Source organism: Stegodyphus dumicola, chromosome 9, assembly GCF_044657685.1.
Source record: "Stegodyphus dumicola isolate Sdum_Otavi_A_Nest chromosome 9, ASM4465768v1".
NCBI lineage: Eukaryota > Metazoa > Arthropoda > Arachnida > Araneae > Eresidae > Stegodyphus > Stegodyphus dumicola.
Window position 1 is genome coordinate 102,372,418 of NC_140776.1, and position 126,467 is coordinate 102,498,884.

General features: G+C 31.6%; 3 protein-coding genes across 5 annotated transcripts; 1 reads left to right on the forward strand and 2 right to left on the reverse strand.

Moving 5' to 3' along the window:
* Positions 1 to 23,893: 23,893 nt before the first annotated feature.
* On the reverse strand, positions 23,894 to 69,031 carry LOC118181485 (winged helix repair factor 1-like). 2 transcript variants are annotated; one of them, XM_085823824.1, is made up of 7 exons: positions 68,767 to 69,031; positions 68,497 to 68,654; positions 66,298 to 66,443; positions 59,104 to 59,233; positions 53,098 to 53,194; positions 41,624 to 41,869; positions 23,894 to 28,271 (listed from the first exon to the last, which is right to left on the reverse strand). In XM_085823824.1, exons 2-7 carry the CDS (start codon positions 68,582 to 68,584, stop codon positions 28,211 to 28,213), a joined length of 768 nt encoding a protein of 255 aa, XP_085679950.1. In that variant the 5' UTR covers positions 68,585 to 68,654; positions 68,767 to 69,031; the 3' UTR covers positions 23,894 to 28,210. The 2 variants fall into 2 exon arrangements, with proteins under 2 accessions (XP_085679950.1, XP_085679949.1); XM_085823823.1 differs by having other exon boundaries at positions 68,497 to 68,591; positions 68,767 to 69,030.
* Positions 69,032 to 69,261: 230 nt separating this feature from the next.
* On the forward strand, positions 69,262 to 116,263 carry LOC118181486 (ankyrin repeat domain-containing protein 54-like). 2 transcript variants are annotated; one of them, XM_035350640.2, is made up of 9 exons: positions 69,262 to 69,470; positions 87,293 to 87,488; positions 88,613 to 88,660; positions 93,507 to 93,605; positions 94,108 to 94,179; positions 100,524 to 100,571; positions 105,316 to 105,440; positions 111,963 to 112,070; positions 112,359 to 116,263. In XM_035350640.2, exons 1-9 carry the CDS (start codon positions 69,375 to 69,377, stop codon positions 112,419 to 112,421), a joined length of 855 nt encoding a protein of 284 aa, XP_035206531.1. In that variant the 5' UTR covers positions 69,262 to 69,374; the 3' UTR covers positions 112,422 to 116,263. The 2 variants fall into 2 exon arrangements, with proteins under 2 accessions (XP_035206531.1, XP_035206530.1); XM_035350639.2 differs by having other exon boundaries at positions 69,263 to 69,476.
* Positions 116,264 to 119,879: 3,616 nt separating this feature from the next.
* Positions 119,880 to 121,278, reverse strand: LOC146995433 (zinc finger BED domain-containing protein 5-like). Its single transcript, XM_085823113.1, has 3 exons — positions 121,087 to 121,278; positions 120,332 to 121,031; positions 119,880 to 120,268 (listed from the first exon to the last, which is right to left on the reverse strand). The coding sequence occupies exons 1-3, from the start codon at positions 121,276 to 121,278 to the stop codon at positions 119,880 to 119,882; spliced, it is 1,281 nt and encodes a 426-aa protein (XP_085679239.1).
* Between the last annotated feature and the right edge of the window lie 5,189 nt (positions 121,279 to 126,467).

Sequence of the window (126,467 nt, forward strand, 5' to 3'; positions counted from 1 at the left end):
ACTTATTTACTTCAACTGTTTTATTTACTGCGAACTAGGTAGATTATGAGGAACAAATAAAAGCAACAAAAATACACACATGTTATCAATTAAACTTTTATTTTCTTAGCTAAACTTTCTGTATAATCCGATGGCTTCGACGGTATGATAGTTAACATATGCCGGCTATATATACTGCTTGACCCAATTTTAAATTCTGGACAAGGGGGGGGACGTTTGACTGTATTCTCTTTGCGAAATTCATTAATTTTTTTTGGTAGAGAAAGGGCTACAAGACTATTGAATTCCCATTTCTGTAGTATTCTCGACCTAAAACAGCATGAAGCTTTAGGTTCCCAGACAAAAGCCCACTGGACGAAAGCGCACGCAACAAAAGCCCACAAAAAAAAGCCCACTATGATAATTGCCCACGCGACAAATACCCACAGCGATGAAAGCGCACATTGATAAAAGCCCACACTGATAAAAGCCCACATTGCTAAAAGCCCACATAGATATAAGCCCACCCTGATGAAAGCCCACACTGATAAAAGCGCACATAATCAAAAGGGACTTATGGTTTTTTATTACTAAACCGTGTATTTATAATTTTAATTATAATAAATGAAGTATTCAAATCTGAATTTTAATGTCTCAGATATACGTCTATTTGTATATTTTATCACTACTTCATTTGTTTAATTTATTAGGTTGAAAGCAAACTTTCTACTCTCTGATTAAGTGATTAGCTATAACGTTTCGATGATAAATTTGAAATTACATTTTATTATTTGTTTACTTATTTAACTTTGGTATTGTATGTGAAAATTAGAAATATCATTGTGGAGTTTCTCACATGCTATTTTTAAGGTAATATGGCTGAGATTAAATATAATTATGTTTCCTTATTAAAACTGTTAACTTTTTAATTAAAAACACTTGAATTTTATTTTATGTCTTTTTAATTTTTTCTTTAGTTCCTTTTTAGTTTAGCAATGTTAAAAGAGTTAAGCACAATGAAAACTTGGTAAAGAGATATTTTATTCATTACTTTAGACTGAGCTTATTATCAAAGTTTAAATATATTTCTCATTGAAAGCTTTTTTGAATGTAACAATTATAATTTGGCGATTTTCTTTTAGATTTCATAATAAATTAAAACTGTCAGCTGACACCCTGTCAGAAAATGAATTCCAAATGTAACCTCTTAATATTTCAACTACAGCAATTTGGAATAGTGTTTTTAATTTTCATTTCATTTATTTATTTTTTTGGGGGTGGGGAATTGAACAACTCTTAGAAGTCAGCATATCTACAAATTTAAGTACAATCATCTCAAACTATAGAAAATATGTAGCATTTTATTAGAGATTGTGAAGATTACAAAGAACTGTGCACATAAATAACATTACAAAGAACTATGCATATAAATAACATCTAATAAAATTTTGTAACTAAATAAATATATATTTACAGAGACATCAGATCAAAGTTCGTCGTATTTAGATTCTAAGTATGCATATTATATAAATTCATCATTAGTATTATGTATAGTAATAGAAAATTAGTATTAATGTTTCAAATTGTAATTTTTTAATAATTTGTCTTGCATTTGCTGTATATTTGTTCAAGACATATGGATATAAGTTATATAACATGAAAAATACACAGAAAGCAGCTAATCTTACATAACAGCTGATCGTGAAAGAAAATTACAGTGCTCTTAATTACAGTTTTAAATCTCCGTATTGTAAATAGCCGTTTTCTAATTGGCATTAGATTAAATTAATTCCATTATCCATCAGAAAATAATTATAGTGAATTATATCTATGGACGACCATATTACCTTAAAAATAGCATAATCTCAGCCATATTACATTAAAAATAGTTAATCACTAAACACTGGTACTTCTGTCTGAGGTACGAGTCCCGCAAATGGGCTGGTTGTATGGAGATTTTCATGGGTTTTCCCATGTGTAGCATATATACGAGCCAGTTTCTCTTAAAAAGTCTTCCACGAAGGCATTCCTCTCCCCAGGTAGATAGCCCTCGAGGCTTTGCCGTGCTCACATACACCAAACCAAACCAAATTCACTAATCAACTTGATGTTCAGTAACAACAGAATAAGGATAAAGGTTGAAACATTTTATCCAAGAGAACTATTGACAAGAGTACACCTTGTGCTTAACATATAGACCATTGCTTATGTTACGTAGAAGTGAAGGGGCCACCTAATATTTACCTGAAGTAAGTAGACATTAGCTCTACACACTGACTGGGAAAAAACAACCTTCCGGCGTCTTCGAGTTATGAAGAAATTGTGACTCCAGCCAACACTGCAAGTTCTGCCACTGCCAGGGGTTCAATTAAATCAAGTAAAATGCATTACATTACATGATATATATAGCAATACATAGTTGTACAGGTGTATGTTTTATGGCGTTATTTATTGTAATGGGTACAGGCATCATGTTTCAGGACATTACATACTGCAGTAGATAAAGGTGTGATGAAGATGTTGTTTCAGGACTTTACATATTGCAGTAGATAAAGCCGTGGTGTAGATGATGTTCTTTTAGGGCGTGTTTGCACACATGATCTATTCACATCAGTGTTTACTATCAAAATTAAGTTAGCACTCTAAAATTGTTTACGAAGCTTACTTCATTCTACATATTTATGCTTCATGCTTACATTTAAATATTTTTGTATAGATGTGCTGATACTTTAGATACTCAGTATTGACGAATGAATTGCTAAAGTATCAGTACAACCATACAACAATACTTAAATTGTTGTGTTGATATTTTAACAACTCAATCAACAAAATATTGAGTTGCTAAAGTATCAATCAGCACAACTAATAAGCTTAACATTCCAAGGTTATAAATTAAGTAGAGGAATTATACAAAGTTACACATACATGTGTGTGTTTTTAATTGTATTATTTTGATTGACTCTATGTTCTTTATATGTATAGAATTTTAATTCAGCCGGAGCCCTAAATGAAATGTGTTCCGCTATTTAAATTGTTCAATTATTTGTTATTAATTTATTTTTTATTTTATCTTTATTCATGAATCTGCTTTGTGAAGCTGAAGAAAAAACGGAAAAAATATTAATTTTAACGTAGCATATATATCGGTGTGGGTTTTTTGTCAGTGTGGGCTTTTATCAGAGTGCGATTATACCTATGTGTGCTTTTATCTGTGTGGGCTTATATCAATGTGCGCTTTCATCAGTGTGGGTATTAGTCGCGTGGGCAATTATCGCAGTGGGGTCTTTTTTATGGGCTTTTCTCGCGTGCGCTTTCGTCCAGTGGGCTTTTGTCTGGTCACCGAAGCTTTAATGTCCAGACACCCAATAGGAACATATTTATCAACTTAAGCTTAATGTGAGTAAAAAAAACATCTGCCTTTTGCCGTTACCACCTACTTTTACATCTACAAAGAAGATTTTTCTATCAGATTTCTGCAAATATCTATTCTATCAAATATGCATTTTGTGCTATTACTTCTCTAATACTGTTGCAGTTCTGTGCTGGTTTGGGGGCATTTTAGTCGAGCTCGCAACAAGTGCTTCACCTCATCCCAAAGATGCTCAAAGAACTGAGAACGTGGTTTAAGTCCACTGAGTCCATTTCATATACTTCCATTTCTTCAATTCATTCCCTTGCAATCCAAGATTTACAGAAGGGTGGTTTATCGCTCTAAAATAGCAATGGCCAGTTTTAAACTGATGCTATAGTGCAGGAAAAAAAGGACTGTATTGCTATATACTCTAGGTAGTCAGCTTAGGTTATTTGAATATGCCAAAGAACATGAAAGATATTTGCGCCAGAGAAAGGATGCCTTCTTATTAATTTTCTAAAAAAACTGGCTCATATTCAATTTACCCTGGCGGAAAACCACGAAAAATAACCATCAGTCAGCCTGTTCGCCTGGGTTTGAACACAGAGGAACTCCCAGTATTCAGCAGCTTTAACCACTCGGTCGCTGGCGAGGCTTCGGTATTCCGGTTAACCTAGTAGATCAAAACCAATCGAATAGCAATGCGCCCATTACCAAAGTTCTTTCATCAAGCTTTGAAATAAGTATAATACACTCCGATAAATAAAAGTTTCTAATTTCCCCCATACTAACAAAATAAATCGCATTACGTTGTGAAGCTATGATGGTTATCATCATAGCTTCACAACGTAATACGATTTATCACTCCGTAAGATGTTCTTCCGTTGCTCAGGGATCATTAGCTTATATGCTATAACTCGCTCAAGTATTCAGGTGCAAACATCTCTCAATGAATGCTATAAAATATGGCATCACTTTCCAAAGTCAGCAGCTACAGTGCCTAATGAAACTATAGATTTGATTTAATTGAAAGTTTTTAATTTATATCTCTGATTTTTGCTTTCCCCCCCCATAAAAGTGGAAGCGGAAAAGTGGACAAAAGAACAAATGCCAAACTACCGCTGCCATACACATTTAAATAAATATTTCTCTTTTGGGGAGTTCTTGTGATACAAAGATTATGATTATTAAAACGAAAATACTTGAATGCCATGGAAATAATATTTTTCAATACAAAAAGTACTTTCAAAACTAGAATTTTTGTTCGATTTATCAGTGGAAAGCGCAGAAAAGCGAAACTAAAACTAAAATATACGTAATGTTTGCATGAAATGTTAATAATAAAACAGATTGGTAAACATAACTGAATTTGGTGTGCAAACTATTAAATTAATTTAAACGCACAAGAAAAACTGATTTAGCAATGGCATGCATACAACTGGAAATAAACATTTTAATTTCAGGTTGCCATATAATTTCATTTATATTTTTCAGTTCTGAAATGTAGCTGCAGAAAAAAATTTAAAATGATTTTCTGTTTGCATATCAGCTGTAGAGCAATCGATTGTATTAAAAACAACATTAGTCTCTCTTATCGAAAAATGTGATTTTTGCCGTCTAAAGCCATCACACTTCGAGATAAGTAGCCAAATGTCAAAAATAACAAACGTCCAGATATTCAGGGTGCTGCAAAAGCAATGGCCCGAAAATGCTAATTTCATGCAACTCAGCTTTTCTCATACAGATATTTTTTTTTTTTTTTAAATAACAATATAAAAAGACGGTTTCGTTTGTTGCTGGGATCATTTTAGAATTTAATTTTTGCCGAGATCTGAACGTTTATAGCCTTGTATACGAAACTTTCTTTTTGGACATTCATTTATCACACCGATTATGATATTTTTGAATCTCATTGTAATTTCAGAATTACTATAGTATTATACTCCACAAGGTAACCAACCAACCTCGCTTTAAAAGTGTTTTTGAAAACCATTTTTAAATTTCTAAGTTAACTAGTTCTTTGTTTTATTGGATTGCTTGCTCTCTTAAATAGAATCGCTATAAATAATAATTTGTGATATAAAATTCATTATTTTATGAAATTTAGAACAAACTGAAATATATTGATCGAAATTAACAAAAATATCTATCATCTCGAAAAAGAAAATAATGATAATAAAAATTTTTGAAGTTATCGTGGTTACTGTGAACATAAATCATACAAAACAATTAATGAAAAATCGTAATAGAATTACGGAAGGGGTCATTTTGACACCTAGCGAACTTTTATCTCTGACAGCTCTTCTTTTTTTCGAAAATATCTAAATCTTTTCTCGACTTTTCCTAAATCATTGTGATTTACGAAATTGTAAAGATTTCAAGATAATCGTATTTTTATTTTAGCCCTAACAAATGATTATACCTAGAACTACGGCAGGTGTCATTTTGACCCCTTTGAGAGAAAAGAAATGTGAATAAATTCCATTGTATTATCGGAACACTGTTACTTCTGTAAACTATTTTTATTTGCACCTGCTAAACAAAATACAAACAAAGGAAAAGAATATCGTGGGTCTGCGCAGTTTCACATCTGCCAGTCACATGATTTGAAATATGTGCAATACTTTTCTTTGTGGAAGGAAAACAGAGAAAAGAGATTATTACGAGTTGAACGTTTGTAGAGTTTTCATAGTTTTGTGTTTATTATTCATAACAAGGTTTAGTGAAAAATTTTATTCTATTTACATGAATTTATTATAGCGACGTACTAATGGCGCGTAGAAAAGGAATAACGCATGAAGAAAACTTGAAACTAATGCAAGAACTATCTGATGCCGATTCCAGTTCTGAAATCAAAAATAATTCTACAGATAAAGATCGAGATGAAACATCTTGTTGATTCTGAATTTATTATAGAGAGTAATCAGGCAATATCATGCTCTAGCTCAAGTGAAATTACAAATGGGTTTGTTTCTACGAGTTCAAATTCTGCCATACCTAAGAATGCCAAAGCGGGAATTAGTAGACGCTCAAAAGGCAAATTCAACGTAATTCAAACTAACACTTGTAAAGAAATTGCTAGTGATGGAACTGTATATAAAGTAGAAAATACTTCAAATATTTCTGGTTGGCGACCTTTGCAATATATGTTGTGAGAAAATGCAGGACCGACATCCTATGCTAAACTTCACATTTGTTCTGGTAAAGCTCTTAGTGCGTGGAAGTTAATAATAAATGAAAACATTTTACGCGTCATAAAGGAGTGTACTGATGCTGAAGCCAATCATAAACTTCATAATGATTCTTTCATTATTTTATTAGAAGAACTGGAAGCATTCATAGCGTTGTTGTACGTAAGGGGGTCATTAGCCGCCAAGGGTTTTCCAATTCTTAGTTTGTGGTCCAGGACTTGAGGACCAAAGGTTTTTCATGAAACTACGAAAAAAGAGATATTCCCTCTAGTTTCAAAAATGTTAGAAACGAACTTTTTTCTTATGTTGTGATGAAACAGGACTATATAACACTTACATCATATCGAGGTAAAAGGAACAAAAACGTAATTTTGTCAAGTACACTCCATTCATCAGTTGAATTTGAATCTAATGAAAAGAAGGTTTCTGATGTAATGCAGTTTTACAATTCTACAAAATTCGGGGTAGATGTTTTGGATCAGATGGCAAGAAAACACTCTGAAGTAAAGTACTATGAGAACATCACTTTGTCGGTCTCAAATCAGTCAATGTCCAATTTTTAGACCAGTCTCTGGTCAGGCAATGAGATCGTCCATTAGTGAGTCACCGGTCAGTCAATGTTTAATTTGTAATCAGTCACTGGTCAGTGAATGAGATCATCACTTAGTCAGTCACTGGTCAGACAATCTCCATTTTTTATCAGTCACTGGTGAGTCAATGTCCCATTTTTCAGTCAGTCAGTGTCCAATTTTTTGTCAGTCAATGAGATTGGTGTGATGGCGAACAAATTTTTCACGAATTTAAACTGATATTATGTAAATTTATCTTTGATCTTATATGATGCTTTAAACTGTATGTTTACTTTTAACTTTATTAAAGGAAAAATATTTCAGTAATGTTTTTCTTAGGTTTGAAATTCTGGAACGCCTGCTAGGAACCGATGAAAGATGTTGAGTATACTCGTCATCAACGTAGATAACAGCGACGGAATCAACGACGATATCAATAAGGCGTTCTTGAAAATCTTGAATTGGTTTGAGTTCTATTCTGTCTACTTGATCCACTTTGCCATTCATTTCTGGTTCATTATTTGTGTTAATGAGATTACCAAAATCGATGTCTCCTTGTGCTCCAAGATCGTGGAAGCACCATCACGCCGTTGGCCAGTACATGTATTCTACAATATTTTGGACTTAGCAGGCATAAATGCGTGGATTCTGTATAAGGAATTTACAAAAGAAAATATCAGCAGAAGGGATTTTCTATTGCGTTTGGAAGGAGAACTAAGAGAACAATATATATCTAGTAAAAGTAAATTTGTTCTCTCTTCAAGTGGCTTTGTGGATAGACAAGATTCAATAGAATCAAAAAAAAAAAAAAAAAAAAAAAAAATGAAAGAAAGAAATGTTAAGTAAGGAAATGTAAAGGTAACAAAACTTAATATTTGCGACAACTGTAATAAATATGTATGCGGATATTGCACACAAAAATTCAGAAAGATAAAGTGTGTGGGCTAATTGCTGCGCTGACTAATATATTATCTGTAAATAAAATATTTCTATATATTTATATTTCTATGTACTCTTTATAGCAAAATGTTTGTTTTAAAGTACTTTAATATTTGAATTAAAAAACCACTTTTTTTGGAAAAAATTGCGTAAACATTTATACATTTTATTTTCTGTGTTTCTGAAATGTAAGCTATCGAAAATAAAAAAAAAATTACATTTTCCGATGGAAATATTTAAATGCTTGTTCATTATTTGACTACATACCTCAAAGTCTCTATATTCTTTAAAATAAACTGCAGTTGTCATAATTTGCGTTATTTTAATTTCTTTTTCACAAATATATTATATCTTATAGAGAAATATGCAGATATCTTATCAAGGGGTCAAAATGACACCCGCCGTAATTCTAGGTATGCGAAGACCACCGTAATTCTAGTGTTAAGTGACATATATATAGATATACAACTATTCACTTTGTAAAACGAAAATAAGAAAATACTAAATAAACATTTTTTACCAGATTCATCAGAGAGATTGAAACGTTTAAAATTATTTAATTCAAAAATAACGCGAACTGCATTTTTAATCTGCTTTTTAAGCTTTGACTTCTAGTGTGGGGAACAATAATTTACGGTATGTCGTCTGTTAGAAAAACTGGTATATCTCAACTTCTATGTAATCATCATATCATCAAAAAAAGAAGAAATATTTATGAAGGCTAAGACTATGGCCTTTAAAAATGCTAAATTAAAAAGGAAGTGACATTTTTACCCGAAAACAGTCTTTTGGACGAGGTCGGTTACCCAAAGAAAGATTTCTGAGTTACATGAAATTCAAATTCAAATTCAAAATACAAGCATTTATTAAGTAAATTGTTCTTTATTTAAAATCATTCTCTGGGGTCTGGATATACTTATGGATTACGAGAAAATGGAAACCCTTAGTGCTGAGTCTAACGTCTCGAAGTTTTGCCTGAAAGCCCAAAATTGCACGATTCATACAGCTTTCAAGAAAGAAACTTTGAATTTTATAATAAATCATTAGTGAACAATAAGAAATTAAAGTCCTTGATACAAATGAAATGAAAAGACGAATGATTAAAATTTTATTGGGAAGCCAAAAGTGTTAATTTTACAATTAATTTTAATGTTTCTAAGTCTAAACTTTATAACGCGTTCAAAATTTTTTTGAAATGATAATAATAAGAGAAATCTATTTGTAATGAAAAATGAAATCAAAAATTTAGAAATAAGAAAATCCAATTCAAAAATAAGATAATATTAAGCATTAATAAAAAAGTAATGATAAGTAAAGTAAAATATTAAGAAGAAATAATTATAAAATGTAAAAAAAATAACATATAAAAATTACCAAAAACATAAAAGTAATTGGTAATAAACAAATAATTAAAAATAAAATAGCATTAAGAAAGCAATATAATAAAGAAATAGTAAAAAGTATTAATTGCAAAAATATATACATAAAAAATTATTAATTAACCTATGGTTATTAATTTCTGCGTAAAATGTACAGTTTAGCCACAATCAAGGCGCTTCCTTGGCTTCCCACTTAATCATTTTTTTATTAAATAAATATAAAATCTGCTTATGTCTTCAAATTTTTAGTGAGTCACAGGTCAGTCAATGAGATCATCACTTAGTCAGTCATTTGTCAGTCAATGTTCAATTTTTTTATTCAGTTACTGGTCATTCAATGAGTTCGTCATTTAGTCAGTCACTGATCAGTCAATATTCAATTTATATTCAATCACTGGTCATCCAATGAGATCACAAATTAGTCAGTTACTAGTCAGTCAATAAGATCGTCATTTAGTCAGTAACTGGTCAGACAATGCCCTATTTTTATTCAGTCACTGGTCAGTCAATAAGATCGTCACTTAGTCAGTCAGTAGTCAGTAAATATCCAATTTTCAGTCACTGGTCATCCAATGAGATAGTCACTCAGTCAATGAGAACATCACTTTGTCGGTCTCAAATCAGTCAATGTCCAATTTTTAGACCAGTCTCTAGTCAGGCAATGAGATCGTCCATTAGTGAGTCACCGGTCAGTCAATGTTCAATTTGTAATCAGTCACTGGTCAGTGAATGAGATCATCACTTAGTCAGTCACTGGTCAGACAATCTCTAATTTTTAATCAGTCACTGGTGAGTCAATGTCCCATTTTTCAGTCAGTCAGTGTCCAATTTTTTGTCAGTCAATGAGATTGGTGTGATGGCGAACAAATTTTTCACGAATTTAAACTGATATTATGTAAATTTATCTTTGATCTTGATATGATGCTTTAAACTGTATGTTTACTTTTAACTTTATTAAAGGAAAAATATTTCAGTAATGTTTTTCTTAGGTTTGAAATTCTGGAACGCCTGCTAGGAACCGATGAAAGATGTTGAGTATACTCGTCATCAACGTAGATAACAGCGACGGAATCAACGACGATATCAATAAGGCGTTCTTGAAAATCTTGAATTGGCTTGAGTTCTATTCTGTCTACTTGATCCACTTTGCCATTCATTTCTTGTTCATTATTTGTGTTAATGAGATTACCAAAATCGATGTCTCCTTGTGCTCCAAGATCGTTATGCGATACTATGCATTCAGCATCCAATGACCAATGATTTAATGGAGGCATTCAAACTGAGTTCTTCCTGGTTCTAGATGGTTATAGTGCTCTTCATGCCTGTTTGATTATCTGAGTTATCAGCTTTTGGAAAATGAAAATTGCTCGCTGTTTCATGATGGAGGTAATTAAACTGACTTTCGTTACTGATATTGTGGACATCAGTTGGATTATTATCGAAATCTTTGGCAGAAAGTTCGATGATGTCAGTGTTATTATCAATATGCAAATTAAGAAGATTATTATCAAAAGCTTCGTTAGAAACTTCGAGGAGATCGGTATCACTGTCTTTATCCACATCAAAGGAATGATCATTAAATTCATTAATATCAGCATATGAATCAAGGAAATCTACATTATGTACCTTCTTTTCGGCATTAAAGTTGTGTTCATTACGGTTAATGGTGTTTTCATCGTTACGTTTCCGAGCTTTCTCTTATCTTCGAGAAAACAAAATAAAGGCAGTCGCTAAACAAATAAGTATGCCCAATAGGCTGTCGATAAATGGTGTTGGTATAATAACGTAACACAATAGTGTCAAAAAAAACAACTCCATTCCTAAAAATGGCCCGAATTCGATTTCGGCATTAAAAAGAACAAATTTAAGCAAATAAGCTTCACACGTAAGATTTTTGCACCTTTAGATTTGATATCTCTCATGATTATGATTTATAAGCATTGTTAAAATGTATATATTAACTTTGTTGTAATTCAACAAAAGCCTAAAACAATTATTGGTAACTTCATTGTTACAAGCGTTATTAAATGCATTATCTGAATATGTAGCAATGAAAGTTCTCCTGATATATAACTCTATTCACAATAGAAGGAGGTTTATGTGTGTGTATCTTTCGTTCGTGCTCCATGTAAGCTAATAGACACTGCGCTACGAATTTGGTACATTGGTGTATCTAGACAAGAGCCAGTGCACCTCGAAGCGAGGTTTTAAAAATTCGAATGAGATTTTTATTGATTTTATTTATTTATTTTTTATGATATCACATAAAATCTATAATTCTCTCTCATTATAACAGCAATAATGGTAGGCATCCACTGTTGCTGTTGTATCACTGTTTTCCATTGTTGATGATATCAGCACTGTTGCCACTCTGAAAGATGAGGGCGAAAATTAGCGTTTTAATCGTTCAGAAGCAAAAACTATTCCGATCTGACAATTTTTTTCGGTTCCATAAACCGGAGGTTAGAACTTCGTTATCTGTCTTTACCATTTCACTAGCAGAAGATCATTTACTGCCGCGCGCCTATCTGGAATTTGCTAGGAATCTCACAAAGAATGACCGAACAGATGCGTATAGAGGACCATGCCACATTAAGCATCAAGCAGATCTATCGTGCATTATTTTGAAAGCAGTATTTTATATACACACACACATATATATATATATATGGTGTGTGTGTGTATATATATATAAACTACTGCTTTCAAAATAATGCACGATAGATCTGCTTGATGCTTAATGTGGCGGGAAAATATTCCATTGCGGGAAAAAATGGGACAGTTTTCTATTTCTAGTTCTACAGGGCCGATAACGAAATTCAAATTGCATTTTTCATGTCTCGAAAACGCGACTTAAGATACATACATATTAGATTTATACATAGCATCATTCTAACATAGGCATTTTGACACCAAAAATCGGACTTTTAAGATGATATGCCATTTATTTCATATTTCGATTCTAGGACTTAAATTATGCTAGACCACTAAGTTTTGTAAAATTCACACGAGTAGTTTTTAAAAAATTAGCTCTAAAACTTTTAGCTCCTCAATGGTAATTGAATTTGGTATATATTTATTAATATCTCCTTTTTTTATTCATCCTTTCACATTTCGAAATTTAATTTTATTCAAAATAAAATTCACCCATTTTTTATGATTTATTTTTAAAATTTTCTGGGGATGTTAAATTTTGTATTTCCTGAATACGATTTTTAAAAGCTTACATTTCTTTGCACAGTCTTTTATCCAGAAAAGTGTGATTTTTGAATCAGTCCAAAAAAAAAAAAAAAAAAAAAAAAAAACAAGAAAGTTGTAACTTTAAAACTTTAGTGAATGCTAGTGCCTAATTTGGCTGACAAAAGAGCTCCCATTAGTTCCAACCTAGGTAAGGTGAGCGGTTTTAAAGGCGCTACTCTAGTCTTTGAAGCAACAAAAACCGTAAATATTTGTTCATTGCTAGAAATTATACGCAGATAGGCTACTGTACCTTGCGCCTTTTTGCTAGCGTCAGAAAAACAGTGCAGTTCAATTCTTTCCACATCATTATTACCGATTGCAGAATAATAATATCGTGGAATACCGATTTCGTCTAAATTGGAAACTTTTTTGTACCACGTTTTCCATACATAACATAAATTTTCTGGTAGTTCATCATCCCAATCTAAAGCAAGTGTCCAAATTTGTTGCAATATGACTTTGACTCTAAGTACAAACGGTGATAGTAGACCTAAAGGATCAAAAATTCGTCCTATTGCTTGTAAGACAACACGTTTAGTATTAACTTGTTTTGATAGAAATGTTATCAAATTTTTAACATCAAAATAAATTATGTCACTTTGGTTGTCCCAAGCGACTCCTAACATTTTCAATGGAGGATTTCTAGCTTCCGAAACATGACTAGATTCCTCGGATTCAATACCTTCTTTAATCCATAATTCGCGCAGTTCTTGAGAATTGGTGTGCCATTTATGTAGAATAATACTAGCATCTCTAAAAATACTAACGCATTCTAAACTGGTATTGAAAGCAAATTCAGCATTTTGGTGTCCTCCAATGACGTCATCTACATAAATGTGATCATTTAGAAATTCGTAAGTGGCAGGGTAGGTTTTGTCATATTGTTTCAAATGGTGTTTAATGGCTGCAGCCAGTAAAAACGGACTGCTATTTATGCCAAATAACACACGGTTGAATCGGTAAGTTATGAAACCCTATGGATCATCGAATGGATTTTTAGTAAACAGAAAACGCGTTACATCTCTGTCTTTCTCATCTACTTCTATCTGAAGAAAAGCCTGCTTTATGTCACTTGTAAATGCTACAGGATGAAGCCTGAAGGCTAACAGATGTTCAAAAATGTCAGGATACAAATTTGGAGCAATATGCAAGCAGTCATTTAACGAAATTTCATCAGGTCCATGTGAAGATTTCTCTGAGAGGCAAATAAATGTGATTTGAGATTCACTATCAACAGTGTCTGGAACTGGTTCAGTGATGTTTTGTTGTAAATAATCTTGTAGAACTGTTTGGTATGAATAAAAAAGTTCAGGACTACTCTGAAATCGCTGTATAAGTTTCTCGAATCGTTTCAGTGCAATCGCTTTATTATCATGTAACTCATATTTTCTATCAGACTTCCATGGCAGCCTAACCTTGTAACGAGAATTTTTGTATAAAATTTCCGAATTGAATTTGTCCATTGTAGTATTGTCTAATGGGTCGGATGATTCATTTTCAGATTTTATACCTAAACTTTCAAGGTTTCCAAAATTTCTTTATCTGATTAAATATTACATCTTCCTCAACTACGATATTAAAAGCTGTGGAAGTGTACGTTATACCTTTAGTGTAACCTAGCAGAGACCAACCGAATAACGTTTCAGCAGCTACTAAATGTTTGTTTAAACGTTTAAGTTTCCCAGTCACTATATCATAATAATGATCAGCTCCTATCAAAAGAGTAATTTTTTCTTTACAATCCCAAGTGTCAACGAGCTGTAAACCTTCTAACTGTTTGCCTAAAATGTGTCTGTCCAGCTTAGGAGGCGGTAAATTAGAACTTGAAATTTGTTCAGTCACGAGAGCTTCAATTTCGATTTTCAAATTCGATATTTCCTTGTTCTGTAATATTATCTTAACAACGTCAAATGTTTTTCTAATGGGTGTTTTATTTCCAGAAAGAGTCTCTGTTCGAATAACAGAAGCTCCAATTTATCCGCGATTTCTTTTCTTAGGAAGGAACGCATACTACCTGAATCCAGTTGAGCTCTAATTAAAACCGACTGCATATTCGTTTGAAGCGAAATACTTTTAATATTGCTGCGTGAGAACGCTGAAAGAACATACGAATCTTCTATACTTTTATTTTTTTCATTTAGTTCTTTCTCAGCGCGAAAGCATCTTGAACGGTTATGTCGACCTTTGTACTTGGAGCAGACGAGATCGCTTCTACATTGCTTCACGCGGTGGTTTGATTTCAGACAAAGGTAACATCTTGCATGTTTACGTAATAAATTTCTCTTCTCATCAACTGTCAGTGATTCACAGCCTTCAGTAACATGTTTGGATGTATTACAAAAACGACACTAATTAGTAGTTTTGTTTTCTTTAACCGGCGACAAGAGCTGGTAAGTGGAATGGGTGATACTCCCCTTCCCCCCTTCTCTTTATAAACACAGAAAGTGTTTTCTGATTTATGAGTGGATAGCAAAAGATGGCTTCTCACGCGACTTTCCAATTCTGAACGAACAAACTGCAATAATTTGTCAACATTAAAAAAGATGACGATCCGTTTTATGATTGAATTCTAAGGTTATATCAGATGGCAGAGTTTTCATTATGTCTGGAATAATTATATATAACTGTGTTTATCCGGTGTGACTTCTAATGATTTCAAGCTGCGTATTTGAGTTTCTATAGTGTCACAAAGTTTGCGAAGTTTTAAAGTGTCACTGGATTTGGTTACTGGGGTAAGATTCAGGAGTTTTTGCATGTGGGAGTTCATAATGATATCTTTCCTGCCAAACCTGTTAAACCTATTTTTAAGTATTTCAATAACTTCATCGTAATTTGGTTCCGAGATACAAAAACTTTCTATCGCGTTTGCAGCGTTGCCGCATAAGTACGATTTTAAATACGAGATTAAATTTTTCGATCTTTGTTAAAGATTCATTATCGTGAATTGCTACTTTGAAAGTGTTCCAAAAACTTGCCCACTGGGTATAATCTCCATAGAATTTAGCGATGGTTAATTTTGGCAGACGCGTACATTAGAATTAGTTTCGTTAAGAGAGTTTTCATTATCCGAATTTGTTACTTTATTTAATTCTTTCAATTTTTTATTTGCTCTGAATTCCCATAACTGAATTTTCTCTTCGTATTCGATACAAGACAGAATTTCTGTTTCAAACTCTTCGGCCTCTGATTTCAAGTCACGCTCTATCTCAGCATCTAATTCACTCAGAGTTTTCGATTTCGTGATTAATTGGTCTAAACTTTCTTCTAATGTACTTGTATCAATTTCTTCTTTATTCAACTCCGATTCGATTTTTTTTAGAATCTTGGACATGGTGGTCCTGATAACTTTGCGTTTCGATTTTAATTTAACAACAGACTCTTCTGCCATAGTTACTCTACAAATTAGAATATTTAGTCTTACTTTTTGCTGTCTTCGCACACCTGCAATGTGCTAAATCCAATTTTCGGCCGTTATGCACAAGCTGTTTCAAAATATTCTAATATTCCTATATGTATATTCAATCACTTTTAATACTATATGTATATTCAATCACTTTTAAAATGTAACTTAACAATCACTTTTAAAATGTAACTTAACTTTTAAAATTAACTTATAATATGTACAATATTTACAGATCATTAATCAAAATATGGTGGTTCAGTTGACAAACAAATCTATGTGCTTTCGCAATCGAAATCTTTCAAATAGGAACCGAAGTGTTCCTAATCAAATAGTGTGCGAAGCATTAAGCATTCATCTATCGAGCTGCCGGTGGAGGGTCTATGGAAATTCAGAAGGCACGTCGCGTTTCACACGCGACGCTAGCGCCATCTATCAATTAATCAAAATAATTTCCACACCGCCCATCCAGCACAATATATTTTGTTTGTTTGTTTGTGTGTGATTATGGCAAAGCCTCGAGGGCTATCTGCCTAAGGGGAGGGATGCCTTCGTGGAGGACTTTCTAAGGGAAACTGGCTCGTATACACATTACACATGTGGAAAACCACGAAAACGCCCATGCAGCCAGCCCGTTCGCGGGATTCGAACCTCGAACCGAACTACCAGTGTTCAGCGACTCTACCGCTCGGCCGCTGGTGGGCCACAATATATTTTGACTTATGGCAATGATTATAAGTTACGGAGTGCCTATGGTTCAAAACCATGTACCTCCACATCAGAAAAATATCTAAGTAGTGAGCAGAAATAGGAAAATTGTATAATTGGTTATCATGATGCACACTAGAGGGAGCTATATTACTTCGAGAAAGTTTAGGGTATTTTGATTTACGTTTTTTACACTTATTTTTCACGCAATGCGTGAACGCGACTGTTAGGGCTCGACTCATTGAAGAACAAACAGTCAGGTTAGCTTGAATATTTGGTAGTGTCATACGGTAGCTTCTTTTCTTTTGTGTTATTAGTTTTATTATTAATCACTATTATTTACCCTCAGTGACCACTTTGGGTTTCAATTTTTTTCTGTTTAAAATGTAAGTACTTTTTCTTTGTTTTAAATCAAATTGCTTTCCTTACATATCTATTTAGTTGATAAGTGAGCATTCTCGGCAGCAGATCTCTAAACTGCGGTTATTACACTGAGAGAAAAATAACGGACAGTATTACAAATATATTAGGAATAACAATAATTCTATTTAAATTAAGATTTCAATGTTTAAACCGTAATAATATATTGTAACTTTAACATACTTTTTGAAAATTTGAATATATGTTTATTAGAGTTTAATACATTTGTATTGCTGTATCCGATCGTAGTATGCAGTATTGCTATCATTTCTCTCAATGTAACGGAGATAATAGCCGCAGTTCATGAGTTTTGAATTTTCTAGAAAAATATTTGATTCAATATTCATTCTTTACATTGTCGTATTTCTTTGCATTCTAGTATACCCATGAACATGAGTAGTAAACCGAAGAAATCGAAAATTTATCACTTCTATGAAGAATGGGAACTCGATTACTCTTTTACACTGTTGAATGATAAATGTTGTTGTTTAATATGCCTTACTTCAGTAGCCATTGCTAGAAAGGGTAATCTGGATAGAAATTTTTTAGCTTTACGTAACATGCATCAAACAGATTATCCACCAAATTCTGAACTGAAACAACATAAAGTTAGGGATTTTAAAACCAAATCAAGAAAGCGTTTTTAAAAAGCCAAGGTTGAAGTCACAAGCAGTAACTACTGCATCATTCAAAACAAGCTATCTCTTAGTAAAAAAATTTAAGTCATTTTCCGACGGTGAATTTGTAAAGGAATTTTTTTCAGAAATATTAGGTTAACTTTTTAACGATTTTAAGAACAAGAGTGAAATCGTTGCTGCAATTCAAGATTTACAATTGTCTCGAAGCACAGTGATGCGACGAATTGAAAGGATGAGTGGGAATGTAAAAGAACAGTTATAGAACGATATTATATTAATAGATGTTCTTGTTTTTTTCCTTCAGTGCGATGAATCGACAGATATAAGTGATACGGCACAATTACTTGTTTTCGTTTGTATGGTTTTAAAACATTTTACATCTAAAGAAGAATTGTTGGATATGATTTCTTTGAAGGAAATTACTAGAGGTGTAGACATATTCAAAGCCTTTAAAAGCTTGCTCAATGATTTGAAAGTACCAATTTTTAGATTAGTTTCAATAACAACGGATGGCGCAGGTGCAATAATAGGTACCATAAATGGATTTATAGCCCTGTATCAAAAGGAAGATGAACTCCCTGCCTTTTTTAAACTATCATCGCATAATTCACCAGCAAATGTTAACTAGCAAGAGACTAAACACAAAAGAGATAATGGACATAGGATTTAAAATTGTTAATTCAATTCGAGGAAGTTTCCTCAAACAGCGCCTCTTCGAACTGCAGCTCGATGAAGGCCAATCTGAATTATTACTACATACTGATGTCAGATGATGACAAAGCACATATGCATTTTTGCAGAGATTTCGTGATTTATTGCCTGAAATTATAGATTTTCTTAACGAACAAGATGGAAACTATGAAAATTTAATTATGAAACTTGGCTTAGTGACTTGCCATTTCTTATTGATTTTACTTCAATATTAAACCATTTAAATTTAGAATTACAAGGTAAAAATGAAACAGTATGATATGATCAGCTGCATAGGCGCATATAAAACAAAATTTATTTTGCTAATAGAGGATCGGCAACAAAATAACTTGAATCATTTTCGAAATATGGCGGATAACCTACAAAAACATAAAAATATAAATTATCAGATCGACAAATATGTCGCGGAATTCCAAAAAGTAATTGAAGATTTTGAGATAAGATTCCAGGATTTTGAAAAATTAAAGAAATTGTGGAACTCGTATTTTTTTTCCTTTTAAAAAAGATTAAAGTGTGAAACGCATTAGCCAAAAACTTTCAGACATGTATTTCATATGAATCAAAAGGCATTAGAAAATGAAATTATAATTTTACAAACTTAATCTTACAAGCCCGAAAATTTGAAGATGATTTTTGGAAATATGTCAACACAAAAAAGTATCCCAGTATCACCAAATGCAGCGAATGTATTCTTATTTCGAATCTACATACCAAAGCGAATCGGCATTTTCATACTTGTAACTAACGAAGACTAAACAACGTCTTGTCCTGGCTGATTCCCATACGGAGGACTCAATATTATCTTTGTCAAGATATATACCTAATTATGATTCTTTGGTTAGGGACATGCAAATTCAGTTTTCCCATTGATGTTAAGGCAACAAAGTAAATTCTAAATCTGTCGTTAGCTACCTTTGAATTAATAAATATTGTTAATAATTATCAATGTTCTTTGTTTTCTTTGACATGAGTTTTTGGAATCTTTAAATAATTATTGTTGTTGTTTTTTACGTAGGTAGATAAACCTTTTATCTATATTTCAGTACGAGGTATGCTCGGCGAGCTATTGATAGATTAGCAAAAAGTAAGCCATGTTATTCTTTCATGATAAATTCTCCTGGCTTAAAAAAATGCCAAAGTGAAATATTGAAATCAAATTCTCAGCCATACTGTGCATTTTTATGACAACTTTTTCATATTAACGAACAAATAGTACAACAACTTATGGCAGTAGATAAAAAAATTAAATTGCATTTTAAGTTAGTAAAAATTTATCTTGAAAAAGTGTAGGAAAATCGAAATCGAATTATTTAGGTACCGCATGTACGGAATGCTGCTATTAAAAGTTGGGTCTGGAAATTTTCTTCATAACCTATATCTCGAAAACTTAATGATTTAAAAAATAAAAATAGTTCTGAATATACATTTTACTTATCTACCCATACATCGCTGGAGTGCACCTTATACTGAAACACAGTGTATAAACATTGTATGTATTTTACACCCTTCTCCCACCTTAGACTAAACCTATGACAACAAGTCGATCGCGACACACTTTTAAGATAAAATGTAGCTCTTACATATAAAAAAGTTGGCCACCCCTGCTTTACTGGAATTGAAAATTCCTTCAATCTCTATTTGGCCATGGCATTTCTGTCCGAGAGGGTGACATTTACATTAGTATTATTGTTGGGATTTCGAGTTCTCGAGGCAGCCTGTAACCCGTAGAGAGAGTGCCCGCAAGTGGCAGATAGGGGAACGTCTTCAATGGTTTTGTTTTGGGTGGTAGAAGAGAAATAAAACACCTTCTGCAGACCGGCTCACCACTAAAGTCGCTGAACACTGGTAGTTCGGTTCGAGGTTGGAATCCCGCGAACGGGTTGACTGAATGGGCGTTTTCATGTTTTCCCCATGTGTAACGTGTATACGAGTCAGTTTCCCTTAGAAAATACTCCTCAAAGGAACCTTTCCCTTACGCAGATAGCCCTTGAGGCTTTGCCGCAATCGCATAAACCAAACCTGCGGACCAAGAAGCAGAAGTCCGACTTTTCGGGCAATGGCACCTTTCTATGATTAGTCTAGATTCAGTATCTGCGAATAGCGCTGCGTACGGGCAGCCGCCTTATCAAGCTCTCTTTATGTCCGAAAAGCATGATGTGAAGTGAACTGAGAGAATATTAAATCTTCTACAACTAAATACCAAACGAAAACCAGGATAAAATTCCGAATTTCCTAGAGAATGACGACCTCTTTTTTGCCTTGTTATTATTAGAGTTTTGCGTGTTACTTTATTTATTTAACATCCTGTTCTTTGCGCTTACGCCACACAGAATTCAACAGCAAAATCATAAAATATTTAAAAATAGCATCCCTTTAGAATTTTTGAGAGAGTTTCGCGGGCTGGAGGTAAAAATGCTTTTTTCCGTACAGTTTTAAGAAATATGAAACAGATAACAAAATAAATTCAAAAAATATAATAAATTTCAAAATTCAGGCTTCCAGGTGCCCATGTTCCATGTTCAGGTGGGTAATTTTTTTTTCCCCTGCCACTGCTCGATTTCAAACCATTGCGTCTGTTAATAAAAAACTCGTTAAAGTTTTACAAAATATGAAAGTAACAAAATAAATTTGAAATTCAAAAGTCAGGCTTCCAGATGCCCACGTTCGAGTAGGTAAAAATATTTTTATTTCTTACAGTTTTGCCACTGCTCGATTTGAAACCATTGAGTCTGTTAATCAAAAATTCGTTAACGTTTTACAAAATATGAAAGAGATAACAAAATAAATTTGGAATTCAAAAGTCAGGCTTCCAGGTACCTACGTTCGGGTGGAGAACCAGGTTTTTCAAAATTTAATAGCTCTAGGAATCTTTTTTTTCACAATGCCAGACACATACATGTATTCATGCAGATACTTTATTATTTAATTTCCTTAAATATAATACAGAACGATAATACACTGGTTATCATTAATTAAAGGAAAATGATAATTACTCAAAAATGGAATACATTTATACAGAATATGGAATTCTCATTTATACAGAATGGAATTTTTGCTAGGAGTCATCAAATAAGAGGGAAAAAAAAAAAGAGCTAATGAAAAATATAAAGAAGATGAATATTATAAATAATGTTCATATAAATCAGGTACTGACTAATCATGGGCGTTTCCCGGCTTATTTTAATCGGTTCCATCTACAGAATAATAATAAATGCTTAATATGTGATTATTTTGGGGACGACAGGCACTTCGTCGATGAATGTACGCGAGTGCAAGGGGAAAATATAGAAAGCATTTTAAGGAAGATTTTAAAAGGAACTATTCAAATTTGAAAGATTTTGCAGAGACAATAATGAAGATTATAAATACGAAAAAAAAAAAAAAAAACAGAATTGGAATTTGGCAGAGACTCAGATTTTGGACTTTATATGTTTTTTCTTATATTTATTTTTTCTGGGCAGTCCCATTTTTTGATCATATGACCGGCTTGTGCCGGCTAGGAGGATCAGGCTGCGCCATTATAGTAATAATAATAATTACTCAAAATGTTACAAAGTGGAATTCAACGAAACTGATCTACAATATACAACACACAGTATGGTATAAAATAACATGAAATTACCAAACAATTGTGGTGTTACAGGAATTAGCATATGTATAAAATGAACAAATCGGATGTGTCAATTTAGTACAGGAAAATTACCTTCAATACGGAGTAAGATTTACCCTAGAAGCAGTACAGCACATACAACGATGTGTGATGCTGTCAATTACGTGGTTTATCAGTTACGTACGAAGTGAGATCCATTGCTCTTCCAAAGCAGTTGCAAGCGTAGCAGGGTTCTGAAGAGGCGGATTGGCAGCAGCTGTGCTTCTTCTTAAATCATCCGAAACATGCTCAGCAGGATTCAGATCCGGAGATCGAGCAGAACATTCCATGCGCTGAATTATTTGCTACTGAAGATAATCGTATACTATGCGAGCCCTGTGCGGTCTAGCGTTATCGTGCCTTAGCACAAAACCATCACCTATTGCCCCGGCGTAAAGGCGCACTTAAGCATCAAGAATACCATCTCTATAGGCCTGAGCATTCACGCTTCCACGTGGAAAGACATAGAGCTCTGTGCGTCCACCCAAAGAGATACTACACAGAACACAGGCACTGCCTCCTCCGTATGCATTTCTGCCACGGATTTTTTATGAATGGTAACGGGGTCCAAGTTCTCTCTAAATCAAACGCCTGCTATCGCTTTGCAGGCTACCTCTGGACTCATCCGTGAAGAGACCACTTCTTCTACTGATCAGCCGTTCAGCGGACATGTTGACGTGCCTACTTCAAACGTTCCCTTACATGACATGAGGCAAGCGGCACGCAAATGACTAGTCGTCTCGGGTACAAACCTCCTTCGTGAAGCCTTCTATGTACGGTTGACGTTGATACCAACGTTCCGGTGGCTGCAGCCTGGGAGGATCGGAGTTGTAGTTGTATTCCTTTATGCGCATAACAACAAATACCGGTCATCGGCGCTCGTCGCAGCAGTTGGTCGTCCTTGGCTGAACTTCCTGGATGCTAAATCTATGGTTAGAAATTGTTGCTAAAGTCTATGAACCACAGAAGGACTCAGATTTAGCCATCTGGCAACTTCTGTCTTTGTCTCCAGAGAACCTACTTTGTCTTTTTCTAGTCTCCCAGGGGCTCTCAATCCCAGTTTTTCGGGCAAATAATGCCTGAAGGTCATTGTTGAAAATTGACAATCGATTTCTTGTTTCAGTATCACAGCAAAATTTGCAGGCTTGCTCTAAAACATGTAATAATCGCAAATGATGTACTCGGATTGCAGCGCCATTAATTTGTATACCTCAGTTTTACTTAGCAACTCTTATTTGACAACGTATTGAAATTTTATACAAATTGGCTTATTTTTCAACGAGTTATCGCTATTTTTGTTATTTTTCCTCAATATTTGGTGGCAACAATTCGAAAAGTAATATGCCGTTTATAGGGATTCAATGCAAAATGCCGTTTTTAGACTAATATTCCATTCGGGCTAAAAACAAACAAAAAAGACAAAAAAGGGGGGAGGAGGAATACTGACATTTTTCCGCTTTGTTCTAAAGGCTTTGATTTAAATGACTTACTGTGTTACTATGACTAATTTTTTTGAAGAACTGTTCTAAAATTTTCTTAGGAAACATAACTTAACAATAACTTCCCTGAAACTGAATATTTTAGCACAAATTTAGCAATTCCTAGCACAAAATTCTGAAGTTTTTTTTTTTTTTTTTTTTCCTTTCTTCCCAATTTGTATAAGATGGTCCCCCCCTCGAAAAAAAAAACGAACATAAAATTAGATACAATGCAACATCTTCACAAGGTTCAAGTAAAAATTTATTCAACTAAATGTAATCTCTTGCTTACAAAATGCAATGCTCACAAAATGAAAACCAGTTTCATATTTATATATAAAGTTTTCATTACCCAATTAAATATATTTTAAACATATACACTAAATTAACATCCCACTATTGGATATGTAACATCATTTAACAATATCAAAAATAAGAATGTGCCATAGATTTTTACACCTATATGAAAAATTCATATGCACTGAAAAGTTTATATAAAATGATATTTCTCTATTTATGTACCATTAGTTTATGGAAGTACTTAATTCACATGAATGCAATATTATATTAAATAAGTAAGAAATACAAAGAATATAAAAAGATAACTTGAGTAAATTTTTTTTAAAAATAACATGTCAAGACATAGGCTATATCAAGTAAAAAAAACTTTTGCTCTAAATATAACATAGCTGGTAACTACAAATTTCATGATGCAAAACATAGAAAGAGGGACATTAAATGTAAATTTCAGCTTCAATATTGTAATAAAATTATTATTTCATGTAAATAACTATATTTGATAACTAATAATGTGCAATAATTCTAGTTAATTTGTTCTCGATTCAAGAATAATCATCATCATCATTCCTTATAAGGTACTTCTTCCACCTTCTTAGCAAGCCTTCGTGGTGTAGTACTCAGCATGCTCGGTGCATATTCGAGAGATCCAAGGTTCGAGTCCCGGGCAGGTATTGCTCATTTTTCATCTCTCCTGCTTTGAAATAACCTAATGTCTCTACTGACTGATGAATATGATCTTATGTTTCTCAAGTAGTGATTACATTCCCTATATGTGATAAATGTCTGCTATAACATTCAAAGTATTTTCATACTTTATTTTCTAAACAAAAAGGAACTAAATTTTGACTATCTCCTCAATTATATATGTATATATATATGTGTGTGTGTGTATTTCAAATGGTTAGACACTTGCTTTGCAAGGATTTGTGAGGAACAGCCAAATCCATCAGTCATTTAGCCATCTCATTACCAAGAATGTTACCCAGAGTACACCACAGGAAGTAGAATATTATTAACAAGAGAGAAGGAAAATATGCTAAAGTAAAACTTGAAACTACACAAAACAGCAACCTTGTGTTTGACACAGATTTTAAATAAAACCATAAACTTTGAAGGCAAACTCCTCCTTTGTAATGAGAAAAACATTTTGCAAAGAAGGGAGAAGCCAGGATCGTGTTTATACCAAAAACAAAGAGTGAAACAAAGCAAACATGTGCATAGCACCACCTCCCCAGGAAAACAGAAAAGAAATATGGAAAATTAAAATTAGTTTTAAAAGCATTAAGGACAGGATTAGAATTAATGTCATTAATAAATTTTCACGAATATGAAAAGCTTTAAAGAAATCCAATTCATTAACTGAAGAAGCTTTGTGGATAATTTTCACAGACAGGACAAATATAAACAACTATGCAAAATATGAACCTGTATCCTAGAATTCGGACAAGCAGTCCACCTCTGCTAACCATTGGACCACCCAGGATTATAAATTATATTTCTTATCCATTTTACCTCCTTTTTAAAGAACCTATTTCATAACAGCCAACTTAGAAATCTTAAAAGCCGAGAAATTTTTGCTAGAAAACAGGGAGAAACCTAGAAGTTCACACTGTGCAGTGAAGCTGTTTCAAATGAGCTAAAAATAGTCTTTAATTCACTTTATAATGCATGATTCAAGTTATTGAACTATTTGTAATTTAATGTGGATGCAAAATATACGAGAATTTAATTCACTATTCTAAATTTTAAGTTTTTTGGCTAATTTCTTTTTGTAATTTTCTTACACTTTTATACCAAGAAAATTCCAAATGAAAGAAAACCTTTTATTTGTTGAAGTACTTTTAAATACGATGAAAATAAAATAATTAATATACATCATATTTGTGTGGATAAACTTAGTAATGGACCATTCATTAAAATAAACCAAATTAAATACAAATATTAATTATCACTACTTGAGCTTTTACATAAAAATCTACAAAAGTCTTCAGAAGATTAAGACAAGATCAAATGAACTTCAGAAAATTTATAGTTAAGTTTAATAAGAAATTTATGAATAATAAGAAACATATATTAAGACAGAGATCAACAAAATGTAATAAGAAAACATTACAATTCAGATGAAATAAGTTTTCATAAGAAAAATTTCTCTAAAAATTATTAGATGTGGAGAAATGGAATTGGCCTAATATAAGTTTCATTAATTCAATAAATTTCATTTATTGCTGGGAAACATTTTCCTTGGTAAAAGGTAATAATTAAAAAGTGGGAGATTTGGTGATGTACCAGGAGAAAGAGATGTGATGAAAAACCTGAAGTCTCCCGATAAAAGTAGAGAAGTTGGCAGCTATGCTATTTCAGGTGGTGTTGAAGAAATATTTATAAGTAGCAGGAATCAAAAGCTTTTCTGAGAACTTGTTTTCCCGATTCTTTTTCAAGAGCAACTTAAAACATATATTTTAGGCATGTTGATTTCTAAATCTACTAATCAAGTTCTCCTTTATATAAAAATTTACAAGCCAAAAAAAAAAAAAAAAAAAAAAGACATTTTCATATCAGTCAGCTTGGTTATACAATTGACAGGTGATTTAAGGGAATCACAAGAATGACCTTCCACATCATCTTTAAGAACAGATTGAACAATAAATCACATATTTTAAATATATAAGAGAGAAAATGGAATTGTACAGTCTGCTCAGACAGAAAAGCACCAGGTGGAAGATTGCAAACTATGACAATGCAACACATATCAACAAACCTGCAACATATATCAACAACTGTTTCATAAACAAATAAGTAACATATGATTTTCTGTTGTAAATATATTCCTCAATATCTAAAGATTCATATAAAACAAATATCATTACAATAAATCACTTGGTTCCAAAATTTTATTATTTAATAGGTTGCAGTTTTCATTTGTATGTTTTCTTAATAAATTACTGCCACACTGATAAAAGATACTCCAGAAGACGGCTCCAAATGCAAATTTAATTCAAAAATTTTGCAGTCACTTATTATCACTTTTTTAAATGATACATATCAGCTTATTCTAATAATTTTATTATTAATAATGTAGCTTATTACAAAAGAAAAATCAACTAGATTTTTTTTAATTCTTATAAAAAGATTCTGTGACATCTGGGGGAAAAAAAAACAGCAATGAAATTTACATTGCAGAATATTTATTAGATATTTATTTGGTTTCAGACATCAAAGCTATAACTTTTCGATTTGTAATACATTTTACTAGAATTTCTTTTTTTTACCCACGAATATGATCACAAGAGATCAACCGAAATTTCTCGCATTTAAAAATTTTACCAATTAAAAAATGCTTTAAATTACATTCAGATATACAGTTCAGTTCAAGGAATTAATAGCACATTACACAAAGCTGGATACAAAGCTTTCTCTTTAGAACACATAAAAGTAGAAATTCTTGAACTGATTTATTTTGCCCTGAAGAAATTCCATAGATAACATTTTGTACAGCATAAAATAATGAAGTCTAGAAAAGCATTTTAAAAAATAAGAATCCTATTATTCTTGTTAAAACTCTTACATTTAAGAAAATTTGCTATCTTTTATTTCTGAGGTAATGAGAAAAACAAAAATAATTTTTCAATGGTCCAGCCACTTTTTTTTGTTGTTGAGAGAACAAAGGGTAACAACATGCATTAAAAATTGCAAAACAATTTATAAAATGAACCTTGTAATTCTATTAATGGTTTTTAAAGTCTAAAAATTATTTAAATAATTCAATAAATATTAATGACTGCAAGAGAAAATAAATATTTTTAAAATTAAGTCATAAAATGGTTTCAGAATTCATTCTAAACTTTAACATAAAATTCAATGAAATTATTATGCATAACAAAACAATAAGAACAGATAAGTTCAGGTATCTAAAATAACATAAATTACATAGAAAATGCCTCATAAATATAAAATGCTAGCAATTCATACATTTTATCGTAATAAAATGAGATTTTCTAGCAGTGGTTAGTTTTTAAAAATACATCGTTAGAAATAACACAATACAAAGTTGAATAACAAAAAACAAAAAAAAAAAAAAAAAAAAAAAAAAAAAAAAAAAAAATACATTGCATAATACACAAATACCTGCATAATCAAAAATACATTATACAATTATTTAAACCTATAAATAAACTTAGGTACTTTTCACAAACATTCAAGAGAATCATATAAGTGTGACAAATAAAAGAATAAGCAATCCCATAAACATATTTGTAGTTAACGACTGCTGACTAGTTCCGGCTGCAACCGTAATACTGTACCCGTTGAAGTTTCAACACTGAAAGTATATTAAATTCATCAGTAAGTTAAATTCAGATCTGATAAAATATTACCTAGTTTTAATTCTCATATCTCTGATGGAAATTAGAGACATTAAATTTTACATATTGAATTAGAAACTTTACTGTTAACACGATGCTATTTAACATCAAGCAGTAATGTTGGCACAAATTCTAACCAAATGTTGTCAACCCTAATTATATACACTGCTTCATGAAAATAATAACCGTTTTACATATAATGAATACAATATACACTAATGTTTGTAAAAAATGCAACACCATGAAAGAATTGTTAGAAACAAATGAAATTTTTCCACATATTACTGATGGTGTTATGAATAAATGATCAAATTTACGAGACAAAAAACAAAATGAATGTTAGAAATCAGTACTTTGTGTGTCCACCATGCAAAGTGATGAGAGCCTGTACATGTCATAGCAGTGAAACATATAGATTTTGAATGTAATTCTGGGGAATGGCATTCTATATGGCTTTGACTTGATGCCAAAGTTCAGTCTTAGTATATACCCTGCCAGATGAACAAGCAAATCACCGACCGATGAAATTCCACACATGCTCAATTGGCGACATATCCGGAGAATAGAGTGAGTGAGTGAGTGAGTGAGTGAGTGATTATGGCGCAAAACCAAAGTTGATTATAGTGCGCCAAACGCGAGATAGGGTGAGTACAATTGATGAAATTAAAATACAATAAATAAAAACAAGTAGACAAATGTGTCAAATCCAGAGGATGAAGTCATATAAAAACAAGTTAAAACCACACATTTAAAATTCAAGACACAATTTTCAAAACAAATTACATTAGGTGATAAAAGCCAGTCTCTCTTAAATAATAAAATAAATTACGATTCACCTCCCTTCCGATTAAACGGTCGAGAGGTAAGTCACAGCTATTAAAATACTTCTGACAAAGATTATTAAAATATGGACACTCAATTAAAATATGACGGACAGATAGACAAACATTGCAATTTGAACAAACAGGCTCATTCTCTGCTTTTAAAAGGTAGCCATGTGTCACTCTTGTGTGACCAATTCTGAGGCGAGTCAAAAGAACTTCTTCTTTACGATTTCCAGCAAAATCCCAATGCTCAATTCTAGGCTTTACATGTCTTAACTTGTTTTGAAGCTGAACATCCCAAAATTGCTGCCATTTTTTTCGTATCTTCTTTTTTACAACACAACAGATGTCTCCAAAAGGGATGAGGCGACTGGACAGTTCAACAGCAGATTTGGCTGTGATATCTGCCAGCTCATTCCCTTTAATTCCCACATGACCGGGAACCCAGCAGTACAGGATTTCATATCCACGACTCGTTAGGTTTATATGTATCTTCAGAACATCCACTATGACTGGGTTTTGAGTGTTAGAAAAAGCTTCTAAAGATTTCAGTGCACTATAGGAGTCTGTATAAACTATAAACTTTTTGTGGCAGCGCCTAGAGATGTACAAACGATAATAATATATTGCAGTTAATTCAGATGTTAAGACAGAGGAGGCATGGTGCAAGCGTCTGCCCTCCATGTGGTCTTCAATTACAAATGCCATCCCGACATGATCTTTTGACTTGGAACCATCTGTATAGACTGGAATATAACTGCTATATTTGTGCCTGTGCTCAGCGAAGAGTTGTCTATAAATGATGTCATTGGTGCTTGCCTTGACGTGATGCTTGAAAACATCAAGAAGCTGAATCCGTGCATTTTCCCAAGGTGGGAATTCAAAATTCTGTACTGCTTGGGGACGCATATCAGAGAGGGAAAGTTCCTCAATGATAGGGCGGACTCTTAAAGGAAAGGTAGGAACATCAGATGGACGTGTTTCAAATAAAGTGTTACACACATCATCAAGTAAGCACAGTTTATTGGGATGTTCAGGTTGGGATAGAATATTAAAATATTGCAATAGGGACAATTGCTCACGCCTCAGATAAAGTGATGGTTCGTTAGAGTCAACATACAGGCTCTGGACAGGAGAAGTTCTGAAAGCTCCTGAACAAATCCGCAGAGCTTGATGGTGAACAGGATCGAGTTTTAACAAAACTGATGACCGAGCGGATCCGTAAACAGCTGAGCCATAGTCCAGTCTAGAGCGAACAAGGGCTCTGTAAATGCAAAGCATGGAGCAACGCTCTGCACCCCAGGAGGTGTTCGCCAACACTTTTAAAATATTTAGTGTTTTTAGACACTTCTTTCTCAGGTTTAAAACATGAGGAAGGAAAGTCAATTTCTGGTTGAACGTCACTCCTAAAAATTTTACTTTGGGCGCAACTGGAATAATTGAACCATTGAGATATAACTCAGGTTCAGGATGGAGACCTCGCTTCCTACAAAAGTGCACGCACACAGTTTTTTGTTTGGAAAAAGTAAATCCCTGTTTGACCATTCTTGGATCTTATTCAGAGCTATCTGCAACTGCCTCTCTACGTATCTCATGTCTGCCCCTCGAGAGTTAATCTGCAGATCATCAACATATAGAGATCCCAAGATGGTGGAAGGAAGTTGTTTTAGTACTGAGTTTATTTTTAAACTAAACAGAGTTACACTAAGCACATAGCCTTGAGGCACACCCTCTTCCTGTTGAAAAACATCTGAAAAAACAGAGCCAATTCTTACTTGAAAAGTTCTAGCGTTCAGGAAATTCTGAATGAAAATTGGTAGGTTGCCGCGCAAGCCACTCTCGTGAAGATCGCGAAGTATACCGTATCTCCATGCCTTATCATAAGCTTTCTCTATATCGAAGAAAATTGAGACAAGGTGATTTTTTCTTACAAAAGCTTTTCGAATGGATGTCTCTAAGAGGAGCATGTTATCTACGGTTGTTCTCCCTTTTCGAAAACCGCTTTGATAAGGTGATATAATATTATTTTTTTCCAAGAAGTAGACTAGGCGGCTGTTTACCATCTTTTCAAACAGTTTGCAGAGGCAACTCGTAAGGGCAATTGGCCGATAGTTGGAGGGATTCCTTGGATCTTTCCCTGGCTTAGCAATAGGAATGACAACAGCTCTCCTCCATGCACTGCAAAAGGTACGCTCCTTCCACACCCTATTGTAAAGAGTGAGAAGGGCATTCAGTGACTTATAGGACAGATGCTTTAGCATTTCGTAATTCACGCCATCAAGACCCGGAGAAGACCTATGTGTCTGCAATACAGCTTTCTTTAATTCCAGCATTGTAAATGCTCTATTGTAAGACTCAGATTTGGTAGAGTTGAATGCGATGGGATTTATTTCAGAGTGCTGCTTTATAGAGAGAAATGCAGGTGAATAGTTTCTGCTGGAAGAAACGGCAGCAAAAGTCTCACCAATAGTATTTGCAATTTCTTCTATGGAGCTAATCACTCGGCCATCTTTTTTCCAAAAAGGAAAGTGAGTGGTCTTTATATATTCCGCATGCTTTTCGAACTCTTTCCCAAACCCGCTTACTAGGCGTAGAGGATGTTATTGACGACACATATGAAATCCAAGAATTCCTTTGGCTCTGCCTTCTTACCTTTTGTGCATTTGCTTTGGCTCTTTTAAAGGCTATGAGGTTTCGCAGGGTAGGATATCTACGAAAAATACCCCATGCTTTTTTCTGTTTTTTCAGTGCTTCATGACAGTCGCGATTCCATCACGGTTTCGAATATTTTACTATTTTTCCTGATGTTCTAAGAATCGAAAGCATAGCTGCCTGAATAATAGTATTAGTAACAGCTTCCACAGTGTCATCGATATGCACATCTTCTACCATTTCCTCTGTGAGCTCTGCGGAGGAAGAGAAGAGTTCCCAGTCTGCCCTGTCTAGTATAAACCGAGGGTGTCTCGACATGGGGTTTGCTCCTCTTCGTGCAAGAGATACAAAAATGGGATAATGATCGCTGTTGTACAGGTCCTTTCCGACACTAAAAGTGCAAAATGGCAACAGAGACGGTGAACAGATGGCAAGGTCGAGAGCGTGGAATGTCCTTGAAGGCTCATGGAAGTAAGTATCCTGCCCATTATTTAGGAGACAAAGGCTATGATCTTCGATCATCTGCTCAATTTGTCTTCCTCGGCAATTTGTATCTTTACTACCCCAGAGCGGACTATGGCCGTTAAAATCTCCTATTATGATGAAAGGCTCAGGCAGCTGCTCTAAAAGACCATTTAAATCTTGCTGATCAATATTCTGATTTGGAGGCAAATACAGAGAAACGACTGTAACAACAATATCTAAATTTGTTTGAGTAGTGACAACTTGGAGGGATGTCGTCAAAGAAAGCACATTTGAGGGATAGTCCAGTGAGGTGACGAGACCTACACCTCCACTGGCACGCTCACCTGCAAGGTTATCTTTCCTGACGAAGGAAAACCTCCGAAGTTTTGCCTGTTGTTCTGGTTTTAGATTTGTTTCCTGTACTGCGAAGCTTACAAGATGATAAGTATTAATTATGGCTTTGATGTCGAGTAAATTTCAGTGGAAACCGCGACAGTTCCATGAGACAAGGGTGGCCATTATGGCTGGTTTTTGTTCTTTCTGTGCTCTTGTTTGGTTTTTTTGTGGAAGTAGATGCCTGGGAAATTCTAAACCCTCCTCTACTTCCATAGTGTCTGAATCCGCAGATTCAGAAATCATTTCGTCAAAAGAGCTATTACTGGAACTTCTATTTTTATTTGATACTTTTTTAGTGGCAGTTTTGGGTTTACTTTGAATGACTGTTTCTTTATTTTGTATTAAATGAGTTGACTTTTCTGTTTTCTTGGTGGATGTAGTCGGTTGGGTTTTATTTGGTTTAGTCTGCATGCCTATTGATGTTTGGGTGGCAATGCTACGTGTTGTTTTAACTGCACTGGCATAAGATTTGTTTGATTGGAGCTGTGTGCTTTGAACTAGTTTTCTGGCTTCACCATACGAGATGTTTCTGGTAACTTTAAGAGTCTGTACTTCTTTTCCGGATTTCCATTTTGGGCACAGGCATGAAAATGCTGGGTGCTGACCCTTGCAATTTATACACGAAGGCGCAGCGGTACAATTTTCGGAATCGTGGCCAATCTGTGAGCATCGGGCGCATGTGAGGCTGCCATGACAAGACATCTTAGAATGGCCGAAACGCTGGCATTGGAAACATCGCATAGGGTTAGGAATATAAGGTCTTACAGGACAATTTAAGTATCCGGCCTTAATATTCTTAGGCAGAACAGGCGTGTTGAAGGTAAGGATCACGTGTTTCGTGTCAATCAACTTACCTTCCTTTCGCATCTTGATCCGCCTAGCACCACAGACATTTTGGTCAGCTAACTCGGAGACGAACTCTTCTTCTGAAACACACAGAAGGTCGATCTCCGAGATCACACCTCTACAAGAATTAAGTGTTTTGTGTGCTGACAAGTTATAGATATTTCTCCAAGTTTGGTTTGTACAGAAAGAGAAGCAGACTGGGTGGCCGATTTGGTGTCAATAAGCAGGTTTCCAGAACGGAGACGCTTTATGTTCTTTGGCTCACCTATGCATGATTGAATGTATTTGCTTACGAGAAAAGGGAGACATCTTTTGCAGTTCACCAGAAGGACTAGAGACAACAAGGAAGCGAGGATTTTCAGTAGTTTCGTTGGCATTTGCATTGGTACGGATCTTCTTGCTAATCGTTTTGTCTACAATTTCAATATCTTTGTCATTTGCTTCAGTTCGGATCTTCTTGTTAAGAGATTTGTCAACAATTTCGATATCTTGGTTGGTTTCATTCGATTCGGGTTTTTTAAGAATAAATAAAGAAGCCATGATTGAAAGAGAAAAAATTCGGGTCCGACGGCCCCGCCCACCACGGAGCCCAACAAGGGAACACAGATTCCTGTGTTAGGGCTAGCCGGACCTATACGCAAACTGAAGCCCCACAGTCGGCTTTCCCGAAAGCAGGTACTCTCGAGAGCTTGACCCCAAGCCACTGACACAAGGACTAGTGACCAGCCGATTGACACCCGTGAGGACGACTAAGGTGCCTCCCGTTTAACTGAAGCAGAGGCCAAAGCAGTGTGTTGGGGACAGTACCTCACCCCTCAACTACCAGGACCCTCCTTTCCAGCGACACGGGTCTCCACGCATGGCAAACACGTGGGCGGTTTTCTCGCCACTTGAAAACTAGAAACAAGGGTTGCTCCAGTCTCTCGTGACGAGCCCCAAACTCCGTAGAGAGAAACCACGAGGGAGAAGAGAAGGGAAAAAGTTCCAGCCAAGAGGAGAAGAGACGGAAAAGAGGAAAGATCACTGGGGCTCCAGGATCGTGACACCCGCCTCACCAAGAAGATGATCCCCTGAAGGACTAGGGTACCTCGGGATTGCCACACCCGTACTCACAAAAGTGAGCCCCCTGAGGGGTATCCGGAGAATAAGCAGGCCTGTTATGCGCTAAGGAAGGCTTCTGCAGTTTGAAAAACATGTGCAAGGGCATTATCCTGATTAAATACAGTGCCCATAATGGATTGAAGAATGGGGGACTTCAGACTCTACAACTTCCCTTATTTAGCAATCACTGTTGAAGTTGCCCACAGTTTGCACTGGATGGGATTGATAATTATACTCAATAGCTCTCCACATCCTTCATGGTGTTGCAATTTTCACAAACATAGCGTATGCTAATTGTAAACAATTGTGTACAATTAATGTACACAATCTTTAATGTTGTACATAATGGCAAAGCTGTGCCTGAAGCATAATTTCTGCATTTCTCCCGATTATTTTTAAGCGAAAACACCACAGAACAACACAACTTCATCATTGTGCACATTAGGTATTATATGTATTTTTATTGCATAGCTGTTCATGACATAATATAAACAGACAAGCACACTTGATGCATATGTTGCTGTGAAAGAGCAAATACGTCAGTGAAAGACTGTATATTTGGTTATATTCTTTTGCATTCAGATCACCGGTGGTTGTTGCAATAAATAAGACTGTCGATCACATAATTAAGTAAGTTTATTATTGGTGTTTTCTTTTCTCAATCAGTATGTACAGTTTGTTTCAACAGTTTATTACATGTATTGTTACTTAAGCTTTTTCCTATTTTGAAGTTTTAATGATAAAGTATGATTTAAAAATATGACAAAAATATTTTTGTTCAACATTTACCATCAGTGCATGGTGAATGTTGACATTTATTGGTGTGAGTGAGAAATAAGGATATTTAGCAAATATTTCAGACACGCACCAAGTGACTTGGTGAATGTCGGCATTCTCGAGATTTTGATTTTCCACAGTAACACATTTGATGACTGGCATCCCGTTAACAGAAAAGTATTGGGTCATCTGGAAAGTTCAGCAGTTCTTGGATAATACAAAAATGAAGCAACATAAAAACAAAAGAAAATTTTATTGAATCATATAAGCACCATTTTGTTCTATGACTTTTGGTCATCTCTTTGGCAGGTGGAATTTTTTTTTTTTTTTTTTTAGGTGATTATGCTTATTCACAAAGAAATTATTGAGAGACTGTTTAACAGTTTCCCAAGAAGTGAACTCTAGACCACTCAGTCAATTTTGAAGTTATCCGAAGAGATGAAAATGCAAAAGGGTAAGGTCGAGTGAATATGGAAGTTGATACAGAATACCCAAGTGGGGTCTTAATAATTTATTACTCAATAAATCTTTGTATAGTAATCATCAAAAGTGGAGCTGAGCAGTGTCATAATGAAAGACAACACCTAGGTAACTGGTCAGTTCTGTGTGCTTTGCTTTAATTGCTTCTTTGCTTAACTGACACTCAAGAACAATACTTTTCTAAATTTATTGACCAATTTGTTGGCAACAACTCATATTATACAATTGTTTTATAGTCCCCTCCCATACACAAAGCTTACTTTTTTGGGATACAGCCTTCTCTTGATGTTACTAAAGAAAGTTACCTTATTTTTTTTCTAATCAAATTATTGTATAGTATCCACTTCTCATCTCCAATAATGAGCCATTTTAAAAAAGGTGCTTCTTTAATTTCTTTTAGCAAAGGATTAAATGCTGAAATTCTGACAAGCATATTCTATCAATGCATGCATATTCTGTTATATATGCTTCAAATCATCATGTTCTATACATTTTTTTTTAATATATTTAGCCTGTCCAATAGTTCTTTAACTGTATAACATGGATTTTCAGCGATTGTTCCTTTTAAAATGTCCCTTTTATAAAGGATGGTCATTCAGAGTGGGGCATCATCTCCAAGCCTGATACTTTTATGCTTAAATTTCTTACATCTTCAAAATCTGTCACCAGAAACAATACTTTGCCTATATATACCATAAATTTTAGAAGCAGTCTGACAAGCCTTTTTTCCTCTTTTAAAATAAAAGGGCATAATATGGTGAAAATGAACTTACATATTCTCCATTCACAGTACTGCACCGAAACAATAAATATGCTGGAAGCAACATGAGCATAAAAGATTTTATTAAATGAGCATTTTATTATGAGCATAAAACATTTAAAGCATATTTAAGCACCCCACTCTTACCCTAAAACCACTTTTTATCAACAAAATAATAATAATAATAATAATAATAATAATAATATATGCCTTGATTTTAAAAATTACAGAACTTAATGATAATCCATCATCATTTATATAATTACCCTGCTGCTAGATTAGAATTGACAACTTAACTATAAAAAATTTTTACACGATGCAATTTAAAATAAAATCATTTATAAATTACAACATATATACATGGTGATTCAGAAAATTGGCTACAAATTTTCATGGGAGAGAGATAATACCTAGACGATGGAAAATCACACAGCAGTGCATGGTCAGAAACTCTTTCTTGGCATGGTAGTGATAACCCAAAACACACAAAAAAAAGGGACACGAATAGTGTGACAAAATATGTTTCATGTTTAGTAAAGCCGAAACCAACAAATAAAAACAAAACAGACAACAATGATCATTAAAGAAAGTGTTCGAAATTACGACCCCAAACCATGATGCAGACCCCGCATCTCTGATACATGAAAGATGGCTACGGACCAAGATCATTATTTCGAACACCTTCTTTGATGACAATTTCTGTCTATTTTCACTCTTATTTCTTGGTTTCTGCTGTACTAAGCACAATAAACATGTTTTCACACCCTGTTCAAGTTCTTTCTTGTGATTTGCATTTTTACAATCATGCCAGGAAAGCGTTTCCGACCATGCATTACTATGTGTTTTTCCATCGCCTAGGTGTATTTTATTTCTCCTGTAAGTTTTTTACTGATTTGATGAAACACCCCGTATACATGTAATAATTTAGAATGCCATTGATGGTGCAGGAGAAAATACTTGAAGTTGTAAGGATTATGTTAATTTACCTAACAGTTAATTTTGAGTTACTGTTCTAACTTTTCTTAATTTTAAGCTTACAACTTCCAGCCAGAACACATTTTTAGAATCGCATTTGAATGAAAATGAGGGGAAGTATTTAATAGTGAAGTTCTACTGGCTTTGTGAGAGAGCCATCGATTCTAGCGCACATCCGCCTTTTTAGGCTACTCTCTCTTAAGCTATTATTACGCTCGGCCGTACATTAAGGCCTTGATAGCTTCGCCATTATTTAGCATTAAGGGGCCAACTCTGTTAGAATCTTGATAGTTTTGGCTATATCGTTTTAGTTAAGATTAGTTAATTTCTTAGTTTTGAGTTCAAGCCCGAGTGGAGGCTTTATTGTAAAACTCCAAGGAGGAGTTCTGTGAAATTAATTTGGAATAATAAAGGCTTTAAACCCTTCCAAAATTTTATTTATCTGTCTCAAGAACTCAAGCGATTATTCGCTTACCAGTTCTTAAGATTTTTCAGCTTTAACTGTAGCTTAATAGTACACAGGTTAGATAAAATCTTACAAAGTCGTGATGATATGTTGTAGATGCAGAATGTAGAAGTGACCATATTTAATTATTTCTTTTTACAGTAAACCAAAATTTCAATATGCCAACATAAATAAATTGGTGCAGTATGTGTACCTGCTATCTTAAAAAACATGAGGTTCAGTAGGCATTAGCATGTTTCGCTACCAAGAGAAGTGGGAAACAAGATCAATGTATTCAAAACAAAATCTTAGCTCAGTTAGTTTCAATTTTAATAACATTTTGATTGTCTAACTATTAGCACTTTAAAATTATTATTAACTGGTATGGCTCAAAATATATCTCCAGTGTTATGTAAAAGTCACACGCCATTGATTAATTTGAAAATGACACAGTCCAGATATTGTTATTACAAACAATTATTATTTTTGGAATAGAAGGGGAAAATACCCATATTAAAATGAAGACTTTTATGAGACTATTACAAATTTAAGTTATAATTTTAATCTACATATTGTTATTTTTTTTTGTATACATATATATATATATATATATATATATAATATTTTTGTGTATTATTATGCAAGGGTCTAAAGCATTCCACACTAGTTATATAGTACACTAACAAATAATAGCACAGGGTAGAAGGTCACAGTTACAATGACCTTCAATCTTAACGAATTAGTGTGCAAAGGGACACGTGTTAACTTGTTGTTACATTAGTATTTCTGTTACATTATTACCACGTGTGCATGGTAGTCTGCAGCTGTATCACAAACAGGAAGGTGGAACAATGAGTCAATGTGAAATTTTGCATTAAACTGGGCAAACTGGTCATAGAAACCTAGAAAATGTATCAACAAGCTCATGATTATAAGGCAATTAATCATGCACAATGTTTTGAGTAATGAATGTGCTTCAAAAGCAAATGATGCCCCTTGCAGACAACAAACAACCTGGAAGAACTTCTAAAAGCATCATTCCGGAAAATAGAGAACAAATTTAGAAATGTGTCATGTGGATCAAAGTAGTTAGTTCTGTCACCAGAACTGAATGTGCAGCATGTCAGTATCAAGTTTGTCCCCTGATCTGTGACTCGTGAGTAGAAAGAATATTGCATCACAGTATGCGAAGATCTCTGTAAATGTGTCATGAATATTCCAGGATCATTACTAGTAACAAGATCCAGTACAAACTGCAAAAGGATTATGGACTTGCTTAGACAAAATGATGTAGGTGCATTGTTGCATAAGATGACTATTCAGAAGGAAATGAAATTCAAAGTTATATAAGTAATCTACTTTTTTACTCTTCCCAAAATAGCTAGTCCAGCACCTTTTTCATATACCTTTTTAATTTAAGTATGAAGTACTCATTTTGTTCTCATTCATTCAGAAATACCTATCAGAAAATGAAGTAAGAATTATTATTACACAGACAGGCACAGAATGATAAACATACTATAAACAAATCGAATTTTTATGCTAGAATAAAAATTATTTTTGGCAATCTGAAATTTAGATATTGTACATTTTTATAGAATTAAATATCTTACTTTAATAAAAAAAAAAAAAACACACACACACACAAAATTTTACTTAAAATTTGCTGATTTTAGTTCGAATTTTATTTTACTCTTCATTACCGCTCTTTGGTTTTTTTTTTTTTTTTTTTTCCCCTCTACAAACTCCATTTACAGAAAAAAGCAACAGTGCTGAAATATGTAAATCACAATCTTAACTTCACACACATAAGTACTTCAGATTTAACAGTGTCACACAATTTTTCAAGTCTTGAAGAATAACAAAGATACAGAAGAATTAGCATGAACATTATTTGCTGCATTTTTAAAAATTCCTGCACGTAATAAAACATGTTTTATTAATTTCAGATAACCTTTGCCAAGACCATGAAATTCATTACTTATAAGGTGTTAATTTTCATAGCTGCTTTTTAACAAGCTCATCAGAAAGAATGGTATTATCTGATTATCTGCACGTCCACGGAAATGTCACAAACACATTGCCAATTTTGGAGAGCATTTAGGAACCTGATGGCAACTTTGGAGAGAATAGCTTGCTCGGGTGTCTTTACGTGTATTTCAGTGATGCAGCCAGTGTCCCTATTTATTTATTTTTACTCCACAGAAGAGAAGTATAATTCTCAGAGGTCATTACTTCAATTCATGGGTGTATTTGGGAACAATAGTAGCTTTTCTTCACAGAATTTGACCTGATCCGTTGTTCAACAGCATAATAAACAAATAGCTCTTGTAAATAAGATACAGCTATCTTCAAATCAATTGGCAAACCACATTCTAACTCCTTGCTCATAATTTTTCACATTGCACTTCCATTAAATTTGATTGCTTAAGAAATAGTTTTATAGCGAATTTTTGCACTCTCTATGGTTGAGAAAAGCTCAGCTTTCTTGCTCATTAGCTAGCAAACTCCACATTTCAATTATAATTCATTACAACAAAAATAAATGTACTCAATACAAAAGGAAATACTAACCAGAAAAATTACCACTGAATTTCAAAAGTGCAGATCCACACATGCTATACACATAATTGTACATGTGTATCTAAACAAATGTGTTATACACATAGTTGGGTACCAGAAAAATATGTTTTGGCAATGTGTCTCATCGATACATTTTAATGACTTTTCAATGGAATGCAGGCAATCAGAAAGTAGCATTTTTCTCTATGCCATAAGTATCAAATTTCTGTTCTAATATTCTAGATGGAAGTATTCTAGATAAAACAATCCTGTCTTAACTGCATGATATATTTATTTCAACAAATAGACTTTGGTTATATGTACTAAATTATCAGATTTTCAAGAAACAACTGTTTCCAGATTTAGAGTCATAGATTTTCAACTCATTATTTTCCCTCGTTTATCATACTTCTTCTTGAGGAAAACTCATGAGAATATTTCATCAAAAACGGTGCATTATAACCCCCAATCTACAGTTTTTATTGCTTCTTCCATGAGCATCAGTTTACTGATTAATCAACTGGCAGACTTGCACTGATTAAAATACTATAGGAAATGTTCTTTAATATTAGAAACATTCTATTTTGATCTCAGAATTTCTATAAGCAAATGATCCACTTTACTGAAAATTGCCTTCAGTACTTTTGTGTTTATAGATGATTGTCATTAATACTGAAAAATGAAATCCAGTTTTCTTACCAGATTTACATTTTTCAAAACGATAGATTATACAAAACTATCTTAAAATACCCAGTTTAACTCTTAAAACTACAACTTTTCATTAGAATGTCATTTTAGTGAATATATTAAGACACTAAGTATCTATAAAAAATACTAAGTATGATGGCAGGGATAGTAAGTAAATATGTGTTGCTATCTATTATTTTAAAAGCTTAAACATGGCTAATTTATCTAAGGAAAAAATTATATTATTAATATTTAAATAAAAATTTCAGTCAACACTTTGACAAACTGTAAACTATCATTATTTGAAAATCTAAATTTATACCAAATATAATTACATACCATGTAACAAAATCAGATCCTATGATATCATATATATGATATAAAATTCCTAAAAGAGCTTTCCTAGGAAGTTTTCTTTTTTCTATTTCAGACTGTAATATTTCCTTATATTTTGTTCGACGAACATACTGAAGTGTAGCTCTGCGACCATAGAGGAAAGTTTTAACAAATTCTCCTACACGAGGAATAGACAACCAATAGCAGCCAACATCTCGAGATGCTAAAACACCATGCTGTATTAATTCGCTGAAACAAACCAGGAATGAATATGTTTTAAAGTAATAACTGAAGCAAAATTCACTACAAAAAATGAATCTTATGTTCATGATCATTTATGTAATCGACTTACAGAGTATTTCAAATTTACAGATTCACACTTGAATATTACACCAAATACTTTTACAATATTGGTTTCATAGCAAATGAAACTGACAATATCAGTTTATTGGATTTATAATACTTTAAGTTACTTTCTATAGTTGATTTAAAGTATTAAATGTTTAATTTAATATTTCTTCCTTAAATATTGATTTATATTAATTAATCATAAAAAGACTAATAACAAATTTTTATTCTGAGCTCAAGAACTTACTACAAGAAATAATTTATATTCTTCATTAATTGTCTTCTTTTGAAAGCATGAGAACTTAACACCTTTTAATATGATATCCAGTATCAATGCCTTTTTTTGAGACAATCTTAAATTCAGTTAGAATCCACCTGAGCCTGTACTGTTCAGTTTATGAGAATAATTGTTATTACAGCCACTGCCAACCAGAATCCCAAATTAGGACCCAATTTACATACGTCCAGATGGTGAACATCCCACAAATTTCCTAACTTCCACACAGTATATATGCCAAATTTTGAGATTTTTTTCCTCCCTGTTAAGTTTTATAAAATTATAAGCAGAAGAAAAATTACAGAAACTCTTATGGTTCTTCTTTTCCCCTAACCTCTCTTCCTAAGAAGACAGCTTTTATGTGCTCAGTCCTTGATTAATTAAACTCTGCAGGAAAAAAAACAAAAACTTTTGAGAAAAATTGTGTAAACCGCATGAACTTATATAACATAATGTACTCATATCATGAAAATGGAACATTAAAATAATTATTAATTAAAATTTATCCATTAAAAAATTGGAATCATGAAAATAATTAAAAAAGAAGCTAGACACTTGCTGGTTCAAATGAAAATTTGGTAGTCAATAATAATAATTAATGTACACTGCTCAAAAAAAAAATGGGACAGTCCTATATCTCCCGATCTACTGGGCCGATTGACAAAATTCAAATTGCGTTCTTCATGTCTCGAAAGCGCGACTTAGGATATATATTAGATTTATATATAGCACTATTCTAACATAGGTATTTTGACACAAAATCACACTTTTTCTGAAATAACATACCAATTTTTTTCCATATTTCGATTCTACGGCTCAAATTATGCCAGAATACCAAGTTTTGTAAAAATCGTACGAGTAGTTTTTAAAATATTAGCTCTCAAAATTTTAGCTCCTCAATGTTAATTGAATTTGACAAATATTTATTAATATCTCTTTTTTTACTAAACTTTTTTGATTTTTTCTCTCACATTTCGAAATTTAGGTTCATTCCAAATAAAATTTACCCATTTTTTGTGTTTTATTTTTTAAATTTCTATTTTTAAATAATTTTTATAAATTTTTCGAAAAAAATTTTGAATTATAACCTATAAAATTTTTACCATCATCATAAATTAGGTGTATTTTTAAACATATCTGCAAAAAATTAGACTTTTTTATTCAAAATTTTCTAAGATATACACGAATTTACATATTTTCGCGTTTTGAAATTTGGCATCTTTTTTTTGAGCGATAATAACGCCAAATGTGGTCTATGGATTTTTGTTACACTGAATTGCCACAGCTATTTTTAACCTTAAATTTCAAGTAAAATTTTACGGAGAATTAATTATATGAAATTTTTTCCCACAATAAGGCGTAATAAATATTTATTAATACTATATGAAAATCTATTTTTTAAATTATAGATGATATTATTCAAATTTTTAACAATTTTTTTAAATTTCTCTCTTTCTTCCTTTTTTTAAAAAAAATAAGAGTACGTTTTTCTAAGAGTAAATTTTTACCTTCGGCGTTTTATCGTCTGCTACTTTACTTCGTTTAAATCGAATTGTCTAAAACTGAGAATTTTCGTTTAATGTTTATTTGAATTTAATGAAAATATTTTATGACATTAACTGCATAATTTATTTCTAAACAAACTGTTGCTTTTGAAGTGGCTGAAAGAGCGACAGATACTATCATCCATATTTTTAAAACACAGTGTATTTTTATAGAAATATAAGATTTAGAATAATCATTTTTATAAAAGTCAAATTATGATATAAACATACAACCCTGTAGAGACTGAATTAATGGAAGTTCAATGGTTATGTAGAAATGATCTGCAGCTACTTAATGGCTGGATAAGTCAGCAGATTCTGTGGACAAGCAAGAATAATTATATAAACGACACCCAACATTCTGTATTTTTGTATTTAATGTCAATTTAATCTGTAAAAGTGTATTTTTGTGCGTAGCTTATTTTCATTATATCCTTAAAATTCTAATTTAGAATGTAATTGTCAAGAACTGAATCCTAATCATCAGTAATAGAATAAGTAATTATTACGGTTATTAATAAATCCTTCTTATAAAGTAATTGCAAATATTTCAAAAAACTTTCTGTCTGAATGCAAATATTTTTCTATGCAAAATTTTTAATTTATATTAATCAAGATTGCACACGATATTATTTATTTGCACTTCAATTTTTACCGTCAGCTCTAGTAGAAGTTACAAATCAATTATATTTAATTAAGGATTGGGATGCCTTCGTGGAGGACTTTCTAAGGTAAACTGGCTCGTATACACGTTACACATGGGGAAAACCTCTAAAACGCCCATGCAGCCATGCCCGTTCGCGGGATTCGAACTTCCGACCGAACTACCAGTGCTCAGCGTCTTTACCGCTCGGCCGCTGGTGGGCTATTTAATTAAGGAAGACCATCTAAATTTAGAAACAGCGTACCGTAACAGCAATTCAATTATTGGTGCCGTATCTTTCATGTTACTCCCCATTGGCAAGCTACATGATTTTTAATGAGTATTCGAGTTTTGCTAGTAACTTCATTTGGAAATCGCGCTTAAACTAGGTTAGTTGATTATTTGAACATAGAAAGAATGTGGGAGCTATTTGGTTAAGATGCTTTCCTGGAGAACCTTTGTAAAGAGAACCTAGAAAACTACGAAAACAAACCATGCAAAACCCTGGGTTAGACTTCGCAACAAACAATTAGTATTTAACAATCTTCAAATGCTAGGCAACTGGTGAGGCTCCAATTAAATGTCCAATTTAATATTTTATTTGTAAATATTTAAAATATTGTTGTATACTTAGACACAAAAAGCAGAACTACCAAGCCGTAGTGCAAATGAATATTCATTTTCTTTTGCAATAATTGTATTCATTTAATATTCTTGGAATATGAGCTAAAGAAGGAACGTTCTCGGAAGATTAAAGAAGTGTTTAAATCCAGTGATATAAGGTTTGTCTTAGAAGCTCAGGATCAAAACGATTCTGCAATTGCCCCAGTAGTTGACTTGTATTGGTGTTGGTGTATTTAATTATGGCAAAGCACACTAGGGCTATCTGCCTAAGGGGAGGGATACCTTTCGTGGAGGACTTTCTAAGGGAAACTGGCTCGTATACACGTTACACATGGGGAAAACCACGAAAACGCCCATGCAGCCAGCCCGTTCGCGGGATTCGAACCTCGGACCGCACTACCAGTGTTCAGCGACTTTACCGCTCGGCCGCTGGTGGGCAGTTGACTTGTAAATGGTTGTGAATTAAGCAGATGACTTTTAATCTTACGTTTTCAGTCAGACAACGTATTCCAAATGTTTTGTATTGCATGATAATGCATCTTTTCATTATTCAATAACCAGTCGGAGAACCGCTTGTGTTCCAAAAATAAGTATGTGTACTCAATCGTCCTGCATGTTTTCCAAATTTGTCTTCTTGTGATTTTTTTTCTTTCCCAAAAACTAAAGTTGCCTCTCAAAGGAAAGTTTTTTGATATTGAAGAGACAAAAGGAGTATGACATCTACTTTTAGAGGCATGTCAAAAACAGATCTCTTCAAGCCTTCTCTTCCATTACATGTTGTGCATTAAGACAAAAAGTTGGACAACATAAATTCTATAATCTATTTTTATTACACTCTGATTACTTTATTAACATACAGTGACTATATACTAAACCTTTTACTTCAGCTTATTAATTCAGAATTTTTGACGTAATTGTTGTCGGAACTAGGACTTAGAAGATAAATCAAACTGAATATTTCGATAATCAAATAAATTCAAGGTCGAAGTTTCAATATTTTATTTTCGGAGGGAGGGGAAATTTTTTCAGTTTTGGCTCATTACGCATGGTATACATATAATGCATAGCTTCAAATTAAAATTTAATAATATACAGGGTGGTTATATATAATTAAAGTTTCGCTTTGAAACGTTCATAAAAGGAAAACTACTGGATCAAATATTATCAAATTGGAACTTTAATTATAACCACCATGTAAATTAAACTTTAAAAATTTGACAGTTTGGTTCAAGTCCCAGCTTTGAAAATATATATATAAATATAATCTTTTATATTAATCCTCTTAGAAAGAATGTTTTAAGAAGCTAATTTTTCTATCGCGTTATAGATTGTATAAAAAAACATGATCTTTAATATGATTTAGATTGTTTCAGCCGATATAAGAATCGGGTCACTCGGTGGTACAGAATTAACCCTGCTGGACTGTTTTACTTCTTTGTCATTTAGCAAAAATCGTTTAATTAAAATATTTATCCTTTGGACTTCGCTTTTTTTTATTTATAGTTAAAATGACTAGAAAATGAAAAGCTGTCTTCAGCTGAAACGCAATTCATGTAATTGATATTTTAAAAAAATCGACAAGAAAGCAAAATTTATGGAAGTCTAGCAATCGAAAAATCTTAATTTTCTTGTGTGTGCACTGAAAATAACTGTAGAAGGAAAGAAGAAAATTAGGGAGAAAAGTAAGCAAAAATTTGCAGGGAAATTTGGCTGTCAGACATACCAAGATGTTTCAAAAAGTTGGACACTTTTGAAGATACTTTCAGGATACTTCAATGAATTTAGGTGTTCAAAGAAAAAACACTTGGACGGGTACACCAGCAAATACCATCAAATGAGTTTGTGCTTAATAGAAAAGACAATATGGTTTAGACTATATGGTTGTATAAATTTAAATTACGTTATAGAACATCATATCGTATCATAAATGGAGAATCCCATGATTTTCTCATTCGAATTATTTGAAGATTCAGGAGTTCATCCAGTGATGTAAATGAATGTCACCTAAAGATGTTTTTTTTTTTCCTCCTGATGAAACAGCGGTCGAGCGATAAAGTCACTGAACGCTGGTAGTTCTGTCCGAGGTCCGAATCCCGCGAACGGGCTGGCTGCATGGGCATTTTCGTGGTTTTCCCCATGTGTAACGTGTATGCGAGCCAGTTTCCCTTACAAAGTCCTCCACGAAGGCATCCCTTCCCTTAGGCAGATAGCCCTAGTGTGCTTTGTCATAATTAAATAAACCAAAACCTCTTGATGAAACCAGTCTTTCCTTTCATCTCATACCTTCAAAATGTTTAGCCTCTAAAGACTGATAAAGGCTCTGACCAAATATTGATGAAATGGATTGAATTGAATTATTAAGTTACGTCAAAGCAGGGCTATCTGCCTAAAAGGAAGGATGCCTTTGTGAAGAACTTTCTAAGGGAAATCAGCTGGCATACACGGTACACATGAGAAAATCCACGAAAACGCCTATGCAACCAGCCTGTTTACCGGGATTCGAACCCCGGAGTAAACTATCAGTGTTCAGCGACTTTACCGCTCGGCCGTTTGTGGGCCTTTATGAAATGGAAGACGATAACTTTATTTAAAATGATTGTCAGAAACATCAAGATATTTCGAAAATTTGGATGCTTTTTAATATACTTGCGGAATGCCTAAAGAAAAAGAGCAAGAATAAAGTAGAATGAAGAAAAAGAGCAAGAATAAAGTAGAATGCCTGAAGAAAAAGAGAAGAAAAAATACATTTTACGGTAAAATTTAGTATTTGTATTTTTTTTTTAATTTAAAACTTTTTAATCTTATGATATCTGATTTTTACGATTTCAAAAAAAAAAAAAAAAAAAAAAAATATTTGACTAAAATATGAATAACATTTAAGAAGCCAAATGTAGGATAAAATTGTGTAAAGCAATGGGCACAATGATAAAACTGTTTAAAGCAGTGTATGCAAGTCATCCTAAGTTAAAATGTCGCAATCCTAAGTTAAATGTCTCTCTTATTTATATATATTTTTTCTGAACAGAACATTGAAAGGCGTGTTAACTGTGCTTTACTGTATTTTCTCTTTTAATATACGCAGTTTTAAAACGCATCGTAGTCTGGGTTACAAAGTATTCCTCCGAAAGAAACGCAATTCAAATAAATAAAATCAAATTCTGGAAGATTTATATTAATAAATATAATTAAAATGCTCAATTCGCAGGAATAAATAGAAAATTTTAAAACAATTATCTGAAGAGACAATGCAACACAAACACTTAAAATAAAAGTTAAGAATTAAAAAATTACCTAAAATAATAACTATGACAAAAAATATATATAAAGAAAACTATTTGAAAAAAAAATAAATGCTGCACCTTTATTTACGCAGTTCGAATAGGTACGTAGAAATTTTTAAAACAGTTATTCGAAAAAAAAAAAAAATTACTTAAAATAATAAGTTATAATTAAAAATATAATATAAAGAATATTATTTGGAAAAAAGGAACGATGGTGACTTTTTTTCCTCTCATGGGAAAAGAAACTAGGTTGTCATATATTAAGAATTTCGCCAAGTGAAGTATTCTTGGTGCAAACTGACAAAAAAGTGCCAACATAAATTTGTGAATTTCTCCGTAAATTTCGCTCCAAATTTTACAAAATTTCATATTTAGGCGTAATTTGAGTCGTAGAATCGAAATATGTAAAAAAATTGGTATGTTATTTCAGAAAAAGTACGATTTTGTGTCAAAATACCTATGTTAGAATAGTGATATATATAAATCTAATATATATCCTAAGTCGCGCTTTCGAGACATGAAGAACGCAATTTGAATTTTGTCAATCGGCCCAGTAGATCGGGAGATATAGGACTGTCCCATTTTTTTTTTTTTTTTTGCAGTGTACATTAATGTGTTATTAAAAAATATACAGTTGTTAATCTACTTCAAGAAACACTTTATGTTATCTGCAAAAGTGCTACATTGACTTAAAAAAAAAAAAAAAAAAAAAAAAAAAAAGAGAGAGAGGGAGAAGCCTCCATAAAAGGTTTTTCTCTGGCCACCAGTACTGAAAATCAATCTCCGTCCCAAACAAGATAAATTGCAGCATTTCTTTCTTTCAAAATTACATCACATTTTATCATTTAACAAAACAAATCTGAAACACTTTCCCTCAAAAAATACAAGTGTGTTAATATTACCAAACACATGCCCGAATCAATGCAAAATTACATCTGGTTGACTAAGGCCATAGATATGAATTTCTACATAAATTTTAATGCATTCACTGCCAGGGCTGCCACTGGCTATTAAATAATAATACACTGTCACGTGCCTGCGAGTGATCCGCAGATGTAAAGCTTGGGCAACATAATGTTAGCACTGAATATTAAAACATAAAACAAAATAAAATTCCTGCTTATTAAATCACTGCAAAACGCAAAATTCACGAAAGGTTTTTGGATCTAATTTCAGTGATCAACAGACAGCTATATTTATACTTAATAAATTTAATGCATGATTTTATGCCTCTAGAGCAAAATTTGTCTTAATAAATTTTATCACAGATATTTCTGCTCAAAATTTTTAAATAAAAATTTATTTTGCATCTAAATAAATTAACTTTAAATGAAGTAATATTTTAAATGGAAAGTTCCAATAAATTTATCTCTTATTCTCATTACTAACCTACCTGATCTTTATTTTAATTTACTTTATTTCTTACCAAATTTAATTTGATTTAGCATTGTTTATTTATATATCTCTTATTTTAATTTCAACAAATTATTATTAAACACCTGAAAGGAAATCTCTAAGATATTTACTGTTTTAAGTTCATGGTTTTGATATCCTAGGTTTGATCCTAGGTTTCCTAGGTTCGATATCCTAGGTTTTGATGCGTTGATATCCTTATAAGCAGAAATTATTGTCACTTAATTATTAAGTAAATTAACAAGACCTAACATGGTATTAATTTGTAACTGAACAGTATCATGACATTTTTTCCCTCTACCCTCTGGCATTGCTATTTTGAACAGCTCATTTTAAACACAATTATAATTATATGTCATATATTTTGAATTCCTGAAAGATTATTCTTAAACTAGCAGACCCTTTGTAATTGTTTAGCTCAAAATTCTTTCACACATTAGAGTTTTCATACAAAAATCAGCATTTTTTAAATTTTATAGTTTATATATTTTTTAAAGTATAATTGTTTAAACATTTGAATTTGTAATGACAAACTCTTAGATTAATTTGTAATATGGATTTTTCATATTGTACTTTTTCCCTTAATTTTTTGGATTATATGTATTTTACTTAATTTCTTCTTAGTTCCTAACAATCCAGGTAACATGAATTTTCAAAAGTAAGCTCTGATTTAGAGAAAAACCATTTGTTACACTTGAGAAAAACTGTCTTTGCTCAACTACCCAGCTGCTCCTAGACTGCCCACATGATGTCACCTCAACCTTCAAAACCTCCCTTCCATATGACTATTATTTAGAACCCTCGTTTTTTAGATGAAACCTATTCAAGACAATAATGAATCGGATTGATTCCCAAGACTGACAGAATCAGTTCTATAACAATCTTATGAAAAAGATTTACCTGTTAAACATACATCAGCAATGGTTATAATTACGCAGAAATCTATTAAATAAGATGCTGTCCGAAGAAAAAATAAACAAATATTATCTAAATAATTATTTCCAGAAAATTAAATAGCTTTTGGAGACAATTCATTTTCTACATATTTTTCTCCTTTTGAAAACTGGGTAATTTCAATGCCTAGACACAGATGGCAATTTGAAGAGGAGAGGTGAGTTGAAATAAAATAGAAGTTAACAGAAAAATTAAATTTTAATATGTACAAAAGTTGTAATATGCTATTTTTCCCAGCAGCATAAGTTTTACTAATTTTAATGCAAGTTTAGTTCCACAAGGAATAAATACATGGTCACACACAAAAACCCGAAAAAAAAAAGTTTGATTGAAATGGAAGAAAAAAATCTGAGGAATGGTGACTGATCTAAGAAACTGACAAGCTTCTATGATGAAGACCAATAATAACTGGTGGTTTGTTACAATAAATGGTATAGTCAGAAAATCATCTACATGATTATATAGTAACTACAAAGTTTCAAAAGCACTAAAACTGTTATTTTCATTCCAATTTCTATTTTCATGCTCTTTGGAAATTCAATTAAAAATTGATACTCATATGCTGTTGACTTGGTTAAAAACCAGTTTCATCAAAATTATAAGTTTCATCACACAGAAACCACACATGCTCTTTTATTATCATATTCTAATTTAAACCCATTTTTGACAGACAAGTATTATAAAAAGTAACTATATATATTTTGGTAAACAGTAAAAGAAGGGGAATATTTCTTTGAATTCTATGTGTTTGATTGAAAAATTTGAGAATAACTAGTTTTTAATCAAAACTTTAAAACAATTCACACTGGCCTTTTTTATATAAAGGTAAACTGGAAAAAAAAGGGGGAACAGTTCTATCTATATCTCTCGTTAATAACTATACCTCTCGTTCTACTGAGCCGATTGTCAAAATTCAGCTTGCATTTTTAATGTCTCAAAAGCACGACTTAGCATATGTGTTACATTTTGTGTCTAAATACCCATGTTAGAACAACGCTATACATAAATCTTATATATATCCTAAGTTGCACTTTTGAGACATGAAAAATGCAATTTGAATTTTGTCAATAGGCCCAGTAGAATGGGAGATATAGAACTGTCCCCCCCTTTCCCCCCCACACACAAAAAAGGGGGACAGTTCCTATTTGGCTGATTGGCGGAATTTAAATTACATTTTCATGTCTCGAAAACATGACTTAGGATATGTATTTATACATAGCATTGTATTAATAAAGGTATTTGAATATAAAATTGAACTTTTTCTAAAATGACTCAATTTTTTCCATATTTTGATTCTATGACTCAAATTATGTTAAACTGCCAAGTTCTACAAAAATCGCACATGTAGTTTTTAAAAAGTTAGTTCTCAAAATTTTACCTTCTCAGTGTTAATTGAATTTAATATATTTAATATATATTTATTAATATCTCTTTTTTTATTAAACTCATTTGATTCTTTGTTACACATTTTGAAATTTAGGTTCATTCCAAACAAAATCCGCCTATTTTTTATGATTTATTTTTAAAATTTGTATTTTTAAATATTTTTTATAAATTTTTTGAAAACATTTTTGTATTATAACCTATGAAAATTTTAACATCATCTTAAAGTAAATGTATTTCTAGGAACACCTGCAAAAAAATAAGAGTTTTTTATTCAAAATTTCCAAAGATATATGTGAATTTACATATTGGTACATTTTGAAATTTGGCATATTTGTTATAAGCAATAATAATGCCAAATGTAGTTTATGCACTTTATTAAAATTATTTCAAAGTATGAACCGCTACTTTTTCTCTTCTTGTTTAATGAAAAAAAGAAAGGAAAACAGGTTCTGAAAATTAAGAAATTCATCAAGTGAAATATTCTTGGTACAACTGCAAAAAATGCAGCAAGCCAAATTTATGAATTTCTCCATAAATTCCGTACCAAATTTTACAAAATTTAATATTTAGGCATAATTTGAATTGTACAATCGAAATATGGAAAAAAATCGGCATGTCATTTTACAAAAATACCGATTTCATGTCAAAATACCTTTGTTAGAACAATGCTATATATAAATCTAATACATATTCCAAGTCGCGCTTTCGAGACATGAAAAACGTAATTCGAATTTCATCAATCAGCCACATAGAACACGAAATATAGAAGTCTCATTTTTTATTTTGTGCAGTGTAAATCAAATTAAAATTGGTCTATTTGTTAAATAAAATTATCTTTATTTTAACTGTGAATTTAAGACTAAAATTAAATAATTACTAAAATTGTTTGATTACATATATAAACCAACAGTTTGATTTATGCAATACATGAGAAACTAGATAATAAATTTTTCACTGTTAAATAATAAAATTTTTTTTAATTCCAAGATAAAACTGTTAATGTATACCTAATGTTGCCTTCTTTAATTCCATAGTTACTCATTAAAATATTTTTGGCAAAACAAATGTCGGGGGACACTGTAACAACAGTATTCATAAAATAACCTGTTGAAAGAAAACAGATTATAAACACAAATTTGTGGAATTTATATCTCTTATTATTTTACAAAGTTTAATTTTAAATCAATACATGTCACATTAGAAAATGCAAGCTAAATTATTAACGTCGGATATATCCATACATCCTAGTTGAGACAAAGTATTTTGAAAGGATTACAAAATATTTAGCATGGCCAGATAAATAGTTTACATTTTTAACATAATTTAATCATAAAAACAGAGCATTCAGCCATGACAACAAAATTATATATAAGGGAAATATTATTTAAAATTTCATATATCAGATGTTAAAAAAGTGACTAGAGAGTACTACATAATGTATACTAAGGTTTCCAAGAAATTAAAAGATGTCAAAATATTTTGAAATAATTTTAAAAACACATTAACCAAAATTATGTGTAATAGTTTTTGCATGCTTATTCTTACATTTTAAAGTACTAGATTTATAAGATTTATGTCGCAGAGTAAATTAGTAAGCTCTATTTGTGGATTTTCTTGGTGCTACTCATATTTGTAGCATTAAAAATAATATAAAATTGGACTCCAATAATTAATGTCATAATAATGATGACCAATTTATGGGAATTATATTCCTGGGCCAATTAAAATTGCTTTGGGAGCCTCATGCAGCGCATGCACTGCCGATTTAAGATCACTGTGGCAGTCTGTGTTCCAAGTGCTGACTTTTTGCAATCCAAATGATTCCTAAAAAAAAATTCCATACAGAAGTGAGGTTGAGAATAATAGTTCTTCTCGGTTAAGAAATATATGACAATACTTGACAATGTATCAGGAATTTTAAAAATATGCTGTTTTTAAAAATTCTGCCAATTTTGATATTGAATTTTATATGGCATAAGTGTGTAGAAAGTGATGTTTAATAATCAGCACTTGAAACACAGACTACCATAGCAATCTCAAATTGGTGTCTTGTGGACAACATGAGGCCTCCAAAGCAGTTTTACTTAGCTTATGAGTACATTTCGCAAAAATTAGTTAGCATTATTATGACATTAATTACAGAGTCCAATTTTATACTCCCTCTGTCCCAATTAGTTGCCACATTTAGGTCAAAAATTTTGTCCCAAATTAGTTGTTACATTTCAAGTAGGTGGAGTCATAAATAACTTCCGATGCAGCTTAGTAGATCGACACTGGTAAAATTATACAATGTACATGGCACAAAAAAAAAAAAAAAAAATGGCGGGGAGAGTTCTGTATTTCCTGTTCTACTGGACCGATTGATGAAATTCAAATTGCATTTTAAATGTCTCGAAAGCGTGACTTAGGATATATACTAGATTTATATATAGCATTGGCCTAACACAGGTATTTTGATACAAAATCGGACTTTTTCTGAAATAACATACCAATTTTTTTCCCATATTTCGATTCTATGGCTCAGATTATGTCTAGATATTAAATTTTGTAATTTTTGGTGAGAAATTTAAAAATTTATCTTGGTGAATTTTTTTTTAGTTTGAGCCAGGACTAATTTACTAGGTGAACTTCTTTATTTATACCTAATTTCCTTTCCCTTTTCTTTTCATTGTCCATGAGTGGAAAAAAGGTCATCGTTCATACTTTCAAATAATTTTAACAAAGTGCGTAAACCACATTTTCATTATTATCGCTTATAAAAAATACACTAAATTTCAAAACGTAAATTCACATATATCTTAGGAAATTTTGAATAAAAAACTCTTAATTTTGTACAGGTGTGCGAAAAGGTCTAGTGGTTTAGAAATACATCTACTTTAAGACAACGGCAAAAATTTTATAATTAGAAATTTTTCTCGAAAAATATATAAAAATTATTTTAAAATACAAATTTAAAAAATAAATCATAAAAATTGGGCGAATTTTATTTGGAATGAACCTAAATTTCAAAATAGGAATGGAAAAATCAAATAAGTTTAATAAAAAAAAAAGAGAGATTAATAAATATATACCAAATTCAATTAACATTGGGGTCTAAAATTTTGAGAGAGAATTTTTAAAAACATTATTTGCGCGATTTTAACAAAACTTGGTAGTTTGGCCTAATTTGAGTTGTAGAATTGAACTATAGAAAAATAAATTGGCATGTCATTTCAGAAAAAGTCCTATTTTGCGTCAAAATACCTATAGTAGAACAATGATATGTATAAATCTAATACAGTCAAAAGTCGTTAATCCGGACTCGTCGGGACTTCGGCGATTCCGGATTATCAATTTTTCCGGATTATAGATCATCAGTTTAAATCTCGTAAGATGGCATGCAGAAATTCTAAAATTAAATATATGAAACTGTAATTTATGAAATAAAGAACAATTATGATCTAAAGGGTATCAAAATTTACAAAAAAAAAAAGCTTAATATTTATTTGTTTACTTTATTAAACATTTCTCTCAATGTAAGCTGTTTAAGTTGCTTCATTTTATGTGATAATACTTTCTCTTTAATTCTATAAAAAGACATAATTTCTTGTTCAGTTACAAAGTTCGCTGTTCAAGTCCTGTTAATTGCTGTGCCGAGAATACCAACTAACTTGTCAATCGAAATTTTTTCGTTTTCACTAACCTCTCTGTCACATTCTTCATGTCTTTATCCAATTTTTGCAGCAATTCCACTTTTTGTTTGTTGGACATCAAAACATACTTTCGTTTTGTAGATCCTTTGGAAGTTCCAGCATCGGAAATTCTATTTGACATAATCGAAAGTTCAAGTTTACTTTTATAAAATTGCTCTTACAGTCTGCAAAAAATAATAAGCCTGATCCAATTCCAAGATTAAGGAACAATGCAATCTGCAACATTAACTGAAATAGATAATTACATAATTTTAGCTTACACCATCCGTTATACATTAAACGAGCTGGTGAAAACGTATTCTGCACTTGCGCACACGCATATGCGCAGTAGTCAAGGTCTTACGCGCATGCGTAAAACGCCTGTGCGCATGTGCCAACGCGGCGAATGCGCAGAAAGTTTTTAGCTTTGAGGTCCGGATTATGGGTGTCCGAATTAACGACTTTTGACTGTACATATCTTATGTCACACTTTTGTGACTTGAAAAATGCAATTTGAATTTCATCAATCAGCCCAGTAGAATAGGAAATATAGAACCATTTTCCCCTTTTTTTGTGCAGTATACAATATAAGAAGACACTCTGTCGAACAAAAACGCAAGAATATCTAGAAAACGACAACATAAACTCTGAAGAAAACTGGGAAAAGCCTCTGAAGTACGAAAATATTGTAAATTATGTTATGATAAAAATGCAACAGAAGCTGTTAGAGCAATGGCCAGAAAAAAGACTAAAAGAGTGTTGTCACATTTTGTAATAGCTGTAATGGAGAACCATTTTTATATATACGTTTCAATGAAATCCAATGAATCAAAATCAAATCATGAATCAAAATTAAGTAACTTTTAAATAAATTTTGTGTAATTTCATAAAACAGTGTAAATTTATAGTTATATATCATGTTACACGCTGTCAGCCAGTGGCGGTCGACGCGGCCTAAACGAAAAGGTCTAGTGTCAGCCACAAATGGCTGATGCGACCTAAACGGAAAGTTTAGTGCAGCCACAAATGGCTGATACGGCCTAAACGGAAAATCTAGTGTCAGCCACAAATGTCTGATGCGGCCTAAACAGAAATTCTAGTGTCAGCCACAAATGGCTCACGCGGCCTAAACGGAAAATCTAGTGTCAGCCACAGATGGCTCACGTGGCCTAAATGGAAAATCTAGTGTCAGCCACAAATGTCTGACGCGGCCTAAACGGAAATTCTAGTGTCAGCCACAGATGGCTCACGTGGCCTAAACGGAAAATCTAGTGTCAGTCACAGATGGCTCAAGCGGTCTAAATGGAAAATCTAGTGTCAGCCACAGATGGCTCACGTGGCCTAAACAAAAAATCTAGTGTCAGCCACAGATGGCTGATGTGGCGCTCAACGTGTTAAGCCAAGTGTAACAGAAAAAAATATGCTCAACATAATTCGATTTTGTTTACAGAATTTCAATCTAATTTACATCGCCTTAGATGAAACTGAACCTTTGACGCACTGCAAAAAGTTTGTTACCAAAGGTAATGTTTATGGCAATGGTGGCAAGACCAAGATGAGACTCGGATAGAGACAAAATGTTTGATGGAAAACTAGAATATGGACTTTTGTTTATTCAGAAAATGCAGAAAGAAACTCAAAAAATGTGCAAAAGGAACTGTTGTGACAAAAGTTGTAGAAATTGTTAACAAAGAATAAATTCGAAAAATGATTATAGAAAATGTTTTGCCAGCTACATGTGAAAAATTCCCAAGTAGTGAAAAATAGAGTCCTATATACATACAAGACAATGTCAAGTGTCATTTGGCAGTGGATGGTCCCAGTATTATAGAAGAATGTTTAAAAGATGGATGGAATTTACAACTACAATGTCAATTTCCAAAATATTCCAGATTTAAATGTACTTATCTCGGGTTTTTTAATGCAATACTGTCATTGAGACGCTAGACGAACACAAAAGATATTTACATTTTAATTGATGCTGTTGAAGTCGCTTTTCAAAATATAACAGTAGAAAGGCTTAATAATGTATTTTTAACTTTACAAACATGTATGGAAAATATTATGATGTCAGGCAGAGGCAACTTGTACAAAATAACCCCTTTCATTAAGGAGAAGCTTCGTCATCAAGATCATCTTCCGTGAAACATAGTATGTAATCCCGAAGCTATATTATGTGCAAGAAATTCCTTAACTATCAATTAAAATTGTTTCATTTTTGAATAAAATTATCATAACTTAGTATTTTCATTTTTTACTTTCCACAAATGTAGCACTTGAGGTAAATTTACAAGGTAATAGGGTAACCAAAAAATTTCATGATTACTTCCTTTACTTCTTACAAGGAAGTAATAAAAAAGTGCTAAAAACAAAAAAATAGTACTTTAGAGAAAAAGTAAGCGCCTATATGGACCTTTATAATTTATTTTCAAATATAAGGGCTGCTAGGCACCCAGTGTAAGCAGAACAGAAAACACATGCAATGAGTCAGGGACATATAAAATCATACAGAATTTGATATAAGTTAAAAATAATTTAGAAGTTGGTTTTGAGATCAGAATTGATGAGAAATTTATGGCAAGTGGAAGCTATAGGAATTTCTAAAAAATCAGATGATAGTCACAGCTTAGAAAATGATATAAGATGATGTTACCTTTGGAAAATTTCGAGAATCTAAAATCTGAGGGCAACACATATATGGCTCATTTGCTTTGGAATGAGCCTACACATGAATTACAGGATAATTTTGATGTAGTAGTTGAGTCACTGGGGCACAGGTTTAAGAAGTTTCTTGAGAATCACACAGCTGTGATATATCAACATTTTCAAGAAAGTGGAAAACCAAAAACTGGAATATTTAAAAACTAAGAAAAAGTACTTTTTATTGCATGAAGCTGTAATTAGAGAAGAAAGAGACACCACAGAAATTCACAGTGTCTTCAAAACATCGTCAAATGCTGAAAGGAAATTTGAATGGCTACTTAAGTCATCGAGAAGCTACTTAGAATCAGATGTTTCTTTCCATTTGTAACTTGTTTCGCCATTTGTAAAGTGATACATATATAGACTCATTGCTTTTGGAAAATCTAGTTATGGCTCTCAGACTTTCGTAAATTCTAACATGTAGTTTTTATTCTCATTAAGTTTGGTCATCCCTGATATGACAAAGTTTTATTTAAAAATATATACATATACTTCTTTGAAATTACATTCTACGTAAAAAATACAGAATTAATTGCATATTTGAGATTTCTAAAATTTTTTAAGCAAACAGCATTTTCTAAGTCTTTTTTTTAATCAACAATAAATAACAAAATGTTAGATAATATAAATAATAATTACCCACTACAGTGTTGTTCTGGCAGCATCTTTCAACATGCTGTTTGTAATCTTTCATATATACAATGGCAATTTCATCTTCACTATTACCTAGTTTAAATAACCTGATTTCTCCTTGCTTACACATATCACTCTGAAAAAGAAAAATCAAATGTTACACATGGATAATTTATTTTAAAATTCATACATGACATACTTTCACTAAAAATTCTAAATTCACTGTGATTTTGGCCATATAAAATGTATCTACCTTAAATAAGAATTGAATTCTAACACTATAATTAAACTAGATCACCAAATGAAACATTACTTTAAAAAAAATTATTAATGTGCTCCTTTCTCCTCAGATAAGTTATCATTTAGGAGAGATTAACTACATATTTTCTAAGTAAGTACAGGCTTTTGAAGCAAAGACTCAACAGAGAAAATTACAGTAGCACCCTTTTTTGAAAAATGCATTTTTTAAACACAAAAATGCAATTAGAAATTCAATGCAATATGCAATTTAATAAAACAGATTAAATTGAATAAAAGTATTTTAGCAATATGAAATATGTAATTATTTACAGAAACATAAAGCATATAATTACCTTTTTAATTTTACAATAAAGTTATGCAAAATTTGACTTACTGTTGTAAAACACATCAATACATGAATGAATTTTACCTGCTTTAAAAATTCCATACTTTCTTTCTATTGTTCTAATATATTTATACATTTTCTTCTCTTTATGCTATTAGTGACACTTATTTGTATAATTTAAATCACTTTGCATGTTTAAAAAAAATTTTCTGCATGTATAATACAAACAGAAAGATACGAGATACTTGTTTCCAAGAAAAGAAAAAAAGGCTAATCTTTGGAATATGGTAACAGGTAGTTTGGCGACATTTTGGTAAGGCAATACAGGTTACTAGCTAGGACTTTAGCAGTGTACATGGATAATGTCAAGAGTGTGCACAATGCCATTTTTGTGAAATTCTGGGACTTTTTTTAAGTGAAAATAGGTCGACGTGTACATGGATACCACGCATGTGCAATTCTTAAAAATGCAGCAAGCAGTTTGCGATTCTGTACTTTCTCCCAATTTCGCACCTAATCTTCATCATGATTAAGCACTTTTGTTACATAAAAGTTCTAGTATAAGAGTAATACAGCTAGCAGATTGTTGGAGAAAAATGTTGAGTAAAAAAAACATGCCTTTACTTCGTGAAAACAAAATGGCATCCAAATAAAAACTAGCAGGTTGCTGTAGCAGGGTTGGTTGCCAAATTTTCGCCAAAAAATCACCTAGTTACCATAATCCAAAGATTAATCGAAACAAAAAATCTAAAATCTTCAAAAACTTGATAAGATTTTTGAGAAACTTAATAAGACTAGAATTATTATAACTTAGAATAATAATATAAAGCACATTAAAATATATTTTGAGACCATGCACTCTATATAAACGTCTATATTTCTAATCAATATATATATATATATATAGTTTAATAATAAATAAAATAAGAAATTTCTGTGCTTGAGCTGCAAAGGATTGAATTTAGGAAATTATTAACATTTTAAAATATATATTAGAGAAACACAAAAAAATTTTTATATAGAAATATATAATCACTCCAAATATTTCCGCACATTATGCCACTGAAAATTGACCAGTAAATACATAAAGATGAAAATTTAGAACTAATTTTTCACAAAGACCAAAAACAGAAATTCATAATTAATAAATTTCAACAAACCCTTAAAACGTAAATAAGAATTCTAAAAGTGTTAAAAGAAAAATTAAAATACACTACCACAAGAAAAACTAAAAGTATATAAAGAACAAGAAAGAAGAGGAATCTAACTCTGATATAACTTTGTCAGGTGGAGGATACATAAGCATCAATTACAATTCCTTTCCCACAAGCAAAATCCTAGCTTTTCTGTATTCAGAATTAGCTGGTGAATCATTCTAACATGTTTTTAATCTTAACAGTTCATCCGAAAACTCTGGTCCTCCCCAAAGAAAGGGAAAATAAAACAAAAATACTAAGTAAAGTCATAAATGAAGATCATCCTTGAATTTCAGATGAAATTTTTCTAAAATTTGAAAACTTACCCATAATACATAGAAAAAGTAGAGAAAATGTCAAATAGTTTCTGTGAATAAATAAATTTCTTAAAATCTGTCAACAATGTAGCAAAAATTTTACAAAAAACTTTGCAAGAACTTCCTATCAAATACGAATTCGATGCAATGAAAATAACCATTAAAATCTAAGATGCCTAAGGATTGCCCGTTTGGCCTCTTTGGTGAAACTCAAAGCTGTAGTTTGTGAAAGCCTACTTCCAAAAGGTTCGAGAATGCAATCTCCCAAAAGGTGAAATTAATGCTACAAAGCAAAGAATTTTGAATTTCAAAGGAAAACTTTTTTTAATTAAAATCTTGAAAAAGCAATAATTTGAAATCTAAAAATAAACTGACACTCTGAATTGTCAACTAAACAGAAGACAAAGAATTATACTTTAGTGTGAAAAATAACCTAACACTTCCAAAGTAAAACCCAAATTTAAATTAAAAACAAAATTTCTATTTAAAAATATATATATTTATTGGATATATATATATATATATATCCAATAAATATACTATATGTATATTTATTGGATAATACAGCCAAAAGTCGTTAATCCAGACTCATCGGAACTTCGGCGATTCCGGATTATAGATCATCAGTTTAAACCTCGTAAGATGGCATGCAGAAATTCTAAAATTAAAAATATGAAACCGTAATTTATGAAATAAAGAACAATTATGATCTAAAGGGTATCAAAATTTACAAAAAAAAAAATATTAATATTTATTTGTTTACTTTATTAAACATTTCTTTCAATGTAAGTTGCTTCGTTTTATGTGATTATACTTTCTCTTTAATTCTATAAACAGACATAATTTCTTGTTCAGTTACAAAGTTCGCTGCTCAAGTCCCGTTAATTGCTATGCCGAGAATATCGACTAACTTGTCAATCGAAATTTTTTTGTTTTCACTAACCTCTCTGTCACCTTCTTCATGTCTTTATCCATTTTTTGCAGCAATTCCACTTTTTGTTGGATGAACATCGAAACATACTTTCGTTTTGTACAATCCTTTGGGAGCTCCAGAATCGGAAATTCTATTTGACATAATCGAAAGTTCAAGTTTACTTTTATAGTACTGCTCTTACAGTCTGCAAAAAATAATAAGCTGGATCCAATTCGAAAATTAAGGAACAATGCAATTATCAACATTAACTGAAATCGATAGTTAGATAATTTTAGCTCATACCGTCCGTTATACATAAAACGCGCACGCGAAAACATATTCTGCGCTTGCGCACACTCATATGCGCAGTCGTAAAAGGTCTTACGCACACGCGTAAAAGCCTATGCGTATGTGTCAATGTGGCGCATGCGCAGAAAGTTTTTAGCTTTGAGGTCCGGATTATAGATCATTCCGAATTATGGGTGTCCGAATTAACGACTTTTGACTGTATATATATATTTATATCTCAGTTCTCAGAGCCACAGTTTTTTAGACACTATTTAGCGTGCGTACTAAAATTCATCTTCTAATTTCCTTAATTTTGCAGCACAATGCGCAAAATAAGAAATTTAGAACTAATATTTCACAAAGACCAGAAATTTCAAAGAAAATTTACTTTTAGTCAAAGAAAAAGATTGCAATTTAATTTTAAGTAAAATCTTACTTATGTAAAACAAAAATTGGAATAAATAATATTATTTAGTGTAAAACTTTTAATTTTAAAATCAATTAATTCTTAAAAAACTTAAAAAGATGTCCAAAAAGTAATTAAATAGTTTTTAATAACTGTTAGTAGATGAGAGTAATATATCTATATAATTTAGTTTTTAAATTTTTTTACTTTAAAACCAAGACCTTCCTCAAAACCATCACTTCTCTCTCTATGCTGCTTGGACGTAATTTGACTGTGCTCACTTCCTCTCGCAAAAGTGTCAAAAATGTAAATGCTTTTAAATAGGCATGATTAGAGTGCCAAATCAAATGCCGATCCACAATGAATAAGAAATTTGGCAGTTGAGGCTGTTTTAATTCTATTTTTATTTAAACTTGACATCTGTAGCCACAATATGTAAAATATAAATCTTTCAAATAATAAATTAATAATAGCCCATTAACTCCAGTCTTCATTCTAAAAATAATAAAATTTCTAGACTCATTTCTAGATTAATCTATGGCATGAAGCTTGCATAATGCCGATGACATAGTAATTTGGAAACCTAAACTAAAAACCTTTCTTACTCAAGCCAAAACCTTCCTCTTCATGAGCTTCCATAATGAATAACTATGCAGCTTCTATATGCGCTGCTTGGACATATGAGAGTTGGATATGGTTACAACTTATACAGGAATCAATCACAGTTATTCAACTACAATATTCATCACAGTTATTTACTTACAATACCCATTACAATATTCAATTACAATATCCATAATATAATCAATAGTTACACTTCAAACTACTGACAATGTTAAACACAGTGCCATGCAATGCACATCTACAGAATGAAGTTTGCACAGAGATCTCTCAATACTTCAAATTTAAAACTGAACTAAAAACTGAGAAACTCATGTTCTCTCCAGTCTCATATAATTTTCTCTGAGCACTAGTACTTTCTATTCCTCAAAATTACTGGAAGGCACACGACGGCTGGATACAGTTACAATTAATACAGTAATCAATCACAGTTATCCAGTTACAATATCTATTACAATATTCAATTACAATATCCATAATATAATCAGTAGTTACACTTCAAACAACTGACAATGTTAAATACAGCACAATGCAAAGCACATCTAAAGAGGAAAGTTTGCACAAAGATCTCTCAATAACCTGAATTGAAAATTGAACTAAAAACTGAGAAACTGATGTTCTCTCCAATCTCATATAATTTGCTCCTGAGCACTCAGAAATCATAAGTACTTTCTGTTCCTCAAAATTACAGGAAAGCATATGAGTGCTGGGTATGGTTACAGCTAATATAGGAATGAATCACATTTATTCAATTACAACATTCATTACAGTTATACAGAGACTAGACCAAAATGTTAAATGGTGGCCAAGTTCAACAACTTTCGGCGATTTTTTACCAAATTAGGCAGATGGCCATTTACTCAATGTTAAACAGACTTGCTCAGTATTCTTATTTTTCCGGCAGAGCAACATCTCTTTAGATTTTAATGTTACAGTATACAGAAAAATGCAGCAATTCCATATATAATTTCACTAAAATTATTTATATATGTACAAAATTCTTAATAATATGTATGTAATAATACGTACATATGTAATACATACTTTTTTATAATAGGAGTTACATATGTAATACATACTTTTTTATAATAGAAATAATTATTCTCTTTGATCCTTAAAATTTGCTAAACTGCACATCTAAAGTTAACAGTGGTCGTGATAATACACAAGCACTGGGAAAGTTTTATACTCATCATGAAAATATAAAATTATGAGAAGTTTGACACCCATAGCACAAAAATTGACCAGGATATTTAATTTCAAAATTTGAAAATTTTGATGTCATTTTCAACTTGCCTTGCTTGGTTAATTAAGTTAGAATATTTTGAGGAAATAAATTTAAGTGCAAAAAAAATAATAATAATTATAAAAAAAATAAATAAACATAACTTAATAGGCTGTAACCAGGAAGTCATGTTTTTGTTAAATATGTTAAATGTTTTTTATGGTTTTACTTTTAATGAAAATATACATGAAAATTAATTTTTAAAGGTTATTTTGCATATGTCCTTAAAATTACTTCTAAACAAAAATTATATCTTGCAGTTTATAAAAAGAAACTATCACTTTTAAACTACCACACATACATAAATCAGTTCAGAAATTATAAAGGATTGCCAAAAACTACATAAGATACTCGCATAACACCTACTTTTATTTCTCCACATAATTCTTCACTTTTGTTTAGACTCTTATGGTATCAATGTAAGAATATTCCAATAACTTGCATTCAAGTCTCTGGATTGCTACCATAACAAATATAAACTTTTTGTTCAGTGTAACATACATGAAATGTCTACCAACAGGATAAGCTTTGTCCAATCAAACAAGCGAAATTCTCTCAGGACAAAGTTGCAGTTATACAGGTGTTGTTAGAAAACTTTGTCCCCCATATTCTGATAAGTATTCTAATTCCATTTTTTGATATTGGGAAGCTGCAACATTACACTGCAAACAGATCAGCAGGGCTAAAAAAAGGTCATAGCCCACTTCACCTCTGAGGCATATTCCTCCAATAGGATAGCCATTTTCACACTGTCCTGATACACATCCAGTGATTAGTGGTATCATTCATTGCTTTGCTACATTAAGTATGAGTTTATTACTACTTGTTACCATTTTTCAAAATTACATGTGCATAGTTCTTGTTACCTCTTTTCCTCTTATTTATTTTTCAAAACTGATTTTAAACCTATAAAACACAGCACTTTTTTTATTAAAAACATCCTGCAAATTTTTTATGCCAAATTGATGCATTCAGGCTCTCCCCACCCTGTACCTCTCTGGCTCAGTACGAGATGAAATGGAATGATCAGAAACAGAAATAAAGTACACTCTCTGATTTTGTGACAAAATCCTCCAAAAAACCTAACCAAGAGGAAAAACCTAATTTTTGAATTTTTTTAAATCAGTTTTCACAAGTACCCATAATTTTGCTGCGTTTATCAATTTCAACATTACACTAAGATAATAAGGAATCAGTAACATACCTCTGTTATGTGATTATTCCAACTAGCCATTGTGTTATTTATTTGAAGGAAGCTTTGATTCACTAAACTTGGAGATGTTGGTTCCTAACGCTATAAATCGTTCGGCAGTAATAAAGAAATGTATGATCCAACAACCACATTTGTTTGGACACCTTTTTCTTCACTGCATGACTGCTAATATATGAAAACAAAACACACAAAGTGATTTGGGTTCAATGGAAAAGTAAAAAGGACACGTCATCTGTAGTTTTGGATTAATTTGGCATTGTTTATGTAGTCTGAAGTAGAATCCCATATGACCTCTTTATACATAGTCCATTTTGTTGTATTTTAGTATACATACATGAAGCAATCATTTTATAAAACTAAACAATATACTCTTACCAACTGTTTATCCACTTCTGTTCGACACTTTACAAAGGCATAAATTTGATGCCTCATGACTATAGGAGGAAGCCTATTCTGGAACTTTTCTAAAGGAAAAATTGATGAAAGATACTGTAGAGCACGACTGGTATCAGTTGGAATAGCTAGGGGAAGAAATTATTCATTTCAGTTTTAAGTATTCAGCAAACTGCTTATACTGATGAGATTATTGTATTCATTTCACATAATAAAAAGTTAATCTATTGACTAAGTCGTTCTTTAAAAGATAATGCTTATATGTAAAAAAACAGTGAAATATCTGATACATGTGTATTATCATCCCATTGTCATAATAACCAATAGGTTATCCAGTATTACGGATACAGTGTTTGCATACAATAAAGCCACTAAATGCTTACACATAACAATGTGTGAAATATCCATATATACTATTCCAGTACAATATATCTGTAACTATGGATTTTTAGGCCATATCCATAGCTGAAGCCATGGAAAGCAAATAATAGTAATATGTGTATATTCATCAGTTAAACTGGTTTCTGTATAAACTACAATCGTATTTACCCACTATAAAACTGCAAATTAGATATAAACTGACCCAAAAAGGTCTCAAAAACCACTGATAAATTTTATACTCATTAATGACTCATATTTTATATTTAATAACTAAAAGTAAACTACACGATCTAACTTTAATAAACAATTCTTAAATTATAGTTACAAGTTTCTATCCTATGATACTTACTTATCACTTAATGTTTCAAAACATTCATTATTACTATAAAGAATAACGAAGGCTGTTTATAATACTGATTGGACCAAGTTTAAAATTCTACATTAAACATGGATATTTACGAGTTTTTTCCCCCTTTCTATCCAGGGAATGAATGGCCACTGGAAGCAGAAAAAATTTTCAAAACATTTTTTTTTTTTTTTTTTTTTAATAAGCTCTCACCTTCAACTTTAAGCAAAATTCTTTGTTATATTGCTTTTCTCAGAGATAAAAGATTTGAGATGATTATCATCATTTTCTTGGAAAATTAGCAACTACAAATTTATTTTCAACAGGAATAATAAAACATGTATTATTCTCTTGAAGAAAAGTGTTCCATTTGTCTTTGGAATGCCTATATATTCCTTCAAAATATCTATAAATACATTAGATTCTTTGGGGATTGGGGTATACCCTATCTAAATCCTTCAAAATGCTTTAAGTTTCTTTACAAAATTAAGAAAAATCTAACATTAAACTTACTATTGCATGCTTCTGTTTATTTTTTTACAATTGTGTTATAAAACTGTCAAAAAATTCAAATCTTGGGAACCAATGTTTTTAAAGTACATAACTAAGCATAACTAAGCACTACTTATTAAATTTCAAACTATTCGACTGGACTATAAAATTTATCAGTAAATTGAGCTATTAAATTTATCAGTACTTAAAGCTTTTCTTTTTCTTTATATCGATTTCTAATTAGTTGCTGTGATTTTTTTTTTTTTTTTCTATTAAATGCACAATTGCACAATGTCACAAGTTGTCTTGCATCACAATATACATACCTTTACAAATCAATTTCATTCTAACATAAAATCACAATATGGGTACAATTTTCTTATTTCTACAGTGCAATTTCAGATAAAAAACGTAACATAAGTACATTTAAAATTTCAGTTACATTTTATGAATTTACTACAGTATGAGAACTAAACACAAATATATTTTTCAAAAAATAAGTTTCAGCGATATAAAGGCAGCTTAAAAATATGAATATTTAATTAAAAAATGAAAAGTCACACATTTTAGTGAAATTTTATCCTTACTTATTTGCTTTGCTAGCACATGCATCTGGAATTGAAAATGCACTAAAAACCCGAATACACTATCAGTATTACTCATACACAAATAATCTACTAATGGCCTGTTATAATTTTTTTTAATGCTGTAAAATATTTTATATTTTTAAACGCAAATAATTCTACAAAAAGATATTTCCTAACAATGCTAATAAAAAATAATAATTTTAATATAGCTTATTGCAATTTTTCAAAGGCTAGAAGCTTTTACAGCCCTTAAGAAAAGGCACTAATTCTACATAAACAAAAAGCATTTCATGTGAAAGAAAATTTCTGAGAGAATAAAAATTTTTAAGGCAGCATTAAAAAAAAATGTTTGTTAGTATAAAAATACTTCATTACCTTTAAGTGATCCGTTTTCCTGATAAGAATTCAGTCTTTTTCTTTTTACATCGCATATATCACTGAGCAAAGATCGCTTACGAATCATCGTAAACCTAGCCAACGAAACTATATTTCATTTTCTAATAAAATTTCAAATGCTTTATTTTTTCAAAACCCTAGTAAAATAACAATAAACAAAATTACTTAACATTTGCAAGGCTTAGCTTCACAAATGTAATAATGTACTCATAATTACAAAAATAACATAGGATATTTCTCTATACGTACCCGGAATGATTATCAAATACAAATCAAAAAAAAATTCTACACGTACATAAATACGTAGCAAACGAAAAGCTCTAGTAAAAATGTATCATAAAAATCAAAGCATTGCACAATATGCAGTGTTAAAAACTTTCACCAACAACACAGGAAAGCTTAAACTTGAGAAACTTAGTTTTTCATTTCTTAGGAACTACTCCACAAACGTAGCAGACCGCATATTCACCGAATTAAATGTAAATTTGAAGTATTGCCAAATAGGAAACAACTATGGAGCAAAAATAGGTCTCCAGCATGGAAGGTTACAAGCCAATTAGAATGCGGAAATGTACAAAACGCACATAGCAACAGATAAATCTAAAATTTTCAAATTTAAGATTAATTTTCTTAAAAATGCATTGAATATTAATAATATTTATTTCCATTCGTCTCAAAAATGGGATATGTTTAATAACTTCAATATGTAGCAATATGACGTCATTTGCCATTAAGTAATAACTGTAACCGAAGAGTTAAGTCGTAGTAGTAAAGGGACGCGGATCAGATGAGCGTATTGTTTTGAGAATAATTGAAATTCTAACCGCGTTTGATTCTCTAATTTAAATTATTTTACCATGAGTGAAAGTGATTCAGGGGTAGATACTGGCAGTGAAAGTAATGAAAGTTTTTGCATGTCTGTAGGATCACCATCTCTCTCAGATGATGACAAGGTTGAGGTTAAGTGATTCTCTTTTGCTTTAAATTAATGTGTATATTAAAACTAAACAGTCATGTTTATTAGTAATGGTGGTTACTTTCGTATTAAACTTGTGATCTGAAGTATACTTAAATGTCATCGTTACATCGAATTGTTTGAAAATTGGTGAAAGATTTTTGAAAGCTCTATCGCTGATCCAAAATATAATTTTTCGTGTTGTGCTCTCATATGTGAATTGATATTATACATATCTTACTTTTTCTGTGCTATGAATTATGCATGATACTTTGTCCAGTTACAATTGAAGTTTAAGATATTCCGCTTATCAAAAGAAATGAAAATTTTTACAGAATGTAGAAAGTAATTATTCCGTTATTATATTGTCTTTTCAGTAAAATAATTGTGTAGTCAAATAATACATCAAATTTTAAAAAAATGTATAAGAATATATTTTTGCAAATATAAACCAATAGAATCATTAAGTTTAATAATTAAAGAATGCTAGTTAAAATTAATATTATACATTAAAGCTTTAATTTCTGATAAGACTTATGAAAAAGACTTATAAAAAAACATCAGAGAATTGTATAAACATGGCATTGTGCACTGCCTTGACTTTGTCCATGTACACATGGATCTGTTTCCTTTTAAAAATCAAAGGAGTAGCCAATTCTACACTACAGCCAAACAAAAAATGTATAATCTCAATAAACAGCATTTTAAATCAAACAGTGCAATAATATAAAAAATAAAATACATCTTATCACATCTATGCACTACACAAAGAAATTATCCACTTAACCTTATTTAGAAATTTCTGTGTCTTCAGTTTGTGGCACACAAAATTCCTTAACAGCGTCCAAAAACTTTCTTCAAACCATGTTCCCTTTCTAATAGAATGCTTTATATGGTGAGCATTTGAACCTTTCTTGCGACAAACCCATTCAAAGCCATTTGAACAATCTTTGAGTTTAACCATGCACATTTCCTTCATACAAACAGGACACATAATTCCGTTGAATTACATCCAACAAAGTTTCTTTTCTTCTGCCTTCAACCACATGAAAAAAAGACACCTTCCGCTCTCTCGTTCCATACTATCAAGCACCCAGTTTACCACCGGCAAGCCATTTTACGATACAAAGCAAACAATACACAACATACTTCCTAACTGACATCCAACAAAGAAATAAGCCCTTACAAATATTTTCCCATCAGTCAAATTCTCCGCAATCACACAACCAGTCACGTCATGATGGTGTTTCCATAACATTCAACTACTCAGGTTACCATAAATGAAACAACAGTTTGGCAATAAATGAAGCAACTTGGTGATAATCTATGGAGCACCCTAAAATATAGACTAACCAATAATAGGTAAAGCTACCCATGTATAATTTCTGAATTGGGGCAGAACAGTGACAGACAGGTGTAACCAAGTATAAATGTAACTAACTGCACTTCTTAAGGTATTGTGCTGTCTGATTACTACTGTGACAGGTATTAAAGTTAAGTATATTGTTGTGGAGGAATTTATAATTATATAAAGAAATTTTGGTTGATCTTTACATTACGGTAACTGGTAGTTTGGCGACATTTTGGAGGCGATAAAGGTTACTACCTGGGACTTTGGTAATAATGTGAGCAGTACTGAGTTCCGATTACGCATTATTTTGTGTGGGGGAAATGAGAGATCATGGGATATGTCATGTGATATTAATGGACGAATTACGGTTCTTTAATCGGAAAAGGGGGAAATCGGGAAAAAATCTGGAAATTTTGTATTTGGCTTTATTCTGTGTTGTGTGAAATAGTGTTTGTGAATTTTTGGATCCCATGGCCGTAAGTAAAGTGAATTCGAAATGGGTATTTAGTGGTATTGAAAAGGATAGTAAGAAATGTTTTTTAAGGTTGTGTGAGAGAGAAATAAACATGTTTTATTATGTTATTTATTTTACCTGGTATCTTGCTTTGAAAGATAAGTATGATTTTAAAGATTCTGAAAGAGAATGAAGAAAAGTGTATCCGCCACGTAATGAAGATTCTGAAGGAGATTAGGTAAGTTAGTATTTTTAATTATTTTTATGCATTGTTGGAAATGTAAGGTGGAAAGGAATTTGGTATTATTGGGAAAATTGTTATTAGCAATGATTTAGTTTAAAGTAATTAGGATTGTAAGGTAATTTTTATTAATTGAATGTATGTGCTCATGTATATTTTAAGTGGTGTTTTTGAATTTAATTATATTTTAATGAAATGATAGTTATTTTGTGAATTTTATACTTGTAGGAATTTGGTGTATGTTTAAGTTGAAATAAATGTGCATGGAAATAATTTAAATATTTGATAATAAATATTTGTAATGCTTCATGTATGAATTCGTTGGTGACGTGTATAATGTAATAGATGATTTAGAGGTAAAAGTTTTTGGATATTTTATTTATTTTATATGTGGAAATGTTCATATTTGTAAAGGGTAAATACTTTTTCGCGATCATGTAATTTCATATATGTTCTTTTTACCGGGTTTAAAGATTGAGAAAATTGTCATGTATTTTCGTGAAATTTTTTTAATTTATGAGATAAAAGCAGTGTACATGGATATAGTGAAGAGTGTGCGCAATGCCATTTTTGTGCAATTCTGGGATTTTTTTTAAGTAAAAATAAGTCGACGTGTACATGGTTCAGTGATATTTTAATGAAATGATAGTTATTTTGTGAATTTTATGCTTGTAGGAATTTGGTTTACGTTTAAGTTGAAATAAACGTGCCTGGAAATAATTTAAATATTTGATGCTAAATATTTGTAATGCTTCATGTATGAATTCCTTGGTGACGTGTATAATGTAATAGATGATTTAGAGGTAAAAGTTTTTGGATATTTTATTTATTTTATATGTGGAAATGTTCATATTTGTAAAGGGTAAATACTTTTTCGCGATCAGGTAATTTCATATATGTTCTTTTTACCGGGTTTAAAGATTGAGAAAATTGTCATGTATTTTCGTGAAATTTTTCGAATTTATAAGAAAAAAGCAGTGTACATGGATATAGTGAAGAGTGTGCGCAATGCCATTTTTGTGCAATTCTGGGATGTTTTTTTAAGTAAAAATAAGTCGGCGTGTACATGGTTTATGTGTATGTGTTATTTTGAAAAACGCGTAAGGTGTATGGTATTGTGCACTTTTTCCGAATTTTGCAGTGAATATTTGTCATGATTAAGCAGTTTTGTTTGATAAAATTTCTAGCATAAGTGTAATTCGGCTAGTAGATTGTTGGAAGAAGTGTTCAGTAGATAAGAAGAAAAGAAACATGTCTTTACTTCGTGAAGACAAAATGGCGGCGGGGAAAAAAAAAATAGAGGGTTGCTGTAGGGGAGTTGGTCGCCAAAGTTTCGCCAAAAAATCGCCAAGTTACCGTAATGTAAAGATCAACCGAAATTTCTAACATCACAATATATGTAAATGTGACAGGCCTGAAAAGATCATTGTAGATGATTATATCATTATATTGCTTTAAATAGGTTTATTATTATAGTGCTGTTAGCATTTTAAGGATTTACCACAGTACCTTTCAAACAGTATATCTTTTAGACAAATCTGTTACATGCAGTTTTATTGTATTAAGAATTTATGCAGAAGGAATTGAAAAGAAATAAATGCTCAGCTAATGTACCCATTGATTCAAGGAAGCTGTTTTCAAAGCTTGCAAAATTTTAAGTGGATTACCAACACAAAATCATTTCATTGTGAGCTGTATGTTATTTAAATGCTGATCATGTGATCAATCGGAAATCGCTTCAAAAATTGTGTAATTTTTTTTCATATTTTAAATCTATATAAATTGGAGAATTGAAAAATTCACTTTTTCTTTCTAGAAAATATTTTTTATATAGATTTTTTTTTGAGAAACTAAGTTGGCAGAAAAAACAATTTCAGATGTTATTGGCCAAAAAAAAAAATTTTTTTTTTAAATAAATATCAGTCAAATTATAGTTAATTTCTATATACTGCATAATATAAAAAAGTAAAATGTATAAAATTTAAGAAAATATGCAAAGTCCAACTTTACAGTCTTTGCTCCAGATTCAATAAATCTAATTAATAATCAATATAATTATTAATGTAATCAATAAATATAATTAATAATTCGATAATTCAATTAAATAATCAAGATAATCACTGAACGTTTTCTAGCGGCCATTTCTGTAAGAAAAATGGGGCAAAAAGTGGTGTTTGAGCGGTAATACCACGTGCCTTCAAATGCCACAATTTAGTGGACAGCTAATGATATCTGTTGGCCAAAACGTAAACTAAACATCTAATACTGTATATAATTTATTTCAATGGTTAAACGGGGAAAAAAAGGGATGCACTCCTCGATAAAGGAAGGAAAACACATGCCAGCGGAAATCGCAGATTTTGCTACATTTGAGTTGCCGTGGAAATTGCGGGATGAGCAGCCAGAGGGTTAACAATTTATTCCATACCTGAAAATTTTATTCAGGTACTTGTGTAATAGCTGGTGTTGGAATTTGAAGCACTCTTCTACACTCCTTTCCACACATGTCAAAAAAAGGGGTGGCGGAAAAAGTTGAAAATTTCTGTGTAGCAAAGGTAATTTTCATCATAAAATACCTTAAACTACTACCAAACTGTCTTTCATTGGACTTGACTTAATAAAGTGAACATAAAGCACCTTTTTAATAATTGCCTATTTAATTTTTAATGCCGGTGTTTGTTAATTTTGTATATTTAATTTATATGCATACTGTTGTGTAATATATATTGGAAAATTCTGCTCATCTGGGAAGCAAAAGAAAATGAAACTTTTGACATGCTTCTGTGGCATTTCTTCCTTGTTGAAATTCATACAAAATAGTATACTGTTATAAATGAACTGAAGATGATCATGTCTCATTTAATATTGACATGAGATACATTCAATTAAAGAAATTGTGTATAAATATAGTGATAAAAAGAGACAGTCATATAAGTCTCAGTTAAACACACGCCTATCAAAACTTAAATTAACATTATTAGGCAGAACTTTCTGGCAGACTTTCTATATATATATTGATAAAACTGGGATTTAAAAATAAATAGGTAAATGAACTTTAGTGATATATTATCTTCATTTGAAATTTCTCAACTTTTGTATATATATACAGAATTTTAAAATGGTTTCCAGCTAGTACTAGCAGATCCATCAAAGCAGTTTTATCGGCTGCCTTAATGTCATCTAGGTGTTCACTTTTGACTACTGAAAATTGATTTAGGACTTAAGATTATTGCACCCTTTTTAAGCTCATTTCTGTGAGAAACTTACATACTTTTTAGATATGTTTCACATTTGTTCACTTTAGTCTATCAGGAAGGTATATAATGTTATAAAAGAGAGCAAAAACTCACATCCAGTGACTGTAAGAAATATTGCTTCCACAGTTGGTGTTGGAAAATCGAGCATTTCCGAAATTCTGAGGAGACATAATAAAACTGGATTATTTTTTCTAGAAAGGAAGGTCAAATGTGGAAGAAAAAATTAAATTCCAAAGTCTGATCGATTCCTCTGAAATAACATTATTAATCCAAGAAAACTAGCAGACAAGCCCTGCCTGTGCGTGACAGAGCTCGTGGTCGCAAATGTTAATACTATTGGTCCCGAGGACCGATGCCAGCCATATGAGGCCAAATGAAAATTCCAGTGCCGATCCCAAAGGACAGCGCCGGACTCAACATGTTAAAAGAGATTGATTGTCTATTGGCATTGATATTCCTCTTTCAAATGAGTGGTATAGACTTCTAACTGCTGATTAGAAGGCAAGAAAGCCAATTAAAAAACAACTTTTGACCCACCAAAAACTGTTGTAGTGGGTCAAAAAAGTACAAATCTTTGACCATAAGTAACTGGGAATATGTCATATTCAGCCACGAGACTTATTTATTTGTTTGTGATTACACATCTAACATTATCAAACAAAGCAATGGTAAATCTATAAGACATCGATATATTCAACAAACCATAAAATTGTCTCAAAAACAAATGTTTGGGAGTTTTTTACTGCAGATAGCACTGGAAGTCTAGTTTTTATTGACAGAATGATGAATTCATTGATCTATAGAAAAATTTTTAAATGTAGGATTGTGCCAATCTTGAAAACCTTTGCAGGGACATTTCAACATGACTTGGTTCCATGCCACAATTCAAAATCTATCAGAAGGTTCATGTTAGAAAATAAAATTACTGTGCTAGATTATCTTTGAAATTCAGCAGACTTAAATCTGATCTAAAACTTAAAGTACATTCTCAAGGAATATTTTGACAAAATAGCTCAAGTTTAAAAACGCAATAAATGTATGTGTCATGGCCGATCATTGTGGGTTCTTTTCATACCTTATTCGGCATCAAACATCTAATACATTTGTGTTTTTTAAACATTTTTATTCAGAGTAATACATTACAACAACTCTGTCTTTCAAGTATGAAATCTGTTCTAAAGATTTTTTGTTTCATTTTTAATCAGCGCATTCCACGTGATCCGTTTTGAAGTACAACATAATAATCGCAATCATTTTGAGTGGTCCATTTTACTGTTTTTTTTCTCTGCATTTCACTGCTTTTTGCATCCTCACTCTTCATAGAGGGCACCAGTACCTCACAGTGTGGTTCCATGGTGAAGTAAAAAGGTATATGCTCAAGACTAGTCAATTTCAAAGTGCATTCTGGAGGTCATTTTTGCTAAAGGATTACATATTTCCTATCAGTTTTCTTCTTATTTGTTATTATGAAAGTACGTATGAAAAAATCGTTTTGTCCCATTTAATTTGTGCTCTGTAGTGTATGTGTAATAAATTCCATCAATGACTTTACATTCTTTACTGCATATATAGAATGATGATTCCTTGTTGTTAACCTGTCAAAAGTTAGTAGCATTATTGATTCATAACTGAGAACTTGGGATATTCAACATACTTTTATTTTATAACGAAGCAAGCTTTGATAAGCACAATCACATTCACATACCATCACTATGGGTGCAATAATGCACCACATAATTTTATATAACTTACAACATCTGCAGATAGTGAAAGACACAGAGAGGCAAAATGACATGTGCGAGTAGAGCAAAAGGAAATGGTAAAGTTCATGCATATATATTTAGCATCAGTACTTTCTTGAAATTTTGATGTATGATTGGATAAAAAGCATCTGCACTGCAGGTTACATAAGATGGTATGAAGTGGATTAATATTGAAATGACATTTATATATTATAAATGATTAGTAGTTAGGGCAGGAATTGGAACATAGCCAAATTAAAATGCGAAATAAAAGGGATTGTTGTCGAATTAAAATTATTAGTTTTCATTTATAATTTATATGCATATGTGTTTACACTCTTTGGGTCAGCAAAGCTAGTAAAGACCTTATTTTCTTCTAACCAATTATTCTTAGTTCAACTTTCCTGTCCCTCCCTATTTCAGTTTCCTGCTGAAATGAAAATTATAAATGATGTAGTATGCAAAATCTAAGCATATTTCAGAAGCAGTATTTAAGCTGCATTTCAAGAGTTCATGAGTAGTAGTATCAGAATTAGTTCTGAGTTTATGCTGCATTTTTTTAAATGAGCTCTCTAGTCAGCGTTAGACACCCATCAGTTTATATTGATATTCTATGCTTGGCTTTGCTGTGTGCAGTTAATTTAGCGATTTAGATAAACTAAGAAGCCAGTCGTTAGCCATTCAAATTTATTGTGATTCAATACATTTTTATTTTCTGTTAAATTTAGTTCAGCCACAAGTGGTGGTGAATTGTGAGCATTGAGTGTGTGCATCTTGTTAAATTTAGTTCAAGTAAAAAAGCTATTTAAAACCTTCTGCAGTATCTATTCTTCAAAGACATAGCGAGTATTCACTACTTCGTCTTCTATGTAGTGTACAATTTATGCTTTCAAAAAGATTGAGATTCTATAAGCTCACAGTCAAAGTGTTATAAAATGGTAGTCTATTTCTTTTTAAGAAAAATTTCATCCAAAAATGAATGCAACTTACTAGCATTTGTGGATTATCAGAATTCTATTACATAATTTTTCCGTCTGTTTTTAGTATGTATGATTTAGTATTGGGATTAAGTAATTTAACAACCAGTTTGCAACTTAATTGTTTTAAGTGTTAGAAAATATTTTCTTGTAAATTTTTTAGTTGGATGTTGCAGTATTTTTTCACGTATATGCAGTTGTGAACAGAGCCAGTAAGACTTTAAGAGACCCTAAGCAGATATTGGTGTGTTCACATGCATTTACACCTCAATGATAACCAAAGAGCTGATTGTGGAGAAATCTTCAAAGGAAGGCATTGGCCCACAGTAGGCTGCCTTGAGGGCCTGTGAGGGTGATGACACATTTATGCCCATTTTTTCCTCATTCATTCTTTCTTGGTTTTGGTTTAGCTGCACTAGTTATTCTATGGTCTAAGTGGGAATTTTTGTTTTGCTCCCTGTCTTGAGTTACTATGTACCTGTCTGGGTTGCCCCCCTTTCTTTGATGCTGTTAAGTGTGTGCTTATTTTGTTTAGTGGTTAATCTAGCTGGTGGTGATCTATGAAAATTTTAACGAGGGATCACATTTTATCTTAAAGAAAATATTAGTTTTCAGTTAAATTATTTGCTTTTTACAAAACCAGGAACTGCAAGTAATTGTGCATAAACAAAAAATTTTACAAGGGAAAAAATCTTTAAAATAAAAAAAAAATCACAATATATCGTAGAAGTTAATAAAAATAACCATCAAATTTAATGATGCAGCACAAGTTATTCCAGAAATGCCACATACTATTTTCTTCTTTCACATCAGTTGGTTTTCTAGTAGATTTTTAAGGCTTTATGATGATTTTTCAAAAACACTTTTAATTGAGGTTTAGGATTAAATTATCTTAAAACCCAAATTATTTACTTTTTCTTCTTTAACATAAAATTTAATGTCTGTATGTTTTTTTCTCATGTTGATCATGGCTGGTTACTTTTTCCATGCTGTTACATCTCTGAATAATAAATATTTAAAATGTTTTAAATTCTTTCATTGAGCTTATTCCCATATTTATTTATCTTTATTATTATTATTATTATTAAAAACTAGCAGCTACATGGCCAGCCTTCGTCTGGCTTTGAATGTACTGGAAAAATGACTAAAGGGAACACCAAACGTTAAATATAAAAACTGCACAAAATTTTACTCTGCAGAACAACTTTATCCAAAAAAAAAAAAAAAAGTGTGTTACATAAAATTACATTGAAATAAGCAATATTCCTTAATACAAATATTAATTATCATAATAAATAAATTAACCAATTTCCCATTGCAAAATCTTAAGAATTCAAATGGAAGTTAAAAACTTTGTGTCCTAAAAAAAATCATGCAAAACTTTTTAAATAATTAAAATTATAATTAATTAAAACGTAATATAAAAAATTACAATGAAATAAGCAATAAATCTCATATTTTCAAGAGAAAACAGTCAGCAGTCAATAAACGAAAAACTATTGCCAAAACCATATTTCTAAAAGAATGAAACTATTCAAAATGATGTAATAAAATTCAAAAGATAAAATTTTTTAAAAATCTGATTCAAATTTTGAAAAAAATCGCCTCGAGATGCACTGGCTCTTGTTTGGTTCTCTATATACCAAATTTCGTAGCCCTGGGTCTATTAGCTTATGTGCAGCACAAACGAAAGACACATAGACTCTCTTTTGTTATATGTAGAGATTACTTTGCTGAAGTATTCTATTTTGTAAAGATATCACAAGGCATTTCAGCTATTTTTCTCATGGTAATTTTGGAAATTTATTTTTGCTGTTAGGTCTTATGCCCTTATATTTCTTCAGGTTTAACATAGAACTTTTGTATGTTTTAAGCAAACAAAAAAAAAAATCAACATGCTCACAGATTTAACAAAAGGTAACTCACTGCTGCATATATGCAACTTGGAAGTTGAAAAAAATAATAGTAATAATAGTTGTAAAAATAAACTCAACCAAACAATCTAAGAATCCCACTAATTGATACTTTGCATGTTTTTCTCTTTCACTGTACTCTGATCTGCAAGATTTTAAAAAGTTGGCTTTTTTGTGACAACACAGACTCATTAGCAACTTTGCGAATTGACGAAAAACATTTGTTTGATTATCTTTGCTACACATAGGTACTCTTATGTTCATAAATAATGCTAGAGAAGCATTTTGTAAGGAGTAAAATTTTATTTGGCCGGCAGTGAAATTATTATAGCTAACAGTTACTATTCAGCTGTGGTCTTTAATGGCTGATTCATCTACCATTCACGTTCTCAAATCCGTGTGTATTATTATGCATCTATGAGTTATCTACTATGAAAATATGTCCAAAATAGTGCAGTTCTACTGAATGTTTGAAGTAGGGAGTGTGGATAATCAGTATTGATTTTAATATATAAATTACCTATATAAATATCGCAATTTTAATAAGTAAGTTACCAAATTAAAAATCTTTTGGAAATGTTACTGCCAAACTAGTGGAAATTATTTGAATCCCTTCTCTTGTTTAAGTGCTATTTTTTATATTTTTTTGATTAACTGGCCATTCATTTATGTCATCTAAGATTTGAACTCGCACTGTTTATTAATCAGGAATTTGCTGAACTTTTATTTTTAACTATGAGTTCAAACTAAAAATGTGGACTAGTAGTCAAAGGCTACACAATTTAATTTTGATCTAAGCTGGCTCAGCAACACATCATAACGTAGTTATCGTGTAACAAATTGAAATATTGGCAGCATTAATGCAGGTCGATTCATGGGTCTATAAATCTTGCCTTCAGATCCTTCTAAACTGTCCAAGTAGCAATGTCTAAAATCCTTAAGAAAAATAACCCCTACCAATTCTGTAACAGCAAAAAGCAAAAAAACTATTTTGAAAAAAAGAAGGGGGAAAGCCTAAAATTTATTTTATAAAGAAAACTGGTGTATATTGAGACAATTACAAGGGAAAAACTCTTACTATGAAAAAAATAAAATGAATGTATTTTTAATTAATTACATAGTGTTGCTTAACAAGTAAATCATAGGTTCGAAAATCTGAGCCGACACTTTTTAAAAACACCAACATTTATTTTCACGACATTTCTAATTCTACAAAATCTTAAGTGCAACTAACTATCAAACAGAAAAGCAGACGTAGACGTAGTGATGCATCATCTGGGCACGTGATCCTTGTGACAGACGAATTCTTTAGGGTTGCCACAGAAAGGCAGTATGTCGCCACAATTCTCCCACCTTTTGAGTGGATGGCTATACACTCAAAACATAAAACTTACAAATATAAATGATGGTTATATAACAAAGAAAATTACTTAATACTTAAATCATATTACTTGAGAACAAAATTAATACTGAGGAATAATACAACAATAATAGCACAAAAATTAATCATAATAACTCAAAGACATAAATTACATTATTCGTGATTTTACAACTCTACCACTACTGGTGGTGAAAGGAACTTGCTCATTTTGAGGATTATCTATTATATTATCCAGTTCCAATCTAAACAATCTCTGTATTGGTCTCAAAAACTCTGAATTATTACTTTTTACAAGAGCAACTCTTATGTTGCCATCTCGACCAGGGATCACTCGAATAACACGTGCTAAATTCCAATATGCACGGTTTTTATTTTGATCCTCCAGCAAGACAATTTCTCCTACAGAGAGAGGTTTATTTTTGTAATTTTTGGTAGACTGCTGTCTTAACTGCCCTAGATACTCAGAGCGAAATCTCACTCTTAACAATTCTCTCATTCTCTGGAGATACTTCGCTCTTCTACTCAATTTTTCTTTGTCCACATTGTCAATATCAGGTACACCCGACTGTGGAGTTTCATGCAGAAATTTTTCTGGAGTTAAAGGCAAGGGATCTTCAATATCGTCAGACACGTACGTAAGTGGTCTTGAGTTGACAATTCTTTCACAATCACACAAGACAATGAGTAACTCTTCATAACCAAGAGAAGCACGACCTAAAATTTTTCTTAATATTTGTTTTACAATTTGTATTAAACGCTCCCACCATCCACCCCACCAAGCAGCGAATGGAGGATTAAATTTCCATTGTATTCTCTTTTCAGCAGCCTTAGAGCAGAGGCTGTCCCAGTCAATGGTTTGCAGAACTCTCTCTGCACCCACAAAATTTTTCCCATTATCGGAATATATGGTGGTAGGGCGTCCACGACGTGCGATAAAACGCCTTAAAGCTTGAAAAAATGATTCAGTTGTTAATGAGGTAACCAGTTCCATATGGATAGCACGATAAACCGCACAGGTGAAGAGCACAATATACGATTTTCGTCCATCCTTTAAATGCAAGGGTCCTGCAAGATCACATCCTACGATTTCAAAAATGGCTGAATCACGAACCCTATCATTTGGTAAAATGCCTGGGACTGTCTCACCTCTTTTAGCCTTAAATCTCTGACATGTTACACATTTTCTTATACAGTTCCTTATAGTTTTACGGGATTTTAAGATCCAGTATCTTTCTCTTAAATGCGACATCAATAATGTAGTACCTGCATGCAACAAATCTTTGTGTGCACTTAATATCAATAATTTGACTACTGGATGCTCATAAGGTAATATGATGGGGAACTTAAAGCTGCTAGAGTCGTCACGATAAGCAACATTAGACTTAGCTCTTATTAGACCCTCTCTATCGACAAATGGTCTGAGTCGTCTTAGCTTATCATCTGTTTCACAATTAAACGACTCTTTTTGTATTAATAACATTAAAGCTATTTCTCCCCTTTCTATTTCAGATACAGTCAAATCCTTAGAATGGTTATTATTATTATTCTTACGTACATTATTATAAAATCTGAATATCCATGATAACATTCTTACAATTTTCTTAAATGATGAGAAATACTTATAGTACCATCCAATACAATTATCACTCTTTGCCAACGTAACAATAACTGTCTTACATATTTTTGAATTAACCAAATCCTCATCTGGTTCATCATTAGATTTAGGCCAATTTGCCTCATCTTCCCGTAACCAATCAGGTCCCTCCCACCATTTTCGTTCTATTAATTGATCTGCATAACAACCTCTAGAAAGTAGGTCAGCAGGATTGAGACTACCAGGGACATGTCGCCATACAGTGGGGGAGGTCAACGACCTGATTTCCTGTACACGATTAAAAACGAATGCTCCCCAACGTTGATTTCGCCGTATCCAACTTAAAGCCGTCGAGGAGTCAGTCCAACAATGAATACGAACTTCATGTAGGCCAATATCATTAATAACTGAAGACAATAACCTAGAACCAATATTACAAGCAAGAAGTTCTAATCTAGGAATCGTAATAGGTTTTAAAGGAGCTACTTTCGATCTTGCGTGTATCAAACTAACCTTCACCTTTTTGCCACTCTGTACTCTTAAAAAGACGCATGCACCATACGCACTTTTACTACTGTCACAAAAGAGATGTATACTCACAGCCTCATTAATAGATTTGAGACCTACCCATCTAGGTATTTGGATACTGGATAGCAAGTACAACTTTTTAAGCCAAAACCTAAACTTTTTGGTTAATTCATCGAGAAGAACATCGTCCCATTTAAGCCTTAAATTCCAAGTTTCCTGTAAAATTAGTTTTGGAATCAACATTACAGGAGCCGTATACCCTATAACGTCAAACACCTGATGAGCTACTGCTAAAACTAGTCTTTTAGTAACTGGGTCATCCAATTTTATATCTTGACTTATTTTGCAAGATAAGGTATCTGTAACTGTATGCCATACAAGGCCCAAAACAGACACATCTCCTTCCGTGGAGGAATCTTCCTCTGGCACAACACTTCTTATATTGGATTTCCAGAATCTTAAATTAAAATGACCCGAAGCCATAATTATTTGTGATTCATTTACAAACTTTCTCATTTCTATTTCTGAATCCATACTAGCCACACAGTTATCTACGTAAAAGGATGTTTTCAAAATCTCCGCTGTATGACTTAAGCTTTCGGGAACTACACTCAAATGATATTGTATTGTAGCGGCCAATAAATACGGACTACACGTAATACCAAAAACTACCCTTCCATGCTGATGCAGTTCAACTTGTTCTTGATTATCCCTACTGAACCACATAAATCTCAAAAAGTCTCGATCTTTTACCCTTATAGATATTTGCAAGAACGCTTTTTCTATATCTGAAGTGACACCAACGTAATTCTTGCGAAACCGATTAAGAATCGAAGGTATAATTTCTATTAAATTTGGTCCAGTAGATAAACAATCGTTCAATGATGGGTAACCAGGCGAATGAGAACTTGCATTAAACATCGGTCTTATACTCGTGCTACTATTTTCTTTAACAACTGCTCTATGAAGTAAATAATGTACACCCTTATATTTATTCTTATCCGGTACTTTTTCAATTATCCCGAGTGCTAACCAGTTCTGGAAAATGTCTTCGTAAGCTTCAAAATTTCCCGTAGTCATTAATTTTCTTTTAGTACTTACAAGACATTTTTCTGCTATCACTTTGTTTTCGGGTAAAAGCGAGCTATCCAACACCCAAGGTAATGCTACTTCGTACCTTCCCTCTGAATTTACCGTAAGAGTCTCTTCAAAATATTTTTGCGTATCCTCCTGTAACTGAGTTTTGGTTTTACTTACGGAAGGTTCACCAATACCCAAAACATCTAACTTCCAGAGATCACTTATACATTGACCCTTCACTAACAGAGAAGAAATTAGGAGGGATGCAGTATTTATCGTAGTTGGCTCAGTGCCAGTAAATGTACCCATAACAGTCCAGCCTAATTGCGTATGCACCGCCCTGACGCCGCACGTAAGGGGAACAATTTTTCCAGTTAGCAACTTACCAGCAAAATCCGCACCAATTAGTAATTTTATCTCTTTATCTACCTTATATGTACCATTTTCTAAATCACTTAATTTGATACCATGTGACTTAAGTTCGCGTAACCACGAACCAGATGGGAGTTGCTTAATTTCAGAACAAATTTTGTTTTGACCAAGTACTTCTAATTTGCACTTATATTTACTATATATATTGCTTACTTCAATAACATAGTTTTTATATACATTTTCTGAAGTCTCAACTCCACCAAAAAGAAATTGCTTAATTTTTGATTCACCAATACACTTACAATTTAACCTTTGAGCAACATCATTACATAAATATGATTTCATAGAACCACTATCATAAATTGCTCGTACAAACATTTCTTTAGAACCATTCTGAATTTTTACAATTAAAGTTTGAAGATATACATCTGATACCTTAACAGTTATTAAGAATGCCTGTTTTGTTTTCTTCATTCCCTAACTTTGTGACACTTTTTATTTTGTTAGAAGGCAAATCAGGGCACATAATCACAAAATGTCGATTTTTACATAAGGTACACCTATGTTTAGCTGGGCACTGATTTGCTCTATGGTTTTTCTTAAGGCACACAAAACAAACATTCTTTTTCTTAATAATATCTTTCTTACATTCTAAACTCATTAAAGATGCATCTTTACAACTTTCAGACAAATGGGATTTTTCACAAAAAATACAAGTATCAGACTTTTTATACTTTTGAAAATTATCATTACACTTACTACTATTTGCATTAATTAGTTCACATGCAGTTGGAACAACAGGTTTTATGTCAAAAAACTTATTTTTCTTATTACTTACTTTATCAGAACTCAAAACATCACGTGTAAGTTTAACTCTAAATTCAGTTTCTACTTTCCTTTTTAGAAAATCAATTAATGACTCTAAATCACTCTTACCTGTTGTTTCAGGAGACATACCTCGTTGTCTTTCCCAAATTTGTATTAAATCAGCAGGAAGTGCTGATTCCACTAAAGGAAATAAAACAACTGCAAATTTATCTTTAGTTAAACCGAGTGTTTCTAATGCGCGTAGTTGAGTTTGCAACTTGTCATAAAGAGTTAATAAGTCTATCTTTTGTTTGTCATTGATTACTAGTTTTAATAGCTCTCTAACATAAATTTGAATTAAAACATTTTCGTTTCCAAATTGTTCTTTGAGATACTCCACTGCTTTTTCGTAATTTTCTTCTGTAGCAGGAAAACTCTCCACTATTGCTCTAGGCGCAGTCTCAGGTTTCATAGATTGTAGTAGATAATGAAACTTGTCTCTCTTGTCGATGCGAGTATCTTCATGTATTTTACTAAACCTTGTCCAAAATGTCAACCACTTTCGGGAGTCTCCATCGAACTTCAGCAGTTCGATCTCCGGCAATTTCTGTTTTGCGGCTGTAACTATTCCTGATGAAGAACCGCTATTCGTTGACCCAGTAGAAGGCTGTGAACACTTATCCTTTTTCCTGTTGGCTTTTACTTTCAACGTAGATAATTTATCGTAATATTCTTGAGCTGCACTAAATTCTCTTTCGTATTCTTCTTCAGTACAGCCTTTTTTCTGTAGAAGTTCCAAAAAAGAGTCATCCGTATTTCGTAAAGTTTTATACTTCTCTGAAATTTGATCTAAATAAATTTCTAAATCGTCCAAATCCAGAGAATCTGATCGTATCAGTTCATCTAACTTATTAGCTGTTTTCGTAAATACACTCCTAATTGCTTTCCGCTTCTGTTTTAGTGTTTCTAAATCATCCATTTTTGCACCTAGGAACTTCTCTTATTTTCGTAAATTATCAAATGTCGAAATCAATAATGTCACCCTGTGACATTCATCCTGGCTGGCTCGCCAAATTTGTTGCTTAACAAGTAAATCATAGGTTCGAAAATCTGAGCCGACACTTTTTAAAAACACCAACATTTATTTTCACGACATTTCTAATTCTACAAAATCTTAAGTGCAACTAACTATCAAACAGAAAAGCAGACGTAGACGTAATGATGCATCATCTGGGCACGTGATCCTCGTGACAGACGAATTCTTTAGGGTTGCCACAGAAAGGCAGTGTGTCGCCACACATAGCTATTTTGCTTTTGCTAAGTTGCTTCGTAAATTGTGCTAAAGCACAATTTTAGCATTTATTACTTTGTTTATTTTTCAGATTCAAAATATTGTATAGTCACCAAAATGGAAAGTAACATCAGTTTATAGTACGATAGTGAAAAATAAAAATGTTTCATCTTAATGTTATTTTTAATACAATTTCAATGTACTATTAGCATTATTTTAATGAAATTGATCAGTGTTATAATATTTTTAAAAAAATTCTATAGAAAGTAATCTTAAAATCGCCAAAATGTTGGTAAGTCACGAATTTTGGAACCGTTTAATAAAGAATTCATATTTCCAAAAGTGAAAAGTTGTTTAAGTGTTCATTAGGAAAACTGGAATAATTTTGAAATACTTATGTTTCACTTCTTGCTCAGAAACTTGAGTATTTATATTAGAAATAGAAACAAGTTTTAGTCCATAAACCTATTCACCCACTCAAAAGATGGGTTAAATTTGTCAATGAATTGCCAAAAATATTTGTCAAAAATGCTATTTCACATTTAAAATAGCAATTATATAAAATCAGAAAAGACAGACAGAAATTTCAGATGTTTAAAATTAATGACCTCCTACTGAATTTGGTTGAAATTAAGGACTTTTAAGGACCAAAAATCAATTCCAAAAAACCTAAGGACTCTTAAGGATCATACGAGCCCTGCCATTGCTCGCTTGAAAATCATCGAGTTTGTTAATCAAAAATTCGTTTTAAAGTTCATTATTTTAATAATTCTTATGTAATAAATTTGTTATTCTACTAGATTTTAAATAATTTTTGTTATTATTATTATAGAACAGTGGTGGCTTTATGGAAAAGTCATATCCTAACTTTCATGAACTGGCAATTGGGCATTTTGATACTCCTCAAAGTTATGGATTTACAAATTATCGTCAACATGAACCCGTGAGGAAACTGAAACCAGGACTTCAGCGCAGGAATGCTATAAGATGGAAAAATCAAATCATTCCCAAGATGAAAGATCTCATTGGTAAGTAGTTTTTTAGAATTTCTATCAGTTGATGAAGTTTAAAAAAAAAAAAAAATGCAATAGGTATAATATTCATTTTGAATTCATGTATAAGTGATTATATAATGTGTCACAAATAATTCTGGGGAACAATTTATTATACAGTTTCTGTTGATTTTGATTTTTGAGCTGTTTTAGAGTTAAATAAGCATGCTGATTTCAAAACTGTAGTTAGTTTTCTTCTACCACGGCATTTTTTTTTTTTTTTTCTTTACACCTTATGTGAATGCAACCACTCACTGCGACATTGAGTGTGAGTCATAAGAAGTACTGCTCTCTGGTTGGCTGACATAAAGCCTCTGATGGTGGCAGCTGGTAATTGACAATGTAGGAGACCAGCAACAGGGGCATACTTGTCTAAATTTCTTCAGTATGCCTGAAATACTGTACTGAAATGTTGTGTTTCCCTCGAATGTAGTGAAGTGCATTCTGAGGCAGAGTCTGAGCTTTTTTTTTTTTTTTTTAAACAAGGTAGCAGTGTTTAGTTTTTATTTATACTTGAACTGAAACTTTTCCTCATGTATACATCTGCTAGTCCGTGTAAGTGCTTAAACAGCCCTAATTCATGTTGTTACATATGTAGGAGTTTTACCATTCCCAGTCAAAGGACAATCATCAATACAACTGCCAGGCAAGCCTATTTTGCCCATTTTAAAGTGAAAATTGGTGTTTAAGATGTATCATAGATCCCTTACAAGGTGTGCAAGCAGCGTGTCTAGAATTTACAGATGTGGATGAAGGGAACATATTCTAAATTTCCATTTGGTATATCTATGATTTGGCTAGAGCCCAAAGATCATTCAAGTAATTGTTACTTTTGTATAGTGAAAATGTCAGGGTATAACCAGAAAAACTAATCCGAAATAGGATATGTCAGCTGTATGGCCTCACTTAGCTGAACTCCCAGTGCTAGTTTTCAAAGAATTACTCTTTGTGGAAATGTAGAAAAATTAAAATTATGAAATATGTATAGCACAAAGAAATAATTTTTGCTGAGGATTTTCTTTCTTTTATTATTATTTTAAAGTATGATTTTTCTTATTAAATAGCTTAATCAACTGACATTCTGACTGCATTCCATATAGGTGAAAGACGACTTAGAGCTGCTGCAAATGCCAATGACCTTGAAGCTGGTATGTATAAGCTTTATAAAAAATGGTAATTTTTTATCTTCCTTCCTTATGATGTAAAAATATGAACTGCATACTCTTTTTTTTTTTTTTTTTTTTTCCCATTATGCTCAACTCTATTGTCTTTTTCTATTATGTAAACTTTTAGAAAATATGTAAATACAATATAAAATTTCATTGTGCATTTTAATTTAGTATCCTTTTACAATTTTGTTTTTATTATTATTTTATATCTTATTGTGCCTTTTTGTTTTTATATGATATAGAGTTTCATTATAGCTTCTATGCACTATTACTGCATCAAGCCATGAAAACCGTAAATAATTCATTTTAATGTAAGGTTAAAAACCTTTAAGTTAAATTCTGGTACATTGCTTTCTTGTAGCACAGAGGTTACAGTATCCACTTAGATGCTCCTTTTATTTATTTAGTTAATTGGTTTTTGTATTTATTTATTATTAGCCCAAAGGAGCAATTTGCCCAGAGAGGCTATTAATTTTGTTTTGGCATTTTACATCGCGCACTATAAAACATCGTTTCACTTTTCAAATTGTTGCCACCAAATATTAGAGCCCTGCATTATATTTGAAGAAATTAAATAATGAAGAATCTATACGAATGTATGCATGTTTCTCTCATTGTAATAAAACAATGGTACCTAGAAACATCTGATTTTAAATAGCATAGGCCTCTTCTCAAATATGGGCATCTTGGAAGCCCAGATTTGGAATTTGTTTTATTATCTAGTTCATATTTTGTACAATTTTAACGAATGTTTGATTAACAAACTTGACAATTTCAAAGTGAGCAGTGGCAGGGCTCGTACGGTCCTTGAGAGTTCTTAGGTTTTTTGGAATCTATTTTTGTCCTTAAAAGTCAATTTCGACCAAATTCAGCAGAAGGATTAATTTTGTTCATCTGAAATTTCTGTCTGTCTTTTCTGTTTTTGCAAATGCTATTTTAAATGTGAAATAGCATTTTTGGCAATTTATTGACAAATTTAACACATCTTTTGAATGGCTAAATAGGTTCATGGATTATAATTTGTTTCTATTTCTAATATAAACAGTGAGATACTCAAGTTTCTGAGCAAGAAGTGAAACATAAGCATATCGAAATTATTCCATTTTTTTTTTTTTTTTCTAATGAAGAGCTCTTAAACAACTTTTCGCTTTTTGAAATAGGAATTCTTTATTAAATGGTTCCAGATTTGGTGACTTATCAACATTTTTTTTATTTTAAGTTCACTTTCTATGGAAAATTTTTAATCCGGAAATCTGAAAATTTTGTGACGATACGGTTTTTTTTTTTTTTTTTTTTTTTTTTTTTTTTCAAAACATTATAGCATTGATCAATTTCATTAAAATAATGCTACTTCGTTGAAATTGTATTCAAGAAATAACATTTATTTTTTGCTATCATATTATGAAGTGACATTACTTTCCATTTTGGCGACTTAATTATATTTTGAATCTGAAAAATAAACAAGGTAATAATAATTGCTTAAATTGCATTTTAGCACAATTTATGAAGCAATTCTTAGCAAAAGCAAAATAGATATGTAATTAATTAAAAATGCCTTCATTTTAATTTTTTCATGGTAACAGTTTTTTTCCTTTTTTCATGGTAAGAGTTTTTTTGTCTCAATATTTATCAGTTTTCTCTATAAAATTAATTTTACGCTTTTTTCCCCTGATTTTTTTTTCCCCCCATCATATTTCTGGCTTTTGCGGTTACAGAACTGGTAGGGATAATTTTTCTTCAGGATTTTAGACATTGCAACTTGGAAAGCTTAGAAGGATTTGAAGACAAGATTTTTAGACCCACATTATTGCTGCCAATATTTGAATTTGTTGCACGATAACTATGTTATGAGTTTGTTACAACGTGTTGTTGAGCCAGCTTAGATATTAAAATTAAATTGTGTAGTCTTATTTTTAGTTTGAGTGTGACTGTTGCTGTTTAATTGAATCACCATAAGCTGTACTTGATTTTGCTAGCAGAAAAACACTTCTTTATGTTCTAAGATCTTTTTAAATAAGAGGTTTATTTAAACCTTTATCTGATTTTCAGACGTAACAATAATTTGTTTCATGTCTGTCAGGAATTTTGAATTATTTAACTTTTATCAGATCAAGTAAATCCTTATAGGTACATAGTCGAGAGATTGAAAATTTAGGATTTAAAACATGCAGAAACTACTATGAGTATTGGTTTGCATATTGAAACAAATTTCTAATTGTTAGAAAAAATGCTTAAAGAGAAGGAAATTGATATAAATTAGCCAGAATGTCTGGAAAGACTTCAAATTAAAAAGTTGCACAAATATTTTGTTGAGTTTTTTTTTATTGTGTAGTTATCTTAATATTGTTTAAGAATCAGTGTTATATGCTTCCAGTTCGAATGAATGCTTTACGGGAACAGAACCCGCAGCATAGCGCCATCCAGAGTCCCAACCTCTAGGTTGACTGGATTACAGCACTGCTCCACCGGTGCCAGTCATCAGTGTTATATGTATATTAAAGTGGAACATGTTAATAGATTGTTATTTTAATAGCGATTTTTTAACAAATAGTTATAAAAAATAAATTTAATAATGGCCATGTAAAGCTATAATGACTAAGGGTATCTAACTAGCTAATTTATTTGTTTGTAATTAACTTGTCACGCTTAAAAGTTATCTCTGCATATTAAAGTGAGTTATTGCCTTTCATTAATCATTACCATGGTCACAAGATACATGTAATTGTCTCAATATTGAGACAAATACATGTATCTTGTGACCATGGTAAACTAACAAAAATGTAAATAAAAACAAAAACAACAAAAATGTAAAAATTATTGTAAAACTTAATTCTTTGCATATAGTGAGACAGACTTAAAATATTACAAAACAACGTATCATTTCTGGTGCTTCAGTGGCTTATTGGAACTTTAAAATATATTAACTGGATTACTACTCCAAAAACTCTACATGAAGTTATGACACTAACTGCGTCAGACAGACAGAGCCAAACTAACTTTCAAAACTTGCTCAATGGGGCCTATATCAGGATTTCAGGTTTGTTCTTGTTCTTGTTGTTTCAAGTCCAGCAGACCTCTGTCTAGGCAAGCAGCAGTGGTGACAACAGCCAGTCTTCCGTAATGAATCATGCTGATTATGATTCTACTTTTTATTTTAACTTTTGCCATTTGACATAAAATCTACCTGCTATTTACTAAACCTCTAAACTGAGCAAGTTCATGACAAAATGAGACGTAAAAGAAAACATAAACATAAAGCTAACTGTAAAATAAAATGTCACTAATCTTCTTTCAACTAAAACACTATTATAAGGGTAAAATATTTAATGCTAGCTGTTAAATTTTACAAAGTTGATTTTATTCTCAAATTTGTTTTATACAAGTGAAGTTCAGGCATAGCTAATATCTTTTATTGAATTTATTCAGTTCCCACTTGTTGATGGGTCCTTAAAAGTACTTAATTTCCATGTGCAGAAATGTGAAGGAACCCTGAATGGTAACACTGTACAAGGGCAAAAGATTTTATCTCCAGTGTGTGAGACTGTGTATCAGATATTCTAAAGATATGCTCTTTTTTAATATTTTGTGATATTGCAATTAAATTGAATTTTATGGTTTAAGTGGGAAGAACATGATATTTAATAAATAAAATTAACACACAAAGTGTTAAAAAAGCACTCCTTTGGGCAAAATGTAAAAGTTTTTGCTGTCTTAGTTTAAAACCAAAAAAAAGGTAAATGCTAATGAACCCTTATTTGTAGTTGAACTAACATTACATTCTTATAGTAACATTTTTCATAGAATATTTCAAAAACCTTAATAATCTTTAATAATAGTATTATGCAATTTTGAAACTGAGGATGATTTGTTTTTAATGAATTATGAATAATTTTGCAGCTATCAAAACTTGATTACTTAAAGGTTTCTGTTTCTGCAGATCGCTGTATTTACAATATTGTATAAAACAATTCTAGATTAAATATGTAACAAAAGAGCTGAGGTATTTATGAAGCATCTTTGTATTGTAATAATACAAAGTCATGTTTTCCCATTTTGTTGTGTACTTTTTTTGAAGGCAGCTTATGGATAAACACATGACAGTGTGTTTGTCTATACTGCATTTATAGTACTGTATTTTTCATCTCTTGAAGAAATAATATCAATTAACTAATATGCATTCTTTTATAGGGGTTTAAGGATCTGTTCTTTCTTAATCAGTTGCTTGAATGATTAAGAGAGAACAGATCTGTTCTTTTTTAATTGGTTGCTTAACATGGGCAGTTGAAAGTCAGCCATGTATGCGAGGTGCAATTAATTTATGTCCAAAATATTACTGTATATTTTTTATAATCTGCCTCTGCTGCAGTGATCAGATTAAAGGCATGAATTTGTATTCATATATTGATAGAAATTTTAATATAGCCGAACATATTATTTGAAGTGTTGTACTTTTATGTGCATTATTAGATAAGATTTTGGGGGGGATGAAGATCTATTTTTTGTGATATGCTTATGTTACATTTCAACCAAAATCAAAGAACACTGTTAAAAGCTAAAAATTTTGCATTCCATTGCATCAAATCCAGCATATACTATTGCTGAATTAGACCTTGGAACCTTATTAATTTTAACATAGTATTTGTGATTGTTAAGAAACTTAAGTGTAAGACTGAAACTTAAAATATATATGTATGATCATTAACATTATCCGTATATATATTAAAGTATGAATGATAAGTGATAGTTTTGAATGATAAGATGAACTTTCATATTCATAATATTTGAAAGTTTAACTACAGTTATTGAACACTTTCTGGTATTACAGTAAGAAATTTACTTGATGATGGTGTTGATCCATGTTCTGCTGATGGCAGACAGAGAACTGCCCTGCATTTTGCTGCAGCCGGTGGTCATCTTGAAGTTGGTAATTATTTTCTGATGTTTGATAACTCAAGTTTAAAATTTCTTTGCTATCCTTATAAAAATGTGTCCAATATTTTTGTTTGATTTAAATATAGCTGGTAAGAAATGGATTTATTTAAACTGTTAACTTCAGAGGATTTTACTGTTTGCAGTTGTCTTTTTAGATTATTTGTTGAATTGACCATAATTTCTTAATGATTCCTTACATTTTAATTTTTATGTGTAAGTTCATTACAAAATATTCAGTTGTTGAATCAGTTGTCGATAGAATTTTGAATATAATTTGAAGCTATTTCAACATCAAATAGAACACAGTAATGTAAAATTAAAATTAGGCAGAAAAGGAAAAAAAAAAAATCTTGTTTGGCCTAGGTTAGACAAAATTTCAAGTCAGTGAGACTCAAGCCCCCTTTTCAGGAGCAAAGCAATTTTTGCTCCTTAAGAAGCCCCTTAATTCTATACTTTAAAATGTTGTTAAAGTTATTTACTTCGTTTTTCTTTAGCTAGGTTATTAATTGAACGAGGAGCTGATCCAAATCAAAGAGACTCTGTGGGAAATACCCCTTTACATTTAGGTAAAATATGTTCTTTGGTATCATTTGTGTGTGTAACTGAAATGCTGTATTTAAGTTTTACTGTTTGTAACTGAAATGATATTTAAGACTTTGTCTATAAATTAGAAGTCAGACTATTATAAAATTGTTTAATTCAGTATACTTTTCAGTAATTTTCATCTGCATTATACTATATCTTCACAGTAATATATGCATAAATAATAATTGCAAAATAATCATGTAATTTCTTTCAAATTTTTGAAGGTAAAGGAAAGTTATTTTCAACAGGTAAGTTGTGAATGAGCAGGTGTAAATAATAGCATTTGGAACATCAGTAAAATCAAATTTCCTTGCAGCTTATTATTAAAAGAAATATGATTCATTCCTGATGCTGTTAATATTTTCTATAACTTTTTACAGCTTCAATTAAAGTGTAACTTTTATCATATGGTTTATTTATAGTTAAATGCCTTTAATAGAACTTATTAGTAATCTTGCCAATAAAATGCTTTGAATGTTCTAAATTAAATGGAAAGATATGAGTGAAATTTTGATTTAGTACCTTTAATGTAATTATGATCTGAATATTAAGCATATCTATTGTGGATGGAAACAATGCATTCAGAGATAAAAATAAGGTAAAACTGTAAGTTATGAAAATAAGCATTAAATTTTTCTGTTCTTGTTGGAATAAGTGTTATGGTAGCTTTCAATTCATTGCATTTTATATAAACTTATTAATATTATTATAGATTTGTTTAGAATTCATTTTATGTATTCTTTTATATATTTAATTCATACCAATACTATACAGTACATTTGCATTATATTTCTTATCCCAGTTTTATATGTTAATAATTTTTCTTTCATATAAATAGTTTAAAATACAGTGAAATCTCTCATGATGACTACTTCTGTGTAATGAATGCCTTAAAAATGACAAATATTCCTTATGATATAAATTAATATTGGTACTAATAATTATATCATTCTATACTTATGTGCAAGTGCAGCCACACTGGCTCATTTCAGCAATTTTTTACACAAGCAAAAGAATGATGACTTACAATACCAAATAATTATTTATATGTACATGCATGTTTTATATTCTAATTAGGTATTTATCCTGAAAATCAATTGGTAAATTTGCCTACAAGTGGGTTTTTGTTTCTGATTATCTGGTGAAAATTTCATAGTGATTATTTCATTAGGAATAGATACAAACCAAATGTTGCCTTTAGTGATTTTGTTGCAAAATACTGTACTGCTGCAGAAATCTTGCCATATTTTTTCTGCTGCAAGCAAGTCCTTTAACCCTTTGTGGTGCACTAAACTTTAATTTTTAAGAATTTCAGCAAAAAAAGTTGTATGCCGTCTATCTAGGCCTAAAGTAGTATACAGGTAAAATTTTGTAAAAATTGCACTTACCGTTTTAATTCTGTGGGTGTTCCATGAGGTGCCAGAGCTTTTAAAAGTGTGACTAAGCGAGCATTGCAGTGAAGCACGGATATGAGTAGATGCTTTTGTATAGTAATGAAAAAACACTGTATTATGGTTGTATACATAGTTTTCTGGATATACACAACATTCTTGAATATATGTGGATAAATGAGATAAATATATGTATATACACAAGTCCTATATGCAAAAATATTTACAAATATTTCGATTTCTTAGCTTCATGAAATTGTTCAAAGCATATCACACATTTGCATAGAAGCTCAACCCAACTTTGCAGGTTTTGAACACAAAACTCATTTTGTGCGGCTTCTGTTCCGTGCAACGATGTGTTTAGAATTTCAAGTAAAAACTTGAGGCTGCGTAGAGAGGCTTAGATGGTGATATGGATCATCAACTTTCTCATCAAATAAATGAGTTTCATCCGACATATCATCATCAGATTACACAAGTGGTTCAGGAGTGTATATCTCAGTATCGCTGCTATCTTCATGCTCTGATTCAGAATCAGAGGGTAATTCATGAAGCACTTTTAGCGCTTCGGAAAGAGTGAGATCTCTCCGTGCCGTTTATGGAAAATTAATAATAAAATATTAACTACAAATAATATTAACAATAAAGAAAATTAAGCTATAAGATATACATACACAAAAAATATCTACACTATTATTGAAAATAAATGAGAATGAGACTAAAAAGCGATAGCAAAAAATTCGTGCAGCTCGTAAAATGACTCGAGCTACTGATAAAATTCCTGCCTGAAAACTACTTACAAAAATTTCAAGATGCCCATATTAGGGCTTTCATAGTACAAACCACACCTCACCCCTCAAGACTGCTGTGTTTGACTTCATTTCCCCAAAACAATGGAAATAGAAAACATATACAACAGATGTTTTCTCCTAAGACAGATGTTCTGATGCGTAACAGCGCGAGATCGCTAAAGGTGCAGTGTTCCCGCTAATGGAACACCCCATTTTATTCAATGATTCTGTGCATGCTTTTTGTATGAAAAATGTAAAAAAATATATAACAAATAATATAGAGTACAGCTATCAAAATTATACGGAATTTTTTCCCAACAAATTTTTTTGTCACACAAAAAAAAAAAAAATATAGAAAATAAGTGGATTTTAATAACACATCATAAATGAAAATTCTGGGTCTCCTTGTGATATGCTAAAAAGAGATTATTATTTAAAAAAGAGATTACTTATTTAAAAAGAGAAGTTCGAAGTATATTATAAAGGCATTTTTATGCATTTATGATTGAATTTAATGGTTTCAGAAGCAATTCAAGTTAGGTGTTCCATATAGTGGAACACTGAGCAACAAAGGGTTAAGTGCAAATTTGAAAACAGAATTTAAGACAATAAAACAATAGCAACAAAAAACAATTGTGACTTGTCTATAGAAAACATTGTAACTTGAAATACATTGAAAAAAGCACATAAGAAAGTGGCAAGATTATTTATTCTAAGATTTGTTGTGTGCATAGTTACCAGAGTAAGCACTTGCTGAGAATTTGCCAACTTCTAAGGCAGTTGCACAAGCACACGAACTTACTATTCTCTAAGAGAGGCTGACAGGGCTGTTAGTCTTGAACTGTCTGTCTATTATATTATTTTACATTTTTTCTGTGTGTCAATCAGGTGCCTTTCTGCCAAAAAAGCATAGTTTCTTTCTAGAAGTTAGCAGAAAATAATAAATGTGTTTAGAAACTGATAATGCATTAAAAGTGTTATAATAATTAATAATATGTATTATTTTAATACAAAAAATTTATTAAACTAAATGAGCAGTTTGCAGGTTATAGTATCTACTTAGATGTTGCCCTTATTTAGTTAGTTTTAAATTTATTTATTATTAGCCCAAGGGGGCAGTTTTCCCAGAAGAGCTATTAATTTTGTTTTGGCATTTTTTGTCGTCCATTATAAAACAGCGTTTCACTTTTCAAATTGTTGCCACCAAATATTAGAGCCCTGCATTATATTTAAAGAAATCAAATGATCAAGAACATGCATGAATAAATGTATGTTTCTCGCATTGTGAAAAACAAGAGTACCTAGAGACATCAAATTTTGAATAACATAATCCACTAGAATAAGGGCATTCCACTAGAATAAGGGCATCTAAAGCCCATATTTAGAATTTGGGATCTGTTTCATATTTTATAAAACTTAACAAATTCTTGATAAATGAACTTGTTGATTTTTTTATGAGCAATGGCATCACCATTCGGGAAAAAAAAAATTAATTTTGTCTCCAGCACATGAGACTGTATATTGGAAATTCAAAAATGTGCTCTTTTTAAATGTTTTATGATAATGCTGTTGAATTGAAATTTAAAGTTTAAGGTGCAACAAACATATTTAAATAAAGTTTACACGAAAAACATTCAAAAAGCACCCTTTTGAGCATAATATAAAATCTAAGTGCTTTTAGATTTAAAATATATATAATTTATAAATATACAGTAATAATAAAAGTTATTGCTTTAATAAGCATATAACTAATTAATTAGGTAGAAGTAAAAATAGGCTTAATTTTTAATTACAGGGTTTGTCCTTAAAAAATCCTTAGGTTTTTTGGAATTGAATTTTGGTTCTTAAAAGTCCTTAATTTCGGCCAAAATCGGTAGAAGGTCCTTAATTTTAATCATCAGAAATTTCTGTCTGCTTTTACAACTGCCATTTTTAGTGTGAATTAGCATTTTGGAGGAATGTTTTTGACGATTCACTGGTTATTATATGGTTATCCTTTTAAATGTTTGAATAATTTGTTCCTATTTCTAATACAAATGTTGGAATACTCGAGATTCTAGGCAAAAAGTGAAACATAAGCATTTCGAATTTTTTTTATTTTTTCTAATGAAGAGCTATTAAACTTTTCACTTTGGGGGATGTGAATTTTTCCCCCCAATGGCAGATTGTGAACAATTACAAACGTAACCCAGCCCATTAATCTATACAAGGCTGCATGTGGTGGTCTGTTTATTATGGAGGCACCTAATAGGTGGGCTACCATCGCCTTTCCTATGAAGGAATGGACATGCCTTCTCCGGGATTCGAACCCAAGCCCTTCAGCATCGTAGTCAGCTTCCCTTACCACTATACCGACTATGCGGCGTGAATTCGCTTTAAATTAAACGCTAAAATTTTGAACCGTTTGAAATGGTTCAAAATTTGGTGACATTATCAACATTTTGGCGATTTTAAGATCAGTTTCTACAGAAAAAAATTTTTTTGGAGGTCTGGAAAATTTTTGACAATTTTTTTAAAACATTTTAACATTGAAAATCATTAAAATAATGATAACATATTAAAATTATGTATGATATATTGAAATTATTGTATGATATATTGAAATTACGTATGATAAATATCATTAAAATGAAACTTTTTATTTTTCACTGCAAAATTATAAATAAATTATATATTACTTTTCTGTAACTGGTCCTTACCACGTATCATTCATATTTATTCTAAATGTTCATATTACTAAAGGAATAAAATTAGCAGCATTTTCTGTGCATATAGTTTTTAGAATAACAGAAATCTTTAATTAAATCCAAAAATTCTAAAATCAAATGAAATATATTGAAGAAAGAAAAAGAAAATTATTCTTCAAAGATGTGTAGAGTTATTATTATATAAATTAACCAGTTGTTTATAATTTCAGTCTTTACTATAACTTCCTCTTTTCCTCGCCAGAATGCAAAATCAGTTAGATAGTTTCTAAACTGATGTTTTTGAATTGTAAAACAGAGTGTATTTCTGGCTTTGGCATGCACGCTGCATTAGTTTCTGCCAGCTCTGATAATGTGCAATTATTCCTCTTTGTGTTTTAATTTATTAGCATGAAAATGTGCCTTTATGGTCTAAGTTTTTTTTTTTTTTTTTAAATAAAAGATTTATTTAAACCTTTATCTGACTTTGTAGTTACTATCAGATATGGCGATAATTTGTTTAATGTCTGTCAGAGGTTTTGGACTATTTAACTTTCACCAGATCATGCAAAACCTCACAGGTACATTGTCAAGAGACTGACAAGTTAGAAGATAAAGCACGCAGAAAGTGGGAACATTGTTTTGCATTTTGAAACCAATTTCTAATTGTTAGAAAATATGCTTAGAGAGAAGTAAATTGATATAAATTAGCTAAAATGTCTGGAAAGGCTTCAAATTAAAAAGACTCAGAAATATTTTGTGTTGTGTGTTGTTACAAAACACAAATATTTGTGGATTTTAATATGTAATTATCCTAATATTGTTTAAGAATCTGTGTCATAAATTACTGTATTTTAAACTGTGAAATGTTATTAGATTGTGATTTTAATGGTGCTATAACATTTAAAAAAATAAATAATATTTTATAGTGGCCATGTAAATTATATCTGCATATTAAAGCGATTTATTGCCTTTCATTAAGCCTTACCATGATTATAAAATACAGCATAAAAATGAAAAATTATATATATATATAAATTAGTCTTTGCAACTAGTGAGACTTAAAATAATACAAAATAACTCATCACCTCTGGTGCTTTAGTGACTTATTGGTACCTTAAACTTTATTAACTGGATTACAATCCCAAGAAGCTCTACACGAAGCTATAACACTAACTACATCAGACAGATGGAGCACAACTAACTTTCAAACCTTGCATACATCAGGCTTTCAGGTTTGTTCTAATCATCAGCTCTCTGTCTAGGGAAGCAGTAGCTACAAAAGCTATGTTAGCTATAAAAATAATATTAATGTCAAATTTTGCAGAATGAAGAAGCACCAGAAAATTGAAGCATGAAAAAATACAGCAATGATAATGAAACCATGATCTGTCATCTAAGGGAGATTTCACTGTTGTTTCCTAGTAATTGTAAAGTAATTTTTATAAATTTATTTCAGCTGCTTGCACTACTAACATAAGTATGGTAACAATTCTGCTCAGAGCAGGTAAGTGCTTTACTTTGCATTTTAAATAATTAAATTCTTGCTTTCAGAAGTTTGTCACATATTTATTGCACAGTAAAATGCAATAAATATTAATTATCTTTCATGCATTTGTAATTTTTCTCCATATCTGTAATTGTGAACAAAATTTTACTACCCTGATCATGATTATCTATGCTATGTTAACTGACATATCCTTGAATCCCAGAAAAAGTTTGCATGTTAGCATTTATAGTGTTTTGCTGCATGAGAGCACTTAAAATTCATGGCAAACTAAAAGAATTCTAGAAAAGATTGGTGGCAAAGGAAGGGGCATCAGATTCTGGGATCCATCTCCTAGAAGATTCTCCTTCAAAACTGCATTGGAACTGGGTAAAGCAATACTCTTGCCTATAAGGTGTCCAAAGCCCTTGTCAAACAAAATACATAATCCTGCATACCTCGTTGTAAGTTGGATAAGCCAATGTAATTCTTGTTTTAATTCTTCAACTTTCTGAGACTGTTTGCAGATTTAAATTGATAGTTTTATTAAATCTTTTCTGTGTAAAAATTTTTGTTGCTGAATGTTAGATGAATTACTCTCTTATGTAACTATTTGTATTCTTATAGTAGCACTTATCAAAGAGTTGAAATTACATTATTAAATCAAATCTATTGTAGACTTTTGTTCGTTGACTTTCATGAAATTTAAATCAGAGTTGGAGGGCTACTTGATTTTAACCATGACGAAGAAAGCTGACTCTATGTGGGGGTAAATCAATTTTAAAAAAAGCCAGTTCTTCACCTTTTCCCTTTTATACTAAAGGTTTGATATAAAGTGGATTTTGATTTTACATGTTGATTTAAAGAATGACACATTTGATGGCAAACATTAAAAAAAAAAAAAAAAAAAAAAATGGAAGAAAAAAGAGAAATTATGAATCAGTGAAGAAATGTTAATTTAATTAACGAAGCAACACTATATTTGCCCCCATGCTATGAGTTTACTTACTGTGAGCTTTTCCCAATCAAAGGGTTCAGCCTGTAAAAATCTGTAGATTTACAGCTCTTCTGTACATAAGCAGTTGCTCATCTTCCTCACACTTCTTCACATGAACCACCTCATGTGTTCTATATTGAAATATAAGCTGAAATATTTCTCATGATTATAGCAGCTGTATAACTTTATGATGGTATTATAAAAGGCTGTAGACAGTATTTTCACCTCTTTTCCTTTTTATAATGCATTCGGTTTTACAAAGTTCCATCTCCTTTTCCTCCCCTCCTTGAAAATAATTGATAAATGTTAAAATTGCAATTTTCAGATTGATTAATTTTAAAAAGTTACTATTTTTAGAATTGAAAAAGGAAATAACTGAAAAAAATTAAGGGACTATTACAAACTAAAGTTAATATTATCTTGTGTATTTTTTATTGCGAGTATTATAGATTATGACAGTATTTGGATGCTATATTTTTTAGTATATCATAGGTGGTAATGCTGATGGTGCTCACACTGGAAACATTTTTTATTTAAAGGCAGTAATGCATCTATATCTTTGATATTCATTTGTAGGATAAAATATAGTAGGCAGAAATGTGTATGAACCCTGAATGTTTCGGTCAAGGATAATTAAAGATGGTTTAGGGCAGGGTTTCTCAATCTATGGTATATATAACATTAACATACTTATATTATTTTTAGTAATGAAATTTTTACATGAATGATTAAAATTAATATTCGAAATGAACCTAAAATAGCAACTCTTTTGGCAACATGATGGTTACATGTATTTTTTATTCCTATTTATGTGGTATAAAATTCAAAATGCTCAAGAATCTTTGGTTTGGAGACTATATTTATTATTTATTTCAAGAAATTTATTGAGTATTTGAAGCTGTATGTGCTTCAGTGTCTTGGATATTTTGTTAATAAACTCTAAGGTGTACATATGTATTTATATAAATGTTGATTTGTATTATGATAGAGGTATATTGATTGGAGTTATTCCCAAAATACTGTAAATTGTATCCTGGATATATACTGATTAATTGTTACAGTACCTGAAGATGCTTCTAACCCTAATCATATGAACTTTGTGAAAAATATATTAGATAAAATTATAAATAAGTTTATTTAATATTTCCATTTTTCTTAATCTTCCATCTTCATATTTCCATTTTTCTGTAATAACCTCTATTAGTTAATAAGTAGAAATATGGCTGTAAATTTAAAATGCTCTTTGGGCAATGAGTTTGACATAATGATCTATAATTAACTGTATAAAGTGCCATGGTGAATTTTGGCTGTGTTTTAGAATAAGAATTGACAAAATAATTGAACATCAGCTGCTAAAATTTTATTAATACAACAGTTTATGACTTATATTATGACCTTTGCAAAGCTTGAAAATCTGATTGGTTTGCACAAGTAGATGACACCTAGTGTTTCCAGGTCATTTCCATACATCTCTAGATTAAATCTCAAAACAATGTCCAATAACTCATCTAAAACAATCGAACTTCATATTAAACCAAGAATGAGCTGTCACTTGCAGTTCATCAGCAGCATGGAGTTGCAGTTAAGAAGCCAAAGTATTTAACCTCTTTTTAAAATACAGCCAAATCCCGAAAATCCGCCGACTTGAAATCTGCATCGCCCCTCAAAATATAAACAATCAGTTTATAGGTTCCGGAAACCGCAACAGGGAGTACGAAATATTGAAGAAAAAATACTTACCGAATAATAATGAGTCATAACGGATGTGCTACTTCTCGTTTATAGCAGAATCGTATGGAATTGCGACACGGACTGTGTAGGATATACGGAAAAATAAAGAAAAGCTGTTAAAATTTTACAGCAACAGTGATTCTAACACGGGAATCCGAAACCCGAAATTGGCAAACCTTGATGCTGTCTTGTACAAGTGATTCAGGCAGCGGCGGAGTGATGGGGTACCGATTTCAGGACCGCACCTGAGAGAAAAAGGGAAGCAGAATCATGCTAATTTAAAAAAGAGGAGCCTTACTGATTTAAAAATAGAGGAGACTTATGTAAATGAATAATATAATCAATTTATGTATGTAATAATAATTTAATGCATATAGTAAAATTATTATAATACTGTATATAATAATTTAATTAAATGCATCTAATACGCCGTATTTATTTTGAGCTTTTAGTCTGAATATTATGATTTATATTTTCTGTCCTGAAATCCACACAACCTCTGGTCCCAAGGTTTGTGGATTTCTGGACTTCTACTGTAGTTGAAATTTATATAAATTTCTGAATTGAGGCAGTTATTGTGATGGAAGCGGAAGGCAATATTCATGTTGAAGCTTAATTGATTAAACAAATTAAAATAATCATTGAAGTCATAAAACCTTCTATGGGCACGTAAAATATTTTGTATAAAAATGTAAGGAATGTAAATAAATGATACTTTAATCTTGAAATTTTGCTTTTTTTATTGAGTGAAAAACGTGCTTTGTATGAACATGTTACAAAATGAGTCCGTGTTGTTTCAGATGATTCATTTATGTAAACTTGTGGCTGTCTCAGTGATGAAAATTGGTGTTATCTATCAATTAAAAGATTCAGCTTATTGTAAAGCTGTTACCTTTCTTTTCGTTAGTAAATGTTGTAATGAGTAATGTTATCAAATACAGTCAAAAGTCTTTAATCCGGACTTGTCGATACTTCGGCGATTCCGGATTATAGATCATCAGTATAAATCTGATAAGATGGAATGCAGAAATTATAAAATTAAAAATATGAAACTTTAATTTATGAAATAAAGAGCAATTATGATCTAAAGGGTATCAAAATTAACAAAAAAAAAGCTTAATATTTGTTTACTTTATTAAAAATTTCTTTCAGCGCGCGCACGCGTAAAGCATACATTACGCATAGTCGAAATTAGAAAATTGCAACCAGAAAACTATTTGATGTGTATTCGTGATATTTATAATGATGAGGAATTTGATTTAAATCATATCAAAGAGGGAGTACATCAAGATGAAATACTACATTTAGTAAGGAATTATAAGCCGACTAAAATAAAAACATCTGCCCTGAAGATAAGAATAGTGCTGACAGATCAAATTCCAGTTTTCATTGCGAGCCGCGTCGCCCCCCCCCCCTCCCGGCAGAGCAGCGTGCAATTGATAAACATATTTCGGAATGGTTAAAGAATCAAAGGATATGCCTTTATCCATTTTTTTTGCAGCAATTCCACTTTTTGTTTGATGGACATCGAAACATGCTTTCGCTTTCTAGATTCTTTGGTAGCTCCAGAATCGGAAATTCTTTTCGACATAATCGAAAGTTCAAGCTTACTTTTATAAAATTGCTCTAACAGTCTGCGAAAAATAATAAGCTGGATCCAATTAGAAGATTAAGGAACAACGCAATCTGCAACATTAACTGAAATAGATAATTAGATAATTTTAGCTTAGCTTATACCGTCCGTTATACATTAAATGTGCATGTGTTAACCCATTATGCGTTGACGCATGCGCAGAAAGTTTGTAGCTTTGAGGTCCGGATTATAGATCATTCCGGATTAAAGACTTTTGACTGTATAATTTCATTTTATTTAATTCCCTTCGAGTGGTGATTTACTATTTTGATAGTAGATAATGAAAAGTACTCTTATCTAAATATATCTGCATTTTTTGACTGTATAATTTAATTAATAGTTTGCATAAATCTGATTTAAGATGAACAAAACTGAACAAAATACACACAAGTTATATTTTTTAGGTACTGATATAAATGCACTTGACTATTCTGGTCGTTCGCCATTTCACCTAGCTCAATCCAAGCTTAAACTTCTTCGGATGAATAAAGATTACTCATCTCTTGAGCTGAAAACTGAAGTTATACAAGTAAGTTTTTATTATCGCATGTTGAAATTTTTCAAATCATAAAAAATGTATATGCATGTGGATATTCTGCTTGATTATAAAATAATTACTTATAAGATTTCTCCCTGATAGAAAAAAGTAAATAGAACTACCAAAAACAGTTTTTTAGGGGATCATTGTTTGGAAATTTAGTAAGCATTACTGTAAATATCTATTAAGTGGACTGAAGTATCATTTGAAGGGAATTAAACAAAATGAAATTATATTTTTATACACAAATGCATTAAATCAGCCTATATATATGAAATAATTTAGGTGTTCAGAGCATGGAAATGCTTAAAGAAGTAATTTTATTAAAGTTGTTAGCAAGCATACCAGTTGAATACTTCTTTATTATTCTTAAGAAACACATTTGTAGCTTGAAATAGAGTATAATGCAGTGAATACAGTCTCAGCCTGTTTGTGATCACATTTGTGCCTTTTCTATATCTTTATAGCAATGAATTTCAGTGCAATAAAAATAAAGTAGCAGCGGAGAACAATATGGCACAGAAGAAAGAAAAAGAATGTGCCATGTCCAAAATAATAGGCTTGGACATGGCACAAGATGAAAGCTGGGGTCTGAATGAATTTTAGTTAAGCTTGATTTTTGGTTGATGTTTAGTTTCAGCTCCCAAATTAGGAATGATTGAAGGCTGAAGACTTACGTAAGTGCCTACATGATTAACATTCTACAACAATCATGTGACATAAACTAATCTTATAATTGCAATTTTTGGATTGATTAATTATAAAGAGTTACTATTTTTAGAATTGAAAAAGAAAATAACGGAAAAAAATTAAGGGACTATTACAAACTAAAGTTAATATTATCTTTTCTGTTTTGTATTGTTTGTGTCATAGATGGTAATGCTGATGGTGCTCACACTGGAGACATTTTTTTTATTTAAAGGCAGTCATGCATCTGTATCTTTGGCATTCATTTGTAGGATATAATAAAGCAAAAATATAATAAAGCATATATTCATTTCTTTTATATAATGGCAACCCTGCTATAAAGACTGGTGGCTGAAAGCACAGAGAGTGCAAAGATTATGAATAAGATTAATAATAGCAAAATTATCTTGTAAATTTTTCATTACCTCTTTCATTTCATTTTCTCTTTCACCATTGCTCAAGTGTATGTTATAAATGTTATATAAGAATCCTGTAACAGGAATTGCATACTTCAGAAGCATGTTACTAGTTTTAAGATCAAAAAGAGAAGCATTAAATTAAAAAGGAAACTTTAGGGGTAAATTAATGTTAAAAAAATTATCTTAATATTCCTTCAAAAGAATCCCTTCAAAATTCGCCTTAATTCCCTTCAAAAGAAAAAGGGGGCTTGGTGACAAAGAAAAAGTCTTTTTGTTGCAAAAAAAAAAAAATTTTGAGTATCAGAAAATGAAGAGAAATATGAATGGAAAATATAAACTGTGAAAATCTTTAAATGAAAAGTATAAATTGTAAAAATTTCAACTAATTTAATAATTTTTAAATGGAAAACCATGACATAGTATGTATATATAAGAATAATTGTAATATTCAGTTTTTAAAATATATTCCTCCCAAGCAGCAAAAATAAAATATTGTAGAGTACAACAAGATCAAAGTACAAAAACAAAAATAATGCTGTGGAGTAAAATAATTAATCGAGTTTTATTTGGCAATATTTTATTTTTGTTATTTTTGAGGAATATGATTTTAAAGATTGAGTACTAGAATTGCTCTCCATTACCTCTAAAATTCTGTAACTTTCATATCATTTTTTAGGTATAGATTGTTTATAACTTAATTACTTTTTGAAAAATTTGTGATAGGTGTATATATATACATAATAGAATCTGTTAACTGGACCTCAACCATGGCATTTGTTAACTAAGCCAGCAATCAGTTTAGAGAAATAATTCTTAAAATATAGTGACATTAGAAAGGGTATAGTGAAATTCAGGAACATTTTTTAATTTTGTTGGTGGTTAATCTTTTGGCATTTTTTTAATTTAATGTCCTTCCTATTGTGCATTACAGTAAAAACTGTGGCTCGCATGTTTTAAAAAATGAAAGAACCGCTAGAACATGGGCATGTTTCAGAGGGTAAATGGATAATGTTTTGAAAAGGATAAAAGTAGAAAATATCAAACCGAATTTTCAAGTTTTAAATGACGAAGAAATAAGTGTTTTAGTCTGTTCCTTGAACGTTTCACTTACTTAACACATAATGCCACTGGTATAAGACCTAAGCTTAGATATAAGATATTCATATATCGTTATAGAACTGATATACAGTGCAAAGTCCGTAATCCGGACTCGTTGGGACTTCGGCAATTCCGGATTATAGATCATCAATTTAAATCTGGTAAGATGGCATGCAGAAATTATACAATTAAAAATATGAAACCGTAATTTATGAAATAAAGAGCAATTATGATCTACAGGGTATCAAAATTTACAAAAAAAAAAGCTTAATATTTATTTGTTTACTTTATTAAACATTTCTTTCAATGTAAGTTGTTTAAGTTGCTTCGGTTTTTGTGCTAAACGCGCATACGTAAACATTAAACGTGCATGCGTAAACGTATTACACGCATGCGCAAAAGCATACAAAAAAAAAAGCTTGTGGCTTTGAGGTCCGGATGATAGATCATTACGGATAATGGACGTCCGGATTACAGACTTTGTACTGTACATATTTATTGATCTAATTTATGACGTTTCAATTGTTTGGACCAATCATATTACATATTATGTGGCAAAGAATATACCAAAGTTGAAGCAGTTAATGTTTGCTAAATGAATTCAAATTTATTACAGACTGCCGGTAAGTTTTAGTACTTTCATTATTAAATAGATTCCAGCAGATCTAAGCATTTTGAAGTAACTAAAGAATAGTTCTAATTCAATATCTGAAACAAAATGTACAAATTTAATGTAAAAACATGCAATTTGATAATACAGCAAAACACGAAAGCTTAGGATGGAAACCAAGCTTATTTACCTGCGCTCAGCCAAACTAAGGCCAAAAAGGAGCATATGAAATCTAAAGTTAGAAGTTTAGCAAAGAGATGTCCGGGTTAATGGTTACTGCTCTTCCCTGTTCATATTTGAATCTGCAGCCATAGATTGTTGATGCCCAAAAATAATGTTACCTCTTTTTAGTATATGATCGATTTATATTTAATTCTTCATTTTTAAATTTTGTGCTTTTCTATACTCCAGGTCTTGAACTCTCACAAATGACTCCAGCAAAAAAAGGAAAAATTAAACATTTATAGTAGAAGATCATTTCAAGAGGCCTGGACAGAATCATTTTGATTTATTGAACACAATAGGAAAGCATTATGCATTTTGTGCAGGTAAAATGTTGTGTGTCACACATCTAGTATCAGACGGAACTTTAACACCAACTACAAGATTGTTACTGAATTTGATGAAGCTGAATGGAAGGTGTTTGTTGAAGAGAAATTGAGGAATTATAATTACCAGAAAGTTGGGCTTTGCAATTATCTTTCTAAAACAAACCATATAACAATGGCTGGCTTTCAGATTTCACTGTGCCTTGCAAAACATGGCAAACTGCTCTCATAATGGTGATTTAATCAAAGAGGTCATGTTGTCTGGGAGCAATTCTCTTTTTCATGACTTTGAAAATAAGGACAAAATTAAACTAAACTGCTAAATGGCATTGCTGAGATGCCACTTAGCAGAAATACTGTTAAAGATCGAGTCCTGCGGATGGCAAGTGAAATTAGTCAGCAACTCACCACTGACTTACAAAAGGCACCCTGTTACTCAATGTGCTTGGATGAAAACACAGATATAAATCACCATGCTAGATTAGCAATAATTTTGTGTTATGCTGTTGGTGATACAATGAGAGAGAACTGGTTAAATTGGCATTTTTGCCTGAAAGAATACAAAGAATAGATATTTACAATTCTGTGATGGAAGCTTTTTTGCAACAAGATATAAGATCAGAAAAAGTAGTTTCAATTACTAGTAATGGTGCACCTTGCATGTTAGGAACAATATCTGGTTTCATTCAGTCCTTTATCAAAGAAGCAAAACATCCAGTTATTCAGTTTCATTGTCTCATTCACCAAGAAGCTCTTTGTGCCAGGGGCAACTTCAAAATATTAGACTCAAAGGTGTCACCAAAATGGTGAATTACTTCTTGATGAGGTTCAAGCTTATGTACAGTAATATCCATTGGTTGAGCAGAGGACAGGTTTCAGAGAGATTTGTAAGCTGCTTGGATGAAATTAGGCTATTTTTGAATGAAAAAGGGCAGGATTATCCACAGTTCACTGATAAGGTCTGGATTAACAATGCTATGTTTTTTACAGATTTTACACAACATTTCAATGTACTAAACAAGCAAAAGCAAAGGTGGGGAAAACTTCAGAAAAGATGTTTTGTGATATAAAAACATTTGAAAGAAAACTGCATGTTTTTGAAAGAGATCTTGCAAGTGAGCAGCTGAAATATTTTCCAAATCTAAAGATGCATCTAGAAAATTCTACACAATTTACACACAATTCTTCAAGTCATGAAGAAATTCACAAGGTATTTTCAAGCATCGTAGCAGCTGCAAAGGAGAATTTTAATGATAGATTTCTAAAGTTCCGTCAGATGGAAACAACCATGTGTTTTCTTACTTCTCCAGATAAATCTATGTTTGAAGAACTTGATCTTTCTTGCTTATAATGGTTAGATCTTGAAAATCTGGAAATGGAGCTATTGGAATTTCAAGAAAGCTTTACATGGAAAAGAAAATTTTCTGATCTGCATGCAACACTTGAGAATTTGGAGTGTAAAGAGATCACACAGGACAGCACATTTCATAGTTATGAAAACTAAATCCTTAAAGCATGGAAATCTCTTCCAAATAAGTTTAAATCAGTGGAAATACTTGGGGGGGGGGGGTATTCTTACTTTGTTTGGATCATCTTGTGCATGTGAACAGCTATTTTCAACTTTCAAGTATATCAAATGTGACACAAGAAACAGACTGACAGATAACCTGAGTGCTGCATATGTTGCTCTCAAATTAATGAAGTAAGAGCCAAGGTTTGACGAATTATCATTATGTATACAACCGCAAAAATCCCTTTAATTATGCAAAACCAATCTATTTCCTGTAATGAAAAGTTTTTTGTATCATTGAATACTCTCTTCTCATTTTTTCTTTTTAAGTCCTAAGACAAGTGTGTGTCGTTTTGCTAAGCCAAACCCCCATTTTTAGCTTTAATTGGAGTGTTGGCCTATAAATAAATGGGTTTTGGTTGAATTTTGGGCACACCGCCCCAAAAAAGGTTTACCACCACTGGCATAGATGATGATGCCAATCTTTATTGAAGGAAAATTCATTCAGAGCCAGCTGAAACAGTTCTTTCTTTTTTTGTAGCTTTAGTAGAGTAAATGTATAAGCTGCCCAGACAGTATAGTGGTTAGGGAAGACTGACTGTGATACCAAAGGACCTGGGTTCGAATCCCAGAGAAGGCATAGATGTAATATTGTCTGTTCCTTCATAGGAGGTAATGGTGGCTGCCTATTAGGTGCCTACACAATAAAATGGCCACCAGTTCTGGTCTTAGTAGTGGCCAATGCCGTTATAGGCAGGTACCCGCCATTGTGTGTGTGGGGGGGGGGGTAAATGTGTAAGCCAAATTAGTGTCAGAAGTGTCCCATTCGTTTCAAGATGCACACACACACACACATATATATATATGTATGTATACTTTCTTAAAGATGTCACAAAAAACATTCTAGTCTCGCCTTGCCATTCAGAGGGTTAATTGCTGATTTTTCTGATTAAATTTGATACATCTTTTGCTCTGCTTGGTAACAACACATTGCTTTTAATTAGCTCAGTTTGTTAACTAAAATTTCATTAATTTTGCACAAAACATAAAATTATATTTTTAAAAAAAATCATTAAATATAAATTAAAATTCAGGCATACAGGTGCAAATGTATAAGCGGAGAACTATTTATATTCAGAATTTAGTGACTTAAGATGTCATTGTTTTTTCACAATGTGAGAAACAAACATAGGTACATATATACATTCAGATTCTTCGTTATTTAAAATAAAGGTTATGATCTTTCAGTTGAAACTTTATCATGGCTTGACTAGCAGTATGATACTTTTAGATGCAATTTTTTTCTCCTAAGATTTTCAAATCTTGTACAGAAATATGTGTCCACTTAATAGTAAATATGTGCTGTTTGTTTATTTGCCAACTGAGCTCTGTTTTCAAGGTGCCTCTGAATTTTGTGTGTGTGACCTCCTCCTCAAAAAAATATTGTGTATAATGATATGTTTATCAAATATAGGCAAAGATGTTAATTTTCATGGATTTTTTTTTTTTTTAAGTACAGAATTTTAACATATAGTTTCTTGCAACAATGTGTTTGGGAATTTTAGTTTTATGCAGAAATATATAAAGAAAGAAATTACATTGCTACTATAGTGTGCCCTTTTTTTTTTTTTTTTTTTTAAGGTGTTGGAAATGATGCAAGTGTACTTGCAAAGGTCTGGAAGAATATGTGAGATGGAATTGATTCACTTATTTTCAACTAGACTCCATCATCATCAGACTAAAGAAGAGGTAATCTTCTATTTGTTCATATATCAAAGCAATTATATGTGAATAAATAGCTTTTATAAAGCAATTATATTCATATATTGCTAATTGCTTTTAAAAAATATTTTTTTTTATATAAAAGACACAACATTTATGTGAAATCACTTTTTTTAAGTTGTGTGTTAACTGTCAGAAAGAGTAGATACATATAACATTTTTTATGAATAAACTCACTCCAGATGCTAGGTTGAAACCTGAATTTTTCAAAATTTGTTTTAATTTTATTACTTAATACTTTTGTTTGTTTTTTAGGTGGACACAGATGTGAAAGATCTGCTATCAAGTCTGTCTCATCTAAATCTTCAAAAAGCTTAATGAAAGCAGATGATCTGCATCTTTTATCTTAAAAATGCTTCTCATTGCACAGTATGCATTGAAATGCATTTAAATTTTGTTTTTATGCATTTTGCTTTGGTGCGTTTTCATCTTAGTAAAATAACTATTGTGTATATATTTTCTATGAATTTTCATACGTGTAATGATTGGTATTGATGTTGTGTATTATGACTCATTTTGTAATCTGAAAGCAGTCTGCCATATTCTAATAATTTATTACTATTGTAGGGCAGAGTTTCTCAACCTTTTTTTTTCCCTCACCATCCACCCCTTTTACCATTCCTAGATGATTACCTTCCTCCCCTTCTTTCTAAAAGTCAAAAAATATATATGCATTTATTTAAATTTTGATTGTTTTTTTTGATAGAAACGTCTAAAATTATGAAAATTGATATTTATAGTAGTAAATAAAGTATGGTAAGGAAATGTTTCTGGTAAGAAAATAATTGGATGCTTTTGTAATGATGGTTATTTATATGCAGTGTAAATCAGGGAAATAAGAGTAAAATGTAGTAATTTTTCAATTATAAAATATTGATTCCTCCCCTCTTAATTTGCACTTATTTTAATATTGTTAAAAGGACATAGTTAAATGGGTAAATTTGTTAGTATATTTCCTTTGTCATTGGTATTAATTACCGAATTCATTTATTCATATCAAATAATGTTATATACAGTGACTATTTTCCCCCCCTTTTTTTAATAAAAAGAAATAAATAATAATAAAAGCTTTTTTAATAAAAGCTGATTAGAATATACTGGCATGTGTTGTGGCATTAAAAAAAAAGAAATAGTATAAAAACAATACTAGGAAGTAGTAAAATCCTTTCAATTTAACATTCAAATCCACATGAAAAATATCTGTAGGACTAAAAATAAAAATATAAATGAATGAAAAATGCATGAACTGAAATGAAATCACAAACAAATATTTGTCCCAATTAAGGCTGCTGATAGATTTGGTGTAGCTAATATTTTTCATTCTATCATTGAGAGAATATCGTAAAATTTTCATAAGAGATTTTAATGGAAATCTTAAAGTGCGAAAGAACGTACCGAAGTACTAAATATCTCTTACCCTGATTTTCAGAAAAAGTTTGAAATGTTTTATATTTTGGCTTTAAATATGCTTAGCTGATGTGAGGCCATGATAGTTCTTCACTCGTGTGTTACCTGCATGATCATCAAGCTCTAAACTTGAAAACATTAAACAATCATCAAGACGGTATTCATCAGAAGTAATTGTAAACATAAATGAATGTTTGAATACATAACAGCTTTTGAACGGGATCACAGCTGTCCACTGTATTCTAGCACAGTTTGTGCTAGTCTTGATTAAAGAAAAGTGCAGTTGCATAGGCATTTCGCAACTTATTTTTTAATTATGTTTGTATAAGATTGACATCATCATTGTCATGGAGATCACCTTCTAAGCAAAAGTAGAATGCTCAAGATAAAATGTTGAGTTAACCTTAAATGTACATATCTGCACCAATTCTAATAGTGTAAATAATTTTTTCATTATCTTTTTCATCCCTTTGATACATAATTTTAGTATCAAGGCATTTACTGTTTAATTTTTCTTTTACATTTAATGCAACTGCTTTTCTCTGAAATATTTTCATTTATGGCTACTTCTTTAAAATGGTTTTTTATATTACTGCTCAAATATGAACATTTTGATTTAAACTGAGGATTTAAAATTTTCATTAATTAAGCATATCGTAACAAAGCAGTATTGTTCATTCAACTAGTTCATTGTGCATATATATAAAGACATTGAAAGGTTCTTGTGCTTCTAAATAAGATTTTTTCATAAGAATTTTTCTAATATTCTATAATGTGACTTTTATACAAAATAAGACAAAATTTATAAAATATTTTCCCCCTAGAATGAAATGTCATTTTTATAGTAAGTGTTTTTACTGTGACATTCATCTTCATGAAAATGATTCAGAGCAATGCGCTCATATTTTTATCTTGTAGTTTTTTTATATTGCATTTTTTAACTGCAATACTTTAGGTGTATGCTATTCTTTAATTTTTTGAAGTAGCATGAAATGAAATCATTTAGATTAAAATTGCTGTGGACTGAATGAATTTACTTAAACCTGAAAGTGAAGCTATATTGTATATAGAGTAATTTAGGGCTTGTAGATATATATTCCAAACTCATATAAACCAGCACTTGAATAATATGTGCTGTGCCAACATTAACTATAATATAAGTACACTCTTATTAAGATATGTGTCAGATTTTCATATTTTGTACTTCCTTTCAAAATTTTGGCATTTTCCTTTAAGATCAGAATTGTCTGTATTTTCAATTCTTAACTTGTAAATTATTTTATAAACTGAAGGAAAGCTTCCAAATATGTTATTGTATAAATATGTGTACAAAATATGTTTGTTAACTTAATTGAATACAAGAAAATTTATTTTTAAATACTTTTAGACTACTGTATATGAGTATTAAATGTAAAAACATTTCCTAGTTTTTTATATTGATCCATCAAAAGATGATTTTTAATGTAAGAATAATAATTATGTAGCTGAATTTAGATGCATTAAACTAAAATATACTTAGATAAATATTTATTTTATGTGACAACTTTCTTTTGTTGGTTTCAAAAAATTTAGAATTAGGCTGAGTAACTTAGGTCAAATTTTTAATAGCATCTCCAGAGTGGGATTTGACAGCTTTTATGCATTTGCTTGTTATTCAGGCCTCTTAATAAGTAAATGATTGCCTTTTTTGTGTATGAGATGCAAGGCTGCAGTTTGTTGGGAATTTCATGATTTCTTTTTAATAAACAACTTGTATCTTTCTGCAGGAGTTAAATATTAATAACAATTAGAAAATTTTTAAATGTATAAAATTCTTGCATACCATAGGGTAAATCTAGAAAAGATTGCATAAGTTTTTAAGATAAGTTTAGCTAGGCATACGTAAAATAAATTTTCACAACTGAATTGAAAATTTATTAATCATAACAAATATTAATTCATTAAATTTATATTGATATATTTGAATTTTGGTTTCTTTTATATAGTATTTAACCTCTCAACAGTGCTTTTATAACAGAAAAAGTAGCTATAGATTGTACATATTTGTTTTTTCTATAGTTTATCTACCCATGTGTATTCGATATATATTATAAAGCTCTATAGCCTTGAAATATATTGAATGGCACTAAAATATGAAACTGTAAAGTAAACAAAACCTCTAATTTTTCATTAAGATGGAATTTTTGGAATTAGTAAGTATCAATAAATAATTAATGTACAAAAGTATTATTTAACAGCTTTGCATTGCTGAAATATCAGACATAATTTTTATGGTATTTCTGATGCACAGAAAACAAGAATAATAAAACTATTTTCCTTTCCAAGTTCATATAACAAGTTTCTAGAATGCATTTCCTATCATGTAATTTATGTATATCTTATGTAGACTATGTGTAAGTTCCTTTGTATTTAAACTTCGTTTTAATGTACAAGTTTTATCTGATGTGTAATAAATTTCATTTTTGCATAAAGAAGTAATATCATACATGTTCAGTATGGTACTGACATTCCTTTTATTTTCACTCTTTGTATTATTTTATATGCATATTTGTATATGTAGTCATTTGAATTGAAGCAGGTGGTTCTAGCATATTTGATAAAAAAGGTAAAAAACATGCATCAATGTGTATGCAACGTAGCTTTTCATTATGTTACATTTGTAATTATATATATATATATATATATATATATATATTGCTTCAGTTAAGATACTTGTGTGCACTAAACTATAAATAAAACATGAAATGACAGTTTTTTTTTTTTTTTTATTTACTATATAAATTGTGCATACAAAGTGATTATAATGAAATGTACACTGCTAAAACAGGGTTCGTAGCGGTCCTTACAAGTGCTTATAAGTCCTTATATTTGAAAATAAAATATAAAGGCCCTTATAGGTGGTTACTTTTTCTTTAAAGCCCTTATTTTATTTTTTATTTATTTATTCTTTTTTAGTGCTTATTTTTTGCTTTTAGTGCTTTTTTAATCCCCTTTTTTTTTTTTTTTTTTTTTTTTAATGAACGCACATTTTTTGTCGGTAACTTTTCTTCCTTATATGTAGCGTCAGATGGTGAATCATACTCCCGGAAATTGCTTTTCCCCTCTATTTCTGTGCATTGCCGTAACCTATGGTGCGTGCAAGAATTCCTCCCACCCAAATACTACACACATTTGAATTTCTATCAAGATTTTAATAATTTGCATTCTCGGTCCGCGTGGTCAGTTCATATTCGTGTTTATTATGATCATTATGCTTATATTATGAGTATATGCATGAATATTTAGAATAATATAGTTGCAGTAACTGCTGAAGTATAGATAAACTTTCAAAAATGGGTGTGTTTTTGCACAGATTAGCTTTCTAGGGAATAATATTTGGAATGGCTTAAATAAAAGGAAAGTAATCAAATAGTCATTTTTTTTTTTTTTTTTTTTTTTCCCCTTTTGTCATTGTCCAATCTAGATCGATTAGGACTAAAAGTTTTTGCGGTTTACCCAACCTAAGCAAAGATTGATTCTATTCCGGAAATTTAACGCAGTCTGTTGAAAATTAGAATCAGAAACACCCCACATTAGTAAGTCTCTTTCTTTTCCTTTATTTAGTTCTTTATTCTCCGAATACCGGCAGCTGTTCATTCCGATTGCGTAATATCACATGTGGAAGAATTATGCCGCACGCAATAACGTCTGTGGTATTTTGCAGAGATAATTAATTTTGATGTTCAGTCTGAGATTTGTTTATGAACACTTAAAAGAGATTTACTGTGCTTTCTAAGCAGATTATTTCTCAGTTCCGTTGGTCTATTTTTATATGATGCACATATCGAAATGTCAAAATCATCTATTTAGCCGAGAAATCTAAAGAAGGCTACAATCTCCCCCACTCCTCTTTTTCCAGTTACTATCCGGAATATTCGGCAATTTCCGAGTATGCGAGTTAGTTAAGCTTTTACTGTTAAAGGAGACTGCATGAAGCAATTTCCCGTCTTCTGATTTCAGAAATGTGCCTCTTTTTTTATTTAAATTATTTTGCTTGGAATAAATGTTAAGGAAAAACTGCTATGCAATAAAAATTTAGAAAATGTTCAGAATTTTGATTTAAGTTAAATTATTTAAATATTAATATGAGTGGAAAAATAAATTGTATTTATTATTAGGTGCCAAACGAATACAATTAATATAACTTATTATTATTTATTGTATATATTTTGAACTAAAATTTCATCATTAAATCTTGTAATATAGTTTAGTTCTGCATAGTTTTTTTTCCCTCTCATTGTAAACTAATTCTGTAAATTGAACTGTTATTTAAAATTTAAAAAAAAAAGTTGTTTTCCATGGTTGAGGTAATGCTCATTTTCTTAATAAATATTGCATTGCTCATATTTTAAAATACAAGTCTAATTTTTCTTTTAAGGTTATGCAGTTGTGTATAATGTAATTAGACAGGTGCTTATTTTTTCCTTAAAATATGCTTATAGGTGCTTATTTTTTAAACTGAAATGTGGCTACGAACCCTGTAAAAAAAATGGGACAGTGCTATATCTCCTGTTCTACTGGACCGATTGACAAAATTCAAACTGCGTTTTTCATGTCTCAAAAGCGCGACTTAGGATATATATTAGATTTATATATAGCACTATTCTAACATAGGTATTTTGACACAAAATCAGACTTTTTCTGAAATAGTATATCAATATTTTTCCATATTTCGATTCTACGACTCAAATTATGCCAGAATACCAAGTTTTGTAAAAATCTTACAAGTGGTTTTTAAAATATTAGCTCCCAAAATTTTAGCTCCTCAATGTTAATTGAATTTGGTAAATATTTATTAATATCTCTTTTTTTTTTATTAAACTTATTATTTTTCCTTTCACATTTCAATATTTAGGTTCATTCCAAATAAAATTTACCCATTTTTTTTTTTGTGTTTTATTTTTTAAATTTCCATTTTTAAATAATTTTTGTGAATTTTTCAAAAAAAATTTTTTTGAATTATAACCTATAAAATTTTTACCATCATCTTAAAGTAGGTGTACTTCTAAGCATACCTGCAAAAAATTAGACTTTTTTATGAGTAATAATAATGCCAAATGTGGTTTATAGATTTTTGTTACAGTGAATTGCCACAGCTATTTTTAACCTTAAATTTCAAGTAAAATTTTACGGAGAATTGATTACATGAAATTTTTTCCCTCAGTGATGCGTAATAAGTATTTATTAATACTATATGAAAAGCTATTTTTTTTAAATTATAGATGATGATATTCACATTTTTAAGTATTTTTTTAATTTCTGTCTTTCTTCCTTTTTAAAAAAAAAAAAAAAAAAATAAGAGTAAATTTTTACCTTCGGTGTTTTATCATCTGCTTATTTGAATTTTATGACATTAACTGCATAATTTATTTCTAAACAAACTGTTGCTTATGAAGTGGCTGAAAGAGCAGCTGATACTATCATCCATATTTTTAAAGCACTGTATATTTTTATAGAAACATAAGATTTAGAATAATCATTTTTATAAAATTCAAATTATGATATAAACATACAACCCCCTAGAGGCTGAATTAATAGAAGTTCAATGGTTATGTAGAAATGATCTGCAGCTACTTAATGGCTGGATAAGTCAGCAGGTTCTGTCGACAAGTAAGAATAATTATATAAACGACACCCAACATTCTGGGTTCAATTAACAACGAGGATAGGATGTTTATTAAATGAATTTAAGAAGTTTTAAAACATAAAAAATCAACTCATTTGTAATCCTAAAATGTATTTTTGTGCATAGCGTATTTTCATTATATCCTTAAAATTCTAATTTAGAATGTAATTGTCAAGAACTGAATCCTAATCATCATTAATATAATAAGTGTAATTATTACGGTTATTAATAAATCCTTCTTATAAAGTAATTGCAAATATTTCAAAAAACTTTCTGTCTGAATGCAAATATTTTAAATTTTATGTTAATCAAGATTGCATATGAAATTATTTATTTACACTTCAGTTCTTACCGTCAGCTCTAGTAGAAGTTACAAATCTATTATATTTAATTAAGGAGTGGATTGGATTATTTAATTATGGCAAAGCAAACAAAGGCTATCTGCCTAAAGGGAGGGATGCGTTCGTGGAGGACTTTCTAAGGCAGCGTTTCCCAACCTTTTTTGGCCAAGGCACACTTGTTGTGGGGAAAAAAATCACGAGGCACACCACCATTAGAAAATGTTAAAAAATTAACTCTGTGCCTATATTGACAATAAAGTAATTCTCTTGAATAGGAATCAAATAAGCACAAAGAAAGTATTTTATAATTACTTTATTATGAAATATTAAGTAAACAGAATAGTGAAAAGTTATAAAATACTTTCAGTGCGAAACCTGGGCCTGTTTGGCTGAACACAAAGCTGATATTCTGGCTGGAATCGAAGAAAGACACACACGTAGCTCTTCGTCAACAGTTCTCAGTCTCTCTCTGTATTTGGTTTTCATAGCAATCATGCATGAAAAGCTAATCTCACACAGATATGTAGTGGAAAAAGGGAGCAATGTCAAAATAGCTTTGTTTGCCAGAAGGGGGAACTCCTTGGCAGTATCCAACCAAAAACTGTCCAAAGGTAGATCAGCAAATCTTAGCTTGCAACCACGATTTTGTCTCAGTTCAATTAGTTCCTCCTGCTCCTGTAAAGTCATTTCCTTTCCAACAACTGATGCTGAGCTATAAGGGTCCCTAACCCAGTCAAGCCATTCAGTGGAGACTGAAGAGAAATAAAATGACAACTTCTCCTCAAGAGTTTTTAAATGCTTAACTATTATCTCACACAGTGCAGCAGTGTGAACACCTTGCCATTGCATGGTGAGTGTGAACATTTCAAGATTGCCACTTTCCACGTGTTGATGCCAGAGTTGCACCTTTGAACGGAATCCATTTATTTTATCTGTACTTGTAAGCAGGTTTTCATTTCGGCCTTGCATTCGGGTGTTCAATTCATTCAGATGATGAAATATATCTGCCAGGTATGCCAGCCTTGCACACCACTCATCACTTGCAAGCTGCTTTGCGTAATCTGACCCCTCATTTGTCAGAAACACTTTAAGTTCCTCCCGCAGCTCATACACACGAACCAAGACCTTGCCACGCGACAACCACAGGACCTCCGTATGAAACAGCAAGGTTTTATGCTTTGCTCCCATCTCCTCACACAAAGCTGCAAATATGCGACTTTTCATGGGTCGTGACTTTACAATGTTTACCATGCGCACAACATCATCCAACACATGAACTAAGGCTGATGGTAAAGTCTTGGCTACGAGGGCCTCGCGGTGTAAAAAACAATGCGTAATAATCACATCTGGATTTCTTTCCTTCACTCTGCTTACAAAGCCTTTGGTGCGCCCGACTATGGCTGCAGCTCCATTGGTGCAGACACTTGTGCAGTTTTCCCACTTAAGTCCTCCTTGTTCAAGGTATTCTGATGTGACCCGAAAAATTTCTTCTCCTGTTGTTTTTTCTGGCAATACCTTGCAAAAAAAAAAAGAAGTTTTCTCTAATTGCATCACCATCAACAAAACGCACATTAGCTAAGAGTTGAGCATGTCCACTGATATCAGTAGACTCATCAAGTTGCAATGCAAATTTCTCACTGATACGGATCTTTTCCAAAACCACACTTTCGATGTCTGCAGACATATCATTAATACGTCGGTAAATTGTGTTGTTTGAGAGAGGGACTTTGGCTATTTCCTTTGCTGCTTCAGGTCCGAGCATCTCCTCTACAATAGCTTTGCAGGCAGGAAGTATTAATGTCTCTGCCACAGTGTGCGACTTTTTTGTCTTGGCTATAAGTTCAGCAAGTTGATAGCTAGCTTTAAGAGCTCTTTCATTTTGTTGTTTTTCTCATAAAAGTTGCCTGTTTCTCCATGTTGTCACGCAGGCGAACAAAATAGTCCACATTCTTGTTTTGAAGCAAAGGGTGTTTTGTTTGGAGATGGCGTTTAAGTTTGCTTGGGACCATAGCACTGTTAGCTAGCTTTTCACCACACACCACGCACAGTGGAGTTGGTTTGTGTTCATCTCCAGTGAAAGTAAATCCAACTGAAATATAGCTTTCGCTATATTGCCTTGCGCCAGAGAATTTAACCATCTTTGCTTTCTTTTGTCCCCCACTCATACTCGGGCTCTCATCTGGCTCCAGATTTTGTTCAGAATCCAGTTCTTTCCTTTTCAAAAACTTGTCCATCACTGCAGTATCAGTGTCTCTCTCCTCACAGCAGCCATTGTCTCTCTGACACTGTGTGAGGCATCTGCCTGCGTCTCATGGGGGCGGGGACACGGCGGACACTTGTCAAGATTGGCAGGGGGAGGAGTTATAGAACTGCACAGCGCCGTGACCACCTATGACACTTGCGGGGGGAGTGACGGGAGGAGTTATAGCGGGCGAACAGCACCGTGACACCCAGACCCGGCGGCACACTGGTGTGCAGCGGAACAGCGGTTGAACCGCTGTTCTAAGGGAAACTGGCTCGTATACACAATACACATGGGGAAACCATGAAAACGCCCATGCATCCAGCCCGTTCGTGGGTTTCGAACCTCAGACTGAACTACCAGTGTTAAGCGTCTTTACCGCTCGGCCGCTGATGGGCTATTTAATTAAGGAACGACCATCTAAGTTTAGAAACTTTAACAGCAATTTAATTACTGGCGTCGTATCTTTCATGTTACTCCCGATTGGCAACCTACATGATTTTCAAAGTCAAAGTTTCAATATTTGATTTTCGGAGGGAGGGGAAGTTTTTTTCAGTTTTGGTCCATTATCCTAACTATATTTACTTCGATTCTTTATTTTTCCATAAAAGCGAAAAATTTATGCATGTTTGTAATCGTGTAAAGGAGGTCATAGGAATTTATTTTCCTTGAAAAAAAAATAAAATTCGAAACCTCACCACCAGGGGGGGAAAGGCGCTGTATGCAATATTGTTAAACGAAATAGGGGTCAGAATCTAACTTAACCTTTTGTTACACGGGTTTAATATGTTGTATACCCTTAAGAAACTTTGAAGTAAGCAAATTACCATTTAAAGGCGTTAAATTCGATAAAAGTCGAGTGCGCCATTCGTGTAAGTGACTAATTAGCGATTAGAAAATGTGAGATCGCAAATCACTCGCACAAGTGCGTACAATCTGGAAATCGTTTTCTTACAGATCGCTAATTTTTAATTTTTGAAGCCTGAGTTCGGCTCTAAAACATGAAGATACTGATTCAAAACGCTTTTAATCGATTTGGGCCAAAGAAATCCCTCATGTTATCTATCTAGTTCCATTGCATTCTCCTACTGCATTCGATTGCATAGCAGTCATTCCACACCATTTAGTGTTGAATGACAGCTAGTTTTATAAGTGAACCATTTTTCTCTGAAGAGCAATCGGCAACTGGACCACTGTGATTGCAGCTCACTTAGAGTCAATGTTAAAATGTTTGATTTTCTCAGTCGAATTATTTGAAGATTCAGGAGTTTATCCAGTGATGTATGCGGATGTCACCTAAAGATGTTTTTTTTTTCCTTCTGATGAAAGAGCGGCCGAGCGGTAAAGTCGCTGAACACTGGTAGTTTGGTCCGAGGTTCGAATCCCGCGAACAGGCTGGCTGCATGTGTAACGTGTATGCGAGCTAGCTTCGCTTAGAAAGTCCTCCACGAAGGCATCCCTCCCCTTAGACAGATAGCCCTAGTGTGCTTTGTCGTAATTAAATAAACCAAAACTTCTTGATGAAACTAGTCTTTCCTTTCATCTCATACCTTTAAAATGTTTAGCCTCTAAAGACCCGGGATTCGAACCCCGGAGTGAACTACCAAGTTCAGCAACTTTACTGCTCAGCCGTGTGTGGGCTTTTATGAAATGGAAGGCGATAATTTTATTTAAAATGATTGTCAGAAATACCAAGATATTTCGAAAAGTTGGATGCTTTTTAATATACTTGCAGAATGCCTAAAGAAAAAGAGCAAGAATAGTAAAAAGTAGAATGCCTGAAGAAAAAATAAATTTTTGCGTAAAATTTAGTATTTGTATTTTTTTTTTTTTTTAATTTAAAACCTTTTAATCTTATAATATATGATTCTTGCTATTTCAAAAATAAAATATTTGACTAAAATATTGAATAACATTTTAAGAAACAAAATGTAGGATAAAATTGTGTAAAGCAATTGGCACAATGATAAAACTGTTTAAAGCAGTGTATGCAAGTCATCGTAAGTTAAAATGTCGGTTATACATCTCTCTCATTTTTATATATAACTTTTCTGAACGGAACATTGAAAGGCATGTTAACTGTGCTTTACTGTATTTTCTCTTTTAATATATGCAGTTTTCAAACGCATCGTAGTCTGGGTTGCAAAGTATTCTTCCAAAAGAAACAAATTCAAATAAATAAAATCAAATTCTGGAAAATTTATATTAATAAATATATTTTAAATGCTCAGTTCGAAGGAATAAATAGAAAATTTTAAAATAATTATCTGAAGAGACAATGCAACACAAACAATTAAAATAAAAGTATAAAAATTTTAAAATTACCTAAAATTATAACTATGACAAAAATATATGTAAAGAAAACTATTTGAAAAAAAAATAAACGCTGCACCTTTATTTACACAGTTCGAATAGGTAAATAGAAATTTTTAAAACATTTATTCAAAAAAAAAAAAAAAAAATGCAACTTAAACAATTAAAATGAAATTCGAAAAAGAAAAAATTACTTGAAATAATAAGTTTTAATTAAAAATATAATATAAAGAATATTATTTGGAAAAAGGAACGATAGTGACTATTCTTCCCGTCACGGGAAAGGAAACTAGGTTGCCATACATTAAGAAGTTCGCCAAGTGAACTATTTTTGGCGCAAACTGAAAGAAAAGTGCCAACATAAATTTGTGAATTTCTCCGTAAATTTCGCTCCAAATTTTACAAAATTTCATATTTAGGCTCTAATTTGAGTTGTAGAATCGAAATATGTAAAAAAAAATTGGTATGTTATTTCAGAAAAAGTCTGATTTTGTGTCAAAATACCTATGTTAGAATAGTGCTATGTATAAATTTAATATATATCCTAAGTCGAACTTTCGAGACATGAAGAATGCAATTTGAATTTTGTCAATCGGCCCAGTAGAACGAGAGATATAGAACTGCCCCCCCTTTTTTTTTAGCAGTGTACAATACTTATATGCAAGTCTTACTTTTCTCGATATGAAGTGTGAATCGAACTTCAATTACAAAATTATAAGAAGATACATAGAAATCATAGAAGTATATAATTCTGTGTAATTTTGTTCTGGTAATTCAAGCCTGCAATAACTGTACAATGTATTAAAGTATAAACTATATTTAGTCAGTTGTTATAATGTCCTTTATGAGAACTGCCCACCTGTGGCCAAGTGGTAAAGTTGCTGAACACTGGCAGTTCGGTCTGGGGTTTGAATCCTGGCAAGCGGGCTGGCTGCATGTGCATTTTCATGTTTTTCCACATGTGTAACATGTATACAAGTCAGTTTCCTGTATTCCTTAGGCAGATAGCCTTCAAGTACTTTGCCACAATTAAATAAACCAAACCAAACCTTAGGAGAATTAAGTTAGGGGGGAAACCTGATGATAAGTATTATTTTTATGTGTTCATTAAGCTGTAAAGTTTACCTTTTATATACACAGAGCAAAAATTTCAGTTAGTAAGATATCCAAAGGCAACCAGTATTGGTTTGCATTGGTTAATGTTCTAATTCATAAACAACTGCAGTACTGAACTTCAACATATTTAATAGAAATCTTCTAAAAGCTTAGGAAACATGGAAAACAGTAAGAGAAATATCAACCACATAAGTGAGCAAACAGTATAGCAGTATTTGCATCGAAGCAAAATTTAATTATCCCTAAGCTTTCAGAGATAAGTATATGTATAATGACCGAGTTCTTGCTAGCTGTGAGTTTTTAAAGGTTCTGTATAGTTGAACATTTTGTGTTTCTTCAGTGCTTAAGAAATCTTTTAAAAGAATTAAGATATATCCCTCCCTGCATTTTAAGTCCTTTGACTTGTTTTGGCCAAAAGATATTAGAGACATTAGGGAATCAATGGCTAATCATCTTCCTGAACAGTGGTGGGCAAGTTGCATGTTTTTGAAGTTGTCAACATATTGTAACATTAATCTTGAAATTACAAATATTATATTCATCATCTTACTTGCTTTGGGTCAACCCATTAAATTCAAACTTGGAGGTAAAATTTAAACTTTTCTAATTTACTGAAGCATAATGAAGATGGATCTCCACATCATCATTAAGCAAATGTTATATACTTTTATGTGCAAAATTTGCAGAAATATGCATCATTAATATTTCTGAGGACAGCTATAAATTTAATAAGGGCTGTGCAGCAACTTTTGTTTTATCACTGATCCCTAAATTCAGACAAAAAATTATGAATGTTGATTAGTAGTGAAAAATAAACTGAGTCGGCAAATTTAGCCTTGAATTTCTCTATGAATTTTACTCTGAAAAGTATGGAAACATTTAAAAAATTTATTAATTAGAAATAAATCAAAGTTTCATTGTTTAACAGGTAATTTTTCAAACTTAGTATTTTATTTGTATTAAAAATAAAAGCACATGCCTTTCAAAGTAGCAATGGAGTTGATTAATTAATTAAATCTGTATTTATATTTTCAAAATTATTTGTAATATTTTGTTTGTTCTGTTAAGGTCTATAAATAAGCATTGATTATCAATAAATGAGAGCTTTGATGGAGAACACTTTTAAAAATGTAGTGGAAATTATTCAAACTTATGGAGATAACAGTTTGGAGAATGCTTTAAAATGTTTTACTTGTTGTGCACATGTTTTTCTGATCTTGAGTAACTATGCAGAGATAAGGTCTATAAATTCATCATAGAAGAGGAAGAGAGTATTTGCC

What these genes read in the sequence shown, in the direction of transcription:
- LOC118181485 (XM_085823824.1), bottom strand. Translation starts at nt 68,584, where the DNA reads ATGATTCGTAAGCGATCTTTGCTCAGTGATATATGCGATGTAAAAAGA. An exon ending in CAGAAGTGGATAAACAGTTG is followed by an intron (nt 59,234 to 66,297) that starts GTAAGAGTATAT and finishes TTTCTTTTTCAG; the next exon opens with AGTGATATGTGTAAGCAAGG. An exon ending in GGATCTGATTTTGTTACATG is followed by an intron (nt 28,272 to 41,623) that starts GTATGTAATTAT and finishes ATATACTTTCAG; the next exon opens with TGTTGAAACTTCAACGGGTA.
- LOC118181486 (XM_035350639.2), top strand. Translation starts at nt 69,375, where the DNA reads ATGAGTGAAAGTGATTCAGGGGTAGATACTGGCAGTGAAAGTAATGAA. An exon ending in TGCCAATGACCTTGAAGCTG is followed by an intron (nt 88,661 to 93,506) that starts GTATGTATAAGC and finishes CTGGTATTACAG; the next exon opens with TAAGAAATTTACTTGATGAT. An exon ending in AACAATTCTGCTCAGAGCAG is followed by an intron (nt 100,572 to 105,315) that starts GTAAGTGCTTTA and finishes TATATTTTTTAG; the next exon opens with GTACTGATATAAATGCACTT.
- LOC146995433 (XM_085823113.1), bottom strand. Translation starts at nt 121,278, where the DNA reads ATGCTCGGACCTGAAGCAGCAAAGGAAATAGCCAAAGTCCCTCTCTCA. An exon ending in ATGCTCAACTCTTAGCTAAT is followed by an intron (nt 121,032 to 121,086) that starts GTGCGTTTTGTT and finishes TTTTTTTGCAAG; the next exon opens with GTATTGCCAGAAAAAACAAC. An exon ending in TGTTCACACTGCTGCACTGT is followed by an intron (nt 120,269 to 120,331) that starts GTGAGATAATAG and finishes ATTTCTCTTCAG; the next exon opens with TCTCCACTGAATGGCTTGAC.